The sequence below is a fragment of the Lampetra planeri genome, chromosome 23 (genome assembly GCF_965212315.1).
Source record: "Lampetra planeri chromosome 23, kcLamPlan1.2.h2, whole genome shotgun sequence".
In the NCBI taxonomy this organism is placed as follows: Eukaryota; Metazoa; Chordata; class Hyperoartia; order Petromyzontiformes; family Petromyzontidae; genus Lampetra; species Lampetra planeri.
Genome location: NC_136129.1, coordinates 5,184,483 through 5,311,312, shown reverse-complemented (window position 1 = coordinate 5,311,312; position 126,830 = coordinate 5,184,483). Strand labels below are relative to the sequence as shown.

The window sequence follows — 126,830 nt, the reverse complement described above, 5'->3', positions numbered from 1 at the left end:
TAGCTTGGAATGGATGAAGCTCATCGTTGAGAAGTGCGGTTCTGCAATTAGAACCAATTAAACCGGATTTCTCACAATTTCAGATGATCGGGCTTAATATAAAAAGACAATTAAACCCGATTGTGCCACCCTTGGGGTTGATGAGGCTTCACCGCGCGGGGTCAACGCACAGTTCGCTAACCACTGCGCCACCGCTCCACCCAGAGATATTATTAATAATATAAATATTGGAGCGTTGTGTCGATCGTCTGCTGGGATGACGGCCCACCACATGTGGTGTTTTAGTCGTAGGGGGTGGTTGACCATTCTCAATGGTCAGTGCGAGTTGGCGAAGGCACGGTTGCAAGTGCTTGGAACTCTAAAGAGAGTGGCCAGCCAACAGAGCCCTCTCATGATCGTACAGCAGACACACTCTGAATACGTTTATCGAATGAAGCAAGATTATACGAACTTTGCCTGCAGTGACACACGTATTGTTCGCAGGCTGTATCCAAGCCCTAATCCTTTATATGTGGCCTGGGGTCTTGTCAAATCTAGCCACCGGGAAATATCCATCCTGCTGGCTGTAAGTTCCACACTCCGGAATAAATAGTCCAGATGAACATGGTATGTTTGTAGTAGTACACGCCTCACCATCTGTCCCGGTGTGTCTCGCTCCATCCCTGCGTGACCACCAACCACCCCCTCGAGACCCGAACCCGCCGACCCGAGTTCGATTTCGCGACCACAAACACCAGCGACGATTATCGGAAGCGGTGCTGGGCCTCCCCTAGGTTGGCTCAGCCTCAAAATTAATGCCTCTGGTGTAATGTTGTAAAACATCGCCACTTGGGAGACAAAGGCGACCGGTCGCGTTGCTCGGCCACCCATCCCCCGCGTGTACCTTGCCTGCCTTTCATAGGTGTCACATTCACGAACAGCACTTGCCTCTACACTCGTTAAAGTCTATCCGGCGTTGAAGGTGGTGGGATGGGGGGGGGGATGACCTCTGTCTCTGGGATTTGTGCAGCTCCCCAACGGCGGCTCGTACTTGCCGAGCACGCACGCCGACCGGCTGAGCAAGCTGCAGGAGCACCTGCGACAGCTGACGGTGCTCTTCCGCAAGCTGCGTCTCATCTACGACAAATGCAACGAGACTTGTTCCCTCCTGCAGCCCGAGGTGCCCCCCTCCACACCCCCCCCCACCCCCCCACACACCCCCCCCCACACCCCCCCACACTTTGGCAGCGCGCGCCGCCTCCACAGCCCCGTTCGCATATGGGGTCAAATCTCAGGGACATTACTGGTAGGAACCACCTGGTTCCACCAGCCCACAGGGGATTATTGTGTCCGTCCGTTGTGCATCCAAAAATGGGAGGGGTGGGGCTGGGTGGAGAGGGGAGGGTGGGGAGGGGCTGGGTGGGGAAGGTGGGGAGGGGCTGGGTGGGAGGGGTGGGGCTGGGTGGGAGGGGTGGGGCGGGGTGGGGCTGGGTGGGGAGGGGTGGGGCTGGGTGGGGAGGGGTGGGGAGGGGTGGGGCTGGGTGGGGAGGGGTGTGGAGGGGTGGGGCTGGGTGGGGAGGGGTGGGGCTGGGTGGGGAGGGGTGGGGCTGGGTGGGGCTGGGTGGGGAGGGTGGGGCTGGGTGGGGAGGGGTGGGGCTGGGAGGGGTGGGGCTGGGTGGGGAGGGGTGGGGAGGGGTGGGGCTGGGTGGGGAGGGGTGGGGCTGGGTGGGGAGGGGTGGGGCTGGGTGGGGAGGGGTGGGGAGGGGTGGGGCTGGGTGGGGCTGGGTGGGGAGGGGTGGGGCTGGGTGGGGAGGGGTGGGGCTGGGTGGGGAGGGGTGGGGCTGGGTGGGGAGGGGTGGGGCTGGGTGGGGAGGGGTGGGGCTGGGTGGGGAGGGGTGGGGCTGGGTGGGGAGGGGTGGGGCTGGGTGGGGAGGGGTGGGGCTGGGTGGGCAGGGGTGGGGCTGGGTGGGGAGGGGTGGGGCTGGGTGGGGAGGGGTGGGGCTGGGTGGGGAGGGGTGGGGAGGGGTGGGGCCGGGTGGGGAGGGGTGGGGCCGGGTGGGGAGGGGTGGGGCCGGGTGGGGAGGGGTGGGGCCGGGTGGGGAGGGGTGGGGCAGGGTGGGGAGGGGTGGGGCCTGGTGGGGAGGGGTGGGGAGGGGTGGGGAGGGGTGGGGCCGGGTGGGGCCGGGTGGGGAGGGGTGGGGCCGGGTGGGGAGGGGTGGGGCCGGGTGGGGAGGGGTGGGGCCGGGTGGGGAGGGGTGGGGCCGGGTGGGGAGGGGTGGGGCCGGGTGGGAGGGGTGGGGCCGGGTGGGAGGGGTGGGGCCGAGTGGGGAGGTGTGGGCCGGGTGGGGAGGGGTGGGGCCGGGTGGGGAGGGGTGGGGCCTGGTGGGGCCTGGTGGGGAGGGGTGGGGAGGGGTGGGGAGGGGTGGGGCTGGGTGGGGAGGGGTGGGGCTGGGTGGGGAGGGGTGGGGCTGGGTGGGGAGGGGTGGGGTGGGGCTGGGTGGGGAGGGGTGGGGCTGGGTGGGGAGGGGTGGGGCTGGGTGGGGAGGGGTGGGGCTGGGTGGGGAGGGGTGGGGCTGGGTGGGGCTGGGTGGGGAGGGGTGGGGCTGGGTGGGGAGGGGTGGGGCTGGGTGGGGAGGGGTGGGGCTGGGTGGGGAGGGGTGGGGCTGGGTGGGGAGGGGTGGGGCTGGGTGGGGAGGGGTGGGGCTGGGTGGGGAGGGGTGGGGCTGGGTGGGGAGGGGTGGGGCTGGGTGGGGAGGTGTGGGGCTGGGTGGGGAGGGGTGGGGCTGGGTGGGGAGGGGTGGGGCTGGGTGGGGAGGGGTGGGGCTGGGTGGGGAGGGGTGGGGCTGGGTGGGGAGGGGTGGGGCTGGGTGGGGAGGGGTGGGGCTGGGTGGGGAGGGGTGGGGCTGGGTGGGGAGGGGTGGGGCTGGGTGGGGAGGGGTGGGGCTGGGTGGGGAGGGGTGGGGCTGGGTGGGGAGGGGTGGGGCTGGGTGGGGAGGGGTGGGGCTGGGTGGGGAGGGGTGGGGCTGGGTGGGGAGGGGTGGGGCTGGGTGGGGAGGGGTGGGGCTGGGTGGGGAGGGGTGGGGCTGGGTGGGGAGGGGTGGGGCTGGGTGGGGAGGGGTGGGGCTGGGTGGGGAGGGGTGGGGCTGGGTGGGGTGGGGCTGGGTGGGGAGGGGTGGGGCTGGGTGGGGAGGGGTGGGGCTGGGTGGGGAGGGGTGGGGCTGGGTGGGGAGGGGCTGGTCACCCCGTGGTGCCCTTATAAAACTCAACGTTTAACCTACTCACGCCGGCTTGTGTCCGCCCTCACAGTCGGCCATATTTGCGGAATACACCACGCCGCCATTAACCCTGGCCATTGACCGAGCAACCCAACGTTCCTACCAGCTCCCTCCGCAGGAATGTGTTAATTATCACGTCGCCAATAGGCAGGCGACATTGTGTAAATTAAGGCACGGGTTGTTTCATTCGCTGTATGAAACATAGAATTGGGAAACTTTGATTTCAATTCTAAAGTGGGTCATAACGTGTAGCATTGCATCAGGGCCCCACGGTGTAAAAATCAGTGGTTTAATGCCTGTACAAATCAAATTTTCTTCAGTCCAACTCTACTCTAAAGGAGGGTGGGTCACTGCCCCCGAAACGTCACTTTATCAATATTATTTTCGGATGAAAACCTCTGAGCAAAGTGTGGCGAGTTTGTGCTCGTGCACTACACTGCTAAGGCGATGCCTCAACCCTTTTTGTATTACATAAAGCACTGCGCGTGTAGATTATTTTATTTGTACCCTCAGGAAAACGATATCATGTACATAGCCGCCATATTACTAAGGGCGCACGTCATAATGTGAAGGGGTGTGACGTCATCGGATATGAATTCCCCCCTCCCACCACTTCCCCTTCCAGCTCAGAATCAGAATCGATTTATTTAAAGTATGACATTTTTTATAATCGACTTTATCCTTTCTGGCAATAAAACGAGTCTTAAGATGTTCAAACACCAAATGGAAACCTTTTGCAAGGAATCATATCTGCATTTAATCACACACAGTCCTTGTGGTGAACATGCAAACTGAACGTGCTCTGACAATCTCTGGTCATCGTCTTTGAAACTGATTGGCCTACACCACAGCAGCCTTCTTTAGAGGCCAGTCTCACCAGTGTCATAACAGAGAACAACGCCAAAAGGCGAACAGTTTATTTATTTAAACTGGAGAAATCCGATGAGCTATAAAGCTCTTTTTCACAGATATTCAGTAGGGGCGGGTTCAGACCGTTACAACAAACAATAGTCTTTGGTTTTTTCGGTAAGTCACGTTTCGGGCGCAACACAAGCGTCCTTCTTCAGGTGGGGACAACTTAGCGAAAGCACTTCAAATCTAGAACAAACAATAGGAGTACAAAATAGTACGGGAAAGGTGAGCAAATCACAAACTATAAATATACACAAATAAAATGTTACTATTTTTGTTTATTTTACCAGGTAAAGCCCACTGAGCGATTAGCTTCTTTTTCAGAAGCGACCTGGCTCTTACAAATGATTGCTCAACGTAGTGGCGTATTACGTGGAAATTTATAGCAGCCAAATAATCTAAAGAATCTATTCGGCCCAGGAATGTAGCACGAAGTCGTTATGCTAATGAAGGCTCTCGTTGACCTCACTACAAAAGGGTGACCCAAAATTCAGCGTGCCAGCAACAATTGATAATTTTAATACTAATTAGTTTATTTACTAATGCCTTTTGGTCATTGCATTGATTGTCTGTTAAGTGATAGCTACGAAGAGTTTAACTTTATATGCCGATTAAAACATTGTTCATGAAGAAATATTGTTTGAATGCTCATAAGATGTAATATGCAACTTTGAATGAATTCACTCGAAACACAACACGTCAACTACACAGCCTTAAAAAAATATATAGAATCTGCGACGCCTTGGACAATGGCCCCCTTTTTTAATCAGAGCAGAAGGGACATTGTCCGAAAAGTCGCCGATTATATATATTTTTTCTTTCAGGAAGTTGTCGATGGCAGTTGTGCCGTTTTTGTTGTGTTTGTGGCACTACTGCCATCGCAGCAGCAGCAGCAGCATCATCACCAAATAATGTCTCCAAATCACGTATAATCTTTCTGGTACATGTATTATGAAGAAGGCCCATTGCCCGAAACGTCGCCTGTTTAACGTTTCCTTTTAAGGGCACACTGTGAATGACGAACGTGTTGATGATTGTGTGTTTGTTGTTGCCACCAGCTATATTGCCGTGGCATAACCTGTCAACCCACACTGTTTATCCGAATTCTTGTACAGGGAAATTGAGTATTAAAAAAGTGTCTATTTCGTTGTGTTTCTGCCCTGTGATGGGACTTTGTCGGATGAACTTTGAGATTTATCAGGGGCACGGGGTGGCCAATAAGGCAATGTTCGTCCCAGGAGATGACCAAGAAACGACTCCACGGCGACTCGCAGCGACATCGAAAACCCCTTTAGCAGACCACAAAGTATGAGAGGGATGCAATGCCCGATCCACACAATGCGAATTGTGACATCGTCTGGCTTAGACCATCTGAACGTAGCCATTGCAGTTGTTGCTCTGCGCATATTACGCACAAACGCAATCAGACGTACGAAGCAAATAAGGACAAGATTGACTGATTGTTTAAAGACTGACTAATTGATTGTTAAACTGATTGATTGTTATACTGATTGATTGAAACCCTTAAAGAGGGGATAAGTCCCCCCCCCCTCGGGGTTACCCAACCCAAGATTCATATTCTTAGGTTTTTTTCGGTAAAGTCACGTAGGTAAAAAATATAAATGAATAAAAGTAAAATAAAATAAAAATCGGTTATTTATATTTTACTTTTATTAATTTTTTATTTTTTACCTACGTGATTTTTATTTGATTTTCATTTTACTTTTATTAATTTTTATTTTTTACCTACGTGACTTTACCGAAAAAAGCTAAGAATATGAATCCTTGCAGTCACTAAAGCTTCAAATCGAGAACCAACCCAAGATGGTCGCCGGAAAGGCGTCAGATTTTTAAAAAGGCGGGGCCTCGAGAGGGGGCGTGGCCTCAAGGGAGGGCGTGGCCTCGAGAGGGTGTGGCTTCGAGGGAAGGCGTGGCCTTAGGAGGGGGCGGGCCCTTAAGAGGGGCGTGTCTTCGAGGGGGCGTGGTCTTGAGGGGGCGGGGCTTCGAGGGGGAGTGGTGGCTTCCATTTACGGCGGTAAAACGAAGGCGAGAAGGTGTCCGAACTCTTGAGGCGGGATAACGAATTTCAAACGTAATATATTTTCTCGTAAATTTCGACGGATTTTAACTTGGTTTGCGTGGTTACACGGCAGGCATCACGTGACGATGTTTTTTTCTGTTTCCTCTGCTCGCGGTTTTCGTATTTTGCGCGGTGGCGCGCTTTTGCTGTTGCCACCAGCGATGTGACCGTGGCGTACCTGATAACCCACACTGTTTACCCGCATTATTGTACAGGGAAATTGAGTAGACATGTGTTCGTGCTTCTCCCTTGTTACGGGACTTTGTAGGATAAACGTTGAGATGTATAAGGGGCACGGGGTTGACCAATGAGGTCTGAATTGGTCTGTGATGAGATACTGACACGGGGTTGACGGCTATGACGAGTGGGTACAGCTTACGGCTGGGTTCGTCCCGGGGCTGATCGAGAAGCGACTCGCAGCGCCATCGAAAACCCCCTTTAGCAGACCACAAAGTACGAGGGACGTGCAATGTTCGATCCACACAATGCGAATTGTGACATCGTCACGGCGAGACACCGTTGTAGTTGTTTACTCTGCGCATATCAGATGCACGAAACAAATGAGAAGATTGGCTGATCTCAGACTAATTGATCGATTTTTAAACTGATAGATTTTTGAACTGATAGATTATTTTTACCTGATCGATTGCTTTTTTTAACTGATTAATTGTTTTACTTGATTGTTTGAACCCGTTAGGGGGGATTGGGGGGGGGACTATTTTCCCCTCAGGGCTCGCCTATCCAATGTGGCCGCCAGAATGGCGTCGGTTTGAAAAAAATGCGGGAACTGCGCGAGAAGGGGGGGGCGGGGGCTGCCCTACCCAATATGGCGTCGGTTAAAAAAAGCGGGAACGGTGAGAGGGGAAAGGTGCTCCCCTTACCCAATATGGCCGCCGGAATGGCCTCAGGTTAAAAAAAACGGGGGGGGGGGCTATTTCCCCCTCGGGGCTACCCTACCTAATATGGCCGCCAAAATGGCGTCGGGTTAAAAAAAATTGCGGGAACTGCGCGAGAAAGGGGCGGGGGGCGCTGCCATTGACGGAGGGGAAAACGAATGCGGAGGTAGTGAACTCTGGGGGAAGGGGGGGGAAACATTTCAAATCGTAATATTTTTTTGTTTGTATTGCGGCTACCGACATACTTCGTTTGCGCTGTTACACGACAGGCACGCGAGACGATATTTTAAATGTCCTTCTGACCACGGTTTTTGCATCTTGCGCGGCGTTTACGGCGGCGTCGTCGCTTGCCGCGCTTTTGTTTTTGTCGCCTCGGACGCCATTTTATCGAGAGCGGCTGTGTGGAAGTCGTCAACTTATTGGCAGCGGCTGTTCTTTGTTGTTCGGTGAACGCGTGCGCGTAAGATGTGTCGACTTTTTTTTTGCTCAACGCCTCGGGGATAACTTACTCTCGCCACTGTTGCGATTCGTTTCTTTTCCCGATGTGCCGTGTTTGTTCAGTTGCGTCCTCTCGTGTCGCTTGTAACCGATTGGTTATCTGCGAGGGAACGTTAAGGGGGGGGGGGGGTGGTGGGCTTGCTGCAGCTTTAAACTGTTTCATTGTATTTATTTTACATATTACAAATGCTGACATTATAATCGATAAATAACGACGCCTAACGTATTTCGGGCCAATTTTGTAATTAAATGCTCGAGCAATTTACAACTTTTATTGCGCTACAGTTGAGGCCTGCTGCTATGAAAAAAACCATTGCAATTATTATTTGCATGGCGTAATAAGTTACTGATTACGTTCAATGTTTTTAAATGTATATATTTTTCATTAAAATACAGAATGCTTCACGTTTTTGGTTAATGAAATGTATTGGATATTACAAAAAAATCACATTACATTTACCTTAGTTTAATTCAAGTGTATACATTATAAAATTATATATTAGTAAAGGGGCTTTTTTTAAAACTACATTGCATATTGAAACATTACATTAGCTATCGTACGGTATATTTGCTTGTAACAGTGCCATGACATTACTGGCCACTAGGGTGGTAACGATGTATCGATTATATCGAGTTTTTAGTTCACCATGTATGAAGAAAATAGACAATGTCACCATATTTGCATTACTGTATATTGAAATATATTTTAATATACAACCCATCGGGCCCCACGGCCTTATGTGATTGCTTAAATTCAGCACTTGTTAAGTCTAAAGCAAATCTGGACCGGTTTCAATATTCAGTGTCTCACCAGTACAGGCTTGATTTAATTGATGCGGGTGAACTGGCAAATGTTTATAAGCCAGGACTTTGTTGAAGATATGGGTCCTGGTGTCGATATAACAAGCATGAGTGTCAAAAATATTATGGATGAGATTCAGAAATATAAAGTCAAATTAAAACTTTTGTGACTGCAGGAATTCAAAGTCTTGGTTCTTTCGGTAAAGTCACGTAGATAGAAAAAAAATTATAAATACAAATACATTGAAAATAAAAGCAAAACCACGACTTTTCGATCGCAACACAATTGGTCTTCAAGAGGCGGAGAGAAAAGAGGTTATTTTATTTTTTAAAGAGATTAGCAAACGCGTAGTTTCTTGGTAATATAGCGTTTTTGCATGGGGAAACGTTGAGAATTGTAAGTACTAGTTCAAGAATCTCCCAATAGATTTCAAAATGTGGCTTCTCGGCAGTGACACTGCCACGACCATCTTTTGATAGTTACAGGACGGATTCCTCAATTCTAAATACAGTTTATGATTCTAATCAACGAATTAGTCTAATTATATCAATAAAGTAGTCGCATTAATTCTGAAAGCAAATTTGTTGGTGAGTATGTAAACATGTCTACAAATGCATCCGCGTGAATTTGTACTCATGCCAACACGGTTATGTGTTTTCCCACAAGCTTGTATATTGATGCCTGGCTTCTGTGTGTGTGTGCGCGCGTGTGTGTGAACTACGAACAGGAACCGTATCATGTCCCTTGTCCAGGTGGCGACTCGCTCTCCGAGCAAGTCAACCGTACCTTCACAGGAGCAGTCTCCATCTGCACGCAAAGGCGGGCGCATGCGTTCTAAGCTTCACGATGTAGATGTCTCTGCGAGGAAAGAAGAAGCAACAGGTGCCACATTTAATTTATCCAGCTTATAAGTGTGGTGGGGGAGGGCAGAGGGTATTGCATAAAAAAATCAACAGTACTTCTACGCATCCCTGCAATACACAGTAATCCGGAATTCGCCCAATTTCAGAAGATTAGCAGGATAAGCCTGGATAGTGTTTAGGTGGGGGACCACCATGCATATAACACCTCGTTATAGGCTTCTGCATAAGGCTACCATGAAGGCAGTGCGGAAAACATTGCAGAACACCATCCGCTATTATGTCTGTGCTCCCCTCCACCAACTCGCACTAACTGAGATGAAGTTCATTCAAGGTGATGATGACCTTCTTCCTCTGCCTCTATTTATGGGATTTTGTATGACTGTAAAGTCCAATACTCGACCCACAGTGTCTGCTGCGGACAGAGCAGGTGAAGTCGCTGATTGCACACAGTGTTGGTGTACGGTGTTTTTTTCTGCAATATTTTGCTGTCTTTTCTTGGATTTTCTGTTTGCACTTAGTCACATACAGTATTCACTTTAAGATGTTTTTTGTTCATGTTTTTGTTTGTTGGGGTTGCACCCGATTCAAGAGCCGAATGGCTCACAGGGCTATACCTAATAAATGAACTTGAAGGGATTATTCTGGCTTCATGACTCTTAAGAAGCTTCCTTTTCCTTAGCTCACTTCGGTCCTCTGAGCTTCGACACTTCTTGCTGGAAGAGCTGGCACCAGATGCAGCGTTCTGCGTCAGTCCTTCAGCTGGGTAGGGTTCAGGCAGCCTTCAGTTGGTCCTTGTTAGTGCCTTTTTTGGCCCCCTTTAGAGTGGTGGTCTAAGTCCAGCTGGCAATACAGGACCTTACGTGGAAGACGTTCCTTTTGCATCCTGATGACGTGACCGAGAGAGTGAAAAGTGGATCGTTATTTGTCTGGAACCTCCCCTCCAGACCTGTTTGCCAAAGGAGACTCTACTAGGAGTACAAGACTTGAGGCAGCATAGCTCTGAGGGTTATTTGAACACAAACCCCACCACCACGATATGGTTACAATCCTGGGGTGGGGAGGTACAAGTATTGTCAAATAACCGCCAAGACCAACACAGCACAGAGAGTGAATTGACAAAAGGGCTATATATGTACAAGTGTGTATCCTTTATAGTGCAGTCATCTTGATTTCAGAATGTTGAGACTTCAGTCAACGATTTTAGACGATCACCATAGCTACCACCGATGTCTCAAATGCATCTTCCTTGCACAGCCTGAAAACTAGGGTCAAATGAAGGTAATTTCAAATTAATAAAAAAAAATTGCACTATCGTTTTTGAAAATGCTACATGCCCTGTTACACTTGAAAATGTGCCTTAAGCTTAAGATTTGATCCCATTATTTTAGCAGTGCTGGTACATTGTGCTGACATCTAGAGCAGCCATTTAAATCAAATCATTGGCTAGATTATTGCACAGCTAAGGTGTACATTTTCTTTACTATTTGCTATGTTTCAGTTGGTAGTGAAATAAGGGAATTGTCAAATTAACACTACAATTGAAGATGACAAATGGTACCAGCACAATGGCAATACATTACCTTACATTCTCTTTTATCCATGCAATTACTACTGACCAGATGTTACATAAAGTAAGCACTGTGATGAGGCTATAATGTATTTTTATCTCTCCAGAAAATATGGAGACACCAGCTATTGTAACCAAGAAGAAAGGGCGACCAAGGAAGGATCAGTCTCTGCCCCAGCAGCCTAAGGTGAGGCCCAGGGTCTTTGAGCCTCCAGCCCCAAAGGACACATTTTCTTCATGAAGAAGGAGCAGCAGCTGTTTTGGCCAGCAGCTTCCAGTGTGTTGCAATGGGCTGTCATTTGGTTTAACAAAGTAAGTTTCATCTTTGGGTTGATGAAAAGGTAATAGAATTCCACCGGTCACTACCACCTATCGACAAAAACAGTGTTGCATGCTCGGGCGTGCATGTATGTGTGGGAATACAGGTATCCAGGGTGGTGGACGCAATGGCGCACGTGTGCACCCAGTGCAGCGCCACCTTCGCCGACAAGGATCAACTGAAGGAGCACTTGGAGAGCCACGCAGACGGGAGGTTGGTCTTGTCCCCCACAGACGTCTATACCTCTCATAGTACTAGAGGCCTACATTCTGTCTGGGTTACACTGGTGTTAACCTTATATATTGAGTTTTTTTTTACTTTTTATATGATATCCTGATATTTGATAGTGTCCTGTAACTATAGTTTTGTTTACATGAACATCTTAACAAAAGCAGAATACTGGGTCTTGACTTAAAGCTTTCGTGACTGCAGGAATACATTCTATGGGTCTTTCCGTAAAGCCACGTAGATAGAAAAAATAATAAAAATATCACGACGTTTCGATCGCAACACAAGAAATCGTCTTCAGGTGAGAGAAGACGATTGCTTGTGTTGCGATCGAAACGTCAAGATATTTTTATTATTTTTTCTATCTACGTGGCTTTACCGAAAGACCCATAGAATACAAAATACTGGGGTTTCCCCCCCCCCCCATCCCCTACTCTCAGAATGAGGTCTTTAAAATATTGGTTCTCAAAACAAGAATTATATCAACATTCTAGTGCTGTGATAAAGTGTATATCGTGCTTCACCCCCTCATAAATTGCTTAGTACATTCATGGAGATGTTGATAATGCTTAACAATCACCTAGTTTCATTTTGGTCATTGCAATTGGCTTTTAATTCTAGTTAGACCTGTTACCTGCAAACATCCATCGTACTTTAAGAAAGGTCAAACATACATACATTACACAAAGCGCTATCTCACTGTATATGTTCTGTTATCAGGGTTAGGGCAGTGATTATCCCTTCTAAGATAATAGGTTTTTCCCCTTTTTTCTGGCAACAAAACAGGTGTTAAGATGTTAAAACACCAATCTGAAACCTTTTACAAGGAATCATGTCTGCATTAACCACAATACTTGTGGTCAGAATGCAAACAAAAACCATACTCTGAGAATATATGCATTGTCCTTGAAACTGATTGGTCCACACCAGACAACTCTCTTTTGAGCCTCGGCTCAAACGGTGTTAGACCAGAGGACGCCAAAAGGCGTACAGCACAAAAACAATGTACTGTCAGAGTAATGAAAAGGATGCCTTTTGGTGTCCTCTGGTCTAACACCGTTTGAGACGAGGCTCAAAAGAAAGCTGTCTCTGGTGTGGACCAATCAGTTTCAAGGACAATGCATATATTATCAGTTTTTGTTTGCATTCTGACCACAAGCACTGGTTAATGCTGACATGATTCCTTGTAAAAGGTTTCAGTTTGGTGTTTTAACATCTTAACACTTATTCTTAGGTTTTTTCGGTAAAGTCACATAGGTAAAAAATTTACATTAAAATTAATAAAATAAAAATCACGACGTTTCGGAGGCAACACAAGCTTCCGTCTTCAGGTGGAACCGTCACAACCACGACAGCTGTATCAAGTAAATGAGAGTTTACAAGAGCTACCACTCCGTATAGATAATGGTTGAAGAGGGAAAGGGCCAAGTACGGCACACTTTTTATTAATATGATGAGGTGAGGCTTAAGACTAAGAATAGACTGCATAACAAAAGACTGAGCCTTTGTTATGGAGAGGTGCAGTTTGTGACTATGACTAGCCTACATAACAAAAGTGTGAAAAAAAGAAAAAACTAAACCTGGTAAAACAAAACTGGCTGTTTATCAATAACCTGTAATAGTTGTCTGTCAAATAAGATGGTCCAAATAAGTGTAGTTAAATCTTTTTTGCATGGTTAATCACATCTTTCCAATGATTATTCAGTTTGTAACCATCATCACGTTGCCGATCATTGCTACAACTCTGTCGGCTCTCATGAAATTGTCTTTTCCGAGACCAAGGTGCTCTGCAAACCTCCTGGCTACCATCAAAGGTTTGTACACGAAGCCATACAAATATACAAACACAGACATAATTTCAACCGTGATGATGGTTACAAACTGAGTAATCATTGGAAATATGTGATTAACCATGCAAAAAAGATTTAACTACACTTATTTGGACCATCTTATTTGACAGACAACTATTACAGGTTATTGATAGACAGCCAGTTTTGTTTTACCAGGTTTAGTTTTTTCTTTTTTTCACACTTTTGTTATGTAGGCTAGTCGTAGTCACAAACCGCACCTATCCATAACAAAGGCTCAGTCTTTTGTTATGCAGTCTATTCTTAGTCTTAAGCCTCACCTTACTATATTAATAAAAAGTGTGCTGTACTTGGCCCTTCCCCTCTTCAACCATTATATATACGGAGTGGTAGCTCTTGTAATCTCTCATTTACTTGATACAGCTATCGTGGCTGTGACGGTTCCACCTGAAGATGGAAGCTTATGTTGCCTCCGAAACGTCGTGATTTTTATTTTATTTTACTTTTATTAATTTAAATTTTTTACCTACGTGACTTTACCGAAAAAACCTAAGAATATGAATCCTTGCAGTCACGAAAGCTTCAAATCTAGAATCTTAACACCTGTTTTGTTGCCAGAACAAAGGGGAAAACCCCTATTATCATATTTTGGTACTGGCAAAGCAGGTCCCATGATATTCTTTCTAAGTTGACGTGTTTCAATTTGTGCTAGTAAATAACTACTAATGGAATATCCTGCATTTTATTAGCATGTCTTTACCTATAACTTGATAAGATTTTCTAAAAACAAGAAGGTATTGTTATTCTGTGTGTACCTTGAGAAGATTATGGCCGATGCAATTGCTCTTCTCTACCCTTTTGTAGTGAGCAGGCCCCCACCCTGGCATTGCTGAAGAAAGACGCCAACAGAAATGGTGGGAGTCCGACGAAGGGCCGCAGGGGCCGGTCTAAGGGTCGCACAGGCGCCATCCGCAAGCCAGCCTACTTTCTCTCCCTCAAGGAAACCATGGCACACGACACATTGGGTACTGTCGCCGACGGTTAGGCTGCACTTTCAATTGGGCCAGCATTAGAAATTACGTAATTAATAAAGCCGCATAGCAATGTTGCCCCCTACTATGAAAATACAGCAGACCACAATCATCTATAACACATTGCACCTTCATGATAGCCTTGTGCTTTAAGAATAGTGTGAATACCAAATATGCTTATGATTTGACCTGATCTGAGATTTCATTAATAAGGGGTAAGCCGGAACACTGAGCCCACACCGCTGAGATCCCAGATTGATCTTGCTTAAATGATCATGTATATGTGTACACATCCAACCCTTTTGGTTAAGGGTTTCCTCATGTCGTGCAGGTTATTCACCGTGCTGGTAAATACAGGTTGGTGAGAGTGAGGATCATCAATGTGGGAACATAAAAGTACGGTGCTATAGTGGGGGTTTTTCAGTCTTGTGCTGCCCACCACATATCGGCACAACCTATAACAACCCGAAACTGGATGTGTGGTGGTCATCTATTAAAGCACTACTCGGGCTCAATACTGCTTAGCTTCCAAGATCTGATGAGTCTGGATGCATTCCGGGTGATTTCACTCCTAATAATAGCTCCGAATATGAAATCGCATGTTTTTGTGGTGTGGTTCAATATACAATTAGTCTTACATTTTGAGCCTAGATGTGAATATCTGAGTTATTTAATGTTGGTTTTCAATTGTCATTGTAGGTGATTCCAAAAATCTAGACTCGGCAAAATCCTCTGGAAGTGATACAGAGGACAGCAATCTCCCTCTGCCCAGTGAGACTATAATACATTATCACCGTCGTCTTATCACCATACTGCATCAACGTTGCTTCCACGTATTGTCGTTTTGTACCGATACCATGTCACTTTGTATACACGTTATTATGTTGTTTGACTTGGTAAAAATGTATGGATCATTAAAGTAAGTGGGCTTGGGCAGGACAAGTCGCTAGACAATGACCGATAGCCAAGACTTAAAAATGGAGTGGCAGCTGAAACGGAAAATGCCTTAAGAGTAAGACCACCGAAGAGATGGGAGCAATGAAATCAGCCTCTATGCTACATTTTTGCATCACGAGACCATGAGGAATGGCCAATGGCTTGGGGGGACGACGGCCTTCATGGCAATGTTGATGAAGAGTCACATCCCAAAATATTGTTACATGCAATGCAGTCTCATTGGTTATGCTGTCTCGTTGACTATTGTCTCATTCCCCATGTCATTATTTGCCGTTATTCATCGCCTTGTCTCGCATCCTTTCTCAATGCCCTCGCATCCCAGCGGCAGAAGACAGGAAGCGGCAGTCCTCGCATAGCTCAAGCGACGGTAAAGACAACGACGACTCGTACCGTACCCGTGGCAAGAGGAGGAAGGTGAAGGAGGCCACCCAGCAGCGCAAGAACCTCAAGACCCCCGAAACATACACACCTGGTGAGACTACACACATCTTCCCTGAACAACATTGGCTCTTCCTGTCTTTACTGCATGGTTGGGGAACCTTTTCCTTGCTGGGGACTGGTAGAATATTTACTTACCTTTGGCCAGCCACATTATTTGACACTACTTTTGATCACGCTGGGACTGTATGCATTGACTATGTGCTCAGGACTACTTGAAAGGCAACAAGGAGACTGACCATGGGAAATTAGCAACAGTGTTTCCAGGGAGAATATATTCCCTTGTTTTTCCTCATTAATGCAGTTAATATGCTGATAGTAAAGGATAATTATAGTTTTTTGGCGTAGGCCGCATGTTGCCATGGGGCGTGCAAAATGAGGTTGCAGGCCATAGGTTCCCCACTTCCTACTGTGTGTGACTTGTCCCCAAAGGTAGTAATGTCACGATTCACAAATGCGCTCACAAATACATGCATGAAATTGTCTGTGTAAGAGTTTAAGATGGCTTAAAATTGTACAGAAAAGACAATGCAAATAAGACAAAATAAGAATTGATTCTCGAATTGCACCGTGACCTAGAAATGTCACATGTCGTCCACCTGACGGATTCTAGAGTGTATAGTGCTATTGACCCAGCCCCATCACCTCTTGTGGTGAGGAGTGCCTGCCTCAATAGGCGCTTGCAAATATATCTTTACCCAACAGTCTGATTTGGTAAAGTGCGAATCTCATGCCTATACATGGGTGTGTGTGCACATGCAGGGAGCCAAGAGGAGCTGTGGAGTGTAGAGATTGCTGAGACTGGTCAGGTGTCGTGCCCCATCTGCCACGCTGCCATACGCAAGACAGTGGAGGGAATCAAGAAACATCGGCAGGAGTGCACAGAGGTGATGGATACCAGCATGAGTGGCACTACCTGCAGCCGTATGTTGTTCTTAATCATATAGCATCCAACATTAAGTCACAACCATTCCGTTTAAACCTAGTATAATTAAACCTTACAAATGGCATGTATTTATTCTCAATGCTGTCTTTAACCATGGCCTCTACGTTAACTCATTAGACTTAACCAAATTTCTCCTGCATTTTATGGCCATTTAGCTTTTGCAGGAAATCTTAACTGTAGTGTTTTCCCAAGCTATATTTCTCATGCTCACTGTTACCTAGATAGCCTTTGTGTACAATAACCCTTTCCCTGACCTTGGCTCTTTATCATTCACATTAACTATGGTACTCGTGATAGTCCTAATACAAGTCGCATATTAAGTGGCAAACCCTTTGAAAAACCTCTTTACTCTGGACGAGATGACGTGGTCATGCATGTTAGTGCACGAGTAACAAGGAAATGCTGTGCCACCATCAGGAGGGGCTCAAGTGCGAGCACTGCTCCAAGGAATTCAAGTCCTTGGCAGCAATCAAGTACCACCTGTTGGCTGAGCACAACCAGTGGGTGCGTACGAGGGTTCCTTTTTCCCTGCACTTCTACCACTACCCTCACCTCCCCTATTTCCCGCGTGTTAAGTGAAGTGTTGGGATCATTTGAATTGGCATTTGCCACACCACTGTTTCACTTACATAGTCTTTTTATGACAGTTTATGGCATTTCATCTTGTTGCTGTCACCACTTCTGTCTGCTTTTATGAACTGCTTTGTATTTTGTTTTACTTTTTAATCACTTAGCTCAGACTTGACCAAGGACCTACTAGCCTTGTCCCGTGACATACCTCAGCATTCTTAGATGTCCATCGCCTAGGTTCTTAACCCAGGTTCTCATTGGCATTGGCTGTGTGCTCTCAGCTAGTGCTGAAATCAACAGAGCTTAAAAAAGTGTACGCTTGGCATCGAGCCTCCAACATTTTGGAATCTCACCGTAATTCATACCCAGTATAATGCATTTATGACGATGATGCCATCTCATCTAACTGTGATCTTTGAATCGGCTCCATTAGAAAATGCTGTGCAAATTGTACGTTTATTTTTGTATTCAATTGAAGCAAAAATGGGTAGATGTGTTATTTCAGGAGTTAATAGTTGCAGCTTTACTTTTTCAACTATATGGACCGGGTTTACTCTGAAGGAGCTCTCTCAACATGTTGTCCCAGCTGAGGGTAAATCCTGGGGAGGTGCCGGACGAGCAGACTGACAGGGAACGACTGAGGCAGGTGATCAAGCGCATAGGCAAGATCAAGTGTCCAAAGCAGGTGAGAATTTTTGCAGTATGCAGTTCATGTAAAATGGTTTGCACGACATACTAAACTTTTTATTTTACCAGGTAAGGCCCACTGAGCTATATAGCTCTTTTTCAGAAGCAAAATGGCCACATGATAGCTCCACAAAGTGGCTTTTCATCACGCCAACTTTATAGTAGCCAAACACTAAACGCATTTTTCTAAATGTGCAGTAAAAAAACAGAGGACCCAGAGAAAAATCCACGCGACTACGGGGAGAAACATGCAAGCTCCAGATATACAGGCATCGTCAGGGTCGGGATCGAACCCACAACCTCCTGTATTCCAAGCGAGGTAGTTAACATCTCGCCACCACCTGTTAAAGCAGGACTAGGAAATCTATGACCCACAGGCTGTATTCATTTTGGCTGCCCTGTGACCACATGTGTACCACTTCAAAACATCCAAATAACGTTATTTGTTACTGCAAGCATCTTCGGCGCACTAGTTGGGTATTAGAGAGGAATATTTTCTATCTGGAATTGCTGTGTTTCTAGTTTTAGCCCACTCTGTCACGTGTAAATGTTATCTATCATAATTGTTCTACCTATTATTGGATAACACTAAGTTGTGCATTATTATTGTGTGGTTGCCCGCCAAAGGTATTTAAAAATCCTTATCAGCCCTTGGTAAACAAACGGTTCTGTACCCCTGTGTTCAATTGTGCATACTCAGAGTTACCTGCTCTTCTTCACATTCGCGTGTGTGCGCTGCGCAGGGCTGTACGGCATCATTTTTGAGCCTCACGGGGTATCAGTACCATGCGAAGCGCTGCGGCAAGAACACGGCGGAGCTGGCAGCTATGAATTACAAGTGCGTGCACTGCAGCCGAGAGCACCACTCCAAAGTGGGACACGACTACCACATCAAAGCCAAGCACAGCCCGGTCAGCACCACCTACACTTACAGCCTGCAATGTAGAGACACTGGAAATAACTTGAATGAGTTGGCCAAAGTAAACGACGATCAACCAGGTCTCCCTTGTAAAACATAATGATGTTCCCACAACCACTAAAAAAAAAAATTGGGCTCGGGTTTAGCTTCCCACACACGGCAGGCTTTCCATGCCAAGCAATCTCTAGCTAGGCTTGTGGCCCACTTCTATAGGGCTGAGTAGCTCACATTTTAAATGGAGCTACACACTTTCTTGTGGACCACCTTCAGAAACGGATGTGACATCACTGAGTTAAGCATGCATAAAACATTTTTTTAACGATATGTAAATGCTTTCCTATGGTCATGAATGAGAGGGCAGGGTTTGAACCTATAAAGCCTCAGAGCTGTGAAACACAAGCAATGTATTATGCTAGAAAGTACCAACATTTGCCTGGCACACCTCAGAAATGCAGCAATAAGAATATAACAATATTGATGGGCTCCAACCTGGATGTTCAGTAAATGTTACTTCACTGCTTCTCATAGGCTGCCAACAAAGGAGGTATGGGGGGCGAAAACGACATGCGGGGCAGTGATGATGGCAATGAGGACAATGGTGATGGGATGCGGGCGGAGGGCAATCGTTTGCCCCGCAAGTCAGCAATGCGGGCGGTGCGCCAGATGCATGAGCTGGTGGTGAGCGAGATGGCACGCGATTGGCCCCTGCGCAAGATCAAGGACGACATGGTCCCACACAGCAACCAGGCATGCACACCCACTTGCTTACTGCATCTCCTGTTGCCCTGTTCACTTTTGGATTCCCCGTTCACTCCCTTCCACTCGCTAACGTAGTCATTCGCTCGCGCATCTCTGCCCATTCTTTTTATTTCACTCGGCTTTCAGGCTGGTTGTAATAGGTTGTGTATGTGCCTATGTGTGCATGTGCTTCGTGTGCAGCTAAGGTACACGAAGCCCGACCTGCCAAACTTCATACCGAAAATTCTGGAAAAGTGGCGTCGGGATGTGAAGAAGAAGGGCGAGGTCATATGTCCCAACCAGGTGAATAAAGCATCTTGGAAATGACCTTGCATGACACAAGTGTCTCTCATTAAGTGATAACTTGTGTCAGGGAAACTGAGTAAAGCATGGATCCATATCTAAACCTAGAGCTGGCTCATTACTTTGACACAGGCATAAGTATGAGCTGCTTGACAATGCATTTGTTTTGTTTTGGTCAGGGTTGCTCATCAACATACACAAGTGTGTCTGGGCTGAGAGGACATTTGAGCAGCTGTGAGAAGGTTAGTTGGTATCAATATTGAACTGTGCCTCATTTTTTTGCACCAATTTGAATTATAACTGTCACACTCTTACATATGGAATTCATACACTTAGCACCTCTTACTGTGAATGTGTGCACAGCAGGCAAATGCACACATACACAACAGAAGAGAGATGGTGCAAACAGTGATAGTGCACCTTAAACTCTTCCTCTGTCTTCTTCAGGGAGAGCACATCACTGACCAATACCAGTGCCTCATCTGTCAGAAGGAGCTGGGCTCGGAGAGTGGGGTCAAGTACCACATCACCAACACGCACAACGTCGTACGTTGCCCTGCACACCCACATGGCCTGCCCATTCCACCGGTCTCTCACGCCTGTAGAGCAGGGTTCTCCCAACCACAGCCCACAGGCCAAATTCACCCTGCCAGCTCGTTTCATTTGGCCCGTGGTGTCACTCAAACTTTCTACTTAAAGCAGCTCTCTGTTTGCCATTGTGTTACCAATCTTGTCCATCGTCTTATCATTACTTCTATCAATGTCTTGCCTAAGCCCACTTTTGTTAACAATCAACAGTGTCTCTGATCTTTTAATTTGTTTGCCAAAGGCATGCGTTTCCTTTTCTGTCTCCGTATAATTCTCAGCATGGATCTCCATGCTTCTTTGTATGCTGTATATCTTTTGTTCATTGATCTTTGTTAGTCTATGTTTCTGATCCATATGTCGTGGCAGGTAATGTGCACCGATTGAAAACGTTATTCATGAGCCACATTGTTGCTATTCATGATCAAATTGAATTTCTCAAAACCACTCAATCTTGGTCTCACTCCATTCTTCATGATGGTTTTACATTGTTAGCTAAAGGAAAATGCAGTTAATGATTATATAACTAGAATGCTATAATGACGTGGCTGTTTGTAACTTTTAGCATTAAATAAGCTACAAACCTGTGTCAGACAGCCCTGGACACACAGCCTTGGTAAGTATCTACAAGAGAGCCTTTATTTGTGTTGTTTACCTTTAAGTAGATTCTGGGGTCATTCTTATTGCCCAGTAGTAACAGAAATGAGGGATCTTCTCACTCGTCCAACTGCCATGCCCCCACATCCTACTGTGTCTACACAGAACTGGTTCCTGGAGTCGAGCAGCAGCTCTGGGGGAAACTTGGGCACCAAGAGTAAGAAGAAGGGGGGGCCTGAGCAGCAGCACAAAGTCATGCCAGATGCTAGTGCCACTGCCACACGAACCGGGTTACCCAAGCAAGGCCGGGGACGCCCCAAGGGTGGCTCCCTGTCCAAGCGAGGACGTGGGCGTCCACGACGCTCTGTCGATCCGGCTGGTAACAGTGCCACCACCACCACCACAAGCCTGGTAAAGCGAGGTCGAGGGAGACCCAAGCGCATTCCCAACAATGCGGAATCTGCAGCAGAAGAACACATTGATGGTGGCACCAAAGGGGAGGCGGTGAAAAGCAAGAAGGGGGGTCGCGGCAGGCCCAGAAGCACAACGGCCGCCACCAGCAACAAAACTGGAGGAACTGCAGGGAAGTTTGGAATGGAAGGAGGACCAAGAGAAGATGGAGTTGTCGAGGAGGAGGCGACTCTGGGAGAGGGTGTGGCCATGATGGATGAAGCTGCTATGGTGATGCTCGGAGGGTCTGGGGACGAAATAGTGGTCAGCACAGGTTTTGAGAGAGGAATTGGCGACAGAAAGGTGCGGGATAAGAATGAAAACATAGGGACGGCAATTGTGCAGCTGACACGGGTAGATGACGAAGAGATGGAGGAGGTGCATTTAGAAGTAGATGGCATCACGGGGATTGAGTGGCATAATCCATAAACGCTGAAAGGATGATAACATACCATGGGCCATATTTCAGTGATTTTTGTCACCAGTCTCATCCCACATGGTATTTCCACTCTGGATCAGATGTTGACAAATGCTCCAGCTTGTAATGGAGTAGCACAGCTACAATAAATGTGGCTGCAACCTAGAATCAGTCAATTCAAGTTGTAAATGCACAATATTTGTGACAAGTATTTTGAAACAAGAAAACTTAAGGCTGCAACATTTTAATACTATTTAAATGGTCAATTGTTGAGATTTATAATGAAGTTTTTTTGTGTTACATCGTGTAAGTATAAATGTGTTGTAACTCTCCACCACCCGACACAGCCAGGAAGGTTTGTCACATAAACAACATGCCAATTAGTTACTACTTCAGCCCACCGGTCTGTTGGAGAGTAAATCTACAACATTTACAATTTGAGTATGACATTTCGCTGGTAATTACAGCCAGCATAATTTGGCAATTTTTCAGAATAGGGAAGCAATCCACCTGCTTTCCAGTCTCAATCGGCCGATCATGCTGGAAGTAATTACCAGGAAAACTCGATGTAATTTGCATATACTTTGCATGGATTGATTTACATGGTCATTTGGCAAAATGCATTAAACGTCGTAAAATATTGTCAGTATAACTTGCTTATTTGAATAAATAAGTGATTGGAATATTTGTTGCAGCCTTAAACTGAAGTCGATGCTAAATAACTCTAGCATAACTTCTTTAAAGCATGAAATTGCCCTTTTAGCGACCTATCTCAAGCTCCCCTCGGTATGGTTGTGTAACCCACATGTCCATTCGTGATTCTTATAATCATTTAAAAGATATGCGTTATCCTGGGTATGTATATTTCTAATTGCTGCCTTGGCCATGTAGAAGCAAGTCTACAGATCTGATGTGCTTTGCAAAACACTGCACGATAAATTTAATATGAATAAATTATAACCATGATCTGAATACACTATTTGTAAATGACAATACAGGGTTCACTTCATAGGTGATTATGGTAAAATAACGCACTGCAGAAACTGAAATTGAACCATTGACTACATGCAAACTTGCAGTGGCACGCATGCTAACCACTAGGCCACTAAGTATATTGTGTGCAGTGCATTCAGCCATGTCGCATTTGGAATGCAACATTTGGCAATGATGGTTAACAGCATGAAAATTGTATCTTTTAGAATGTTTTATGAAAGCGTTTAAAAATACTTAGGAAGTGGTACAGTTAATGTTTTTTAAATCCTTTATATTAAGTTCGCTTACTTGCTTAGGACCGTGCAAATCTTTCGGTCGTTTTTTAACCCACTTCCCGTGATCCAATCGAGCTGACATTTTCCACACAGACTCGTTGTGCCAGACAATTATTGTTCGTGAAAAAAAATTCCCAAAATTTTACACTTTTAGGCAAAAAATTTTATTTTACATATATTCAAATAGAACGCATTCATGGCTTTGGCTGAACGTCAGAGTGTAAGAGCCCAGAGCGTAACCCCTCCACAGGCCGTGGCGGAGTAGCGCAGTTGGTAGCGCCCTCGCTTCCCATGCCAAAGGTCGCGGGATCGATCCCCGCGTCCTCCACAGGCGAATATATTTTTAAATCCTTTATATTAAGTTCGCTTGCTTGCTTGCGTGCTTTCTTGCTTGCTTGCGTGCTTGCTTGCTTAGGACCGTGCAAATCTTTCGCTCGTTTTTTAACCCACTTCCCGTGATCCAATCGAGCTGATATTTTCCACACAGATTCGTTGTGCCAGACAATTAATGTTCGTGAAAAAAAATTCCCAAAATTTTACACTTTTTAGGCAAAAAAAATATATTTTATATATATTCAAATAGAACTCATTCATCGCTTTGGCTGAACGTCACAGTATAAGAGCCCAGAGCGTAACCCCTCCACAGGCCGTGGCGGAGTAGCGCAGTTGGTAGCGCCCTCGCTTCCCATGCCAAAGGTCGCGGGATCGATCCCCGCGTCCTCCACAGGCGAATATATTTTTAAATCCTTTATATTAAGTTCGCTGCCACGCATATAAAGGATTTATAGTGAAAAACTTTGTTTTTACGGGTTATACTTATTTAACAGCTTACCATGTAAATGAGAGAAAATAACATGACATTTTTTCTGTTTATTACCTTAAGTGCACAAGCTCCATTTGCTAGTGGTGGTTAAATTATAGATTTGCTTAAATATGGTTTGAATTTTTTTTATATTTACAGGACAAGTTTTAAAGCTACAATCATTTTGGGAGTTACTGGAGGCCAGAAGTAGCTTATAAAATGTTACTGTGTTGATGTATTATATAGCAGGTTTGCTTTTTCTATAATTAATGTCTAATGTCTCGCATCTACAAACGATATAACTATCTTCATGTGGAACCTCTTTATGTTTGAGATATCAGACTTATCTCCACATTGTCATTAGCAGTGCCACATTATTCGGATAGTGCTTACATAAATCTCTACTGGATTACCATTATTCTTCAAGACCTCGCTGGTAAAAAATATTGATTTGAAGTATTGTATGCTGATTTCAAGTTGTTTTAATCTGTCTTTGCTTAATTAGTACTAATAGCTTGGCTTTTTTGAGAATCTAGAAATATTATTTTGGTCATGATCAATATTGTGGGCTGAGCAACTTCTCAAAAGCGCTTTGGCTTTGGAGAAATTTCTTAAAATGTTGATAATAGGTGTGAAGATGTTAAAACACCAAACTGAAACCTTTTACAAGGAACCATGTCTGCATTAACCACAATGCTTGTGGTCAGAATGCAAAAAAAAACATACTCTGATAATATATGCATTGTCCTTGAAACTGATTGGTCAATTGTCTTTGGGCTGTACGCCTTTTGGCGTCCTCTGATCTAACACCGTTTGAGACGAGGCTCAAAATAAAGCTGTCTCTGGTGTGGACCAATTAGTTTCAAGGACAATGCATATATTATCAGTGTTTTTTGTTTGCATTCTGACCACAGCACTGGTTAATGCAGACATGATTCCTTGTAAAAGGTTTCAGTTTGGTGTTTTAACATCTTAACACCTGTTTTGTTGCCAGAAAAAAGGGGAAAACCCTATTATATTTTGGTACTGGCAAAGGAGGTCCCTTGATTCTAAAATGTTGTTGCACTGTCTCTTTTCTTAATTTTATTCTTAAGCCCACTTAGCTTTATTTCTTAAGCGTTCATAACTTTAATATTGAGCGCTGCAATGATTACATTTTTCCCACGTCATCTGATTTGTGTGTTACCCAAATGTCACTTCACGAATATATGTTTTAAAAGGCGTCACAGTATTTTATAAAAAAAAAAATCCTCATATTTTGGTCACTGCGACAGTGATCTAAGTATCTAGTTTGACACGTTAACCATGAGGCAGATATTTAATTGAAAATTTTAATATTTTTTTTGGCGGCTTCCTGAATTATTGCTGCTGTTACAAATACGTCTATCCGTTATTTTACCGATTTTGGTAGGACACGTTTCAAGATTTTTTTCGATAAGTCATTACAATAGTGATTCAGAATTATTGGGGGTAACTGGCTGATGGTTAAGTGTTATTACAGGTGGCTGCTCATTGAACATCCCTTAAATGATTATAGGAAAACCTCGCCGAACACGGTTTTATCCAACCCGTGTTTCGGCTATGCAGTTTACTTAATGAGGTCTGTGTTTCGGAGTTATATTTTGGCTATACGTGGTATGACTGTTAAGATTGTTGCTAAGATGTAGTATAGGCTTGCAAGAGGTGAAAGTGCTGCATCTGTTGGAAGATCCTCTGGTGTAAAGGAATTTAAATGAATGTGTGATAATATAACCGTACTCACGCAAAACGCAAATATTCACATAGCCACATGCATCTAGCCGTCCACTCGAAGATGTCAGTCATACAGACACCTAGATGGCGAATCATTAATATTCAAGTGACAGTACGAGGGGCGAGCGTTGGGCGTGAGTGCCGCGGTGTGGTAAGAGTAATGGAGACGAGGGTTTTGTGTTGCGGTAAAATCGAAAGAATGCACACGCAAGAAATGGAGAGCGACTTATAACAATAACAGGCAGAAATTTAGAATGTGTTAAACAAAGAGGGAGGGGGTGATAATTTTGGACCCAGGAACGCAACCCTGTTTCCCATAATATATTTTATTTGTCGAACCCGGTTTTGCCCCATCACTGCGTTTTCTATTAACGTAACCCTCGCGCCCGACGATTTTTTTCCTGTTCCTATTGATCAGGATGACCTGAAGAAGCATTCATTAGTCATTCATTACGAATACCTGCTGTTTCGATTTAAAGCTTTCGTGACTGCAGGGATTCATCTTCTTGGTTCTTTCGGTAAAGTCACGTATTATGTTTTATTTTTATTATTTTATTACTTCCCTTCTACGTGACTTTACCGAAAGAACCAAGAAGATGAATACCTGCTGTTTAATGAGTTGGCAAGTAATGTGTTGTGAAATGTATCGTGGGTGCTCCCACTTTATTCAAAACGTTTTTGCCAGCGTGGAAGAAGAGTAGAGCAAAATACTCTTCGAGTGGCATTTTAGAGCTCCCTTTAGTGGAGGCCCTTCCACCATCGTTGGAGTGAGCAATTAATCACAGAGCTGCACCTTGACAGTTATATTGCTCCCTTAAGTGGTCTTAACGAATAATCGCTTCGTGTTATTTTACCAATAGGTCATATGAAGTAATTCATTTGTCCAGTGACTAGGGCCTGTTCACGGTGATGTCAACAACTCGCTTGTGTTGCCTGCTTAGAATTGTTTCGCTAGTTTTAACGTCGGGGAGACGAGTTGTCATGTTGGGGTGAATCAGAGCGCCGTAGATCCCATCAAAGGTATCAGATCGTCACTTTGGTTGTTGACCTCTTGTGAGTGAGTTATCTGCAACTCGCTGAAGTTAAACTTCGAGTTAATTCAATAAAACATGATACAGCAACGCTTGTCTCCGAGTGGCATATTTATATTCACAATAATCATGCTCATACCTGTCAACCCATACTGTTTACACGCAACGAAAATGAGTTTTGAGGTCCATACGGCGTACAGCTGTTTCAATACGGGCAAAAAAATGTTTCTCGTGATGGGACTGGAGGATGAACGTTCAGATTTATAAAGGCACGGGGTGACCAATATGGTCTGAATTTGTCTAATATAGTAAGCACTGTTAAGGGGTTGACATGTACGCATCCTGATTCAGTGTGTCCCAAGTTTAATTTGGTTGAACGCACCAAAATGCAAGCAGGTATTGACACACCACAAGTTCTTCAAATGTATATAAATCGGCGTTTTATACAAAACCTGTAGGGTACAAAGTTCATGTTATAAAACTGCGGACAAGATGGTATGAACAATTTGCACAATAGTAAGCTAGGGTTGTAGAGTTAATATCCATCGGGAACTTGGCAAGATTTATCAAACAACCAAAGGGTGTCTTTGTAGGTGGAGGTTGTGTCGGAATAGCTATTACAAAAATCGGAGTTGCAATTATGCCTCTGATCTGCAAAACAATTTGGCTCGGGAGGCATCAATGAAGCCTGGTTTTCTTTTCCGCGCCAAAGCCTCCTTTAGTGGTACTATACAAAGCCCACGTTTTGCGAGGGGGAAAACCCAAATAAATACCTCTACAGTAAGATGCCTGTCTCCCCATACGGTTTACCCGTATTCTTGCACAGGGAAATTGAGTTTTCAGGTTTATACGGCGTACAGCCATTTCAATAACGGGCATTTGTTTTGCCTATTTGTGTTTCTATTTGCATCTCCCTCGTGATGGGACTGCAGGATGAACGTTGATATTTATAAGGGTACGGGGTGATCAATACGCTCTGAATTGATATGTAATAAGCTAAGCACTGATAAGGGGTTGACAGGTATGCAGTCATAAATACCAAAGGCTTTTATATTCTTGTTTCTTTCGGTGCAGTCACGTAGAAGGGAAACAATAAAATAAAAAATATTGTTTTATATTTGTCAATATAACATTTTTATTATTTTATTGTTCCCCTTCTACGTGACTTTACCGAAAGAAACCAAAATATGAAATCCCTGCAGTCACGAAAGCTTTTAATCAAATACCAAAGCCGTTTATTTACACGAATCCCAAGAAATTAGCGATGACGTCATGTCACCCCTTCAATAAATGACGTCATGTCACACCTATTCAAAAAATGACGTCACGCTCAGGAGCTTCGGCCCCCAAATGACGCGCGTGGACAGTGGCGGAACAGTGCGAATTTGAATAAAGGCAACGCCGTCTCTGACCAAATTAGCGATTTACCTCGTCAACCAGCCGCTTCGTGAACCATGGCCTCGAGTCAGGGAGGCTCGCTGCCTCCCGGTGGCGGTGGCCAGGGCTTCGCGGGCCCTGGGACGTTAGGGGTACTGGGGGGCCCGAGCGGTGTAGGGGGGGTAGTCGGAGGGGGGGCCGGGATCGGTGTCTCCGCCGGGGTCCCCGGGCCGCGCGAGGTGAACATGGCCTCGCTGTGCCGCATCGGGCAGGAGACGGTGCAGGACATCGTGACGAGGACCACGGAGATCTTCCAGATACTGCGCTACATGCAGGTGAGCGATGGCTTCGAAGGCCACACACGTGTGGTTGATTGTTGATCAGCATGGGGTGGAAAAAGAACAATTTTTCCAGCGGCAGGCATCGGGTTTTTTCTTGAATACAATTAAACCCGATTTCGGGGAATTAAAACCTGGTTTAATGAATACGAAACTCTGCAAGGCTTAGGCTGCTTCCTCGTCGGTGCTGCTATCGTACTCGGGGGGCCGTCGGGCACGGGGTAGCAGAGGTGTGGACTCGAGTCATGTGACTTGGACTCGAGTCAGACTCGAGTCATGAATTTGATGACTTCAGACTCGACTCGACAAAATGTACAAAGACTTGCAACTCGACTTGGACTTTAACATCAATGACTCGTGACTTCACTTGGACTTGCGCCTTTTGACTCGAGAAGACTTGCTACTTCCCATGAAAACTGGGGGAAAAAATGTTCACACGGCCGCGCCGCTCTCAGTTTATCTGCATCTGTGAAAGAAATGTGCATCACCTGTATGCATGCAGAGAGCACGCGCGCTGCCTGCACGACATCCAATCACTGTAGTCCCACGTTGTTTTGATTGGACAGCATCTAAGCAGGCACATTGCAAGACAACCAATGAAGCGCAACAAGCAACAACGCGCCAGTTGGCAAAATGATACCGAAGATAGTTTCGTTTGGCTATAAAAATTACGATGTAGTCGACAAAAAACGAGTTGCAATTTGCAAAACATGCGGGTCGAAGATTACAGACGGTGCTGCCACAACGTCTAACTTTGTTCGACACCTGAAGTTGCACAAAGAAAGGTAAGTTTTGAACGAATGCTAAGCACCTTATCGGATGTACCGTAACTTACTAGCTGCTGCATATTTACTGTATCAACGAGACATTAAATGCACGTCTCCCTTGCTGGTTAATGCTTACAAAAATAGGGATTTTTGAACCCCGATTATATGAGGTACATGAGTGTAACACACTCAGATGGAAAACCTCTTCAACATCATGTCAACGTCCGTTTTAAAGTATCATTTCTACCTTGCTGCTAGACGGATAAACACAAATGTATATCTCAGTCTCTCCAACACACATGAGACAAAAACAGGCCTTCCAGTTTTACTCTTTCAATCGTTCAGTTTCAGAGTGGCTGGTGTGCTGCCTCATTGAGGTCGTTTATGTAATTTTGGTTAATCACAACTAAGCTGAACTGTCGCTGAAGACATAAACTATCACAATTAAACAATGAATGAGGCAGCAGTAGACCTGCAATTGCTGTGTGATGCAGCAAGGCACCATGGAATCTGGTGTGCAGGAGAGAGTGAACTATAAAGCAGGGGTTCCCAAACTTTACCATGACAAGGCCCCCCATATACCAGTAGATTCCAGCCAAGGCCCCCCCTGACATGGGCCGTGCCACACTCTTTTTTCTGTGCACCTCCTTTCACAACTCGATGGAGTTGGTGCATCCCTAAACCCATCCAAGTACAACAGGAAACATAGTAAGACATATACACTGTAAAGAGGAAAATGATGACACAGTCACAGAAGATCCACCATTAGCCTTCCCTTTTCATATCATGCCCAAACAGCAGGCAGCGCATGGACATAGCGTGCTACCGTAGTCTAGGTCTGTGAGGCAGCGCACCACTGGGATATATACAGTATATAATAAAATAATAACGATTATAGTAGTAATGTTCAGAGATGCAATAAATTATTATAGTGCAGTTCTTAACTAATGGGGATATTGTTTAGCTTATTTTTGGTTTAATTTGGTTTATTTTACTTATTTAATTTATTCAATTATTTTGTTTTGCTATACTTTTCATGCCAACTTGCCATGGCCCCCCTAGCACCCCCTCGCGGCACCCAGGGGTCCCCGTCCCCACTTTGAAAACCACTGCTATAAAGCATATGACTTCAGTTTCTCGAGGGAAAGGGCTTTCTTATGACTTTTGAAGCAGTGAAAATATTCTTAATATTGCATACACTGAAACTGAAATGTATTATCGTATACCGTAGTGTACAATAGACAATGAATATTAACACAACAACATTGATATGAGTAAAGAGTAGTTTCAAATACAACATGTGTGGCTATAAGGGATTTTCTGACATCTGTTTCATATTCTTTTCTGTTACAGGTATGAAGAATACCAGATGAACAAAAGCATCGTAGATGAACCACAACAGCCTTCAATCTCACAATTCCTGGACACTCGTGTAGGGCGTTACAGCATGAGCCACCCACAGCAGAAGGCCATCTCCAATGCGATACTGTCTGACTTGATTATTGATTGCACTTTTCTTCTATCTATTGTGGAAAATAAGAGCTTTCGTCACTTTCTGGCTGTGCTGGACAGCAAGTATACCCCAGTCTCGCCGAACGCTGACCACAAAAACAGAGAGCCTTGCTGAGGAGAGACGTTCAAAGTTAAAAACTCAATTGAGCCTACACTGACCATGTTTCAGTCACTGTGGACATTTGGTCTGATCGAAAGATGAGGGGATTCCTTGGTGTCACTGTGCACTGGATGGAGAGAGATGCAGAGAGGGTACAGCTAAAGACAAATCTCTTGGCCTGCAACCGCTTCAAAGGCTCTCACACAGCGGAGCGCATCTGTGACCAATTTGAGGCAATATGTGATGAATACAACATCAAAGCTAAATTGGACTATATCATTAGTGACAATGCTGCTAACATGCGCAAGGCATTTACGGTCTGCTTCCCCAGCGAACAGGAGGAAGATGATGATGCTGGAGATAATCTTGATGATCCTGAGCTATGGCATGACTTAACCCTAGAAGACCAGCAAACCGTCGATGCTGCTATGGCAAAGAAACAGCGCCTGCAGTGTTTTGCACACACATTGCAGCTGGTGGTGGGAGACGGTTTGAAAGAAACAAAAGCGGCATGTCCTTCTCTCTCCAAGTTATCAAAACTTAGCTCCCTGCTCCACACAAGCACAACGTTTAAAGACATATTCGATGGTGAATTTGGGGAGCACAGAGGCATCCCTGCTGCAGTGAGCACGAGGTGGAATTCTACACTGCGGCAGGTGAAAGCAGTCCTTCATTGTGATCAGCAAAAGCTCTGCGCAGTTCTTGAGAAGGCCGGGCATAAAGAACTGTCATTCACACTACGAGAGTGGAATCTGCTGAAGGAGTTGGTGGACATCTTGAAACCGTTCGGAGAAGCAACTGATTTGACACGGGGAGAAAGTCATTACAATCAGTGCAATAGTTCCATCCGTCTTGTCCCTCAATCACCATCTTGAGAAGCTGAAGCCTCAAGTTTGTTTCCTGAGCGGCCTGGTCAGAGGTCTGCAGGCATCCCTGGAAAAAAGATTTCTTGGGATCTTCATTAATGTGAAAATGGCCCAGTCTCAAGAAGGGATCACTGCCCCCTTTTCAGACACAGTCTACCTGAAAGCAGCTGCCTTGGATCCAGCCTTTTGTCTGCTGTGGATTGAGCCCCATGTGCTGGTCAACCGTGACATCAAGGCAGAGGTGGCACAACGAGTTAAAGGTAAATCTTATTGACTTGCAATGCAACTTAAATGCAACGTAAAATAATTTGATCTTAATCTGATCTAGGATCTAATGTGATATTAATCTGACTTTAACAATAATAACAATTTTCAGTCTTGCACAGTATCATCAACATCAGTAATGGTAATAAGAGCTCTTTTGTTTCTGCTGTTGTGACACGTTTTTTTAGAATTGATCCTGAAAGATGCTGCAGAGACGGAGCAACCTGTGCCTGTGCCGGTGCCTGCTGAAGAAGAACTAGAGGACATGGAAGGAGAAGGGCTGTTTGCTGCATACCATAAGAGGCAGAAAAGGGATGTTGGGACCCCACCAGCAGTACAGCTAAGTCACTACATTGACATGGCAGAAGGACAGAATGCCCTTTTGTTCTGGGCACTGAACAGTAAGACTCTTCCTTCACTCTTTCAAGTAGCCATCCGAGTCTTGGCAGTGCCTGCTTCTAGTGCTCCAGTGGAGCGAGTTTTCAGCCATGGTGGCATCATTCTGCGTCCCCATCGTGCACAAATGACTGACAGACTTTTGGCCAATTTGATCTTTTGCAAATGCAATGCAGTGTAGGGGCCTCCCTCCACCTGTCCACAGCACGCATGCGCACACACACTCACTCTCTGCTCATCACCTGTCCACACAGCTCTCTCTCTCTCATACACACCAGTCTCTATGGAGGCATTCCAATTATATTATCAGGTTGGTCCAGTTTTTCAGAAGTGATAATTTTGAGGAGTGAGGATTTTATTGATGACATGTTTAAAAAAGTTTAGGCTAAAAGAACCCATGTCTATTTGAAAGTTAAACTGTTTTGCAATATGAGGTCAATGCAATACAGGACTGAAGCTGCTGTGCATTGTTCTAGTGCAATATGCTGTTGAAATAAGGGCATTTTTTGTGAAAATTAAATTTTCTGTTTTTTACTGTGTTTGATGAATGTCATTGTATAAAAAGAGGTTTAAATAAATACAAATCTTACAGACATACATGATTTGTATAAATTTTATTTCTGTGGTAAGAGGACTTGAAATGACTCGAAACTAAAATGGTAGGACTTTGGACTCGACTTGACTTGCAGGCTTTGACTTCTGACTCGACTTGGGACTTGCCTCATCTTTGACTCGACTTGACTCGGGACTCGAGAGCAAAGACTTGAGACTTACTTGTGACTTGCATAACAATGACTTTGTCCCACCTCTGCGGGGTAGTCGTAGATTGCGGGCAGGTTGGTCGTGATGAACACGAGCTTCTCATCCACAATCGTGGGCGCCAGTGAGTTCCTTAGCTTGGAATGGATGAAGCTCATCGTTGAGAAGTGCGGTTCTGCAATTAGAACCAATTAAACCGGATTTCTCACAATCTCAGATGATCGGGCTTAATATAAAAAGACAATTAAACCCGATTGTGCCACCCTTGGGGTTGATGAGGCTTCACCGCGCGGGGTCAACGCACAGTTCGCTAACCACTGCGCCACCGCTCCACCCAGAGATATTATTAATAATATAAATATTGGAGCGTTGTGTCGATCGTCTGCTGGGATGACGGCCCACCACATGTGGTGTTTTAGTCGTAGGGGGTGGTTGACCATTCTCAATGGTCAGTGCGAGTTGGCGAAGGCACGGTTGCAAGTGCTTGGAACTCTAAAGAGAGTGACCAGCCAACAGAGCCCTCTCATGATCGTACAGCAGACACACTCTGAATACGTTTATCGAATGAAGCAAGATTATACGAACTTTGCCTGCAGTGACACACGTATTGTTCGCAGGCTGTATCCAAGCCCTAATCCTTTATATGTGGCCTGGGGTCTTGTCAAATCTAGCCACCGGGAAATATCCATCCTGCTGGCCGTAAGTTCCACACTCCGGAATAAATAGTCCAGATGAACATGGTATGTTTGTAGTAGTACACGCCTCACCATCTGTCCCGGTGTGTCTCGCTCCATCCCTGCCTGACCACCAACCACCCCCTCGAGACCCGAACCCGCCGACCCGAGTTCGATTTCGCGACCACAAACACCAGCGACGATTATCGGAAGCGGTGCTGGGCCTCCCCTAGGTTGGCTCAGCCTCAAAATTAATGCCTCTGGTGTAATGTTGTAAAACATCGCCACTTGGGAGACAAAGGCGACCGGTCGCGTTGCTCGGCCACCCATCCCCCGCGTGTACCTTGCCTGCCTTTCATAGGTGTCACATTCACGAACAGCACTTGCCTCTACACTCGTTAAAGTCTATCCGGCGTTGAAGGTGGTGGGATGGGGGGGGGGGGATGACCTCTGTCTCTAGGATTTGTGCAGCTCCCCAACGGCGGCTCGTACTTGCCGAGCACGCACGCCGACCGGCTGAGCAAGCTGCAGGAGCACCTGCGACAGCTGACGGTGCTCTTCCGCAAGCTGCATCTCATCTACGACAAATGCAACGAGACTTGTTCCCTCCTGCAGCCCGAGGTGCCCCCCCCCCACACCCCCCCCCACCCCCCCACACACCCCCCCCCACACCCCCCCACACTTTGGCAGCGCACGCCGCCTCCACAGCCCCGTTCGCATATGGGGTCAAATCTCAGGGACATTACTGGTAGGAACCACCTGGTTCCACCAGCCCACAGGGGATTATTGTGTCCGTCCATCGTGCATCGAAAAATGGGAGGGGTGGGGCTGGGTGGAGAGGGGAGGGTGGGGAGGGGCTGGGTGGGGAAGGTGGGGAGGGGCTGGGTGGGGAAGGTGGGGAGGGGCTGGGTGGGGAAGGTGGGGAGGGGCTGGGTGGGAGGGGTGGGGCTGGGTGGGAGGGGTGGGAGGGGTGGGGCTGGGTGGGAGGGGTGGGGCTGGGTGGGGAGGGGTGGGGCTGGGTGGGGAGGGGTGGGGCTGGGTGGGGAGGGGTGGGGAGGGGTGGGGCTGGGTGGGGAGGGGTGGGGCTGGGTGGGGAGGGGTGGGGCTGGGTGGGGAGGGGTGGGGCTGGGTGGGGAGGGGTGGGGCTGGGTGGGGAGGGGTGGGATGGGGAGGGGTGGGGCTGGGTGGGGAGGGGTGGGGCTGGGAGGGGTGGGGCTGGGTGGGGAGGGGTGGGGAGGGGTGGTGCTGGGTGGGGAGGGGTGGGGCTGGGTGGGGAGGGGTGGGGCTGGGTGGGGCTGGGTGGGGAGGGGTGGGTCTGGGTGGGGAGGGGTGGGTCTGGGTGGGGAGGGGTGGGGCTGGGTGGGGAGGGGTGGGGCTGGGTGGGGATGGCTGGGTGGGGAGGGGTGGGGCTGGGTGGGGAGGGGTGGGGCTGGGTGGGGTGGGGCTGGGTGGGGAGGGGTGGGGCTGGGTGGGGAGGGGTGGGGCTGGGTGGGGAGGGGTGGGGCTGGGTGGGGAGGGGTGGGGCTGGGTGGGGAGGGGTGGGGCTGGGTGGGGAGGGGTGGGGAGGGGTGGGGCTGGGTGGGGAGGGGTGGGGCTGGGTGGGGAGGGGTGGGGCTGGGTGGGGAGGGGTGGGGCTGGGTGGGGGGGGGGTGGGGCTGGGTGGGGGGGGGGGTGGGGCTGGGTGGGGGGGGGTGGGGCTGGGTGGGGAGGGGTGGGGCTGGGTGGGGAGGGGTGGGGCTGGGTGGGGAGGGGTGGGGCTGGGTGGGGAGGGGTGGGGAGGGGTGGGGCTGGGTGGGGCTGGGTGGGGAGGGGTGGGGCTGGGTGGGGAGGGGTGGGGCTGGGTGGGGAGGGGTGGGGAGGGGTGGGGCTGGGTGGGGAGGGGTGGGGCTGGGTGGGGAGGGGTGGGGCTGGGTGGGGAGGGGTGGGGAGGGGTGGGGCTGGGTGGGGAGGGGTGGGGCTGGGTGGGGAGGGGTGGGGCTGGGTGGGGAGGGGTGGGGCTGGGTGGGGAGGGGTGGGGAGGGGTGGGGCTGGGTGGGGAGGGGTGGAGCTGGGTGGGGAGGGGTGGGGCTGGGTGGGGAGGGGTGGGGCTGGGTGGGGAGGGGTGGGGCTGGGTGGGGAGGGGTGGGGCTGGGTGGGGAGGGGTGGGGCTGGGTGGGGAGGGGTGGGGCTGGGTGGGGAGGGGTGGGGCTGGGTGGGGAGGGGTGGGGCTGGGTGGGGAGGGGTGGGGCACCCCGTGGTGCCCTTAGTCGGCCATATTTGCGGAATACACCACGCCGCCATTGACCCTGGCCATTGACCGAGCAACCCAACGTTCCTACCAGCTCCCTCCGCAGGAATGTGTTAATTATCACGTCGCCAATAGGCAGGCGAAATTGTGTAAATTAAGGCACGGGTTGTTTCATTCGCTGTATGAAACATAGAATTGGGAAACTTTGATTTCAATTCTAAACTGGGTCATAACGTGTAGCATTGCATCAGGGCCCCACGGTGTAAAAATCAGTGGTTTAATGCCTGTACAAATCACATTTTCTTCAGTCCAACTCTACTCTAAAGGAGGGTGGGTCACTGCCCCCGAAACGTCACTTTATCAATATTATTTTCGGATGAAAACCTCTGAGCAAAGTGTGGCGAGTTTGTGCTCGTGCACTACACTGCTAAGGCAATGCCTCAACCCTTTTTGTATTACATAAAGCACTGCGCGTGTAGATTATTTTATTTGTACCCTCAGGAAAACGATATCATGTACATAGCCGCCATATTACTAAGGGCGCACGTCATAATGTGAAGGGGTGTGACGTCATCGGATATGAATTTCCCCCTCCCACCACTTCCCCTTCCAGCTCAGAATCAGAATCGATTTATTTAAAGTATGACATTTTTTATAATTGACTTTATCCTTTCTGGCAATAAAACGAGTCTTAAGATGTTCAAACACCAAATGGAAACCTTTTGCAAGGAATCATATCTGCATTTAATCACACACAGTCCTTGTGGTGAACATGCAAACTGAACGTGCTCTGACAATCTCTGGTCATCGTCTTTGAAACTGATTGGCCTACACCACAGCAGCCTTCTTTAGAGGCCAGTCTCACCAGTGTCATAACAGAGAACAACGCCAAAAGGCGAACAGTTTATTTATTTAAACTGGAGAAATCCGATGAGCTATAAAGCTCTTTTTCACAGATATTCAGTAGGGGCGGGTTCAGACCGTTACAACAAACAATAGTCTTTGGTTTTTTCGGTAAGTCACGTTTCGGGCGCAACACAAGCGTCCTTCTTCAGGTGGGGACAACTTAGCGAAAGCACTTCAAATCTAGAACAAACAATAGGAGTACAAAATAGTACGGGAAAGGTGAGCAAATCACAAACTATAAATATACACAAATAAAATGTTACTATATTTGTTTATTTTACCAGGTAAAGCCCACTGAGCGATTAGCTTCTTTTTCAGAAGCGACCTGGCTCTTACAAATGATTGCTCAACGTAGTGGCGTATTACGTGGAAATTTATAGCAGCCAAATAATCTAAAGAATCTATTCGGCCCAGGAATGTAGCACGAAGTCGTTATGCTAATGAAGGCTCTCGTTGACCTCACTACAAAAGGGTGACCCAAAATTCAGCGTGCCAGCAACAATTGATAATTTTAATACGAATTAGTTTATTTACTAATGCCTTTTGGTCATTGCATTGATTGTCTGTTAAGTGATAGCTACGAAGAGTTTAACTTTATATGCCAATTAAAACATTGTTCATGAAGAAATATCGTTTGAATGCTCATAAGATGTAATATGCAACTTTGAATGAATTCACTCGAAACACAACACGTCAACTACACAGCCTTAAAAAAATATATAGAATCTGCGACGCCTTGGACAATGGCCCCCTTTTTTAATCAGAGCAGAAGGGACATTGTCCGAAAAGTCGCCGATTATATATATTTTTTCTTTCAGGAAGTTGTCGATGGCAGTTGTGCCGTTTTTGTTGTGTTTGTGGCACTACTGCCATCGCAGCAGCAGCAGCAGCAGCATCACCACCAAATAATGTCTCCAAATCACGTATAATCTTTCTGGTACATGTATTATGAAGAAGGCCCATTGCCCGAAACGTCGCCTGTTTAACGTTTCCTTTTAAGGGCACACTGTGAATGACGAACGTGTTGATGATTGTGTGTTTGTTGTTGCCACCAGCTATATTGCCGTGGCATAACCTGTCAACCCACACTGTTTATCCGAATTCTTGTACAGGGAAATTGAGTATTAAAAAAGTGTCTATTTCGTTGTGTTTCTGCCCTGTGATGGGACTTTGTCGGATGAACTTTGAGATTTATCAGGGGCACGGGGTGGCCAATAAGGCAATGTTCGTCCCAGGAGATGACCAAGAAACGACTCCACGGCGACTCGCAGCGACATCGAACACCCCTTTAGCAGACCACAAAGTATGAGAGGGATGCAATGCCCGATCCACACAATGCGAATTGTGACATCGTCTGGCTTAGACCACCTGAACGTAGCCATTGCAGTTGTTGCTCTGCGCATATTACGCACAAACGCAATCAGACGTACGAAGCAAATAAGGACAAGATTGACTGATTGTTTAAAGACTGACTAATTGATTGTTAAACTGATTGATTGTTATACTGATTGATTGAAACCCTTAAAGAGGGGATAAGTCCCCCCCCCTCGGGGTTACCCAACCCAACCCAAGATTCATATTCTTAGGTTTTTTTCCGTAAAGTCACGTAGGTAAAAAATATAAATTAATAAAAGTAAAATAAAAATCGGTTATTTATATTTTACTTTTATTATTTTTTTTATTTTTTACCTACGTGATTTTTATTTGATTTTTATTTTACTTTTATTAATTTTTATTTTTTACCTACGTGACTTTACCGAAAAAACCTAAGAATATAAATCCTTAAAAAAATTCAAACGTAATATATTTTCTCGTAAATTTCGACGGATTTTAACTTGGTTTGCGTGGTTACACGGCAGGCATCACGTGACGATGTTTTTTTCTGTTTCCTCTGCTCGCGGTTTTCGTATTTTGCGCGGTGGCGCGCTTTTGCTGTTGCCACCAGCGATGTGACCGTGGCGTACCTGATAACCCACACTGTTTACCCGCATTATTGTACAGGGAAATTGAGTAGACATGTGTTCGTGCTTCTCCCTTGTTACGGGACTTTGTAGGATAAACGTTGAGATGTATAAGGGGCACGGGGTTGACCAATGAGGTCTGAATTGGTCTGTGATGAGATACTGACACGGGGTTGACGGCTATGACGAGTGGGTACAGCTTACGGCTGGGTTCGTCCCGGGGCTGATCGAGAAGCGACTCGCAGCGCCATCGAAAACCCCCTTTAGCAGACCACAAAGTACGAGGGACGTGCAATGTTCGATCCACACAATGCGAATTGTGACATCGTCACGGCGAGACACCGTTGTAGTTGTTTACTCTGCGCATATCAGATGCACGAAACAAATGAGAAGATTGGCTGATCTCAGACTAATTGAACGATTTTTAAACTGATAGATTTTTGAACTGATAGATTATTTTTACCTGATTGATTGCTTTTTTTTAACTGATTAATTGTTTTACTTGATTGTTTGAAACCGTTAGGGGGGATTGGGGGGGGACTATTTTCCCCTCAGGGCTCCCCTATCCAATGTGGCCGCCAGAATGGCGTCGGTTAGAAAAAAATGCGGGAACTGCGCGAGAAGGGGGGGGCGGGGGCTGCCCTACCCAATATGGCGTCGGTTAAAAAATGCGGGAACGGCGAGAGGGGAAAGGGGCTCCCCTTACCCAATACGGCCGCCGGAATGGCGTCGGGTTAAAAAAAACGGGGGGGGGGGGGGGCTATTTCCCCCTCGGGGCTACCCCCCCCTCGGGGCTACCCTACCCAATATGGCCGCCAAAATGGCGTCGGGTTAAAAAAAATTGCGGGAACTGCGCGAGAAAGGGGCGGGGGGCGCTGCCATTGACGGAGGGGAAAACGAATGCGGAGGTGGTGAACTCTGGGGGAAGGGGGGGGAAACATTTCAAATCGTAATATTTTTTTGTTTGTATTGCGGCTACCGACATACTTCGTTTGCGCGGTTACACGACAGGCACGCGAGACGATGTTTTAAATTTCCTTCTGACCACGGTTTTTGCATCTTGCGCGGCGTTTGCGGCGGCGTTGTCGCTTGCCGCGCTTTTGTATTTGTCGCCTCGGACGCCATTTTATCGAGAGCGGCTGTGTGGAAGCCGTCAACTTATTGGCAGCGGCTGTTCTTTGTTGTTCGGTGAACGCGTGCGCGTAAGATGTGTCGACTTTTTTTTTGCTCAACGCCTCGGGGATAACTTACTCTCGCCACTGTTGCGATTCGTTTCTTTTCCCGATGTGCCGTGTTTGTTCAGTTGCGTCCTCTCGTGTCGCTTGTAACCGATTGGTTATCTGCGAGGGAACGTTAAGGGGGGATGGTGGGCTTGCTGCAGCTTTAAACTGTTTCATTGTATTTATTTTACATATTACAAATGCTGACATTATAATCGATAAATAACGACGCCTAACGTATTTCGGGCCAATTTTGTAATAAAATGCTCGAGCAATTTACAACTTTATTGCGCTACAGTTGAGGCCTGCTGCTATGAAAAAAACCATTGCAATTATTATTTGCATGGCGTAATAAGTTACTGATTACGTTCAATGTTTTTAAATGTATATATTTTTCATTAAAATACAGAATGCTTCACGTTTTTGGTTAATGAAATGTATTGGATATTACAAAAAAATCACATTACATTTACCTTAGTTTAATTCAAGTGTATACATTATAAAATTATATATTAGTAAAGGGGCTTTTTTTTAAAACTACATTGCATATTGAAACATTACATTAGCTATCGTACGGTATATTTGCTTGTAACAGTGCCATGACATTACTGGCCACTAGGGTGGTAACGATGTATCGATTATATCGAGTTTTTAGTTCACCATGTATGAAGAAAATAGACAATGTCACCATATTTGCATTACTGTATATTGAAATATATTTTAATATACAACCCATCGGGCCCCACGGCCTTATGTGATTGCTTAAATTCAGCATTTGTTCAGTCTAAAGCAAATCTGGACCGGTTTCAATATTCAGTGTCTCACCAGTACAGGCTTGATTTAATTGATGCGGGTGAACTGGCAAATGTTTATAAGCCAGGACTTTGTTGAAGATATGGGTCCTGGTGTCGATATAACAAGCATGAGTGTCAAAAATATTATGGATGAGATTCAGAAATATAAAGTCAAATTAAAACTTTTGAGACTGCAGGAATTCAAAGTCTTGGTTCTTTCGGTAAAGTCACGTAGATAGAAAAAAAATTATAAATACAAATACATTGAAAATAAAAGCAAAACCACGACTTTTCGATCGCAACACAATTGGTCTTCAAGAGGCGGAGAGAAAAGAGGTTATTTTATTTTTTAAAGAGATTAGCAAACACGTAGTTTCTTGGTAATATAGCGTTTTTGCATGGGGAAACGTTGAGAATTGTAAGTACTAGTTCAAGAATCTCCCAATAGATTTCAAAATGTGGCTTCTCGGCAGTGACACTGCCACGACCATCTTTTGATAGTTACAGGACGGATTCCTCAATTCTAAATACAGTTTATGATTCTAATCAACGAATTAGTCTAATTATATCAATAAAGTAGTCGCATTAATTCTGAAAGCAAATTTGTTGGTGAGTATGTAAACATGTCTACAAATGCTTCCGCGTGAATTTGTACTCATGCCAACACGGTTATGTGTTTTCCCACAAGCTTGTATATTGATGCCTGGCTTCTGTGTGTGTGTGCGCGCGTGTGTGTGAACTACGAACAGGAACCGTATCATGTCCCTTGTCCAGGTGGCGACTCGCTCTCCGAGCAAGTCAACCGTACCTTCACAGGACCAGTCTCCATCTGCACGCAAAGGCGGGCGCACGCGTTCTAAGCTTCACGATGTAGATGTCTCTGCGAGGAAAGAAGAAGCAACAGGTGCCACATTTAATTTATCCAGCTTATAAGTGTGGTGGGGGAGGGCAGAGGGTATTGCATAAAAAAATCAACAGTAATTCTACGCATCCCTGCAATACACAGTAATCCGGAATTCGCCCAATTTCAGAAGATTAGCAGGATAAGCCTGGATAGTGTTTAGGTGGGGGACCACCATGCATATAACACCTCGTTATAGGCTTCTGCATAAGGCTACCATGAAGGCAGTGCGGAAAACATTGCAGAACACCATCCGCTATTATGTCTGTGCTCCCCTCCACCAACTCGCACTGACTGAGATGAAGTTCATTCAAGGTTGTCCATTGTGTCCGATGATGACCTTCCTCCTCAGCCTCTATTTATGGGATTTTGTATGACTGTAAAGTCCAATACTCGACCCACAGTGTCTGCTGCGGACAGAGCAGGTGAAGTCGCTGATTGCACACAGTGTTGGTGTACGGTGTTTTTTTCTGCAATATTTTGCTGTCTTTTCTTGGATTTTCTGTTTGCACTTAGTCACATACAGTATTCACTTTAAGATGTTTTTTGTTCATGTTTTTGTTTGTTGGGGTTGCACCCGATTCAAGAGCGGAATGGCTCACAGGGCTATACCTAATAAATGAACTTAAAATAATAAATGAACTTGAAGGTATGATTCTGGCTTCATGACTCTTAAGAAGCTTCCTTTTCCTTAGCTCACTTCGGTCCTCTGAGCTTCGACACTTCTTGCTGGAAGAGCTGGCACCAGATGCAGCGTTCTGCGTCAGTCCTTCAGCTGGGTAGGGTTCAGGCAGCCTTCAGTTGGTCCTTGTTAGTGCCTTTTTTGGCCCCCTTTAGAGTGGTGGTCTAAGTCCAGCTGGCAATACAGGACCTTACGTGGAAGACGTTCCTTTTGCATCCTGATGACGTGACCGAGAGAGTGAAAAGTGGATCGTTATTTGTCTGGAACCTCCCCTCCAGACCTGTTTGCCAAAGGAGACTCTACTAGGAGTACAAGACTTGAGGCAGCATAGCTCTGAGGGTTATTTGAACACAAACCCCACCACCACGATATGGTTACAATCCTGGGGTGGGGAGGTACAAGTATTGTCAAATAACCGCCAAGACCAACACAGCACAGAGAGTGAATTGACAAAAGGGCTATATATGTACAAGTGTGTATCCTTTATAGTGCAGTCATCTTGATTTCAGAATGTTGAGACTTCAGTCAACGATTTTAGACGATCACCATAGCTACCACCGATGTCTCAAATGCATCTTCCTTGCACAGCCTGAAAACTAGGGTCAAATGAAGGTAATTTCAAATTAATAAAACAAAATTGCACTATCGTTTTTGAAAATGCTACATGCCCTGTTACACTTGAAAATGTGCCTTAAGCTTAAGATTTGATCCCATTATTTTAGCAGTGCTGGTACATTGTGCTGACATCTAGAGCAGCCATTTAAATCAAATCATTGGCTAGATTATTGCACAGCTAAGGTGTACATTTTCTTTACTATTTGCTATGTTTCAGTTGGTAGTGAAATAAGGGAATTGTCAAATTAACACTACAATTGAAGATGACAAATGGTACAAGCACAATGGCAATACATTACCTTACATTCTCTTTTATCCATGCAATTACTACTGACCATATGTTACATAAAGTAAGCACTGTGATGAGGCTATAATGTATTCTTATCTCTCCAGAAAATATGGAGACACCAGATATTTTAACCAAGAAGAAAGGGCGACCAAGGAAGGATCAGTCTCTGCCCCAGCAGCCTAAGGTGAGGCCCAGGGTCTTTGAGCCTCCAGCCCCAAAGGACACATTTTCTTCAGGAAGAAGGAGCAGCAGCTGTTTTGGCCAGCAGCTTCCAGTGTGTTGCAATGGGCTGTCATTTGGTTTAACAAAGTAAGTTTAATCTTTGGCTTGATGAAAAGGTAATAGAATTCCACCGGTCACTACCACCTATCGACAAAAACAGTGTTGCATGCTCGGGCGTGCATGTATGTGTGGGAATACAGGTATCCAGGGTGGTGGACGCAATGGCGCACGTGTGCACCCAGTGCAGCTCCACCTTCGCCGACAAGGATCAACTGAAGGAGCACTTGGAGAGCCACGCAGACGGGAGGTTGGTCATGTCCCCCACATACGTCTATACCTCTCATAGTACTAGAGGCCTACATTCTGTCTGGGTTACACTGGTGTTAACCTTATATATTGAGTTTTTTTTTCTTTTTATATGATATCCTGATATTTGATAGTGTCCTGTAACTATAGTTTTGTTTACATGAACATCTTAACAAAAGCAGAATACTGGGTCTTGACTTAAAGCTTTCGTGACTGCAGGAATACATTCTATGGGTCTTTCCGTAAAGCCACGTAGATAGAAAAAATAATACAAATATCACGACGTTTCGATCGCAACACAAGCAATCGTCTTCAGGTGAGAGAAGACGATTGCTTGTGTTGCGATCGAAACGTCAAGATATTTTTATTATTTTTTCTATCTACGTGGCTTTACCGAAAGACCCATAGAATACAAAATACTGGGGTTTCCCCCCCCCCCCATCCCCTACTCTCAGAATGAGGTCTTTAAAATATTGGTTCTCAAAACAAGAATTATATTAACATTCTAGTGCTGTGATAAAGTGTATATCGGGCTTCACCCCCTCATAAATTGCTTAGTACATTCATGGAGATGTTGATAATGCTTAACAATCACCTAGTTTCATTTTGGTCATTGCAATTGGCTTTTAATTCTAGTTAGACCTGTTACCTGCAAACATCCATCGTACTTTAAGAAAGGTCAAACATACATACATTACACAAAGCGCTATCTCACTGTATATGTTCTGTTATCAGGGTTAGGGCAGTGATTATCCCTTCTAAGATAATAGGTTTTTCCCCTTTTTTCTGGCAACAAAACAGGTGTTAAGATGTTAAAACACCAAACTGAAACCTTTTACAAGGAATCATGTCTGCATTAACCACAATACTTGTGGTCAGAATGCAAACAAAAAACATACTCTGAGAATATATGCATTGTCCTTGAAACTGATTGGTCCACACCAGACAGCTCTCTTTTGAGCCTCGGCTCAAACGGTGTTAGACCAGAGGACGCCAAAAGGCGTACAGCACAAAAACAATGTACTGTCAGAGTAATGAAAAGGACGCCTTTTGGTGTCCTCTGGTCTAACACCGTTTAAGACGAGGCTCAAAAGAAAGCTGTCTCTGGTGTGGACCAATCAGTTTCAAGGACAATGCATATATTATCAGTTTTTGTTTGCATTCTGACCACAAGCATTGTGGTTAATGCAGACATGATTCCTTGTAAAAGGTTTCAGTTTGGTGTTTTAACATCTTAACACCTATTCTTAGGTTTTTTCGGTAAAGTCACATAGGTAAAAAATTTGCATTAAAATTAATAAAAGTAAAATGAAATAAAAATCACGACGTTTCGGAGGCAACACAAGCTTCCGTCTTCAGGTGGAACCGTCACAACCACGACAGCTGTATCAAGTAAATGAGAGTTTACAAGAGCTACCACTCCGTATAGATAATGGTTGAAGAGGGAAAGGGCCAAGTACGGCACACTTTTTATTAATATGATAAGGTGAGGCTTAAGACTAAGAATAGACTGCATAACAAAAGACTGAGCCTTTGTTATGGAGAGCTGCGGTTTGTGACTATGACTAGCCTACATAACAAAAGTGTGAAAAAAATAAAAAACTAAACCTGGTAAAACAAAACTGGCTGTTTATCAATAACCTGTAATAGTTGTCTGTCAAATAAGATGGTCCAAATAAGTGTAGTTAAATCTTTTTTGCATGGTTAATCACATCTTTCCAATGATTATTCAGTTTGTAACCATCATCACGTTGCCGATCATTGCTACAACTCTGTGGGCTCTCATGAAATTGTCTTTTCCGAGACCAAGGTGCTCTGCAAACCTCCTGGCTACCATCAAAGGTTTGTACACGAAGCCATACAAATATACAAACACAGACATAATTTCAACCGTGATGATGGTTACAAACTGAGTAATCATTGGAAATATGTGATTAACCATGCAAAAAAGATTTAACTACACTTATTTGGACCATCTTATTTGACAGACAACTATTACAGGTTATTGATAGACAGCCAGTTTTGTTTTACCAGGTTTAGTTTTTTCTTTTTTTCACACTTTTGTTATGTAGGCTAGTCGTAGTCACAAACCGCACCTCTCCATAACAAAGGCTCAGTCTTTTGTTATGCAGTCTATTCTTAGTCTTAAGCCTCACCTTACTATATTAATAAAAAGTGTGCTGTACTTGGCCCTTCCCCTCTTCAACCATTATATATACGGAGTGGTAGCTCTTGTAATCTCTCATTTACTTGATACAGCTATCGTGGCTGTGACGGTTCCACCTGAAGACGGAAGCTTATGTTGCCTCCGAAACGTCGTGATTTTTATTTTATTTTACTTTTATTAATTTAAATTTTTTACCTACGTGACTTTACCGAAAAAACCTAAGAATATGAATCCTTGCAGTCACGAAAGCTTCAAATCTAGAATCTTAACACCTGTTTTGTTGCCAGAACAAAGGGGAAAACCCCTATTATCATATTTTGGTACTGGCAAAGGAGGTCCCATGATATCCTTTCTAAGTTGACGTGTTTCAATTTGTGCTAGTAAATAGCTACTAATGGAATATCCTGCATTTTATTAGCATGTCTTTACCTATAACTTGATAAGATTTTCTAAAAACAAGAAGGTATTGTTATTCTGTGTGTACCTTGAGAAGATTATGGCCGATGCAATTGCTCTTCTCTACCCTTCTGTAGTGAGCAGGCCCCCACCCTGGCATTGCTGAAGAAAGACGCCAACAGGAATGGTGGGAGTCCGACGAAGGGCCGCAGGGGCCGGTCTAAGGGTCGCACAGGCGCCATCCGCAAGCCAGCCTACTTTCTCTCCCTCAAGGAAACCATGGCACACGACACATTGGGTACTGTCGCCGACGGTTAGGCTGCACTTTCAATTGGGCCAGCATTAGAAATTACGTAATTAATAAAGCCGCATAGCAATGTTGCCCCCTACTATGAAAATACAGCAGACCACAATCATCTATAACACATTGCACCTTCATGATAGCCTTGTGCTTTAAGAATAGTGTGAATACCAAATATGCTTCTGATTTGACCTGATCTGAGATTTCATTAATAAGGGGTAAGCCGGAACACTGAGCCCACACCGCTGAGATCACAGATTGATCTTGCTTAAATGATCATGTATATGTGTACACATCCAACCCTTTTGGTTAAGGGTTTCCTCATGTCGTGCAGGTTATTCACCGTGCTGGTAAATACAGGTTGGTGAGAGTGAGGATCATCAATGTGGGAACATAAAAGTACGGTGCTATAGTGGGGGTTTTTCAGTCTTGTGCTGCCCACCACATATCGGCACAACCTATAACAACCCGAAACTGGATGTGTGGTGGTCATCTATTAAAGCACTACTCGGGCTCAATACTGCTTAGCTTCCAAGATCTGATGAGTCTGGATGCATTCCGGGTGATTTCACTCCTAATAATAGCTACGAATATGAAATCGCATGTTTTTGTGGTGTGGTTCAATATACAATTAGTCTTACATTTTGAGCCTAGATGTGAATATCTGAGTTATTTAATGTTGGTTTTCAATTGTCATTGTAGGTGATTCCAAAAATCTGGACTTGGCAAAATCCTCTGGAAGTGATACAGAGGACAGCAATCTCCCTCTGCCCAGTGAGACTATAATACATTATCACCGTCGTCTTATCACCAAACTGCATCAACGTTGCTTCCACGTATTGTCGTTTTGTACCGATACCATGTCACTTTGTATACACGTTATTATGTTGTTTGACTTGGTAAAAATGTATGGATCATTAAAGTAAGTGGGCTTGGGCAGGACAAGCCGCTAGACAATGACCGATAGCCAAGACTTAAAAATGGAGTGGCAGCTGAAACGGAAAATGCCTTAAGAGTAAGACCACCGAAGAGATGGTAGCAATGAAATCAGCCTCTATGCTACATTTTTGCATCACGAGACCATGAGGAATGGCCAATGGCTTGGGGGGACGACGGCCTTCATGGCAATGTTGATGAAGAGTCACATCCCAAAATATTGTTACATGCAATGCAGTCTCATTGGTTATGCTGTCTCGTTGACTATTGTCTCAGTCCCCATGTCATTTGCCGTTATTCATCGCCTTGTCTCGCATCCTTTCTCAATGCCCTCGCATCCCAGCGGCAGAAGACAGGAAGCGGCAGTCCTCGCATAGCTCAAGCGACGGTAAAGACAACGACGACTCGTACCGTACCCGTGGCAAGAGGAGCAAGGTGAAGGAGGCCACCCAGCAGCGCAAGAACCTCAAGACCCCCGAAACATACACACCTGGTGAGACGACACACATCTTCCCTGAACAACATTGGCTCTTCCTGTCTTTACTGCATGGTTGGGGAACCTTTTCCTTGCTGGGGACTGGTAGAATATTTACTTACCTTTGGCCCCCACATTATTTGACACTACTTTTGATCACGCTGGGACTGTATGCATTGACTATGTGCTCAGGACTACTTGAAAGGCAACCGGGAGACTGACCGTGGTAAATTAGCAACAGTGTTTCCAGGGAGAATATATTCCCTTGTTTTTCCTCATTAATGCAGTTAATATGCTGATAGTAAAGGATAATGATAGTTTTTTGGCGTAGGCCGCATGTTGCCATGGGGCGTGCAAAATGAGGTTGCAGGCCATAGGTTCCCCACTTCCTACTGTGTGTGACTTGTCCCCAAAGGTAGTAATGTCACGATTCATAAATGCGCTCACAAATACATGCATGAAATTGTCTGTGTAAGAGTTTAAGATGGCTTAAAATTGTACAGAAAAGACAATGCAAATAAGACAAAATAAGAATTGATTCTCGAATTGCACCGTGACCTAGAAATGTCACATGTCGTCCACCTGACGGATTCTAGAGTGTATAGTGCTATTGACCCAGCCCCATCACCTCTTGTGGTGAGGAGTGCCTGCCTCAATAGGCGCTTGCAAATATATCTTTACCCAACAGTCTGATTTGGTAAAGTGCGAATCTCATGTCTATACATGGGTGTGTGTGCACATGCAGGGAGCCAAGAGGAGCTGTGGAGTGTAGAGATTGCTGAGACTGGTCAGGTGTCGTGCCCCATCTGCCACGCTGCCATACGCAAGACAGTGGAGGGAATCAAGAAACATCGGCAGGAGTGCACAGAGGTGATGGATACCAGCATGAGTGGCACTACCTGCAGCCGTATGTTGTTCTTAATCATATAGCATCCAACATTAAGTCACAACCATTCCGTTTAAACCTAGTATAATTAAACCTTACAAATGGCATGTATTTATTCTCAATGCTGTCTTTAACCATGGCCTCTACGTTAACTCATTAGACTTAACCAAATTTCTCCTGCATTTTATGGCCATTTAGCTTTTGCAGGAAATCTTAACTGTAGTGTTTTCCCAAGCTATATTTCTCATGCTCACTGTTACCTAGATAGCCTTTGTGTACAATAACCCTTTCCCTGACCTTGGCTCTTTATCATTCACATTAACTATGGTACTCGTGATAGTCCTAATACAAGTCGCATATTAAGTGGCAAACCCTTTGAAAAACCTCTTTACTCTGGACGAAATGACGTGGTCATGCATGTTAGTGCACGAGTAACAAGGAAATGCTGTGCCACCATCAGGAGGGGCTCAAGTGCGAGCACTGCTCCAAGGAATTCAAGTCCTTGGCAGGAATCAAGTACCACCTGTTGGCTGAGCACAACCAGTGGGTGCGTACGAGGGTTCCTTTTTCCCTGCACTTCTACCACTACCCTCACCTCCCCTATTTCCCGCGTGTTAAGTGAAGTGTTGGGATCATTTGAATTGGCATTTGCCACACCACTGTTTCACTTACATAGTCTTTTTATGACAGTTTATTGCATTTCATCTTGTTGCTGTCACCACTTCTGTCTGCTTTTATGAACTGCTTTGTATTTTGTTTTACTTTTTAATCACTTAGCTCAGACTTGACCAAGGACCTACTAGCCTTGTCCCGTGACATACCTCAGCATTCTTAGATGTCCATCGCCTAGGTTCTTAACCCAGGTTCTCATTGGCATTGGCTGTGTGCTCTCAGCTAGTGCTGAAATCAACAGAGCTTAAAAAAGTGTACGCTTGGCATCGAGCCTCCAACATTTTGGAATCTCACCGTAATTCATACCCAGTATAATGCATTTATGACGATGATGATGCCATCTCATCTAACTGTGATCTTTGAATCGGCTCCATTAGAAAATGCTGTGCAAATTGTACGTTTATTTTTGTATTCAATTGAAGCAAAAATGGGTAGATGTGTTATTTCAGGAGTTAATAGTTGCAGCTTTACTTTGTCAACTATATGGACCGGGTTTACTCTGAAGGAGCTCTCTCAACATGTTGTCCCAGCTGAGGGTAAATCCTGGGGAGGTGCCGGACGAGCAGACTGACAGGGAACGACTGAGGCAGGTGATCAAGCGCATAGGCAAGATCAAGTGTCCAAAGCAGGTGAGAATTTTTGCAGTATGCAGTTCATGTAAAATGGTTTGCACGACATACTAAACTTTTTATTTTACCAGGTAAGGCCCACTGAGCTATATAGCTCTTTTTCAGAAGCAAAATGGCCACATGATAGCTCCACAAAGTGGCTTTTCATCACGCCAACTTTATAGTAGCCAAACACTAAACGCATTTTTCTAAATGTGCAGTAAAAAAACAGAGGACCCAGAGAAAAATCCACGCGACTACGGGGAGAAACATGCAAGCTCCAGATATACAGGCATCGTCAGGGTCGGGATCGAACCCACAACCTCCTGTATTCCAAGCGAGGTAGTTAACATCTCGCCACCACCTGTTAAAGCAGGAGTAGGAAATCTATGACCCACAGGCTGTATTCATTTTGGCTGCCCTGTGACCACATGTGTACCACTTCAAAACATCCAAATAACGTTATTTGTTACTGCAAGCATCTTCGGCGCACTAGTTGGGTATTAGAGAGGAATATTTTCTATCTGGAATTACTGTGTTTCTAGTTTTAGCCCACTCTGTCACCTGTAAATGTTATCTATCATAATTGTTCTACCTATTATTGGATAACACTAAGTTGTGCATTATTATTGTGTGGTTGCCCGCCAAAGGTATTTAAAAATCCTTATCAGCCCTTGGTAAACAAACGGTTCTGTACCCCTGTGTTCAATTGTGCATACTCAGAGAGTTACCTGCTCTTCTTCACATTCGCGTGTGTGCGCTGCGCAGGGCTGTACGGCATCATTTTTGAGCCTCATGGGGTATCAGTACCATGCGAAGCGCTGCGGCAAGAACACGGTGGAGCTGGAAGCTATGAATTACAAGTGCGTGCACTGCAGCCGAGAGTACCACTCCAAAGCGGGATACGACTACCACATCAAAGCCAAGCACAGCCCGGTCAGTACCACCTACACTTACAGCCTGCGTGGTAGAGACACTGGAAATAACTTGAATGAGTTGGCCAAAGTAAACGACGATCAACCAGGTCTCCCTTGTAAAACAATGATGTTCCCACAACCACTAAAAAAAAAATTGGGCTCGGGTTTAGCTTCCCACACACGGCAGGCTTTCCATGCCAAGCAATCTCTAGCTAGGCTTGTGGCCCACTTCTATAGGGCTGAGTAGCTCACATTTTAAATGGAGCTACACACTTTCTTGTGGACCACCTTCAGAAACGGATGTGACATCACTGAGTTAAGCATGCATAAAACATTTTTTTAACGATATGTAAATGCTTTCCTATGGTCATGAATGAGAGGGCAGGGTTTGAACCTATAAAGCCTCAGAGCTGTGAAACACAAGCAATGTATTATGCTAGAAAGTACCAACATTTGCCTGGCACACCTCAGAAATGCAGCAATAAGAATATAACAATATTAATGGGCTCCAACCTGGATGTTCAGTAAATGTTACTTCACTGCTTCTCATAGGCTGCCAACAAAGGAGGTATGGGGGGCGAAAACGACATGCGGGGCAGTGATGATGGCAATGAGGACAATGGTGATGGGATGCGGGCGGAGGGCAATCGTTTGCCCCGCAAGTCAGCAATGCGGGCGGTGCGCCAGATGCATGAGCTGGTGGTGAGCGAGATGGCACGCGATTGGCCCCTGCGCAAGATCAAGGACGACCTGGTCCCACACAGCAACCAGGCATGCACACCCACTTGCTTACTGCATCTCCTGTTGCCCTGTTCACTTTTGGATTCCCCGTTCACTCCCTTCCACTCGCTAACGTAGTCATTCGCTTGCGCATCTCTGCCCATTCTTTTTATTTCACTCGGCTTTCAGGCTGGTTGTAATAGGTTGTGTATGTGCCTATGTGTGCATGTGCTTCGTGTGCAGCTAAGGTACACGAAGCCCGGCCTGCCAAACTTCATACCGAAAATTCTGGAAAAGTGGCGTCGGGATGTGAAGAAGAAGGGCGAGGTCATATGTCCCAACCAGGTGAATAAAGCATCTTGGAAATTACCTTGCATGACACAAGTGTCTCTCATTAAGTGATAACTTGTGTCAGGGAAACTGAGTAAATCATGGATCCATATCTAAACCTAGAGCTGGCTCATTACTTTGACACAGGCATAAGTATGAGCTGCTTGACAATGCATTTGTTTTGTTTTGGTCAGGGTTGCTCATCAACATACACAAGTGTGTCTGGGCTGAGAGGACATTTGAGCAGCTGTGAGAAGGTTAGTTGGTATCAATATTGAACTGTGCCTCATTTTTTTGCACCAATTTGAATTATAATTGTCACACTCTTACATATGGAATTCATACACTTAGCACCTCTTACTGTGAATGTGTGCACAGCAGGCAAATGCACACATACACAACAGAAGAGAGATGGTGCAAACAGTGATAGTGCACCTTAAACTCTTCCTCTGTCTTCTTCAGGGAGAGCACATCACTGGCCAATACCAGTGCCTCATCTGTCAGAAGGAGCTGGGCTCGGAGAGTGGGGTCAAGTACCACATCACCAACACGCACAACATCGTACGTTGCCCTGCACACCCACATGGCCTGCCCATTCCACCGGTCTCTCACGCCTGTAGAGCAGGGTTCTCCCAACCACAGTCCACAGGCCAAATTCACCCTGCCAGCTCGTTTCATTTGGCCCGTGGTGTCACTCAAACTTTCTACTTAAAGCAGCTCTCTGTTTGCCATTGTGTTACCAATCTTGTCCATCGTCTTATCATTACTTCTATCAATGTCTTGCCTAAGCCCACTTTTGTTAACAATCAATAGTCTCTTTGATCTTTTAATTTGTTTGCCAAAGGCATGCGTTTCCTTTTCTGTCTCCGTATAATTCTCAGCATGGATCTCCATTCTTCTTTGTATGCTGTATATCTTTTGTTCATTGATCTTTGTTAGTCTATGTTTCTGATCCATATGTCGTGGCAGTTAATGTGCACCGATTGAAAACGTTATTCATGAGCCACATTGTTGCTATTCATGATCAAATTGAATTTCTCAAAACCACTCAATCTTGGTCTCACTCCATTCTTCATGATGGTTTTACATTGTTAGCTAAAGGAAAATGCAGTTAATGATTATATAACTAGAATGCTATAATGACGTGGCTGTTTGTAACTTTTAGCATTAAATAAGCTACAAACCTGTGTCAGACAGCCCTGGACACACAGCCTTGGTAAGTATCTACAAGAGAGCCTTTATTTGTGTTGTTTACCTTTAAGTAGATTCTGGGGTCCATATTGTGGGCATTCTTATTGCCCAGTAGTAACAGAAATGAGGGATCTTCTCACTCGTCCAACTGCCATGCCCCCACATCCTACTGTGTCTACACAGAACTGGTTCCTGGAGTCGAGCAGCAGCTCTGGGGGAAACTTGGGCACCAAGAGTAAGAAGAAGGGGGGGCCTGAACAGCAGCACAAAGTCATGCCAGATGCTAGTGCCACTGCCACACGAACCGGGTTACCCAAGCAAGGCCGGGGACGCCGCAAGGGTGGCTCCCTGTCCAAGCGAGGACGTGGGCGTCCACGACGCTCTGTCGATCCGGCTGGTAACAGTGCCACCACCACCACCACAAGCCTGGTAAAGCGAGGTCGAGGGAGACCCAAGCGCATTCCCAACAATGCGGAATCTGCAGCAGAAGAACACATTGATGGTGGCACCAAAGGGGAGGCGGTGAAAAGCAAGAAGGGGGGTCGCGGCAGGCCCAGAAGCACAACGGCCGCCACCAGCAACAAAACTGGAGGAACTGCAGGGAAGTTTGGAATGGAAGGAGGACCAAGAGAAGATGGAGTTGTCGAGGAGGAGGCGACTCTGGGAGAGGGTGTGGCCATGATGGATGAAGCTGCTATGGTGATGCTCGGAGGGTCTGGGGACGAAATAGTGGTCAGCACAGGTTTTGAGAGAGAAATTGGCGACAGAAAGGTGAGGGATAAGAATGAAAACATAGGGATGGCAATTGTGCAGCTGACACGGGTAGATGACGAAGAGATGGAGGAGGTGCATTTAGAAGTAGATGGCATCACGGGGATTGAGTGGCATAATCCATAAACGCTAAAAGGATGATAACATACCATGGGCCATATTTCAGTGATTTTTGTCACCAGTCTCATCCCACATGGTATTTCCACTCTGGATCAGATGTTGACAAATGCTCCAGCTTGTAATGGAGTAGCACAGCTACAATAAATGTGGCTGCAACCTAGAATCAGTCAATTCAAGTTGTAAATGCACAATATTTGTGACAAGTATTTTTAAACAAGAAAACTTAAGGCTGCAACATTTTAATACTATTTAAATGGTCAATTGTTGAGATTTATAATGAAGTTTTTTTGTGTTAGATCGTGTAAGTATAAATGTGTTGTAACTCTCCACCACCCGACACAGCCAGGAAGGTTTGTCACATAAACAACATGCCAATTAGTTACTACTTCAGCCCACCGGTGTGTTGGAGAGTAAATCTACAACATTTACAATTTGAGTATGACATTTCGCTGGTAATTACAGCCAGCATAATTTGGCAATTTTCCAGAATAGGGAAGCAATCCACCTGCTTTCCAGTCTCAATCGGCCGATCATGCTGGAAGTAATTACCAGGGAAACTCGATGTAATTTGCATATACTTTGCATGGATTTATTTACCTGGTCATGTGGCAAAATGCATTAAACGTCGTAAAATATTGTCAGTATAACTTGCTTATTTGAATAAATAAGTGATTGGAATATTTGTTGCAGCCTTAAACTGAAGTCAATGCTAAATAACTCTAGCATAACTTCTTAAAAGCATGAAATTGCCCTTTTAGCGACCTATCTCAAGCTCCACTTGGTATGGTTGTGTAACCCACATGTCCATTCGTGATTCTTATAATCATTTAAAAGATATGCGTTATCCTGGGTATGTATATTTCTAATTGCTGTCTTGGCCATATAGAAGCAAGTCTACATATCTGATGTGCTTTGCAAAACACTGCACGATAAATTTAATATGAATAAATTATAACCATGATCTGAATACACTATTTGTAAATGACAATACAGGGTTCACTTCATAGTTGATTATGGTAAAATAACGCACTGCAGAAACTGAAATTGAACCATTGACTACATGCAAACTTGCAGTGGCACGCATGCTAACCACTAGGCCACCAAGTATATTGTGTGCAGTGCATTCAGCCATGTCGCATTTGGAATGCGACATTTGGCAATGATGGTTAACAGCATGAAAATTGTATCTTTTAGAATGTTTTATGAAAGCGTTTAAAAATACTTAGGAAGTGGTACAGTTAATGTTTTTTTAACAGCTTACCATGTAAATGAGAGAAAATAACATGACATTTTTTCTGTTTATTACCTTAAGTGCACAAGCTCCATTTGCTAGTGGTGGTTAGATTATAGATTTGCATAAATATGGTTAGATTTTTTTTTATATTTACAGGACAAGTCACATTTAAAGCTACAATCATTTTGGGAGTTACTTGAGGCCAGAAGTAGCTTATAAAATGTTACTGTGTTGATGTTTTATATAACAGGTTTGCTTTTTCTATAATTAATGTCTAATGTCTCGCATCTACAAACGATATAACTATCTTCATGTGGAACCTCTTTATGTTTGAGATATCAGACTTATCTCCACATTGTCATTAGCAGTGCCACATTATTCGGATAGTGCTTACATAAATCTCTACTGGATTACCATTATTCTTCAAGACCTCGCTGGTAAAAAATATTGATTTGAAGTATTGTATTCTGATTTCAAGTTGTTTTAATCTGTCTTTGCATAATTAGTACTAATAGCTTGGCTTTTTTGAGAATCTAGAAATATTATTTCGGTCATGATCAATATTGTGGGCTGAGCAACTTCTCAAAAGCGCTTTGGCTTTCGAGAAATTTCTTAAAATGTTGATAATAGGTGTGAAGATGTTAAAACACCAAACTGAAACCTTTTACAAGGAACCATGTCTGCATTAACCACAATGCTTGTGGTCAGAATGCAAAAAAAACATACTCTGATAATATATACATTGTCCTTGAAACTGATTGGTCAATTGTCTTTGGGCTGTACGCCTTTTGGCGTCCTCTGATCTAACACCGTTTGAGACGAGGCTCAAAATAAAGCTGTCTCTGGTGTGGACCAATTAGTTTCAAGGACAATGCATATATTATCAGTGTTTTTTGTTTGCATTCTGACCACAGCACTGGTTAATGCAGACATGATTCCTTGTAAAAGGTTTCAGTTTGGTGTTTTAACATCTTAACACCTGTTTTGTTGCCAGAAAAAAGGGGAAAACCCTATTATATTTTGGTACTGGCAAAGGAGGTCCCTTGATTCTAAAATGTTGTTGCACTGTCTCTTTTCTTAATTTTATTCTTAAGCCCACTTAGCTTTGTTTCTTAAGCGTTCATAACTTTAATATTGAGCGCTGCAATGATTACATTTTTCCCACGTCATCTGATTTGTGTTACCCAAATGTCACTTCACGAATATATGTTTTAAAAGGCGTCACAGTATTTTATAAAAAAAAAAATCCTCATATTTTGGTCACTGCGACAGTGATCTAAGTATCTAGTTTGACACGTTAACCATGAGGCAGATATTTAATTGAAAATTGTAATATTTTTTTTGGCGGCTTCCTGAATTATTGCTGCTGTTACAAATACGTCTATCCGTTATTTTACCGATTTTGGTAGGACACGTTTCAAGATTTTTTTCGATAAGTCATTACAATAGTGATTCAGAATTATTGGGGGTAACTGGTTGATGGTTAAGTGTTATTACAGGTGGCTGCTCATTGAACATCCCTTAAATGATTATAGGAAAACCTCGCCGAACACGGTTTTATCCAACCCGTGTTTCGGCTATGCAGTTTACTTAATGAGGTCTGTGTTTCGGAGTTATATTTCGGCTATACGTGGTTTGACTGTTAAGATTGTTGCTAAGATGTAGTATAGGCTTGCAAGAGGTGAAAGTGCTGCATCTGTTGGAAGATCCTCTGGTGTAAAGGAATTTAAATGAATGTGTGATAATATAACCGTACTCACGCAAAACGCAAATGTTCACATAGCCACATGCATCTAGCCGTCCACTCGAAGATGTGAGTCATACAGACACCTAGATGGCGAATCATTAATATTCAAGTGACAGTACGAGGGGCGAGCGTTGGGCGTGAGTGCCGCGGTGTGGTAAGAGTAATGGAGACAAGGGTTTTGTGTTGCGGTAAAATCGAAAGAATGCACACGCAAGAAATGGAGAGCGACTTATAACAATAACAGGCAGAAATTTAGAATTTGTTAAACAAAGAGGGAGGGGGTGATAATTTTGGACCCAGGAACGCAACCCTGTTTCCCATAATATATTTTATTTGTCGAACCCGGTTTTGCCCCATCACTGCGTTTTCTATTACCGTAACCCCCGCGCCCGACGATTTTTTTCCTGTTCCTATTGATCAGGATGACCTGAAGAAGCATTCATTAGTCATTCATTACGAATACCTGCTGTTTAATGAGTTGGCAGGTAATGTGTTGTGAAATGTATCGTGGGTGCTCCCACTTTATTCAAAACGTTTTTGCCAGCGTGGAAGAAGAGTAGAGCAAAATACTCTTCGAGTGGCATTTTAGAGCTCCCTTTAGTGGAGGCCCTTCCACCATCGTTGGAGTGAGCAATTAATCACAGAGCTGCACCTTGACAGTTATATTTATCCCTTAAGTGGTCTTAACGAATAATCGCTTCGTGTTATTTTACCAATAGGTCATATGAAGTAATTCATTTGTCCAGTGACTAGGGCCTGTTCACGGTGATGTCAACAACTCGCTTGTGTTGCCTGCTTAGAATTGTTTCGCTAGTTTTAACGTCGGGGAGACGAGTTGTCATGTTGGGGTGAATCAGAGCGCCGTAGATCCCATCAAAGGTATCAGATCGTCACTTTGGTTGTTGACCTCTTGTGAGTGAGTTATCTGCAACTCGCTGAAGTTAAACTTCGAGTTAATTCAATAAAACATGATACAGCAACGCTTGTCTCCGAGTGGCATATTTATATTCACAATAATCATGCTCATACCTGTCAACCCATACTGTTTACACGCAACGAAAATGAGTTTTGAGGTCCATACGGCGTACAGCTGTTTCAATACGGGCAAAAAAATGTTTCTCGTGATGGGACTGGAGGATGAACGTTCAGATTTATAAAGGCACGGGGTGACCAATATGGTCTGAATTTGTCTAATATAGTAAGCACTGTTAAGGGGTTGACATGTACGCATCCTGATTCAGTGTGTCCCAAGTTTAATTTGGTTGAACGCACCAAAATGCAAGCAGGTATTGACACACCACGAGTTCTTCAAATGTATATAAATCGGCGTTTTATACAAAACCTGTAGGGTACAAAGTTCATGTTATAAAACTGCGGACAAGATGGTATGAACAATTTGCACAATAGGAAGCTAGGGTTGTAGAGTTAATATCCATCGGGAACTTGGCAAGATTTATCCAACAACCAAAGGGTGTCTATGTAGGTGGAGGTTGTGTCGGAATAGCTATTACAAAAATCTGAGTTGCAATTATGCCTCTGATCTGCAAAACAATTTGACTCGGGAGGCATCAAAGAAGCCTGGTTTTCTTTTCCGCGCCAAAGCCTCCTTTAGTGGTACTATACAAAGCCCACGTTTTGCGAGGGGGAAAACCCAATAAATACCTCTACAGTAAGATGCCTGTCTCCCCATACGGTTTACCCGTATTCTTGCACAGGGAAATTGAGTTTTCAGGTTTATACGGCTTACAGCCATTTCAATAACGGGCATTTGTTTTGCCTATTTGTGTTTCTATTTGCATCTCCCTCGTGATGGGACTGCAGGATGAACGTTGATATTTATAAGGGTACGGGGTGATCAATACGCTCTGAATTGATATGTAATAAGCTAAGCACTGATAAGGGGTTGACAGGTATGCAGTAATAAATACCAAAGGCTTTTATATTCTTGTTTCTTTCGGTGAAGTCACGTAGAAGGAAACAATAAAATAAAAAATATTGTTTTATATTTGTCTATATAACATTTTTATTATTTTATTGTTCCCCTTCTACGTGACTTTACCGAAAGAAACCAAAATATGAAATCCCTGCAGTCACGAAAGCTTTTAATCAAATACCAAAGCCGTTTATTTACACGAATCCCAAGAAATTAGCGATGACGTCATGTCACCCCTTCAATAAATGACGTCATATCACACCCCCTTCAATAAAAACGTCATGTCACACCCTCTTCAATAGATGACGTCATGTCACACCCCCTTCAAAAAATGACGTCACGCTCAGGAGCTTCGGCCCCCAAATGACGCGCGAGGACAGTGGCGGAACAGTGCGAATTTGAATAAAGGCAACGCCGTCTCTGACCAAATTAGCGATTTACCTCGTCAACCAGCCGCTTCGTGAACCATGGCCTCGGGTCAGGGAGGCTCGCTGCCTCCCGGTGGCGGTGGCCAGGGCTTCGCGGGCCCTGGGACGTTAGGGGTACTGGGGGGCCCGAGCGGTGTAGGGGGGGTAGTCGGAGGGGGGGCCGGGATCGGTGTCTCCGCCGGGGTCCCCGGGCCGCGCGAGGTGAACATGGCCTCGCTGTGCCGCATCGGGCAGGAGACGGTGCAGGACATCGTGACGAGGACCACGGAGATCTTCCAGATACTGCGCTACATGCAGGTGAGCGATGGCTTCGAAGGCCACACACGTGTGGTTGATTGTTGATCAGCATGGGGTGGAAAAAAACAAATTTTCTAGCGGCAGGCATCGGGTTTTTTCTTGAATACAATTAAAGCCGATTTCGTGGGAATTAAAACCTGGTTTATTGAATACGAAACTCTGCAAAGCTTAGGCTGCTTCCTTGTCGGTGCTGCTATCGTACTCGGGGCCGTCGGGCACGGGGTAGTCGTAGAATGTTGACAGGTTGGTCGTGATGAACACGAGCTTCTCCACAATCGTGGGCGCCAGTGAGTTCCTTCGCTTGGAATGGATGAAGCCCATCGTTGAGAAGTGCGGTTCTGCAATTAGAACCAATTACACCGGATTTCTCACAATCTCAGATGATCGGGTTAATATAAAAAGACAATTAAACCCGACTGTGCCACCCTTGGGGTTGATGAGGTTTCACCGCGCGGGGTCAACGCACAGTTCGCTAACCACTGCGCCACCGCTCCACCAAGAGATATTAATAATAGAAATATTGGAGCGTTGTGTCGATCCTCTGCTGGGCTGATGGCCACCACATGTGGTGTTTTAGTCGTAGGGGGTGGTTGACCATACTCAATGGTCAGTGCGAGTTGGCGAAGGCACGGTTCCAAGGGCTTGGAACTCAAAAGAGAGTGGCCAGCCAACAGAGCCCTCTCATGATCGTACAGCAGACACACTCTGAACACGTTCATCGAATGAAGCAAGATTATACGAACTTTGCCTGCAGTGACACACGTATTGTTCGCGGGCTATTTCCAAGCCCTAATCTTTTATATGTCGCCTGGGGTTTTGTCCAATCTAGCCACCGGGAAATATCCATCCTGCTGACCGTAAGATCCACACTCCGGAATGAATAGCCCAGATGAACCTGGTATGTTTGTAGTAGTACACGCCTCGCCATCTGTCCCGGTGTGTCTCGCTCCATCCCTGCGTGACCACCAACCACCCCCTCGAGACCCGAACCCGCCGACCCGAGTTCGATTTCGCGACCACAAACACCAGCGACGATTATCTGAAGCGGTGCTGGGCCTCCCCTAGGTTGGCTCGGCCTCAAAATTGATGCCTCTGGTGTGATGTAAAACATCGCCACTTTGGAGACAAAGGCGACCGGTCGCGTTGCTCGGCCACCCACCTTGCCTGCCTTTCATAGGTGTCACATTCACGAACAGCACTTGCCTCTACATTCTTTAAAGTCTATCCGGCGTTGAAGGTGGTGGGATGGGGGGGGGTGACCTCTGTCTCTGGGATGTGTGCAGCTCCCCAACGGCGGCTCGTACTTGCCGAGCACGCACGCCGACCGGCTGAGCAAGCTGCAGGAGCACCTGCGACAGCTGACGGTGCTCTTCCGCAAGCTGCGTCTCATCTACGACAAATGCAACGAGACTTGTTCCCTCCTGCAGCCCGAGGTGCCCCCCCCACACCCCCCCCCCACACCCCCCCCCACACTTTGGCAGCGCGCGCTGCCTCCACAGCCCCGTTCGCATATGGGGTCAAATCTCAGGGACATTACTGGTAGGAACCACCTGGTTCCACCAGCCCACAGGGGATTATTGTGTCCGTCCGTCTGTCGTGCATCCAAAAATGGGAGGGGTGGGGCTGGGTGGAGAGGGGAGGGTGGGGAGGGGTGGGGAGGGGCTGGGTGGGAGGGGCTGGGTGGGAGGGGTGGGGCTGGGTGGGGAGGGGCTGGTCACCCTGTGGTGCCCTTATAAAACTCAACGTTTAACCTACTCACGCCGGCTTGTGCCCGCCCTCACAGTCGGGCATATTTGCGGAATACACCACGACGCCATTGACCCTGGCCATTGACCGAGCAACCCAACGTTCCTACCAGCTCCCTCCGCAGGAATGTATTTATGTCGTAGGCCTTTCATCCAGACTCTCCGATGAGCACGGTTGGCTGTATACGGTGCGAAAGACGTTCAACGTACACACAATGTAATAATCGGATTCGTCAGTTTGTACTAGAAATACCGGGGTAAATGGCAGTGTTCCCTGGGACCCCGAATGTCTATCCGTTATGGTGCGTGTCCTGGGTTCAATTCCCGACTCGGGCGCTTTTTTGCGTCGAGATTGTATGTTCAACATTCTTTGGTTCTTTCGGTAAAGTCACGTAGGTATAAAATACAATAAATCACCTGATGACAGATGCTTGTGTTGTGCCCGAAACGTCGTGATTTATTTTCTACCTACGTGACTTTACCGAAAGAACCAAAGAGTATGGATTCCTGCAGTCACGAAAGCTTCAAATCAAAATTTGTATGATCTCCCCGCTGTTCTGCACGGGATTCCTCCAGTACTCCGGTTCACTCCCAAAGCTACATATGCTTGTAGTGTAACTGGTGTTAGCCAAACATCACAACTGATGAAAATTACCGACAAATTATTCAATTATGATTACACGTCGGAATATCGCTTCCTTCAAAGAAACTTGGCAGGACCCTCCTGATAGAGTAAGAACAGCAATAAACAGGCACCAAGCAAAGCGCATTTACAGCTTGTAATGTTATTTTTATTGATATTGTAAAAAATATATAAATCAATTTCAGGAAAAGTAAAAAAACACCACTGAAACCACCGAAAATCACAAACCTATTCCGGAATGCACAATCCAATGATGTAGCAGTGACTACTGTACTACATTTGGACAAATGGAACAAAACGTCGGACATAATGCAGAAAAATATGCAGTACGACCCAAAAACACATCGCAGAGATAGATAGAAACAACTGCGAAAACATACGTAATTGTAATTCCCCACGTTTTTGGCAGCATTGTCTGTTCATTGCCCTTGACCTCTCAGCCGTCTTGTTTGCAATTCCAGCAGCACATTCCGTTTCTAGAAGAGGAGTCGGCGCCACGGACAGAAGAGTGGAGCCAGAACTCGGCGGCGCTTCGCTTCGCTAATGAGGAGCGGCGTGACATCTCAGAGGTGAGAAACTATTCGCCATCATCGTCACGACTCGTTATACAGTGGGAAAGGACGTTTATTGACTCGCGTCATTACGGAGAGAAGTTTAGACTTAATTTTATCGCTATTTTATCCAAATTGTGTCATTGGTATCAATGTTATGAGACGTGTACATTCAATCTAGATTTGAAGTCTTCGTGACTGCAGGGATCCATGCCCTTTGGTTCTTTCCGTAAAGTCACGTAATTGAAATTAAATTAAATGATTAAATTTATTTTGTTTTATACCTACGTGACTTTACCGAAAGAACCAAAGAGTACGGTATACATTCATTGGGAACTTTCAAAGAGCAGCAGTGAAGCTAAGAGATTATCAATGTGACCCGCTTTTTAAAAAAGGTTGTACACTTGATTCGTTTATTGATTTGCTGGTGGGACTGTCCTGTTCTGTGTGGCTCAGAAACTGAGACAGAAGAACCAACAGCTGAAGGTGATCATGGACCAGCTGAGGAACCTGATCTGGGACATCAACACCATGATGTCTTCCCACAGCTGAATACATCACCACATCCTTGATGAAGGCATATTGGTGTTACAATGTCCCCCCCTCCCATTGTTGAAGAAACGTCTGGTGCCATTTCTTAATGCTGTGTCAGATAAGACAAGGGTGCTGCATCGAAATGTATTATGAACTCTCTTTGTGGATTGTGAGTAATAAGTACACATACATGAGTCTGTTTCATGAACCCTGCTTAACTGGAAAAAAAAAACATTAATCCAGGAAACTTGTAGTCTGACAGATATAAATGCATATTTTTTGTATTCTTATTCAGGAAAAGCGTTCTGTATCTAATGGTACATGAGTCATATATCAGATAACATCAACTGTATTTGATGCAATTGTTTCTATATCAGATGAGATGATAGTTCTGTATTGATAAATCAAGGTTATGTATTCGATAACGTGGTTTCTCTATTGCCTAAGATGTCTGTATCTGATGGAATAAGAGTTTTTGTATTGGACCAGGGTTCAATATCACATGGATTAGGAAGGTTTTGTATCATATGAGGCTGCTGTGTTGGATGAAACGATGGTTCTGTGTCGGATGGGTCGCTGAAGCGTGTGTGATGCACCGTTAATTTCAGACATTTTTCGGTTTTTACTTTTTCGTTGTTTCCAAACCCACAATTATTTCTTAAAGCTTTGCATGATGAGGTAGTGGTAAGCAAACTGACTGACTGAATTTTTGAAAAAAATGTTACACATCTGATGAACATTTTAAAAAACTTCAGTTGCACGTTTAGTCTCAATAAAACATTTCTGAATGTTTTTTTTGCACAAAACATGTCCTTAAAGAGGTTTTCCCACAATGTTTGACATGTTATAATCCTCCGATTCCATAATCAATGAGGCTTCTGCACGAGGCGATCTCAACCTGCATCTCAGCGGTGGACTGCCACTCAGGCGCATTCTCTTGTGCTGCTGCTGCTTGATTACCAGCGCCTGTTCCCTTTAGCCATCATGCCTTAAAGCAACGTGTCTTCTTCTTGGTTCTTTCGGTAAAGTCACGTAGAAGGGAAATAATAAAATAATAAAACATTAAATACAATTATCACGACGTTTCGGCCACAACGCAAGCAGCCGTCCTCAGGTGAAGAACAGGGCTGTCGGAAAGACAGCGTCCGAATGAACACCACCAAGCTTGGCAGCGTATATTTAAGCTGGGTTAGAGGAGGAGGGCGCCTTGACAAAGGAATTTACATATCAACAGATGAATTTAGCATATTTATGGAAACGTGTCTTGCCCAAATTCACCGAACAATTCATGCGATGTCTCATTTGTATTTGGTCGCTGATCCAAGTGTTCCTCTTTCTCTGAATGTCATTCAAAGAGTATTCAAATGTGCACGGCAGTGGTTATTCTCAATACATGTTATGAAACGATTACACATGCACTAAGTTGTTGTTTGTGGCTTCAAAATAGTTTGGGCATAAGAACATGGTCATTGAAACTTAAACATTTGGTGATGCTGCATTGGTTTTGGTGCACGAGCAAAAATAACAATCTCAACGCGTGCATCACTAACACTCAATAGAAAAAACATGTATAATAGGCAATGTTTTGGGCAATGACTCTTTTGTGCTATGAAAAATATATTTTTTAAATATATTTTTTAAACACGCTTTAATGAAATGTACCGTACGAGTAATGGCAGAACTCCAGGAAGTGGCCCCGAGGCTTGCCATAACGTAAGGAGCCGTTGTGATTTACAGCCAACGTCAGTTGAGCGTGGACAATTAGACCCAAGCCGAAACATAACATACAAAAATATTGTTAAAAAATATTTTCTTTTTATTGATAGAATATAGTATTGTCATCAGTATGACATAAGTATACCAAGTTTTCAGTCGATAGCACATTGGGAAGTATGTAAAAATTGAGTTACAATATTAAATTTTTGAGGATACAACAGACGAAGTGAGTTAAATAAAAGCGTGTAAAAAAGGCGCATTGGCCGAAGCGACATTGGAATTATATATTGAACCCCTAAGTAACCCCTTGGTGCTGGGCGGTGGTTGCTGTAGACGCATGTAATCCAGCACTGTTGAGGCGAGGGTTGATGGATCACACACATGTTGTGACATTCCCCGTGGGAGTCGAGGTGGAGTCAAAACCTTGTCTGGGTAGAAGGTGGTACAGCAAAGTGTGGACTCCACTTGTTCCATCTGTACGGGATTTCACATTGCCCCCCCCCCCCCACTCTAGCATGTAAACACTCATTCATTGGCTGAACACATATGTAGAGAACCGCAGAGCTTGGAGGGTGGGATTTGGCCTCGGCTCATTGCCTGGTTCCTGCCTTCCAGCGTGTCTGGTTCCTCCTCTCTCGATCTTCGTTTTAATGTCATGCTTTGCGGCGGGGCGTTACAAGTTGAGATTATAAACCTTTTAACAAAACATTTTTACGGGGTAAAGCCGCGTATGCACTCTGTGAAATCTAACACAAAAGACGTGAGCCGCCAACGCAACCCATGGTATCCGCACGCGTTCATATTTCATACAGCGAATGAAACAACCCGTGCCTTAATTTACACAATGTCGCCTGCCTATTGGCGACGTGATAATTAACACATTCCTGCGGAGGGAGCTGGTAGGAACGTTGGGTTGCTCGGTCAATGGCCAGGGTCAACGGCGGCGTAGTGTATTCCGCAAATATGCCCGACTGTGAGGGCGGGCACAAGCCGGCGTGAGTAGGTGAAACGTTGAGTTTTATAAGGGCACCACGGGGTGACCAGCCCCTCCCCACCCTCCCCTCTCCACCCAGCCCCACCCCTCCCATTTTTGGATGCACGACGGACGGACGGACACAATAATCCCCTGTGGGCTGGTGTAACCAGGAGGTTCCTACCAGTATAACGAGGGCTTCTCCGCAGATTGAAGATTCTTCCGGAAGAGCAGCAACCCAGCACTTTCCAATGGGGAACGTGCTCGGTGGGGGAATCTTCCAGAAGGGGAAGTGGTGGGGATTTAGTTGAAGTTCATTCACACGCGAGGTTTCTTCCGGAAGATCAATAGATTAATTCCTATTAAAACATTTGTTTAATAATTGTTTTTATTTTACCAGCTAAGGCCGACTGAGCTGTATAGCCCCTTTTTCAGAAGTGACGTGGCCACAACGAAGTGGCTTATCAATCGGAAATGTATCGCAGCCAAATACTCTGAAACGCGTGTGGACTCTAAATGTGCAGGGGAAAAACGGGACGACCCCTAGACAAAAATACACGCAGGGTCGAGATCGGACCCACGGACCTCCTGTATACCAGGCGAGGGAGTTCACAATCCAAGACACTGAATATTCTGAGATTTGATTATCATCCACCGCTGGATGAAATGCCTTCCAAAGTCGGTTTAGACATTATGGATCTCATCAGCAAACGTGTTTGTTGTCCAGTGAGAATTTTTATTGTTTTATTTTTTTATTATTTCCCTTCTACGTGATTTTACCGAAAGAACCAAGAATATGAATCCCTGCAGTCACGAAAGCTTTCAATCAAAAATTTCGTACTTTAGTTTCATTTTCCACGCGAAAAGCCATTTCGTTGAGCTATCATTTGTGGCCAGATCGATTCTGAAAAATAAGCGAATTGCTCCAGTGGGCTTTGCCTGGCAAGGTACAAAAATATATAGTTTCGTTTTATTTGTGCAGCACATGTTTTAAGTGATTTGTTTAGCGTTCCTATACTTTACACTCCTATCGTGTTTTTGTGTCGTAACGTTCTGACCTACCCCTCCCCTGCCGGACATTTGTGAAAGAGCTTTATGGGTCATCGGATTCCACCAATATAAATGCATTGATTCTGATAAGGAAATACATAGGCCGACGAATACATTTTTTTTGTTATTTAAATGCGGTACACTCAGGAATGTATATGTGTTTTTCCCTTGTCCAACGCAAAGCGTACACAATCTCGTGTACAACAAAAATAAAAGTCCATAATAGAGGGTTTTGTTTGTAATATCGCGTATATATAATTGTGTCGTTAAACCCGCCACCACCCGACAGCCAATTAGGATTTGTCGCTTAAACAAAACGTGGCAATTTAATTACTAGTTCAGCACAGCGGTGTGTTGGAGAGCAAATCCACAACATTTACAATCTGAGTACGACCTTTCGCCAGCAATTAAAGACAACTTTTAATAAGAAAACGAGTTAAGTAAGAAAAGGATTTTAATAACAAATTAGACCCAAATCGACTCGAGCGAATAGTCGACCGCTGTGGAATCGACTCGCGCGTATAGTCGACTGCTGTGAAATCGACTCGAGAGAATAGTCGACCGCTGTGGAATCGACTCGCGCGAATAGTCGACCGCTGTGAAATCGACTCGCGCGTATAGGCGACCGCTGTGAAATCGACTCGAGAAAATAGTCGACCGCTGTGGAATCGATTTGCGCGAATAGTCGACCGCTGCTGAATCGATTTGCGCGAATAGTCGCCCGCTGCAGAATCGACTCGCGCGAATAGTCGACCGCTGCGCAATCGACTCGAGCGAAAAGTCAACCGCTGCGGAATCGACTCGTGCGAATAGTCAACCGCTGTGGAATCGACTCGCGTGAATATTCGACCCACCGTGGAATCGACTTGAGAGAATAGTCAACCACCGTGGAATCGATTCGAGAGATATAATCGACCCGCCGTGGAATCGACTCGAGATGATTCTTCCGGAAGATTGGAAGATGAAATAAAAACGCGCCGCGACCTTCCGATCCTCCCGTGCGCTGTCCGACTCCGCTGAAGCGTTCAGCCCGCGGGAGGCTGCGGCTACTCTCGCGTAACTTTCCCCTCTCTTTTAACCTCCCCCATACAACCCCCTCATCCCTTCCCCACACCCAACCTAACGCTCCTCTTGCCTTGAAAACATTCCCCATCGCCCTTGCTCGCTCGTCCTTCTTCATCTCCGACTCGCCGACGTCTCAAGATGCGCGCCCTGCTTCTCGCCCTGCTGCTCGCGGCGCTCGCCGTAGCGACTCCCGCGACCTCGCAGCCCCAGGCGGAGGTGAGGGGGGTGGTGGGGCCGCTTCTTGCCGAGGAGGGCACGAGGTAGCCGGTAGGGTCCGCTAGCAGAGGGCCGGTGTAGGCCGCGCCTCGCCTCGGTGTGGGGGGGGGTCCTCGCACGAGGGGAGTTTGTGATGCTCCGCGGGGTTCATTTGGTTCGGGATGGGGGTTCCGAGTTGTTGCCTCGTCTTCGGAGTCTCGGACAGATGGCTGCGAGGGGCCTGGTGCAGGGTGCGAGAGAGACGCGAGGTGGTGGGTCTTTACACGACGGCTCACCACCCCACTTGACTGGAGCGTCTCTGCCGGGGAAAGTGGGAGGGAGGCGGTAGGCTCCGCTATCCCAGGGACCGTGTGGGCCACGCCTCGCTTCGGGCTCGAGGAGGGATGTATATGTGTTGTGTGTGTGGTTGTGTGAGAGTGAAGGGGACATTAAAATACTACGGTGCATTGAGAAGAGTGTTGTCGAACATCATCGGTTGTCTAACATCGATTGTGGTTTTGTTGTTGTAAACCACTGCTGGATGATGGCTTCTCCCCCCCACCACCACCACCCGTGTGGGTTCGTTGAGGTTATCCCATCGCACTCCTCGCTGGTCAGCGGGGAGCGTGGACACGGGGACATAGAAATACGATCCAACAATGGATTATTGTTGCTGCTGCTACACTCTTACTGCTGACATCGCCCCACAGCGTCTGCTTCAGTGACGGCGGTCGCCAATTCAAGCATTGGACGGGTTCAAACCGGATTAGCTTCCCATATCGGGCACATTACGGGTGATGTAGTCGTAAGCGTAGAGCGACACACGGAGCAGTATTCCACAAGTGGTAAGGAATCATCGTGGGCCATTGTTCACTGCTGGATGAGGGTCTTCCCCATGCCGACGAATTCTAACGGTCTCGTACGACCATCGCGCTCATCGACTGACCTCAGATGTCCTCTTGGGCGCCGACTTATCCCTAACCGAGACGGCTTTACGAAGAATTAATGGTTGTTACATATTGAATGTGTTGATGGTGGCGATGGGGGGTGAACGAAAATAGGTGAGCGGAAGACAACGCGGGCAAAATCCGTGATGCGTGAATTTCGGTGAAAGCGAAATTGATGACTGTCAATGATGAATAGATTTAATGAATGGGGAATGAGTGATAGCCATATAATACGAATATGAAGAGGGAAAAGTAACGGTGGCGGTTATGGGGGGGGGGATTAAGGTATCGTGGGGTTGAGCTCGGAGAAAATAAGTGAGTTATGAGTGAGGAGCTGAAACTCGTGAGCTACGGTGACTGGCTTCTTTGGCTGCCATTCCGTCACCATTCCTGCCTGCATCGACCGCTATCACATCTCGCGGTGTGTGTCCAGGCGAATGATCTTTTTTTTACATTCTAGATTAGAAGTTTTCGTGACTGCAAGGATCCATACTCTTTGATTCTTTCGGTAAAGTCACGTAGGTGAAAATTTTTTAATAAAAAAAAATAAAAATGAAAATAACTAAATAAAATCACGACGTTTCGGGCGCAACACAAGCGTCCGTCATCAGGTGGGGACAACCACAGCGAAAACCATCGCTGAAGCATGCCAAAGAGAGATGGCTGTGACAAGGGATTATATAGCTGCGAACCAAAGAGTATGGATCTTTTTACATTTCTTAATTGGCAGTTTAAATATGAAACAATCTGGTCTTTATTCATAACATAGGCGTGTTTGTTTCTCAAATAAACTTTTATAATTTTGCCTGTTCGATTTTGTTTATTTTTGTCACGACAAGCGTTGATGGCAGATCGTAAATGACGATGACGGTGGCATCAAAGGAACAAAATGCGTCCGCTAGCACGTCCACCTGTGAAGATGGAGCAAACGAAATAAGTGTGGGTGCAGGTGCTATGTGGATTACACCGTATATCTCAGGATTACGAGGAATGGAGGCGGATTAGGGAGGCCTGAGTACAGCAGCGGATTGACCATGGCTGATGATGAGTGTTCGGGTTTTTATGGATTCACTACTTTCTATGGCAAACGTCACCGGTTTCGTCTTCGATTTGCGCTTGTGTGAACAGTGCCAGTAATGTATACATAGCGATTAAGTTCTATCTAGGGTGTAGTGAACTCATTGTCCTTATTTTAATCAGCTAGAGCCTTTTGAGATTTTCACGTCTTTTAAACAGGATACTCTTGGGTAAAAAGACAACTATGCATGACAAAGGTCAATGAGGGTACACATTCGCTAGCGTTGGCGTGAGCAAGTATTTACAGGACTGCACCTTTACCCAGTTATATCGATCACTTATAAGAAGTTGTCTGTTAAAACCAATAATTGCTGAGCATTCACTTACCAATTTATCATGTGCGGTCACTCAACAAGGTGCCATTTATTACGAGGTTTGCAGCATATTTTTTGGCAGAGTCCTGGGAAAACCACACCTCTTCACACTTGAAGGGCTTCTAATGGCCCTCAAAAGTGAGTGAAGTCCTGTAACAGTTTCTTGTTCCTGACGGAATAGCTCCTGTTAGAGAACACTTAAACGTGTGAGGGGGTAACAGTGGGGTAGTTGTTTCATACATACTCTTATGTTTTTCGGTAAAGTCACGTAGGTAAAAAATAAATAATAATAAATGTTATTGAAATAATAATATAAATAAAATAAAATTAATATTATAATATTCTTTTATTTCTATTATTTCAATTATATTTATTATTATTAATTTTTTACCTACGTGACTTTTCCGAAAAACCTAAGAGTATGAATCATTGCAGTCACGAAAGCTTCAAATCTAGAATTGTTTCATACACTTCACTTCAAGCCTGTGACCTGTTTAAATTCATATCAGTGGCAAGTTACATCTGAACATGACCTAGTCTGACTTGGCCATAAACGTCTACCTGTGTAAACATCAGCAGTAGGAAGACATGGGCGCAGTGGATTGGCAATTAGGGTTGTACATGTAGCGTACGTACAACCTCCCTTTTCGCAAGTCTTTGATGTTTAATGGTGGCGGGTTGGGAATTGGTGTGTGCGTATATATATATTTCACATTGTGGGAATTTTAGGGAGTAGTAGCGTAGTAGTTAGAAGACCTGCGCTACGAGTGGTGGCCAGTGTTACATTCTCAACCAAAGTTAACATCTGTGCCGAAATATCTGAACCGGTCCTGGGCCTCCCTTAAATCAACGCAACCTGAAGTGAGTATCTGGTGTGGTGTGTGAACAGGCCGCATGTGGGTAGACAAAGGCCTGCCAGGCATGGTGCTGCCCACACAGTCTCCTCATGTGGCGTGCCAGACGTCATAGGTGCTCGCTTTATGGTACTTGCCCCAGCAGGCTGTGTAGTCTTAAGCGGGGGTATCTTGGTGCGTGAGTGTGGTCGCATGTTTCCGCGGCAGCGGCCCCAGGAATTCGGCGTGCGTGCCGATTTTGAGGGGCTCACCCCATTCACTCAGGCCCCGACGACCGCACGGCAGCGAGCAGCGGGCCCCCCCCATTTAAAGTGCTTGGTGGAGCGACACGGGGGCAGACCGCGTGACGGCGTGCACACATACCAGCACCGTTTTGATGTCCAGCCAGAAAGAGAATTGGGGTGGGTGGGGAGCAGTTCCTGTTCTTTAATTAAAAATAAATATATTAGCGGCACAATTGCTTCACGATTTTCCATGTGTGGCGAAGACGGGGAGACCCCAAGGTGTTGTGGGTCCGCTACAGGCAGCAGAGCTGCCCGAGGTCTCTAATATTTGGGCAACTGTCCCAGAACGTGATGCCACAACTCCTGCAATGTCTTCAACAGGTCAAAAAAAACAATAATGTTAGATATTAACAGCATCTTTGCGATTTCACGGCTGGATTAAATCACCACATGATACAGATCAGGGGAGTGGTTTGGCTATAATCATTATGCTTCTCATTGCAGATTGGTGATGGGTGTGGGGCCCAGGACCACTTCCAATATTACTCCTCAATGATTTTAGCCATAGCCAGGGATCAAACTCAAGTAGCCAGGTTCATAGAGCAGTACCCTAACCACTGCGCCACCAAGCCCCCCCTCCCCCCACCTAATAATCATTTATTTTTACAGACCTTTTCTCAGTCTACTTCCGGATGAAGGTCTCTCTACATTGTGGGGGTTATTTGACCATACTTCACGGTCCTGACCGGTGGGGGCTGGTGAAAGTCATCATAATAATCAATGGATAATAAATGTCATGGTAAGCATATATATACACACACGCACTATTATTAACGTGGCCAACAGAGAATTATTCCTAAAAGAGCCTATCTCACGAGTTTTTCTTCCTTCCTTTCTTTTTGCAAATTAGTAAAACTCGTGCGTTTTTCCAGCGCACGTCCGTGCGGCGTGAAATTGATTCGACCGCGACGGCGGCCACGGGGAAAAAAACATTCACGGAAAGGGGGCGGGGGGGGGAAACGCTACCGTGCTCGAAGGCAACTGCAAGCGCTGCCGCAGCACCTTGGAGCAATTTGCTGCCGTCACCATCCACGGACGTGGGCGGAAAGGCAGCTGCGTTCCCGTGGGGTTCCGAGCTCAAACGAACTCCCAGCTCCACTTTGTTGTTGCCCCTACCTCCCTTGCTCCCAGCCGTAGCAGCGGCAGCGGCAGCAGCAACTGCAGAATTCATTCAGGTTTAACCTTCCTCACAGTTAGCTCTCTGATGTCGTCTGGATTGTGCCACGTGTTGTTCCGCATGATGTCTAATGTTTCGCTCCACATGCGATGAGCTTTCTGAGGAAGCAAAAAAAAAGGTCTCCAGGGACACGCAGCGAAATGTCAGACATCATGCCAAACGGCACACGGTACAACGCAAAAACATTTGCGAGGCTATTTCCTCTTATCAAGGAAAGCATTGAGTCTCCAAACTATTTCAAGAGGGTCTTACATTTGGTTGTTTGGGCATATCCTTCTTGAGGAGTTCCACATGGAGTTTACATATCTACATCCATGTACAATCAATTAGGTGTTCTTTACAACATTAAAGGCATATCATGTTTTTTTCTCAAGCTACCTTAGGCAGTTTGAAAAGATGTAACCAGAACAGACGGACAATTGGAAAATTATCGTAGTGCAGGCGCCACCAAGAGACCCCCACTCGGCACCATGTGCAGGGTTGCCTGGAGAGGGCATCGACCTGGGAACGCTTTAATCACACGTGCCGCATGCCTTTTAAAACCTTGAGCTCTCCGCGTTATTTTTAATGCCATATTAACACGCGCGCTGCTGGGAGAGCCTACTGTTGTGAAGGTCAGATCCAGTTGCGACTGGGGCGGTCGGGTAGACATGGGGGTCGGCACGCTTGTCAATCAGCCATTTGTCAGTGAGTCCGGCGGTCTGTTCCCTGAAAATGTGGTCTCGTACAGATGAGTCTGAGGACTCGTGAGCCTGAAAGCCAGTTTCTCGGAACCGAGTCTTAATCGAGACGTAGTCCATGAATTGCACTGCTGTGTGAGAGATCCGAATGGATGCTTTGTCCCATTTTCAATGGCTCCGATGGTGCAATAAAGATAACATTGGGAGAAAATGACAACAAAAAGACAATGTCCACAAAAACCTGACACTGGTACTGGTTCCTTGTCTTGGAATTAGATTCAAGGGTGTTGATCCTGTGATTTGGTCTCCTCTAGCTGAGCCTATATACTAATCCTGGATCCTGAGTTAAGACGCAGAATATGAAGTCCGGTGTCTGAGATGGTTAGTTGGGAGGCTATCATTCGGGAAAAGCTGCGTCGTGTTACCGGGGTGTTAATCTGCACATGTGGTGTGGTGCGTGCATGCATGCGTATGTGGAAGATAACACTGCAAACACACGGTGTTCGGTGCACCAATGCACGTCTGCTGTGAGAGGTAACGCACTGCAAGAAGGGTTATTTGGAGAGCTGAACAAAAAAAACCATATAAACAGCCTCAATGTTCTAATGACGACTTCCAGCGCAATGTCCTCGGTATTATAACGCCTTCCATTTGTCGCTCGGATAGCTTTAAGTGACTGGTAATAAGTGACGTCAGCCTTTGGGCATAATTAGATGCAGACTTGTGTGGCGCATGGAGGAGAGAAGGGGCTTGCGGGGAGAGCTCGCATGAGAATCCTCTCTCTCTCACGGTGTGTCCCCAGTGAGTTTTAATAAGCTCGCTGGCGGAGGAAATGGCATTTCAATGTCGTTTTGTTGTTGGGACAGCGGGGCCACTTCAGTCGCTCAGTGTGACTCCTCGCCGCACGACAATCGCCTGCTGGCCAAGCCTCCGTCGCAGTAATAGACGGTGGCGGGCGCTTTGGCTCTCGTGTCCCACGACGTTGATAAGGTTAAGTCAATATTTTAATACTGTCCCCAATGTGCTAGGCGGATGCAGGAGTCGGGTGCCCTGGCAAATCCAATGTCAACAAAGCCCAGTTATGTCCATGAAGACCAGATTTAGCCCATGTGTACTGCTTGTGGTATTATGTATTGTCATCATAATCCATTCTCTATCCACTGCTGGATGAAGGCCTCTTTTAAGCTACCACATCTATCAACGCTCCTGGACCTTGGAGCTGATAATATCGCTCCGTCTCCGTTTTACCCATCATCTTGGAAGTGTTCTGACCATTGGCTGTCATGTTATTCATATTGCTGTTTATATTAAAAGAATATAAAATAAATGGAGGGGGGGAAAAATCTCAACGGCACCGAAAATCCAAGCCGAATAGTTGCAGTACGGTAGTAATCTGGCTGACACTTGACTTTTCTGATCAGCGTTCAGATGCAGCTAACAGTCGAGTCGGCATTGATAATCAACTCTGTAATTGACGAGAAAAATGCATCCATTGTGCCCGAATAACAGTGCAGATTGGGGGTGGGGGGGGTGGGAAACCTTACACGTGGCTCATGGTTATAATATGCGCCCACGTTATTTCGAGTACAGGACACTACCCGGGGTGGGTGTTTTAGGCAGGGAGCGGTCGCTGGTCTTGGCGCTCGGATAATTTGCGATGGTTCGGTTACTGTGGCAGCCATCCGGCGTTTTTGCGTCACACACATTATTATTAGAACTTTGTATGCCGCGCCGTGTAGAGTGCGTGTTAAAATGCGCCTGTGGTGTACGTCATCATTGGCAACTTACTTGTGAATGAACGCTCGCTTCTATGCCAACACTTGCAGGGCGCTTGGACCAAATGAGTTGGTGCAAATCTCTTCACCCCAATGTTATTGTGTCGTGTAGATTTTTATGTTGTTGCCGTTACGGTATTGATCTTGTTTTGTGTGGAAGGTTGAAATGTTTTCATATATAGCACATCACGATGTACCGCTCAAGGGCGCGATATAAAAAGTGTAATTTATTCGGTGTCAGTCCTCATGTGGTAGTTTCGTAAATCCAAGATTTAAACGGAAAATGTTATAAAGGTTTCCCGTTGCCCCCCTTAACCCCCCACCAATTTAACTGATTTTCTCTGCAAATGAAATAGTAAAACTCAAAGCGCCCTCCTCACCTGATTAAATACAGGTCATCGAATCATATAAGGAATTGAACACATGTGAAATAATATACGTGCACGGGGAATTTTACAGGAAAGAATGTTGGCATTAATGTTGATTTTAATGAGCGATATTTTTTGCCTGTTTAGTGCATACATATACTCTCCCAACTCAAAACATTCGCTTGCACGCAACCGCTCGTAGTTATTATTCAAGCACACGTAGAGATGGGCACAGACATAATGCAATTGACATGTTATCCTTCATCCTAGATAAATATACCATAAGGCAAGTAATTACTTGGAGTAAAAAAAAACTTATGAAGGTAGCAAAGTGTACTTCATAGCTGGTGTGGCCATATCATCGCACACGACCAGTCCCGTGCCAGCTTTCCTGCACTACATTTTACAGTAATACCCCGATTTACGTCCTCCCCCCCCCCCTTTGAGGTCGTTCCACAGCCTTCGCCCCCAACCTACCCTGTAAATCGTTTCTGATTTTACGTCGTTTCGATATTTGTCGTCGCACCTTTTCGGGAACGCATCCCCGACGTAAACCGTGGTATTGCTGTACACGTGCAGCCCTTTTGTCAGCCCACTGCTGGATGAAGTCGTCTCCCATGCTGTGTCAGTTATACTCTGAAAATAGGCAATCACATTTTGGACGTTTGACCGATTGGGGTTGTATGCATTTATGTATGTTGAACTTCTTTTTCACCGTACGTAGCCAACCGTGCTAGTCGGAGGTGCGAATTGGTTTAAATTCGTCGTAATATTTTGCCACTCCGCCGTCGCCGCCCCTCCTGTGAAGGTTTTCTGGTTTTGTTGAGAAGTTGGGATTGTGATCTGGGATGTGACCTTATGGATTAATTTCTCTCTATTTTGTGATAACTTTTTTGTTGTTGTTTGCGCCTTTTTTGTTTTGGTGCCATTTCTTTATTCGTTTATTCATTTTGCTTGGTAGTAGGTTTTTAATTTGCTTGGTAGTAGCTAGTATCTAGGATTTCATCCTTATATATAATTAATGTACTGCGGTACAGGGTGCAATTAGCATGAATTGTGAAATAAAATGAATGTGTTATTATGGGAGTTATTTGACCATGCTTTGCCAAGCTGGTCAATATGGGTTCATGAAAGCATGGACGGACTGTGCGTGGGAGCATGGATGTACAGTACAACAGTGTTTTTTTGTTGTTGCAGCGGTGCTCTCTCCTGCCTGCAACGTAGCCCTGCAGCCCTATGACAACCTGTTAGTTCATTGTGGATACACATAAAAGCTCTATCGAGGCTTGTGCCTGCTTAGCTGTTATTTTTCCTTTACCATTATTTGTGCGCTGCCATTACGGAAAAGATCGCAGGCACACAAGAGATGGCAATGGCTTGAGGGTAGGCCTTCCTTTGTCCACCGGTGGATTGATCATGGGTGACGATGATAAATACTTGTGCACTACACCAGTTGCTTATATTAGGTCCCAGTTAAACTATGGGAGGCCCAGGCCAGGTTCAGTCGCCACTTGGCACTCGCATTGTGCCTCACTGCTGGGAATGGAACCCAGGTCGTTGAAGCCTCGTTAATTTAGTCTTGGCGATGAGGTGCGCTCGACGTTGGTGTGCGTACTGCCGAAAATTAAAGTATTGCTTTAATTAGAACTGAAAATTCAGATAATTTTAATTTCCTCTTTTAACTCTCTTTCTTTTTGAGGAATGTAATGCAAACAAAAGGGAAGCTATTACTTCAGATATAACCAAAGACAAAGTGACATTTTTAATTGAACATTGCTGACAAAAGAAATGGGGGTGAAAATGGCTGGGTGACTCACAGAGCCGACTCCTGCGAAAGCCGAGCCAGCCAGCACCTTTTGAAATGATCAGTTCGCAGACCGCTGCCTGTCTTGGAGTGACACCCAATTCCTTAATTAGCCTCCCGGTTCCTGGATCGCCAGTTCAATTCCAACTTAAGCCACTCAATAAATAACTTTGAGAAGCTTCATTGATTTAACCTGCAAAAATAGACTTTTGTAACTTGTGCACCAATGCCTTGACCACATTTGGAGAACTTTTACTCGGTGAATGGCCATTTATGTCTTATCAGGGTCAGGCCACTCCTGAACTGTGCGAAACTGCCATATACGAGTACTTGGCAGATGAGTGACAGGACCTTGGGGATTTAGTGATTGTCAAAAGATTGGCGCTTTTGTAAATCCACTGCTGAAGCAGAGCTTCCTGTTACCATGCGGGGCATTGGTATTATTTTACACAAACATAACTATGCTATTCAGTTGTGGGTGGGTGAAGGTGGAGCGCATAAGCGTGAGGACTTAAAAGTACAGCAAGACAATAGATTTTGATACATTGCTCTCTGCTGCCTACAATATAGGTCCCACAGTCGAATGGCAACCTGTTTTGTGTAAGTTGTTCACCCATCCAAACACTATGCCAGGCTCATGGCTGCTTGGCTTCCGAGTTCTGACAAGATGGGGGCACAAATTAAAAGCGAGTTTTGTTTAATAACAAATTAAAATGGTTTGGGAAGCTCCGTATGGGTGGCAAGTTTTGCGTGATCATGCTTTAGTTGATTGCACAAGGACCGTTTCGTGGATTTTTTTTAATCGTAAGTAATTTTTCAGACTTTGGATTATGGGCCCTGACATTGCCACACAATGGCCGACTCCCACGAACGCCTATTTTAATTTACCTCCACACTGTGCCAAAGTTATTTGGCTCAACACAGCGGACCCTTCACCCTGGAATACCCCCCCCCACTTCAGCCATCTTTGCCATTGTGTGTAGGGGGGAGGAGGGTGGGCACGGTCTTGAGGCCGGAGACTGAGGGCACTGCGTCCGCTCATTTGCACGATTCGAGGCACAAAGAACAGACGCAGATGCCGCAAATTCCGAGCAAAAACAGCCCTGTGATTGTCTCGGCGACGCGTGCATTGAGACTCGGGAGTGGCCCCGCGACTAGCCAGTGACATTTCTGTGTTCTTAAAACCCCTCCCCTTCGCTTTCCTAATTTGTTTTTCTTTTCTATAGAGACTAGAATTTAATAATAAAAGGGGAATAAAGAGGCTTGGTCACTTCACATGAGAGGTTTAGCGTTGCCATTGTCCTAAGAAAACACGCACCATGACCTCTATGGTAGTCCTTTGAGAAGGTATGCCTTTTGAAAGTTAAAACTGCGGCACAAACTGACGGGGTCAGGGGTCGGCCGAGGGGTTGCGGGTGGGTTGGGGTAGGGGGATGGCGGTTTTGAAGAGGGGCAGCACCACGGCCATTTTTGTTTTTTTGATTCTCATGGTGCATTATGGGAGTCTGTGCTGTGATTGACTTGCAGTCCTTGGGACCCACCCCGGAAATCTCACTGGTCCGTTATCGTTTTGAGTTGACAAATCTTCTGCGGTACCCCTTTCGTTGTCAGGAGAGTGAGTGAATTATCTTTTCCAATGAGTCGGTTATCTCATAATTCACTTTAATTGGCCATAAAATGCAAAGGGTAGCTCTAAGGTTTATCACCACAGCTGGTACCGATTTATGGTCTGACCAAAGGACTTTTGTGCTTGTGTTGTTGGTTTTACTGGCTTCGATGTCATCTCGCTTCCAGAATTTCTCGCGTTTTTTTTGTTCGGTGCCTCCGCTATCTTCTGTTTATTATTTTGGTGCAATGTTGAACAGGGCTAAGGCGTGCGCGGTGTGACCATATTCTGTAACAACAGCACCACTCCCTGCATGACCTGGAAACTGCACACTGGCTAGCTGTACTCTTTCAGTAGCAGGGCCTTTTCAGACCCGAAGGAGCAACTAGAAGAAGAGTGGACACTCATGGTGCAGAGATTGATGCTGGCTGGCACTAAGAGGTTGAAAGGGTTGAGACCTCGCTGAGATTATGAATGTCTGTGGAAGGGAGGCAAAACTTCGATGGTTTCGGCACATGTTCCTAAGAAACGAAGATGCAATGAGGAAGGGCTCTGGAGAATGTCACAGGGGCAGATCGAAAGGAGTAGAGTAAGACCAAGGGTGAGATGGCAGGATTTGGAGGCTCAAGATGAGTGCAGTGGATGTGACGAGAGACGCGACACAGGTAGAAGCACATGGAGAAAGAAAATACGAGCAGCCAACCCCATGTCATAATGGGATTTTGGCTTGTGAGTGCAGGCAACAATTGCGCCTTGGATCGGAGGGGAATGGGAGGGTGGGCAGATGAGCTGGGGAGAGGTGAGAGAGGTAAACAGGAGTGAGGAGGATTCTTGAACGACTGAGGTTTAATCAGTTTAACACGTTTTCTTTCGTGACCAATATGATCCATAATAGAGGGGTTTTTTTGGGTTGGATCGCATAAATATAAATGTGTCGGTAAAGCCGCCGCCACCACCCGACACCACAGACAATTGGGTTTGTCACATGAACAAAACATGCCAGTTCGTTGCTAGTTCAGCACACTGGTATGTTGGAAAGGTAAAACCACAACATTTATAATTTCTCGGCAACTCTGGCTGTCGCCTGAAGAAGAGGCGAGAAACGGCTTACTAGAACTGTAAATGTTGTGGGTTTACTCCAGCACACCAGTGGTGAACTAGTGACGAATTCGCATGTTTTGTTTACATGACGAACCTTCTTGGCTGTGTTGGGTGGTGGCAGGTTTCACGGCACATTTATATTTACGTGGTCTAACCAAAAAAAAACTCTTGGTTTTATCGTGGACAGATTAACAGGAGGCTGGTGGATGGGTGGGCTTTGAGGAATATTGAGTGTAAATTTCGATTTAAAGCTTTCGTGACTGCAGGGATTCATCTTCAGGTGAAGAACAGGTCTATCGGAAAGACAGCGTCTGTGAGAATTGTATTTTATTATGTTTTATTTTTATTATTTTATTATTTCCCTTCTACGTGACTTTACCGAAAGAACCAAGAAGAATGTTGAGTGTGTGAAGCTGTCCATCTGTTTTCTGATTATTATTTTTTTGTTATACAGACGTGAGCCTCGAGGCAGCCTCCAGTGTCATCACATTTGGTGAGATGGGAGATTTAGGCAGCCTGGGAATTTTAAGGCACGTGGGGATTTCGGGAGCCCAAATAGCAGTGTGAGTGGTTTTCGGGGTCATTCATAAAGTGGCGTGGTAGCCTCGCGATCGGCCCGTGCTCCCCGCTGAGCCATTTTACACTGCGTTGATGGTTCGATTACCGCGGGCACCCCATAATTTCTGCAGGGAATTAGCAAATCAATTGCCTTGCAGCTGATTGTGTGTTTCTGCGTTGTATGTGTGATGTAATCGATATGTGGCTGTAGTATATGATCTTGTTTTTGAGTTGCGTGGTTAATATCTCGAATTGGCGTGTGTGCTGTGTTGTTCCATGACATCGGGTTTTATTTCGCTGGGTGGTGGAGTGGTTGGAGTGCTCGCCTCGCAGTTTTGATGTTGCACGTTTGAATCCCTGTCTGGGTTCGACTCTGCCCAACATCCCTCCTAGGGTGCATCCAAATGCTTGCTGCTTTGTGAAAAGTGAACATTCAACGACCCGATTTTCATTAAAAACAAATTTTGGGTCCAATCTTGTAAATAAAATGTTTGTCGTAAAGCCTCTTCCACCCCAACACAGTCGTCACGTGAACAAACGTGCTGGTTTATTACTGGGTCAGCAGCAGCAACACCGGTTTGTTGATAATTGCATAGAGGTTATGTGGTAACATTGCGTTTAGCAGTAGTGCACAAGCACAAATAACAACAAAACTAAACGTAATCATCAATAATACTGCATTTGGAGAGAGGTGTGTAACGGATGACGTTTCGAGCAATGGCCCTTTTTCACAGCGCACAGAGGTAGGGTGAAAGATGTTGTATAGAGGTGTGTAATGTGCTCTTTATATAGCGGTACAGTGGCAGCAAAATAATGCACAAGCCTTTTCAGGCGTCAGGCCAATGCAATTGGCTTTGTGTACAGCTGCTAGGCGGGACTGCTTTTCAATGCGGGACCACAAGAGGTGACAATGGCTTGGGGAAGGCCTTCATCCAGCAGTAGTCTGTTGATCGTGGCTCACGATGGTGATGATGATCGAGCCATGTATTGTCCTAAAGCACCGTGTCGTGTGTGCGCGTGTGCAGGCATCTCTGAGCCCCTACACTATGGACGATGTTATCTACCTGGACACACAAGGAGGGGCGTCGGGCCTGGGCTCGGACGACGAGGTCGGCGATGACGATGACGATGCAGAGGCAGACTACGGCTCCGGATCCGGCTCCGGTTCGTGTCCCGTCCCGCTATGAGCTAGTTCTCTGACTGTCCGTAATGCTTAGATTTTTTCCAAACAACGAATGCTTAAGTTTCTGAGTTTTGTGTTCATACCTTCACGTGTGCCTTTTTGTGTAAGTTTGCGTGCAAGGCTTTTATCTGTGTACTTGCGCGCGTCTGTGTGTGTGTGTATGACGTGGGGAGCAGTAGTGCAACGGTTAGGGCGCTGCGCTATGAACCCAGCGACCCGAGTTCATTTCCTGCTCACGGCCACCACCAGTGATGATTATCTGAACCAGTCATGGGTCACCCCTTGGTCGACTCGTCTCAAATGACTGCAATGTGTCAACATCGCCACTGGCGATACAAAGGCGGCCGGGCGTGGTGCTGGCCACCCACCCCCTCGTGGTGCCATGCTGGCCTTCATAGGTCCTCGCTATCAGCACTTGCTCCAAAAGTCAGTTAAAGGCTACACGGGGGATCTTTGTCTTTGTATAGGCATGTATGAGTGCTTGCTTGCGTATCTGTACGTACACCCACCCCCTCGTGTTGCCATGCTGGCCCTTCATAGGTCCTCGCTAGCAGGCCTCGCTTCAACAGTCTGTTAAGACTATACGGGGAAATCTTTGTATCTTTGTGACTTACCCAGGCCTGGTCTCGCTGGAGGACGTGCTGAGATATTCTTCGCAGGACAAAGTGCGCTACCCAGCCACACTGCCCAGCGAGCAGCTGGCCACCACGGTTCGCTACCAGGACACGCACGCAGAGCCCCGGGCCCAGCCCGGCCGTGTCTTCGTCCAGCTGCAGGTAAACGCAGCCACCGCCTTAACGCACTGCACCTACGTGGCTGCAGGTAATCGCAAACGGCTCATTAGCCTGCTGCTGCAGGTAGTCACCACTACATCCCCACACCGTACGTAATGTCCTGCTGCAGTTAAACTAAACTCTTTATTTTACCAGGTAAAGACCACGGAGCTGTATAGCTCTTTTTACACGCTTTCATTTAAATCAGTCTGTTGTTGTTGGTGTTGTTGTATCCTCAAATCTTGTAACTCAATTTGAACGCACTTCCCAATGTGGTATCGACTGCAAACTTGATATGTCATACTGATGACAATACTATATTCTATCATAAAAATAAAAAATATATCTTTTTAAACATTTTTTATATGCTATGTTTCGGCTTGGGTGGAATTGACCACGGTCAACTGACGGTTATGGCAAGCTTCGGGGCCACTTTCTGGAGTCGTGGAGTTCTTCCATTACTAGTACATTTCATAAAAGTGTCTTTAAAAAATGTTTTTTTTAAATATTACTTATTATGCCAACAGGTCGCATTGAAACGCGTGTTGATTCTAAATGTGGAGGGACATACCAGAGGATCTGGATAAAAATACACGTGACCACAGGGATAGAACGCAGTTATGAACCACAACACCACACTGGTACAGGTACACACGCTGCACCACCACCACACTCCGTCCCCATCCTGCTTACCTGCCAGTCCCCGTGGCTAAACGTTGATTTGTTGGGTTTTGTGTTGGGTTTGGGGAGCGGTGGCACAGTGGTTAGCGTGCTGTGCTTCAAAACCGACGACCCCAGTTCAATTCCCTATCCTGGCCAAACACCAGGTCAACTCGGCCTCAAAATGACTACCTGGTGCAGTGTGTAGACATTGCCACTTGGGAGACTTAGTGCTGGCCCACCCCACCCTCTCGTGTGTCGTGCTGGCCTTCATAGGTGCTCGCTAACAGATGGGGGTCTTTGTGCATGGGGGTTGATTGCCGTCTTGGCGCCACCATCTTCCGTCCGTGCCTGCAGGCCGAGCCCCCGGTGGGGACGCTGGGCCCGGTGAGTGAGGCCCCGGCCACGGAGGAGGAGGAGGCAGCGGCGGTAGCAACGACGGCGAGGACCAGCCCCCCGCCCCCGCCACCCCCTCCCCAGCCCCCCGCCCGTGGGAACGCCGCCGACTCGGAGGAGACGGAGGGCGAGGACGACGACAACGAGGATTACGACGAGGAGACGGTCACGAGCACGCCAACGCCTCCGAACCGCCCCGTGCCGCCCGGACCCCGCGAGCAGCCCGCGGAGGTGGGGCCCTCGGTACGCACGCGGCCCAACGCGCGTTCTCTGCGGTTCCACCAACTGTTAGCGAGCCGAGAAAAGCTGTGCCGGCACCTTCCAGCATCGGTATCTTTATTTATACTGGAGGAATCCGATGAGCTTCTAAAGCTGTTTCTCACAGGTGTCCAGGATCTTTTTCACAGATGTCCAGTAAAGACACCCTTCCAAAGACATCCTAGCATAGCGTTGTCCTCGCCTTGCCATAACATAGCCGCATGCGCACAGCAGCCTGGAACAACCTGTTTCGTGCACCGCCCATCAGAGCACTATCCAGGCACAAATCTGCTTATCTTGCTTTCGAGGCTAGGTCGAGGGTAGCCTGGGTGATTTAGTGAAAGGCATGTCCGATGCTTCAATATGTACCGTATGACTCCACGTTGATAACACGCACCGTGCTCTCCGCGTTTTTATATTGACGCCGCGTGCGTCTTGCGCTTCCCAAGGCCACCTCTGCTGCGGCCACCACCGTCTCCTCGCCGGACGACAACCGAATTCCCGAGGGCAGGGGCATCGGGCGGGCCGGCGACGAGGTGGGCGACATCGGGGATGACGGCGGCAACGAGGTGGGCGACGGGGACGAGGTGGACACTAACGAGGTGGGCACGCCACGCACCGGCCGGCCCCGCCCCGAGGAGCCCGTCAACAACGAGGTGTCGGCTCGCAAAACGACGGCGGAGAGCCTCCTCGAGCGCACGGAGGTGCTTGCAGGTATGGGCAAGTGGTGGGGGCGGTCGGAGGGCGAGTGAGTGAGAATACGTTCCTGCGGAGGGAGCTGGTAGTAACGTTGGGTTGCTCGGCCAATGGCCAGGGTCAATGGCGGCGTGTGGTGTATTCCGAAAATATGGCCGACTGCGAGGGCGGGCACAAGCCGGCGTGAGTAGGTTAAACGTTGAGTTTTATAAGGGCATCACGGGGTGACCAGCCCCTCCCCACCCAGCCCCTCCCTCCCCACCCAGCCCCTCCCTCCCCACCCTCACCTCTCCACCCAGCCCCACCCCTCCCATTTTTGGATGCACGTCGGACGGACAGAATAATCCCCTGTGGGCTGGTGTGACCAAGAGGTTACTACCAGTAAAATGGGTTGGTTGAATGGGCTTGTCGGGGGATGAATGGACGAGTGGGTGTGTGAATGGGCAAGTTGGGTGCGGTATGATGCGAGCGAATCGATGGGTGGGTGAGATTAGTGGATAAGCGGAGGAATTGAAATTCGATGGACAGGGCGAATGAGCGAGTGGGTCAAGTGAAGTGAGTGGCTGAGTGGGTGGTGGAGTAGCGGAGTTATTGGGTAAGGTGGAGTTGAGCGTGTGAGACGGTCAACTTCTGTTTCGCACTTGACCGGGCAGTGGGTATGAGGGTGCGAGTAACGGAGCAATCTTTGGGTGGAGTGAGCGAGTTTGACTCCTCTGCGGTTGTTGTTGTGGTCGATGTGCACATGTATGGTGTTCTCTGTGCTCAGCGGTGGTTGTTGTTGTGGTTGCGCAGCGGTGGTTGCCGGCGGCGTGGTGGGGCTGCTATTCGCCGCCTTCCTCGTGCTGCTTCTCATTTACCGTATGAAGAAGAAGGACGAGGGCTCGTACGCCCTGGCCGACACCAAGGAGCCGGTCTTCCAACCACCGCCCGCCAAGGAGTTCTACGCCTAACGCACGCGCACATCAACACTCGCACGCACGTTCCTACACTCGCATCCTCACCCACACGTACAACCGCATTCTCTCTCTCTCGCTTGTTACCAAGGTACTCTCGCACGGCGGCGCTGGCCAATTCACCTCGGCCTACGCCACTCGTGTGTACACAACGCATACCTCCTTCCCGCGTGCACTAAGAACACGAGCACACGACACTTGCCAGCGTTTTACGAAAACGGGACTTGTTGAATATCGGCAAATCTTCCCTCCATTTCCCACTTTCACTGGGAGTCGGCGCTGGTTCAGCGATTCCCACCCATAGGGGGAGCATGACTCGAGTAGGCGAGGTTCCCGTGTTTGGGGAGAGCCTCGGGGGGGAGGGAGGGGAGGGGGGGGCCCAGTTCCCCCCTCCCCTCCCTCTCCCTTCGATTACCAGCCTGACCGCTTTGGATCGGGTGAACAAGACGAGAGCTGCAACAGTTCATATTTTTTAGTCTCACTAGGTCGGCTTCAAAATCGTCAGTCTTTGCAGGAAAATTTATTTAGTCGAGTATACTGTTTACACGGTGTCTTGAGCTAGCAGGCATGCCACACACAGTTGCAGTTACTGGTGATCGATACAGAGAACCCTCATCTCATTGGGGTGCCTTACTGCGGCTCGCAGTGTCTGCCCATGCAACTATGTGTCACACACTAACCCATGCAAATAACTAATGGAAATGCCTAATAGAGTACAACAAACGTGTATATACTGTACCAGTCGTTCACGGCTAATCGATGGCAACAGAGCTCCGGTCGGTGACACGATTGGTCGCTATTTGCAGCTCTAATCGAGAGTCGATCTTTTTTGTCGGCTAATCTCTTAATCATCGAACAGTGCAGCTCCGTGGTAACAGCAGCAAAAGAGGTTTTGCGTACGACGTAGCACATTCTAGCAGTGAGCACAATAATAACCTCAGAGCTGCTGCGAATCGGCGGTTCATTCCAGGAAGGACGGCAATAAGATAACGACGAATCCCTCCACAGGCGTGTTCACCCTGGAGGTGGGTGGGGACACGGCTGCGTTGTTGTGGCGTGCGGGTTGCCACGCACGCTCAGTGGGAGTGTGTTTGTGAATTTGGCGTGCGGGAGAGGGGGGTGAAGGGAGTTTGGGATTTTTCCACCTGGTTTGCTGACATTTGCGCAAGGGCGCACGAAAATTAACCGTTTTTTTATGGTGGGTAAAGCCGAAACAACGAAACGTGGGCACATTATTAAACTCTCAAACTACACGAAGGCCTTCGGAAGTGGAGGTGTAGCACAAAAACTGGATTCTTGCAGCGACGATTGTCAAATTTGAATGGATACCTGCGATAAGTAACGTCTTGTGGTTTGGCTAAACTCTTAACTTTGGCTCGGACAATAGCCCAACCGCTAGCACTAAAAACATCCTTAAGCCCAGCCATGATCCTAACCATAACTGTAATCCCTCGCTTACACTCATTTGCTGCACCTCCCTTTCGTGGTAAATCGGGTTGCCACCTCTGGGATACAACAAACCGGGACATATGGGAAGAAGACACATCTCGCAATAGCAAAGGATGGGAGAAAAGTACACGTGGAACACACACACACCTGCCTTGAGCGGTGTATTTCGTAAATAAAACAGGACTTTTAATGTCGTCGGAAGACGAGCAGATTTCCCTGGACGGCCGCCTCTAACAAGAGGAGACGATCCTGGGGCAACCAGTACAGGTGGCAACCCCCGGTGGGGAAAGTGAAGTCCCTGTCCCTCCCATTGACTGTAATTTAGAATCGTCATCGTGTCCGTCCGAGCGGCTCATGTCCGCATATCATTTCCTCTCGATACATTTAACTTTCGTTGGTTAAAAACTAATACTACCCATGTTCATGGTGCTTGAAATGTGTAACTTGGGGGGGAGGGGGGAGGGGGGGAAATCGATCAATACTGTAAACTCATCATCCGGTGTAATGAAGGCTCCACGGTCGCGAGTCGCTTGACGTGGCATAGGAACGTGGCATTTTGATCTGGTTTTTCACATTTCACATTTGGGGAAGGTGAGAGTTAGATGCTGATGTAACTAATTTGAAATTAAAATAACCAGGTCATTTAAATGTCACAGCTGCTTTTGGGCTGAGCCCCCTTTTGAAGGATTCTGCATTTTTATTTTTTTTAAACAAAAGTCACCCGTCGACTTTTTGTTTTTGGTTGACGCATTTCAGGAGGCTCGCTACTTTGGTACGTTAGTCAGCATTTGTAGTGTTGGCTCTCAAAAAAAAATACGTAAACTCTGCCGAGATGAGAAATGTTTGTGCCGCGCAGCCCAGGCGATGGGAATAGAGATTGCTCATCCGCTCAAGGAACATGTTCTAATCACATCTGACAATATTTGTTCTGCGCTGGTTCCTCTTGACCAGAGGCCCCAACAGTTTTGTAGGGGGGAGAGATAAAGATGTTTCTATACAGCCAGCAGTAGAGCAGGGATAAAACTACACTGATGATTCTTGGTAAACGTAAAAGCAATGTATAGCTGCCACGTTGCGTTTCTTACCTCGCAATTGACGCAGGTCGTTCTTCAGCCTCGGCAAGCTCACGAGTTGGACCAGGCTGTTTGGCACCGGGCAGTGTCTTCGGGTTGTTACGATGTAATGATGAATCCAGTCGTATAAACCCATATGTACGCTCACGATAAATTAATCGAATCTTGTGTTCAATGTCGGTGGCTCCCAACATGCGGTCCACTAAACCATCAGTGGGCTTCAAAACCCATGGCACGTTAGGAACTTTTGCAGATAGGATATTTGTTTGGGAAACGCACGGTGTTTTATACCACCTTGGTGGTCTGCAAAAAGTTGTCCTTGACATGTCAAAGTTTGGCCCAAGGGTTCCAGAATGGTTGGGAACCACCGTTCCTGTGTAAAGTATCACAACGACACTACCATTAACCATAACGTTTAAACAACATATCTTGTTAAATCTAATCGCGATCCTGAGTTGTGACAATGTGTTGCACATCCGAATTGCTTCATCGCTACTGTGTTTACCTCCCCCACCCCTTTAGGGTAGTACGTTTAGGGGAGTGCGTTTCTCTCAGCTGTTCGGCCCAAACATTTATACCTCGGAACAGGATGCTTCAGTCTGCGGACGTTGTTATTCCACTGGATGGGGATGTCCATTGGCTGGAGATGTCTTCTTAATGTTATCGGTGTAGACGAGACCGTCTTATGGTGCATTTCATAGGCTCATTGGGTGGACTGATGTTGCCCGGCTTGTAATGCTTTTAAGGCTCTATCCAGTCGCCAAGTTTGTACGATGACCTGCGCAGTTAAGGCTCATTGCATGGACCGTACCGGCCAGCTTGTAACACTAAATACTGTATCAGAGACTACTTGATAATGTACATGCATCGGAGGCTCACTGTGTGGATTCACTTGGCTCGCTTGTAATATTAATATTGTATCAGACTGATTTCTTTACAGCGTGCGTTAGAAACTCATGTGGACTGGGACTGCTCACAGTTTTCTTCATTGTAATTTATAGTGATTGGTACGTTTGTAAGATTATCATATTTTTTTTTTTATAATCTGTCTTTAATATCACTGAAATAATTGATGGTAGTGTTATTATATAATAATCCGTTTTAAAAAAATCCTCTTGTTATTTTATTAGAACAGTTAGTGCTCGGCAAGTTCAAGTTAATCACGGGTTTCTCTTTCGAATGAACGGTTCATAATGAGACGATACGCATTATTAAGTCCAAACGTTTGAAATGGAGATTTTTACCCATTGCCATATGAAAAAATCAATCTCAACACTTTGAAACCCATTATGTTCCATTTCCATGGCAATATCCGGCTGCTCTCATTGTCTCCCATGGGAAGCAATTGGACTAATTGAACACAAATTCAAGTGTACTTCAGTTAAACATTTTGTGCAAATTGGATGTCCCTGCTACGATCTAAATTGGGTCGTTGGATTGCATTTGTTTGCATGCAACCTAATCATAACTGGCTTCGACGAAGTTCTGTAGCTTCTGACATCGGTTTTCAATTAAAAAAGCGATGTTAAACTCAAAGTCGCTCATTCTAAATTACGGGCAGACTCGTGCGTGGTTTAGTAGTGGTCGGCACGCTGAGCTCGAAATGTGACGGTTCAATCCTCGGCACGGCCATCCGATAATGGATCTGCGGAGCGTTCATATCGAGCAAGAGCTCCCGTCGGCTACGATTTCGATACCGAAAAAATCTTCAATAATTCTCAGAGTAGGAACATCATTCACCTGACCCAAATTGACAAGCGACTTGTTTTACTCCCATCCCACTTGCAACGGAGATATGGGAGATCTCTCTACCCTTGATGAAGTTAAAGAACATCAATCGATCAACACATACGAATCTTGCTACGGCCATTGCGATTGCTAGAATGTCGTCTTGCCATGTCAACATAGTGCTTGTCTTTATTAACGGAGTTTTGTAGTTGACTTAATGAATTAACCAGGGGGCTTGCACATCCATGTAATCACTCATAAATTAATGACATAACAGGATGCAATTAGGAGTAATAACATTTATAACTTAATGACGTTTATATTTAAGAATGTGCGCGTTCAGTGACATTGCTGTTGTTGTTGGGTTCTATTATATTTTTTAACTGGCAAAAATGTCCACTTTGCGCGAGTTTTTGTTTTGGAAAAACAAACTGTGCTCAAGCTCGAGGCATTGCAAGAAACGTTTTGTACAGTAGTCGGGTTTACGAGGTATGGGTGAGCTTTTAAAACTTGCCAATTTTTTCTACCCTAATTTCTGGAAAAGTGGTCGTTTGGCAACAGTTTGCTGTCTATAAAATAAAAGTGAAGCCTTATGGGCCTGTGATTCCCCCCCCCCCCAGTGAATGGCATAAGAACGGTTTACGAGGTACAGCCACGTGACTATATGATGATGATGATTTGGGCATGATTGTATGGCGAGATCTTTAACAGGGGTCATCCGCGAATTCCTCTGACATCGCGTCGTCGGGCAGAAGGATTGAGTGGCTTTAAAATGAAGATGACACGGTGTTAAACGTCACCTGTCCATGAAGAGGTGGGACCTGCCCTGTGAATGTTAAAATTGTGGCGAGGTGGCCATACACGTAATAGTCGGGGCTTGATTTCAGACGGGGTCTGGGTTGGCGATCTGGAACATCTCATCACCGCACTCGGCACACACTACCAACATCCAGCAATTCCGCTCGCTATGTCTATAGCTATTGGTTACACATCTGCTCCAGTCTACCAACGGCCCGGAAATGTATCCAGTTAGACACAAAGCCCTGGTAAAAATGATAAGGTGGCCAGCCTCATCTCCAGCTGATTTTATAATATTAACAGTGAGAGACCACTCAAACTATACAAATCACAATTTGTGGGGAGATGAATCCATACTGGATATTAACGAGCTTGTGTTTGATCGTCTGAAAAGTTCAGAAGAATTTTTGCAACTCCTCGTGGTCATTTTTGCCAGTTCCATAGTCTAATTTTTTTTTTCAGCGGAGAACTATTTAATTTAACGGTACCGTGTATACGTGTGAGTAGCCGAGTTACCACTCGGCACTGCTCACTACGACACACTACTACTATAGGGGTACGTACAGTTAACGTGAGTCAGGCTCTGTGACTTGATCTGAACATAATCTCGTTTTGGAAACATTTTGATCTATAATGTTTTTCGTCTTGTAACGCAACACGCTATATAAGTGGTATAATAAAAACTTTTTTTTAATTTGTTTTTCTAACTTCCCAGAGTTTGCCTAATTTATTAATTTCCATACAACCACCAACACCTGGTGGGAATGGTTATGTGTTTTGCTGTGTGGGCCGTAGCATCTTTTAAGAGATGCCCTTCAATTGCGTGTGAAAGTCAATGCAGTGCAAATGTTTGAGCGCACTCGATAGTAACCGGGATGACGGTGTAATATTATCAACCTCTATTAAATATTAGTTCTGTATTCGAAAGTAAACTTTATTCCAACAGTAACACAAGAGGTTTTAAACATTATTTGTGTGTTATCGGTTAATATCCAGCAGCCTCCCTGACTTAATACTGTGCATATTAATCTTAAAAATATTACTTGCCATCTGCTTTCACAGTGGACATTTTTGATCTTACTCTTTGGTTCTTTCGGTAAAGTCACGTAGGTATAAAGTAAAATAGATCACGAAGTTTTGGGCACAAACCTGATGATGGATGCTTGTGTTATTTTATTTTCTACCTACGTGACTTTACCGAAAGAACCAAAGAGTATGGATTCCTGCAGTCATGAAAGCTTCAAATCAAGATTTTTGATCCCGTGACGGCATTCGCAAGAGTAGGCAATTTTGTGGTGGTGTTATGGTCCAAATTTGCTAAATTAGAAAATATTACCTGAAAATGACTTAATTGGGAGTACACATGGCAATCATTGTGCCCAACTGTTAAAATTTGGCAGGAACCTCCAGAAAGAGTTGACACTTGTTGAATCATTTCTGGGTAAACAAAGTAGATGATTTTTTTTATTTAAAGCTTTCGTGACTGCAGGGATTCATATTCTTGGTTCTTTCGGTAAAGTCACATAGAAGGAAAATAATTAAATAATAAAAATATAACACAATCAAAATTCTCACGACGTTTCGACTGCAACACAAGCAATCGTCATCAGGTGTGAAATCCACACCAAGAAAATGTTACGAAATTTATAATTTTCGTCGTGAGAATTTTTATTATTTTATATTTTTCTTATTTTATTATTTCCCTTCTACGTGACTTTACCAAAAGAACCACGAATATAAAGTAGATGGAATTAACACATGAAATATCATTACCAAAGCTTGGACATGTACGGTGAAAGAAAGTCCCAATACAACAACATGTGTGTGAACCAGTTTTTTACTGACTTCATAATCCGACACTAATACTCCAAAGTAAAATATTGAACGGTTTCAATGTGTGGGGGGGGGGGAGTGGGGGAAGCGAGCGAGAAGGCTCGGCCCGTTACTTGAAGAGCTCCTCGATGATGAGACGCGACACAGAGTTCCACCCGGTGGACGCGTCCCCGTGCGGGAAGCCCCCGACGGCGCACGTGCCCAGCCACAGCGCCACGTCGAGCACCCCGGCCGACACGCCGTCGCACAAACCCTCCACTGGCGGCGCACGGGGAAGCGGGGGAGGGTGGAGGCAGCGGAGACGCACGGTTACGCACGAACGCCAAAAAAAAAATCACTCCGGCGGATTGATGAGTGGCAGAGGTCGCAACTGGGTACCCAATACCCGTACCCTACCCGGCTACCCGTACCCGGCTGGTACGGGTAGCAGTTTGCGACCCTGGTGCGGCCGGGTACGGGTAGGCCCTGAGTCACTTGTGAGTGACCGTTTGTCACTCATTTCGGGTAGGGAACGGGTACCCGTACCCGGCCGGGTACCCATTTGCTACCCTGGTGCGGCCGGGAACGGGTAAGGAATCAAAACCCGTTTGCGACCTCTGATGAGCGGGCACTCGCCGATTCACTTAGGGTTGTACCGCTCGCCTCCGATCGGCACGGTTGGCTACGCACTGCTCGAAAGAAGCTTGCCGTACAGATTTGAAGCTTTCGTGACTGCAAGGATTCATACTTTTGGTTTTTTTCGGTAAAGTCACGTAAGTAAAAAAAAATGAAATAAAAATAACTACATTAAATCACGACGTTTCGGAGGCAACACAAGTCTCCGTCTTCAGGTGGGACCGTCACAGCCAAATTTACTGTATCAAGTGAAGAGAAATCCAAGAGACAAGATCTTATATACTGGTTCAGGGGAGGGGGGAGGAGCTTATCTAAATGTGGCAGTCAGGGACTGGGAGGGTGGGGGGTGGGCGGGGCTAGAAGGGAAGGTGGGCGGGGCTAGAAGGGGGAGGTGGGCGGGGCTGGAAGGGAAGGTGGGCGGGGCTAGAAGGGGGAGGTGGGCGGGGCTAGAAGGGAAGGTACAGCTGATACACCTCTTAATGCAGCAAATCTGGCTGTGACGGTCCCACCTGATGACGTGTTGCCTCCGAAACGTCGTGATTTTTTTTATTATTTTAATCTTTATTAATTTTTATTTCATTTTTTACCTACGTGACTTTACCAAAAGAACTAAGAGTACGAATCTTTGCAGTCACGAAAGCTTCAAATCTAGAATTGATACACCTCCGCCGTACACCCACCGGTGGTTCTGGAGCCCTCCACGGCGCTTATATCGCTACGACCACGGTTACCGTTCCCACGAAACTTCACTCTCAGATTCGCCCACCCATGGCGAGGACTCCGTGCTCAACCACCGCACACGGCAGGTCAAAGTCACCTCCGCTTCTTTTCCTCGCCCTTCTCCAATTCGGAATTTCACCTCCCATCATCTCTTTTTTCTCAAGCTCTTTAAAAACAACCACGCTCAATTCAATACACTTATTAACTCGTATCGATTGCACATTTAATAGTGCCGTTCGTTGCTGGCGATTTGGCGTTTTGTTGCATTCCGGCGGCCCGTGCACAGCAACTTTGAAAAATTTGAAAACCGATGACTATCATCGGTGGAGCCGCCACTCTCGCTTCAACGTTGCCGACATTCACCATGAGGGCTACACCTGAAGCCATCTACTGGTGCTAACGTCAACGCGATCGTAGCCACGTTGCTGATCAACTCCCTGCCGAACAGAAGGAGGAAGGGTCATTCGGTTGTAAGTTTGATCGGGGGGCGGGGGGGTGTGGTCGTCGGTCGAATGCCCATCACTTGTGTGTTGGTCGTCAATCTTGCTCGGTGGAATTCGCCTAATTTCCACAAGCGGTCATCATTTAGGTCATGTTTTTTTAAAAAGTTAAATGACGCTAATCGGTCAGCGATGTTCGTGAGTTGAGCGATGTTCGTGAGTTGAGCAACGCTTGTTGATGGGTCGTTATCCGGCCATGCCCGTCACCCAAATGATGTTCATCTGTCAAATGATGCCGATCACGCGATATGATGTCTGACACGATTTGCTTGCCACTTTAGTCCATCGCCAGTCGTGCGCTGCTCGTCCGAGCAGTGAGCGCCGATTTGATCGTTGCGCTCCCAGTCGAATATTCGACATCTGTCAGCCTCCGATTGTCGTCCGTCGCGTGCCGTGCCGCCACCACCACCGCAGCAGCAGCAGCAACAACAACACTATTTAACTCTCGCTATTTTAACTATTTAGTATTTTACCAGGTAAGGCCCACTGAGCTATATAACTTTTTTTTTCACAAGCGAACTGGCCACGAATAATACGCTCAACGAAGTTGGTTTCTCACGTGGAAATTGTACAGCAGCCGAATACTCGAAACGCACGTTTTGGTTCTAATTGTGGAGGGGAAAACCCGGAGGATCCGGGGGGAAAATCCACGCGATCACGGTGAGAACTTGCAAACTCCAAATATACAGCAGGCGTCAGGGTCCAAATTGAACCCACGACCACCTGCATACCAGACGAGGTAGTTAACATCTCGCCACCGTGGCGCCCACCCTAACTCAGGCGTGAACCCATACATTCCTTGACTCGCAGGTCTCATTCGTATAATACAGTCATCCATGGATGGAACCCACAACCTCCTGTGTACACCAGGCGAGGTCATCGACATCTCCTAGCCACCGTGTACAATCCGGCGGGTTACCCACCGCTGGTGGTGCGGTGGACGTTGATGGAGGCGTTTGGTTCCCACAACCTCCTGTGTACACCAGGCGAGGTCATCGACATCTCCTAGCCACCGTGTACAATCCGGCGGGTTACCCACCGCTGGTGGTGCGGTGGATGTTGATGGAGGCGTTGGTCTCGGAGGGGCTGCTGCCCGGGTCCAGGTACACGATGGCCTCGATGGGCAGCGGGCCGGAGCACTCTGCGCCGTTGAAGGTCAAGTACCAGCGCGAGCAGCACGGCACCGAGCAGCGCAGGCGCATAGCGCCCGAGAAGAGCACGCGCACGCTGCTGTCACCACGCTCCTTCGTGAAGGTGCACGACTGTGGGGAGGGAGGAGGGGGGGGGTAGGGAAGGGCGCCCAGAGGGAAGTGGGGGGCAGTGAAGGTCAGTGAGGGGGGGGAAGGTAAAAGGTTAAATTTACCATGGGCTTTGCACGAAAGAAGAAGCTTGTGTATAGCAGATTCATGGTTATTATTATTGTTGTATTATTTTGCTTGTTTGGCCAGGAAAACGTCACTGACAAAGTGAGTCTCTTCTTGGTTCTTTCGGTAAAGTCACGTAGAAGGGAAATAATAAAATAATAAAAATAAACATAATAAAATACAATTCTCACGACGTTTCGGCCACAACGCAAGCAGCCGTCCTCAGGTGAAGAACAGGTCTGTCGGAAAGACAGCGTCTGAAGGAACACCACCAAGCTTGGCAGCGTATATTTAAGCTGGGTTAGGGGAGGAAGGGCGCCTTGACAAAGGAATTTTCATATCAACAGATTTTTTTTTCTACGTGACTTTACCGAAAGAACCAAGAAAATTAATCCCTGCAGTCACGAAAGCTTTAAATCGAAAAAAAGTGAGTCTCGTGACGTTTTTTTTTTGTCACGAAGTTCTCGCAGTGATTTGTGGTGTATATCTTTTTTTCTCCAATTTGCCAAAGTGGGACTATGACACCGGCACACAATGGCCTGTAAATGATGTCCTGGGATCTTTAACGTCCACCGTTTCGTACAGGTGATGTCTATGTCCAAGTGATATCTATAGATGATGTCCATGTGCAAGTGATATATACAGGTGACGTCTCATACCTGTCAACCCATACGGTTTACCCGTATTCTTCAACAGGGATATTGATACTCTTTGGTTCTTTCGGCAAAGTCACGTAGGTATAAAATAGAATAAGTGGTATAATGTCCACTTCTGATTGGGACCATTTAGATAACAGGACAGTCTCTTCTGCTACTTCAATGTCAACCAAATGTAAAGTTCTCACATTAACATCACTTGCTCCGGCCACTTCTTTATAATCCTTGAGCTACTCCCAGTTCAAACCTTTCAAAACAGTCTGCCTCAGCAGCAGACCATGCTTTCCCACCTAATGATGGACGCTTGTGTTGCGCCCGAAACGTCGTGATTGATTTTATTTTCTACCTACGTGACTTTACCGAAAGAACCAAAGAGTATGGATTCCTGCAGTCACGAAAGTTTCACATCAAGAGGAATTTTGAGTTATCAGGTCCATACGGAGTACAGCTGTTTCAATACGGCAAAAAAATGTGTCTATTTGTTTGTGTTTATCCCTTGTGATGGGACTTTGTAGGATGAACGTTGAGATGTATAAGGACACGGGGGTGACTAATAAGGTTTGAATTGGTCTGCAATAAGGTATGCCCTGATAAGGAGTTGAGGTATGGACCGTCTGTACCTGTTACAGGTGTCCTCACCTGTATCTTGCCCAGGTCCTGGCCGTTGTTGAATGCGTTCCACGCGCACTGCTTGATGTTGGGCTTCCAGATCCCTCGCTCGGCCCGGTCTCCTCGCTCCCCGCACTCCCCGGCGGGGCCGTCTCTGCCAGGGAGCCCTGGGGTCCCGTCCCTCCCAGGCAGGCCAGGGACCCCAGGAGTTCCCGGGGTCCCGCTGGGTCCGGGCAGGCCATCGCGGCCAGAGGGGCCTGGGACCCCAAAGGGACACGGCCCGGTCGCCGTTCCCACCGCTCTCTGCTCGCACACCCCACCAGCATCACCATCGTCGTCATCATCATCATTCTTGAAAGATTTCCAATTAATGTTGGTGCGTTAATGCATTCGCTCTATCCGTCCGTCGGCTGTAACATGTGGCCACGAAAACTGTCTTAACGAATTATCCAAGGCGAACGAAATCTCAGTGCAAAGTGTCGTTACTTGAATTGATCAAAAATGCTTATTGCGCAAATACTTGAAGACGAAAAAAACAGAGCAAACAAATTAACTTTGCAAATATGCAAACGGATTTTGTCATGATAGTTAGCCGTCGGCTTTCGAAGTGGTTAATTAAATGCTACCCAGGACAAGCCACTGGGAGCTATGCATTTTTAAATCATATAAGGGGCTGTCCATAAATGACGTCACGCGATTTTGGACGATTTTTGACCCCCCCCCCCTCGTCACACGGCGTCACAAAAAGTCAGACCCCCCTCAAATATGACGTCACAAAGCTCTGCCCCCCCCCCCAAATAAAACATGCTTCAAATCGCTTTAAACTATTGTCATTGTAGTGCGTATTTAATGTGGCGCAGCACTCTGATGTTGTAGGAGAAAAACATTTATTAAAAAGTCTATTTAATTAAGTACAACGTGTTGTCTATATTTATTTAAAATTGAGCATTTTTATCTGACGTCACATTTCTCACCCCCCCCCCCTCGTCACACATCGTCACAAATGTCTGACCCCTCCCCTAGGTGCGTGACGCCATTTATGGACGGCCCCTAAGATTGAAAGCTAATTTCTATAAACTGTTTTGTTGTTGTCCTTCCCGAGCACCGATTAGCACGGTTGGCTGCGTGCGGTGCGAAAGAAGTTCAACATACTTGCGTACATACAAGCGCGTGCTGTAAAGCAGTACAGAATCCACGCGCATGCATGATTGTTCTCACTCGAGGTGCCACACGCACGACGCAAGTGAACAGTCCCCTGTCGATCCACTGCTGGATGAGAGCCTCCCCTCACCGCTAGGGTCGTTTGGCCATACTTCACCACGTTGGTTGCTGCAGATTTGGTGAAGGTGGCGAGGAATGTAAACGGACACTGGCCTTCAAACCGATATCCTTTTTAAGTCTCAGAACTGTGGAGTGTATCCCAATTAAGCACAGAGCCCATCAACTCGTTACACTTGAGGACCCGGCCGCATCACAAGGTCGCCGAACGTTGTATACACACACACACAAAGTTCTTGTCGCAAATTAACCGCAACACCTTGCTGATCTCGTCAAGGGAGCATAAACCACCATCACGCGAACTGCGGTCATCCTCGCAGCAGCGGCTTTTGTCTGGCCATCGAACAAAGACGATCCACTGCATCGCGCGCTTTCAGACGCGCTTCTGCGACCGTCTGGAACGTTCTTCCTGGACGATATTAGGAAGCTACTGGGAGCTGCGCACTTTTAAATAATCGATATTGAAAACTCGTTTCGCACTTCCGATTAGCACGCTTGGCTACGTACGGTGCGAAAGAAGTTCAACGACAAGCAGCAGAGCTGCTCTGATATGAACCCAGCATCTCAGCGGTGTGAGTGCGGCGCTCCGACTCTCCGAGCCACCTTGCGTGTGGGCCCTCTTAACGTCCCGTTCTCCAGGATGGGGGGCGCACTTACCTCATCGTGCTGACGGCCCGGCCGAACCTTCCCAGGCTCCGAGGTGGAGCCGAGGCTCCAGGCGGCGAGCATGAGCCCTAAGGCCAGGCAGCCGGTGAATGGAGCCCCCATTACAAGAAGCACTGATCTCCTTGACTCTTCGGATACTGGTTTCCTCTGGCCTCCTTGCCAGCTGACCTCCTGATCTCAGCACCTTGTCTTCTTGTCACCTAGAATCCTGTTCTTTGATCTCCTAGATCTGTGGTCTCCTGCACGTCTGGGCTCTGAGAATCCTGGTCTCTTGGTTTGTTGACTCTGCGTTTCCTAGCCTCTTGGTGGCCTGGTCTCTTCAATTGCTGGTTTCAGAGACTAACAAGTCCTCAGACGCTTGCAAGGTCCTAGATGTCTCGATTTACTTCCCTCTTGGTCTCACATATATCCCTGGGTTTTCTACCGCATACACTATTGAGCCTCCAACCTCCTTTCGACTGCGAATTCTTGGCTCCCCGCGCTCCCTAATCTCTTCTCCCGATGTCCCCGCCTCCCCTCCTATAGACTTTGAAACTCCCGGCCTCAACTCTCGCTGTTTCAGGGGCTCAGACCCGCAGCATGGCTTCTATTTAAGTGGCGGTGGACAGGGCAGGGCGGAGGGTGGTGGATGGGGGGTGCGGCGGTGGTGGAGAGGTCTGGGACGAGATTGGTTCGTGAGCTTCTCCTCTCTCCGTCCTTGTGACAGGGATCGCACACTCACAGGTCCCGGGCCTTGCGGAAGAATCCTCGCAGTGTAACGCGACACCGATGTTGCAGCATTCCCCACTCGCACACAGACTACGCTGAATATTATACACAAAACCAAGGCCGTAGCCATGGAGTCAACATTGGGGGGGACCAAATCTTCCAGGGGGTATGGGGTCCCCCCCCCAGAAAAAAGAAATCTAAATTTGAAAACTCATTTCCTGCCTAAAATATAAAAAAAATTCACTCACACATGGGATAGACTTTTTATTTATTTTTTACAATAATGTCTAATAGTGTATTGTATTAAATTTCAGTTTTTTCTTTTTTACCTTTTCTTGTTTCATTGTATGTAATGGCGGAGATTAGGGATTCATAAAGTACAACCATAACCACAATCATATAAACAGAAATCTTTGCATTGTTATATGAAGACAAGTCCAGATATTGTGGCTAAAGATTAGCAAATTTTTTTATTTATTTACATAGCATCGCAATTATTATTATTTTTATTATTATTTTATAGCAATATATTGGAGGGGGACATTTTAAGTATATTAAGGGGGGGGGGGGTCCCGCAATATATATTATAATTACGGCTTTGCACAAAACCAAAGATGCCCCGTCTAGACTGTTGGAGCAAGCGCTGTTAGAGAGCATCTACTGAGAGAAGGCGAGGGCGGTGGGTGCGGAAAGCACCACTAGCCAATTCTAGATTTGAAGCTTTCGTGACTGTAAGGATTAATATTCTTAGGTTTTTTTCGGTAAAGTCACGTAGGTAAAACATCAAAATTAATAAAAAATAAAATAAAAATAAAAATCACGACGTTTCGGAGGCAACACAAGTCTCCGTCATCAGGCTGTGACGGTCCCACCTGATGACGGAGACTTGTTATGCCTCCGAAACGTCGTGATTTTTATTTTTATTTTATTTTATTTTTGATTAATTTTGATGTTTTACCTACGTGACTTTACCGAAAAAACCTAAGAACACCACTAGCCAGCTGTCTCCCCACCCGCTGCTGATGTTTTACTCACCGCACCAGACACTTATGGTGGGCCCTGACCGGGAATGGATGTCCATGCGGGCCGGGTTCGTTGCGCGGTGCGCTAACCATTGCGCCGCCGCTCCCTCAACGCCACACACACACAGGGAAGTCATTACAGGCACGGGAGGCCGGGAGTAAAGCGCCTTGGCATGTGCTCCATTAGGTACACGTGTGTGTATGTGTGTGTGGGGAGCGGTAGTGTAGTGGTTAGCGCGCTGCGCTTATCTGAACCGGTCCTGGGCCCTCCCCTAGGTCGACTCAGCATCAAATGAGTACCTGGTGCGGTGTGTAAACGTTGCTACTGGGGAGACAAAGGCGGTCGCGCGTGGTGCTGGCCAACCCGCCCCCTCGTGTACCGTTCCGGCCTTCATAGGTGCTCGCTAACAGCACTTGCCCCTGCAGTCTGTTAAGGCTATATGGGGGATCTTTGTATAATATCCATGCAGTACACACTGGCTAAATGGAAATCTGCCTGTGTGTGTGCAGGCTTACCAACTCAATTGATATAAGCAATATTCACATTCTGATTTAAAAATTTAATCATACCGCTCTATATGGGGGTTTTTTTTTGGGGGGGGGGCGTTTGTTTTGATTTTTCATGTAAAGAAGTGCTCATGACAAATCATGAAGTTGGTGGATGTGTGTTTGTTAACACGTGTGCAAGGGTGTAAACCGGCCATGTGGTTTAGTGGTAGAACGAACGGCTCACAATCGGTAAAAAGAGTGCATGTTTAAATCCTGATTGGATGGGGGAATTGACTCAGCCCACCATCCATCCGGGTCGATAAAATAGTTACCGCTTTGTCGGGAGGTCAACTGTGGTCGTCCTAGGAAGAGACGCGCCTCCTGCCGTGGGAATGTGTAATTTCCACCACTGGCCCACTGTTGTAAACGTGAGATTGCCTCAATGCTCATTTGTGGCCAACCTTCTTACACTGCATCTGAACAAACCGTGGCAGAAGCGGGTATCCTTGATGATGACGCACAAAAAGGACATTTTAAACCTCTCCGGCGATGTGCGGCGGCGACTGCTGCTAGCCAGCACAGGTCCATGGAAGATCTAACATAGACAACTCAAGGCCCGATTCACAAATACGAAGGAGGAGGCATCATCGCAGAAGCGATGCACCGCCACACTCCGCGATGCCTCCCACCGCCGCAATCATCTGGCTCGACGACCGCAGTTGCTCTCTTACATGAACATCAGCCAGCCGGACGAAGAAGAAGACTGCCGCTCGTCTGAGCACGAAATCTCCGTTGACCTTTTGACCTTTGTGAGGGTTGTATGTGCAGATAGTCCCCGAGTTACGATGGTCCGACTTACGATATTTCGATCTTACGATTGCGATAGCGATAGGCCATCTTCGACTTATGATATTTTTAACTTACGATGGGGTCGTCGTAACGCATCTCCATCGTAAGTAGAGGACTACCTGTACGAGGACGGTCCAATTAATTCAAGGGACTTTTCTCACAGATAATGGAGTGGGTTTTTGTTGTTTATTTATTGGATTGAGAGTTTTCATTCCAGGGCTATGGCCGTCACGCGCCGTTGCTGGCCTTAATAGGTGCTCGCTAAGAGCACTTGCACCAACATCCTATGCAGGCTATACGGGGACCTTTGTGTGTGCGTTGCGCAGGTTCACACGTGTTTGCAAGATCCCCACGGCAGAGGTAATGTGAGCTAAAGTAAACACCTTTGGCCAGACAGAGAGCCCCCCCCCGTCCACCCCCACGTCTCCCCCCCTCCCCGCGTGCCCCCCACCCCACGTCTCCCCCCCACGCACGTCTCCCCCCCACCCCGCGTGCCCCCCCCCCACGTCTCCCCCCACCCCGCGTGCCTCCCTCCACGTCTCCCCCCCACCCCGCATGCCCCCCCCCCACGTCTCCCCCCACCCCGCATGCCCCCCCCCCCACGTCTCCCCCCACCCCGCATGCCCCCCCCCCACGTCTCCCCCCATCCTGCGTCTCCCACCCCCCACCTTCCACCTCCCAAGCGCCCCCCCTTTCCCCCCCGTCCCCCCCCCCGTCCCCCCCGTCCCCATCTCCCCCCCATCTCCCCCCTACCCTGCCTCCACGCCTTAACACGAACCAGACCTCGAACATGCGGACTTGGCAGAATGTGAGCGCACAATACATCAAGTTGTGCACATGCGCCGTGGTGGAGTAGTAATAATGAACTAATCCACAAAGGGGCCTTGGTCAATCCACGACTACTGCAGGGTGCGAGTCGTTATTGGACCATACTTCACCACCAGTGGCGGGATGATGAAGCATGGGGGGGTAGCATTAGACGTGTGAGCATAGATTGGAGTGTAGTGCAATACAACAATGTATTGTTCTGCACTGCCCACAACATAGCCACGCAGCAGCAGTAGCATATTCACAGCTGCATGGAGGGTTGGTCCGTGATGTTCAGCGATCATTTCGTTATCCCTCTGCTGGGACCGGCACTGCTGTCACCCAGAGTGACAACAAAATGAACATAACAAAAGTAATTTTGCTGGAGCAGTCAACACCTGATGATGGTTGCTTGTGTTGCTTCCGAAACGTCGTGATTTAATTTATTTTCTCTCTTTTTTTTTACCTACGTGACTTTACCGAAAAAGTCAAAGAGTATGGACCCTTACAGTCACGAAAACTTCAAATCTAGAAATAACAAAGCAGTTCTAACGAAATTAGTTTTCAATACAGATTTTAAAAAGTGCATAGCTCCAGTGGCTTCCTAATGTCGGAAGGAAGAACGTTCCAGACGGCCGCAGAAACGCGTCTAGAGGCGCGCGAGGCAGTGACCGTCTTTGTTCGATGATCAGCCAAAAGCCGCTGCTGTTGCGTGGTGATAGTTTATGCTCCGTGGCGAGATCAGCAAGGTATTGTGGTTCATTTGTGGCGAGCACTTTGTGTGCAATGGGAGCGAATGATGGCTTCCTGCCTTTACAGATGATTCCACGCAAACCATGCAGCTCGGAGGCAAAGTCCACCACTGGTGCCACCCTCTGCGACATGCGAATCGGCACCACGTCCGATGCTTCGCTCGACCTGCCCCCGAGCTTTTTCGGCAACTGAAATTTCGATCCAATTCGGCTCCTCAAATAGGCTCCAGGGACGTGGGGAGCGAAACGTTGGACGTCGCGGGAGCCGCTGTTCATTTCCCGGAAGGAGCTGCCGACACGTGGAAGGAAGCGTGGAGCGGAACGTCGGACATCGAGCGGAGCAAAAACGCGCTACAACGGGAAAACACTTGGGAGAGCTACAGAGAACACAGAGGCCAACACCTACGCGGTGGGTGGTGTCTAACAAATTAACCTTATGGCGGTACCCCGGGGTGGCATAGTCACCCGGCTCTCGCATAATGTCCGTGATGCAGTCATTGTTAGTCTGTTGATGGTCGGCGATGCGGCAATCGACTCATCTCGACGAGCTGTACACGAGGCACCACCACGGTGCGTACCGCGAGCGTTCAGGGTTTCGGCGCAATCGTCCTCGCTGCGTTTCGACATCGTGGAGTGTCCCAGAAATAAAATATTTTATTGTTTCGGCCATTTCGTATTATTTGGTACCCCGGGGTACCGCCATGAGGATCAACCCCCCACGGCGTCCTGTAGCCAACCCGGACACACGCGTCACGAGCCTCACAGATTGCCTCCGGGTCCCTTAATTATAAACACATTCCTGCGGAGGGAGCTGGTAGAAACGTTTGGTTGCTCGGTCAATGGCCAGGGTCAACGGCGGCGTGGTGTATTCCGCAAATATGCCCGACTGTGAGGGCGGGCACAAGCCGGCGTGAGTAGATGAAACGTTGAGTTTTATAAGGGCACCACGGGGTGACCAGCACCTCCCCACCCAGCCCCTCCCCACCCAGCCCCTCCTCACCCAACCCCTCCCCACCCTCCCCTCTCCACCCAGCCCCACCTCTCCCATTTTTGGATGCACGACGGACGGACACAATAATCCCCTGTGGGCTGGTGGAACCAGGTGGTTCCTACCAGTATAACACTCTTTGCGCGTCGTGGCAGTGATACGTCCAGGAGATCAAATGCGAACGTCAAGGTCTGCCAGTCACGACAAGAGGGCTTCAATGGCCGAGTTCGTTTCGTGTAGTTTTGCTGCTCCTCCTCCTCCGTCGTAGAAGCGCAGACTACCGGTGGTTTACTCCGCGATCCACAGTTCTGGGTTGCGTGGCCCATCGTCGCACGACTGTGGCGCGTGTCTGTTGAAGTTCAGATGCCGTTGATGGCGACACCGCCTGTGTCTTCGAGGAGGAATGTGAAAGCCAGGAGGTGCGGTGATGTTTGGGGTCTCGATGAAGATGTTGCTTCTGGACGTCTGCGATGTTCCACGCTTGATTTGAAGCTTTCGTAACTGCAAGGATTCATACTCTTAGTTTTTTCGGTAAAGTCACGTAGGTAAAAAATGAAATAAAAATTAATAAAAATAAAAGAATACAAATCACGACGTTTCGGAGGCAACACAAGCTTCCGTCTTCAGGTGAAACCGTCATTTTGCTGTGACGGTTTCACCTGAAGACGGAAGCTTGTGTTGCCTCCGAAACGTCGTGATTTTTATTTTTATTAATTTTAATTTTTACCTACGTGACTTTACCGAAAAAACTAAGAGTATGCTGTTCCACACTGTTCGCCAGCGTCCAACGCGGACCTGCGTGTGGTTCTCGGATATTCTTAGGTTTTTTTCGGTAAAATCACGTAGGTAAAAACATTAAAAAAGTAAAATACCTACGTGACTTTACCGAAAAAAACCTAAGAATATGAATCATTGCAGTCACGAAAGCTTCAAATCTGGTTCTAGGATGGTGACAGCAGCACGATCCCACGAGGAGGATCGGGACTCGAGTCGACGGCGAGGGACATTGCCGAGGTCTCGGTTGATGATGGGGTCTCATCGTGCGTTTGAGATTCCTCCCCCCTTTGAGACATCTCCTTTACCAGTGGCAAAATATAGTAATAGGTTTTTACCCTTTCAACTGGTACAAAAACTGACACCTTTATACAAGGCATCATGTTTGCAAAAGCTGTCTCGGGTGTGGACCAATCAACTACAAGGACAGTGCATATCATTATCATCATCAGAGTTGTTTCTTTTTGTTTGCATTTTGACTGCTTGTGTTGTGGTTATTGCAAACATGATGCCTTGTATAAAGGTGTCAGTTTTGTACCAGTTGAAAGGGTAAAAACCTATTACTATATTCCTCCCCCTTCTCATCGAAAACACTGGCCGTGACATCAATCGCATCACCAGGTCATCGTCAACAGGCCGCTGCGCATATCTCCTTCACAAATTAAACTTTAAATGCACAAGCCACAGAGAGGTGCGAGTGTGGCTATGCAACCCAAACTATGGACGATATATAGTAAACTCATAGAGGCCCATACAGATACTAGACTCATAGAGACTCATCTTCTTGGTTCTTTCGGTAAAGTCACGTAGAAGAGAAATAATAAAATAATAAAAATAAAACATAATAAAAACATTTATTATTATGTATTATTTTATTATTTCCCTTCTACGTGACTTTACCGAAAGAACCAAGAAGATGAATCCCTGCAGTCACGAAAGCTTCAAATCGAAAAATCATAGAGACTCATAGAGATAGGGACCCATCTCGATACACTGAAGACAAGTCTCATGGGTGGCGATCGTGGCTATGCATCACAAATGATGGACCGTATGGTATAGCGACTGTCGTCTGCGCTCCTTCAGCGGAGGAACAGCAAAACGACACGAACTCTCTCTCTCTCTGTTGAAGTCGTCTTGTTGCGGCCAGCAGCAGCAGGCCTCGTCATGGGCATTCAGTTCCTGAACCATCTTGCCATACGCAAGCAGATCATTGCGTTGTAAATGCAGTATATATGGACTGTAATGCAGGACTGCCGACTGCAGGGGAGTTCCTGCGAATAAGGAGCTGACTCAGACGAGAGGAACCATGGTTTATTTCAAACAACAACGCCTTTGAGTGTGTGTAACAGTGTCAGTGTGTGTGTGTGGCATTATGGGGAGCGGTGGCGCAGCGGTTAGCGCACTGCGCTACGAACCGGGCGATCCGAATTTGATTACCGCCAACGACCAATAACAGTGGTAGCGAATATTTGGACCTATTACGGGCCTCCCCTAGATCGACTCGGCCTTAAATTAGTACCTGGGTGCAATGTGTAAACATCAGCACTGGGGAAACAAAGACGACCGGGCGTGGTGTTAGCCACATCACTCACCCCCTCTCCTGTGCCTTCATAGGTCCTCGCCAAGAGCACTTGCTCCAAAAGTCTGTTGAAGACCTGTTAGAGGCTACACGGGGGATCTTTGTGTTTGTGTACCTGTGTGTGTTTATGTATCTGTGTGTGTTTGTGTAACATTGTACACATCGTCCATTGCACACGAGTATAGATGGCGTGCTATAAACATCCAGTATGTGTATATATACACACACAGTGCATAATACATTGTAATCAATAAGTAAATACATACACGCGCTGTGTGTGCAATGATGCGTGGCAATTTAACGAACACAACGGATATATCTGCGTAACGTCACGCGACCATCTTCGTTTAACCACAATATAAATATAATTTGTGATGAGACCTTAAAACACACACACACACCATTACGCAGTCGTATTTGTTTAAGCAGCAACTGAATGATGATGATATTTGATGACAAATGTGCCTTAAACGTCAGGCGGTCAGAAATAACGACGATTATGAATTTCGCAATTTCACCTCCGTTCGTTCAACCCTGTTAAATAGTTGTATTAATTTACCTTCTAAACGCTTTCAAAACATCAAAACACTATTTCCATCGTTCATCAATACCGCACACACATCCCCCATCCCAGCCCTCTCTCTCTCTCCACCACCCCCTAAATCGGCGAATGGAAGATCCCGGCGTCACGCGTCCAGCGCTGTCCGGGTCACAGCATACCGGCGATCCAGGGGGGCAGGAAGAGACCAAACGTCCCGAAGATGCACACTAGGACGAAGACCCACAGGAAGATCCTGTCTATCACCATGGCGACGTACTTCCAGTCCTCCTTCACCTGCACCAGCGGAAGCAAGGGAAAGGTGCGTGGCACATGAACCAAAGTCTAACAAGAGCTCCTCGTTCACCCCGGGAAGATGATGAGCGAGGAAGAGTCCTACTCCAGGCGATGTCAGAGAGTTTGTCCTGATGCCCTCCATCCGCCCGCCCCCACCCTCTTGCACCCCCCACCCCTCTCCCCACCCATCAACACTTTGACCTCCGGTTTAATTGGAATCTATAGACTCTATTTTTTATAGTAATAGGTTTTTACCCTTTTAACTGGTACAAAATCTGACACCTTTATACAAGGCATCATGTTTACAATAACCTCAACACAAGAAGTCAAAATGCAAACAAAAAGAAACAACTCTGATGATGATAATGATATGCACTGTCCTTGAAGTTTGGTGTTGGACCAGATGACGCCAAAAGGCGTACAACTCAAAAACAGCGCACTATCAGAGTATTGAGAGCCCGGGGTAAGCATTTACACTATGACTGCTTGTGTTGTGGTTATTGCAAACATGATGCCTTGTATAAAGGTGTCAGTTTTTGTACCAGTTGAAAGCGTAAAAACCTATCACTATATTTTGCCACTGGTAAAGGAGGTCTCATAGTATAAAAGCTATATAGCTCTTTTTCAGAAGCGACCTGGCCACAAAATGAGAGCTCAACGAAGTGGCCGATTATGTGGACATCTATAGCAGGGAAACAACGAGAGGACCCAGATATAAATCTACGCGACCACGGGGGGCAGTCTTCGTTGTTCTTGGTGGATGTGTTCATCATCATCAATGTAGGTCATTAAGAACAGAACGTCTCATTACACACGGGCGCGTGTGCCCATGGCCGTGTGTATATGTAGGCGTCAAATGTGCAGCCGTCAGGATCGGGATCGAACCCACGATCTTCCTGTATACCAGGCGAGGTAGTGAACATCTCCTAGCCACCGTGCGGCGCCCTGATAGACCTTCTGGCTTCACGCTCAACTCGTGATACGGCCCAAGGCGTGGGAGACCTGAGTAGTGGACTGAGTTCACGGAAGGGGTATGGACCTTAACGTCCCCATGAGTCCCGGTTGAGCCTCCCAGAAATCTGGCAGCTTTTAGTTGAGCCTCAACCTCTCTCAAGACCTCAGCTGGTGGGATCATGCGTTGGTGTGTGTCTGTCGCAGAGGTGCTCGCTAACAGCACTTTCCCCAACAGTATGTCAAGGCTATACGGGGGACCTTTGTCTTTGGAGGTGTTGGTGGTGGTGATGATCAGCAGGCGGCGCTGTTTATCAGATTAATTATTTGGTGGTGCTGCTGCATGGGCAGTGGTGCACGCGTACAAATAATGCATTTTAATTTAAACTCAACATATTCGTCAATGACACCGTGGCCTTAAAGGGGGGGGGGGGGGGTATAATAGGCAACGTTTCGGGCAATGACCCTTTTTCATAGCACATACAATAGTGAGGCCAGAGAGATAGAATGGATAAGAGTTTGAGACAGCAGCAAACACCATGGGGCCTGATGAGGATTACAATTAAAAAAATATTTCCCCATGAACGGTTTAATAAAAAAATTGGCCAATGAATGGTTTCCCATTATCAGACAAACGGTGCTGATTTTAAATTATCTCTGCTCTGCTGGATATTTGAATTCGAAAAAACGAATTACGGTATTTCATAGCATGACATCTCACGAAACAATTTAGGATATCGTTGATGGTTGTTTGATGATGATAATTATAGCGATGGTGCTGATGCATGTGATGTTGTTGATGATGTTGATCCCAATTATGCTGTTGGCAATGGTGATCACAACGATGTTCCGATGATGCTGATACTGATGATGTTGATTATGCTGCTGCTGCTGTTGGTGATGATGATGATGCCAACAACGTTGATGGTGATGTTGATTATGATGCAGATGTTAATTATAATGACAATGCTGATGATGTTCATGTAGATTATGCTGTTGACAATGAGAATGCCTGATCATGATGATTTTTCGATTTAAAGCTTTCGTGACTGCAGGAATTCATCTTCTTGGTTCTTTCGGTAAAGTCACGTAGAAGGGAAGTAATAAAATAATAAAACATAATAAAATAATATAATAATATATTTTATTATGTTTTATTTTTTTATGTTTTATTTTTATTATTTTATTACTTCCCTTCTACGTGACTTTACCGAAAGAACCATGAAGATCATGATGATGATGATCACCTAGGGGAGGCTCAGGACCGGATCAAACATTCCCCGTCACTGTCATTGATCGTGAACAGGAATGGAACTCGGGCTCGTAGCGCAGTGCACTAACCACCACCACCACAACCACCACTCACGGCGTAGTCGGCATCTCCGGCCCTCAGCTCGTCGGCGACGTAGCACACGCCCTCCATGGCCTGCCAGAGGGTCGCGGGTGCCGCGGAGAAATCCAGGCACTCTCCCAGTCCTCCCTGGGCCCTGGCCCCCCCGCAGCGGTCCCAAGGAGCTGGCGACGCTGGCGCTGACGCCGCCGCCGATGCCGCCGCGCCGACCCCGTTGCACGTGCACGAGGACGACGCCGCCCTGGGCTTGTCGTCGGTCGTCATCTGCAGTCCGTCCAGGTCCAGCACCAAGCCCAGATTGCAGCCGTCATCCCCTTGCTGCTGCTGTTGATGCTGCTGCTGCTGTTGCTGATGGTTATGCTGGTGCTGATTATGATTTTGCTGCGTCTGTTGATGTTGCTGCTGCTGCTGCTGTTGATGATGATGCTGCTGCTGGTGGTTGTGCTGGTGCTGATTATGATTATGCTGCGTCTGTTGCTGCTGCTGGAGTTGTAGATTCCGCAGCTGATGGAGGTGGTGATCCCCACCGCTGTGACCGTTACCACGTTGTTGGTGGTGCTGGTGGTGCTGTTGACAGTGCTGCTGCTGCATCATCTGCTGCTGGTGGAAGTAGTGTTTGGAAGACCTCCGCGCGGTCAGATTGGGGACAGCGGTGGCAACGGGACCGCCGCCGCCACCGCCGGCACCGGCGCTGCCGATGGTCGAGTGGACGGGCCGGCACATGAGCAGCCAGCGCGGGATGACGTCGAGGAAGAGAGTGACCACCCAGCGCGGCATCTTGTGCGTGGCCGGCGAGCGGTGGTGCACGTTGAGCACGAACACCGTGATGACGATGGAGAGCGTCACGAAGATCATGGTGAAGAGGAGGTACTCGCCTATGAGCGGGATGACGAGCGACGTGGACGGGATGATCTCGGTGATGAGCAGCAGGAAGACGGTGAGCGACAGCAGCACGGAGATGCACAGGGTGATCTTCTCGCCGCAGTCCGAGGGCAGGTAGAAGACGAGCACGGTGAGGCACGAGATGAGCAGGCAGGGCACGATGAGGTTGATGGTGTAGAAGAGCGGCAGGCGGCGGATGATGAACGAGTAGGTGATGTCCGGGTAGACCTGCGGGCAGCAGTCGTACTTCTTGGTGTTGTACCTCGCCACCGCCTTCACGATGGCCCACTCGCCGCTCTCCCAGTAGTCCTTGAGGTCCGCGTCCGTGTGCATGCTCACCAGGTCGATCTTGGCCTTGTCGTAGGTCCACGAGCCGAACTTCATCTTGCAGTTCTGCTGGTCGAACGGGAAGAAGGTGACGTCGATGTTGCAGGAGCTCTTGTAGATGGACGGCGGCGTCCAGCGCACGTCGCCCGTGTGCCTCAGCTGCGCCTTGGTCACGTGCGTCACGGCGAAGTCGCCGTCCGCGCTGGGAGACACCGAGAGAGGGGGGGGGGGGGAGAGAGATGCACACGGTGAGGACACGGTGAGGAAGAGACACACAGAGAGACACGGTGAGGACACGGTGAGGAATAGACACGCAGAGAGACACGGTGAGGACACGGTGAGGAATAGACACGCAGAGAGACAAACAGAGAGACACGGTGAGGACACGGTGAGGAATAGACACACAGAGAGACACGGCGGGGACACGGTGAGGAATAGACACGCAGAGAGACACACAGAGAGACACGGTGAGGACACGGTGAGGAATAGACACACAGAGAGACACAGTGGGGACATGGTGGGGACGAGACACACAGAGAGACACAGCGGCGACATGGTGGGGACGACAGGAGAGACACGGCGGGGACACGGTGAGGACACGGTGAGGAATAGACACACAGAGAGACACAGTGAGGACACGGTGAGGAAGAGACACACAGAGAGACACGGCGGGGACATGGTGGGGACGGCAGGAGAGACACAGCAGGGACACGAAGGCAGCACAGACACAGTGACACGTGGCGACACGGGCAGAAAGATCCAAATACACAGCAGGGACACGATGGGGACAGACAGCCGCGGAGGTAGGTGAGATGTGAGTGGGTGGATATCAATGGAGATAGGAGAAAATAGATGGTGGGGGGGGGGGGTGTAGAGGTTGGTGGAGATCGGTAGGAAGAGGTAGGAGGAGGTTGACGATGTGGAGTCAGCGGAATATTGTGGTCGGCACGGGTCCCGTTCAATTTTCTTCCTCTCGCGCAGAGCCCGTTCGGTCGCCTGGCCCCCCACCGGGCCCCGCAGGCGCCGGTGCAGTTGCACCGCCTGCACACTCTGGATGGCGCTACTGGAACTGTGCGTGGCTCCGCGTGCTCCGTGCTCTCGGCTGGCCCGCTGGAGTGCGACGTGACGCGGTGCGGATGGGAACAACGAGGCGGCGACGCGTCGACAGCACAGCGGGCGCTGTGCGGCACGGTGCCTTTGTGACACTCTGCACGCTATAAAGACAAAGATCTCCCGTGTAGCCTTGACAGGCTGTAGGAGCAAGTGCTGTTAGCGAGCGCTTATGAAGACCGGCACAGCACACGAGGCGGTGGTTGACAAACACCACGCCCGGCTGCCTTTGTCTCCCTAGTGGCGATGTTTGCACACCGAACCAGGTACTCATATTGCGGCCGAGTCGACCGGTTCAGACGATCGTCACCGGTGTTTGGCCGTGAGCGGGAATCGAACTTGGGTCGCCGGGTCCGCAGCGCAGAGCGCTGACCGCTACACTACCGCTCCCCACACGCGAACAGACACAAACGCGCGTGGGGCCCCTGTCCGACGATGCCGTGCGGAGTAATCCCAGCGTGCGTCTTCTGCGTAATTCCGTGCGTCGTGGCGTGGCCCTGCGTGACTGCGTGGGGCCTGTCCGGCTGGGCGCGTAGAGTGTGCGCGGTGGCTACGAGGCTGTCTGTCGCTCCGTGTGGTGTGGTGTGGCCCCGTATGGCTCCGTCTCAGCCCCGTGTCACTCCATGTCTAAGGGGCCGTCCATAAATGACGCCACGCGATTTTGAACGATTTTGACCCCCCCCGCCCTCGTCACGCGGCGTCACAAAAAGTCAGACCCCCCCCTCCTCAAATATGACGTCACAAAGCTCTGCCCCCCCCCCTACAATAAAACATGCTTCAAATCGCTTTAAACGATTGTCATTGTAGTGCGTATTTAATGTGGCGCTGCAATCTGATTTTGTAGGAAAAAACATTTATTCAAAAAGTCTATTTAATTAAGTAGAACGTGTTGTCTATATTTATTTAAAGTTGCGCATCTTTGATGTGACATCACATTTATCAACCCCCCCCCCCCTCGTCACACATCGTCACAAATGTCTGACCCCCCCCCCCGCCCTAGGTGCGTGACGTCATTTATGGACGGTCCCTTGGTGCGGTGTTGCTGTGCGTGCCCGCGGTGCCGGTGTGGTGCCGCACTTGTTGTAGAGCACGATGTCCGGCACCCATATCAGCTGCGCCGGGATGCGGATGGATGTGACATTCTCGTAGTCCGCGGGGTCCCACTGCAGCTTGTAGTCGTGCCACTCCTAGCGTCGGGCACCACCACCACCAACATCACCGACATCAACACCATCATCATCACCGACATCAACACCATCATCATCACCATACACGCCACCAACATCATCGCCATACACACTACAGACATCACCACCAACATAATCGTCGTCGATATCAACACCGTCACCATCACCATCATTATCATCACCGACATCAGCACCATACACACCACGAAAATCACCACAAACATCAGCAGCACCGTTAACACGAACATTACCATCATCATTACGAACATGACCCCCGACATCAGCACTACCGTCACCATCACCACCAACATCACCACCATACACACCACCATACACACCACCAACATCAACACGGGCATCACCACCAACACCACCACCATCAACACAAACATCATCATCATCATAATTACGAACATCACCACCAACATCAGCTCCACCATCACCACGGACATCACCACCAACATCATCACCACGGACATCACCACCAACATCATCACCATACACACCACGAACATTACCACCAACATCATCACCACCATCAACACAAACATCATCATCATCATTATGAACATCACCACCAACATCAGCACCATACACACCCTCAACATCATCACCATACACACCACCAACATCACCACCATACACACCACGAACATCACCACCAACATCACCACCACCATCAACACAAACATCATCATCATCATAATAACGAACATCACCACCAACATCAGCACCACCGTTAACACCCAACACCATCGCTGCCACCCATTCGTAACGTCGAGATGTTACAAAAACAACGACGACGACACCACGACGGCCACGACAATCGTGCAGTGACTGATGAACAATTACCTGCTTTAGCCACACGTTAGTCGTCATCATTTGATTCTTTTCATCCTGCGAGACAAAAGCGACATCTCTCACACGTCTTCCTCGTCAGACAGGTGTCACCGTACGATAAAAACAATAAACACGACAACACATTTAGTGTAGGCACGATTCACCACTTCCAATCAATGAATAAGCTCGCTACACGTGCATTGATTGAATCGCCGTGCGCGTCTGTGTGTGTGTGTGTGAATTGATTACTTATAATGAATGCAAATGACATGCTCATTATATATTTCGGCTAATTGGGGGGGGGCAAATAAAAAAAACACGCAGACGGATTTCGCGACCAATATGATGATTGGTAATTGATTTTTTTCGGGGGGGGCGGGTCGCGTGAGTAAAAAAGTAATGCTGATCTTTGTGTGTGTGTGTGTACACGCTTGGACACGTGTGTGTGCAAATACACGTGTGTGTGCAAATACACGTGTGTGTGCATATACACGTGTGTGTGTGTATAGAGACGTGTGTGTGTATATACAAGTGTGCTGTGTGTGTGTATACAAGTGTATTGTGTGTACACGTGTGTGTATCGGTTAGCGCGCTGCGCTATGAACCTAGCGACCCGGGTTCGATTCCCGCTCACGGCCAACACCAGTGACCATTATCTGAACCGGTCCTGGGCATCCCCTAGGTCGACTCGGCCTCAAATGAGTACCCATTGCGGTGTGTAAACATCGCCACTGGGGAGACAAAGGCGGTCGGGCGTGGTGCTGGCCACCCTTGTTCTAGTTCATATATTAGGTATAGCCCTGTGAGCCATTCGGCTCTTGAATCTGGTGCAACCGCAACAAACAAAAAACACTCCCTCGTGTACCGTTCCGGCCTTCATCGGTGCTCGCTAACAGCACTTGCCCCTACAGTCTGTTAAGGCTACACGGGGGATCTTTGTCTTTGTATATACACGTGTGTGTTGTATTCTTAGGTTTTTTCGGTAAAGTCACGTAGGTAAAACAAATTTTTAAATTGAAATTAATCAAAGTAAAATTAAATAAAAAAATATTTTTATTTCATTTTACTTTAAAATAAAATTAAAATAAAATTGTATTTTTATTTTATTTTACTTCTATTAATTTCAATTTTAATTTTTTTTTTACCTACGTGACTTTACCGAAAAAACCTAAGAATATCAATCCTTGCAGTCACGAAAGCTTCAAATCTCGAACGTGTGTGTTGTGTGTGTGTTGTGTGTGTCTGTGTTGCGTGCGCACCACGTCTATGAGCTGCGCCACGGACAGCCCGAAGCGCACGTACACCACGTGGGTGCTGTTGCGCACGGGCCGAGACCAGCGGCTGTACCCGGTGAGTAGCGCCTGCAGCAGCCGCTCCTCCGCGTGGATACTCCTCGCCATCACCTCCGCCGCACCTGATGTTGGTGACAACAACGGCACCGCCTTTAGTGTTGTCTGCGAACCGAGTGGCCCTCTCATCTCAATGGGCTTTACTTCGGGAAATCAACTTCTGATCCTTCGCAGCGCGCAACTCCTTTTAAGGCCGAGCCGACCTAGGGGAGGGCCCCAGGATCGGTTCAAGTATTTGTTCACCGACTTTGGCCGTAGACTCGCAGCGCGCTCATCACTCGCGCCACCGCTCCGAATGCCGCACGAATGCAAATATCACACGCGGAGTTTTCAACAGACTATTGGGGCCGGTCCTGTTTGGGGCCGTCCATAAATGACGTCACGCACCTAGGGGGGCGGGGGGAGGTCAGACATTTGTGACGATGTGTGACGAGGGGGGGGGGGTGAGAAATGTGACGTCACGTAAAAATGCGCATCTTTAAATAAATATAGACAACACGTTCTACTACTAATACAAATATAAAACAAATATATAAAAAATAAAAATTCTCACGACGTTTCGACTGCAACACAAGCAATCATCATCAGGTGTGAAATCCACAGCAAGAAAATGTTATTTTTATTATTTTATTATTTCCCTTCTACGTGACTTTACCGAAAGAACCAAGAATACGTTCTACTTAATTAAATATACTTTTTAATAAATGTTTTCTCCTACAACATCAGAGTGTAGCGCCACGTTAAATACGCACTACAATGACAATAGTTTAAAGCGATTTTAAGCATGTTTTATATTTGGGGGGGGGGGGCAGAGCTTTGTGACGTCATATTTGAGGGGGGGGTTTGACTTTTTGTGACGCCGTGTGACGAGGGGGGGGGGGTCAAAAATCGTCCAAAGTCGCGTGACGTCATTTATGGACGGCCCCTTAGCGAAAATCTATGAAGGCCGGCACGGCACACGATGGGAGTGGGTGTGCCAGCACCACGCCCGGCCGCCTTTGTCTCCCTCGTGACGAAGTCTACACATCGAACCAGGTACGCAATTGAGGCTGAGTCGACCTAGGGGACACCCAGGACCCGGTTAAGATATTCGCCACTGGTGTGGTGGCCCGTGAGCGGGCATCGAACTCGGGTCGCCGGGTTCGTAGCGTAGCGCGCTAACCACTACGCCACCGCTACGCGCACACACACACACGTACACACAGGTACACACGCGATCATATCAACAAGGACAACACAGATACAAGGACGTGCATGTGGGACACAAAGCTGGCAGTGCGTGTGGGTGCACACTAATTGGCTTTTAGGGGCGGGGGGCTGGTGGATGGGAGCGATGTGGGGGGGGGCTTTGGCTGATTGAGCTCCTCCGGCACAGGGGAGCGAGGTGGTGGGGGATGGATTTGGAGATGGTGGGGGCTGGTCGCTGGGCCACTCTGACTCATTTGGAGGTCCTAAGGGACTCACAGTCTCATTCATATTCCTCGTTACAACCCCACAGGAGACCTGCGCCTGACCCAGATGCGATCCCGTACAATGAGAGCGAGAGGTCCACATTTAACCCCATTGAGCACTTAACCCGCAACCGCCTAGCGGAGGAGAATTGGGGCCTCATTTATAGGACGCTTTATACAAACCTACGGACAGCTCCTAACCCTGAGCAAGCTGAGAACCCGAACGAAGAGTGGCGAATCTTGCTATTGAGTGCGCAGGCGGTGCAACTGCACCAGGGTCCATTGGCCGGAGGGGCCCAGAGGGAGGAGAACTCCAACAGGGGGTGGCCCCATTCCATTCTTTGCACTCGGGCCCATTCTAAACGACGCTACGCCACGCGATGATTATGACAATAATGTTGTTGACGCCACTGCTAACAAAAGGAGCGTGGGGATTTTCGATATAAAACGCGTTAAACACTTCGCCCTAAACTAAACAATTGTTTATTTTGCCAGGTAAGGACCATTGAGCTATACAGCTCTGTTTTCAGAAGCGACCTGGCCACAAATTATAGCTCAGCGAAGCAGCTCGTCGTGTGGAAATAAATTGCACCCAAATACCCGAAACTCATGGTTCTAAATGTGGAGGGGAAAACCTGAGTAGCCAGAGTAAGATATCCACGCGACCACGGGCAGAGAGAACACGCAGACTCCAAATATACAGCAGGCGTCAGGGTCTGAATTGAACCCACGACTTCCTGCATACCAGGCGAGGTAGTTAACATCTCGCCACCGTGGCGCCCACCCTAACTCAGGCGTGAACCCATACATTCATTGACTCGCAGGTCTCATTCATAGAATACAGTAATTCATTACCAATCCACGGGAGACCTGTGGGCCAGATGTGATCCCTGACACTCCCAACGGCGACCGGGTGGAGATCTCAATTAAATTTTGACTTAAAATTTCGTGACTGCAGGAATTCATATTCTGTGGTTCGTTCGGTAAAGTCTGATGACGACCGCTTGTGTTGCGATCGAAACGTGATATTTTTATTCACTTAAAAATATATATTTTAATCTACGTGACTTTACCGACAGAACCAAAGGATAGATCTCAATTAATTACACACCCACGAGAGACCTAGCCCAGATCTGTACAATAAGCCCAGGGGAATTGGAGTTTCATCACAACTGTACTCAACATTAACCCAGAAACTGTAACCCCAATTTCAACCGCAACACAACCGGTGCAGATAAATCAATGGTGGTTTTGTAACTCGCCGCTTACGAACCGTAGAGGGATGGATGTAGAATGTGCATCGCTGGAATTACAAAATAGCGACAGAGGTGAGTAGGGAGATAATGTTTTTATTCTGACCCCCCCCCCCATCTTCACCTTCACCTAGTGAATAGTGGGTGGGAGGGGGGTTACCATTTTCGCTTTTTATCACTGCACGTTGTTAATTCACTGCTGAATGAAGGCGTTCTTACACCGTATCGGACATGGGCGAGTCAGTTGTATGTTGATGTATGTGGAATTTCTTTCGCACCGTACGTAGCCAACCGTGCTAATCGGAGGTGTTTGACCATGCTTCGCCACGCTGGTTGAAGAGGGTAGCCCTGGACGGCTTTTGATGTCGCACTCGCCGTGGGCCCGGTAATCTAACTCAGGTGGCTGAGTTCGCAGCGCCACGCGCTTACCACTGCGCCACCGCTCAACTTATGATTAACCTATTAACCTGACATAACCCCTCCCCACAGGCACTGCCAGTGAGCAATTTGATTGGCCCATGCTGGCGGTGGGCGGGACTGCCCGAGTCAAGTCCGGGTGAATATGACGGCCGTGCTCAGGTCAAAAAGGTCTCCGTTAGCTAAGAGCTAGGAGGCACTTAATGGCCAGTGTCCAATATTGTCTCTCAGTCAGCCTCAGACCTGTCTCTATGTTGTCACTTTGGGTCCTCCCCCGCCCCCCCCCATCTTCCGCTGGTAGTCTGATTGCATTATCGGCTTCGTGTCAAGAGGCTAATAATGTATTCATATTTTTTTTCGCGCAAAGCATTTCAACCCTGCTTGTTTCGAGAACGGCCCGCGGAAGCGGATATTACAGAGCTACATCTCAGACAATTTCAAGGGAACCTCTGGTCCACGCAGATGCAGTGCTGAGCAGCCGCCTTTTCCATTCGCCCTGCCACCTGAGCGCGTGACATCTGTCGCTTATCAGTCAATCTCATATTTTTAATTTCCAAAGCCGGAATTTAGCAAACGCTGAGTGCAGAACCAAGATTAACGTAGTGGGGTGTGTTTTTGTGTGTGTGCGTGCAGCCATTGGAAACTGGCCTGAGATAATCATCTCCGATTAGCACGATTGGCTACGTACGGTGCGAAAGAATCTCAACACACATACATAATTACAGCTGAAACCTGGATTCAAACCCATGATCTCAGTTGCGTCCAGCTCAGCGCTCTGACCTCTGAACCTCCCGGCCACCCCTTGTTGTAGGTTTGGTCTGTATTCTAGACGAGTAACACTGCCAAAATACCACGTCCTATATTTAACCCAGTGAAAGCCCATGGAGGAGGTTCATTGTTCCTTTTGTTGTTGTTTCTCAAGGTTAAATGCACTGGGAGATTAACGATGATTTCACTTACAGTTTAGGTACCGGTGGGAGTTGTTTTAAAACAAATATTTATATTTATGGCATTGGCACACAATGGCTTCGTGTCCACGTGAATGACAACGAAAATGACGATGAGTGTTTAACGCCACACTTTACATCGGGAGACGCACGCTGTCTTTATGAATGTAATTGCCCTTCTTCTTGGTTCTTTCGGTAAAGTCACGTAAAAGGGAAATAATAAAATAATACAAATAAAACATAATATTATTTCCCTTCTACGTGACTTTACCGAAAGAACCAAGAAGATGAATCCCTGCAGTCACGAAAGCTTTAAATCGAAATTTAATGTAATTGCCATTCATGTGTGTGGGGGGGTGGGGGGGGCATAGATGGAACGTCAAATCCACCTGTCCTGTTCGTCTACATATCCCGCAGCGGTGTCTTTACGTTTGGTATTTAGCATTATAATTGTATTACCGTGTTCACAATAGACTTTACCAAAAGCGGTCTTTGATCGGAGTTTTTTGTTTCGGGAAATTAAATACCCGAGCCAGTATTTCTGATCGGACATTAGGGAAACATCCACTGCAGCGCAGGTCTCCGATGGCGTCTTAAGATAATAATAATAATAATAAGACATAACTCGGCCTCCCATTGGGGTCTTCAGATAATAAACTTAAATCTCTGTGACCTCTCTGTGTGTGCCATGAAGAGGGGCCATTACCCGAAACGTCGTCTATTATATACTGTTCCCCATACACACCTGTTTTCACACACACGCACACACTTAAATCTAATCGCACACATGCACGTGAACAGAGCTGTGTGTACATGTGCCCATGACACGTGTGTATTGCGTGTGTCTCATATTACGGTACAACATTTACCGCAATGTTCAAAGATCCCCGGACAGGATTCTCGATCTGTTGCGCATTCTTAAGCCAGGGCCGTCAGCGTTCAATCAACGGCGCTGCTGCTGCTGCCGCTGCTGCTGTATGCATTGGCGCGCGAGCACAATTAACAACAAACTCAAGCACGTTCTAGATTTGAAGCTTTCGTGACTGCAAGGATTCATATTCTTAGGTTTTTTTCCGTAAAGTCACGTAGGTAAAAATTTAAAATTAAAATTAATAAAAGTAAAATATAAAGCACGTTCGCCAATAAACACCGCGTGTTTGGCCTTAAGGGAGACAAAGGCGGTCGGGCGTGGTGCTGGCCACCCCACCCCCTCGTGTACCGTGCCGGCATTCAGATGTGCTCGCTAACGGCACTTGCCCCTGCAGCCCTTTTAGAGGCTACACGGGGGGTGTGGGGGGGGGATCCGTTGTCTTTGCATTAGAAGTCGCCTTCATAGGTGCTCGCTAACGGCACTCGTCCTAATCAGTCTGCAAAGGCTATAACCGGTGGATCGTTCGTCGTTTGTCTTAGAAGTGTCTACAAATGTTGGTGTCTGTATATTGATGCGCACGTATGTACATGTCCACGCGCACATCGCCTTACCGCGTGTCTCCGGCACCATCACCACCATCAGCGCCACCACCACCATCGTCGTCATCACCATGACCCGCAGCAAATCCGAGCCGCCCATCATCATGATGAGGAAATCTCTCCCCAAAATCTCCGCTCAAACAAGTCCCCGGGATGCACACGCGCCCCGCTCTCCTCCGCCTGTGCCGCTGGATTCACAGCCCCCGCCGCCTCCACTCCACCCCCTCCAACACTCGTCCGTTCTCCATCACCCGGACCCCTGTCGGCAGGGATAGGCGGGGATCCGGCATGAGCGTAGGGGACTGCTGCTACTGCTGCTGCAGCTGCTGCATCTGCAGCTGCTGCTCAGTGGAGGAGGAACATCGCAAACTGTTGACTGCCGGCGGCTCACGGCGCGAGCAGAGATTTATATGCGCGCACACACGCACGTGTATGTGTGTGTGTAACACACACACATACACGTGTGTATGTGTGTGTGTTACACGTGTGGGGGGGTGGGGATATGCGGGTGGCGGTAGTGTAAAGGTTAGCGCTACGCTGCGCTACGATCCCCGGGGAACCCGAGTTCGATTCCCGCTCACGGCCACCAACACCGGTGACGATTATCTGAACCGGTCCTGGGCCTCCCCTAGGTCAACTCAGCCTCAAATGAGTACCTGGTGCGGTGTACAGTAATTATCACCACAGGGGAAACAAAGGCGGCCGGGCGTGGCGCTGGCCACCCACCCCCTCGTGTACCGTTCCGGCCTTCATAGGTGCTCGCTAACAGCACTTGCCCCAACAGTCTGTCCAGGCTATACGGGGGATCTTTGTTTTTGTGGTTGCTTTTGCGCCTAATTTGATCAAAGCTCCGTCGTGAAGACTTGGCGCGAGGTTCCTCATCTGCACGGCCAGAGACGGAGCGGTCTTGGCTAATGGCTCTTGAACGGCCCTTGAAGGTGGCACGCACTCAAGTGGCGGTCTTTATTCTTCTTGGTGGATGTGTTCATCATCAATGTGTGGACATTAAGAACGGAGCGTCTCGTTTACACACGGGAGGCGGGCGTGCGTGCCCGTCTGTACATGCAGGCGTCGAATATCCCTAGCGGGCATCAGGGTCGGGATAAAACCCACACACCTCCTGTAGACCGGGCGAGGTAATTAACATCTCGCCGTCGTGACGCATCTATTCACCCACACGAACGCATCCGCTTCACCAACCCGCAGTGACCGGCGATGGTGAAGTATGGCCAAACGACCCGCAATGGGGGGGGGGGGGGGTGAGGATTTGTGGGTGCAAATGACAACAAAAAAACAACTCAAACGGACTGCTGCTGCTACTGCTGCACCACAACATTGCGAAGATCACTCCGAGGGGACAAGAGCTCACATGCAGAGGAGCTTTACGCGAGCGGGGGCCACCACCAGCATTGCACGGCTGCCGCTCTACAGCATCGTGTGGTCACTCGACGGGACGGTGGCAGAGTGTGGGCCCCTTAAATGCTACGCCGCTCGGTGTGTGGTGCTCCAGATACCCGCATAGGTAATTGCTAAAGAGTCCATCGATTCGCCGTGCGTTCGAGCGTCCACGGATTCACCGGGCAGGCGATGAAACCCACGGGATCCCCAGGAGCCACGAAAATCAACGGCGCAATCAGCAATCGCCCTCGCGATCGCTCCCTCGCGCGTGTCCGTAATGTACACGTTACGTTGTAATCATCTAACGCGCCCGCAGTGTCCAAGCGATCGTCATCGTGTGCCAGGGGCCCTTTGTGAAACCACGGCTGGGTGACAGCCTCCCCTACCGACTGCGCGGGTCTTGTAAGGAGGTTGCTTGTCCACACTGTTCACAACAACCTCGCCTGGTTTACAAGGGGGGTCGTGGGTTCGATCCCGATCCTGACGTCTGCTGCTGTATATTTGGAGTTTGCGTCTCTCTCTCTCTCTCTCCGTGGTCGCGTGGATTTTTCTCCGGGTCCTCCGGTTTTTCCCTCCACGTTTAGAACGAACTTCACGCGTTTAGAGTATTTGGCTGCTATACACTTCGTTGAGCTATCATTTGTGGCCAGGTCGCTTCTTAAAAAGAGCTGGTAAAACACGTTTTGAATCTGATAATTGTTTTTTTTACCCTTCTATCTGGCAAAAAAAACTGACACCTTTTTACAAGGAGTGATTTCGATTTAAAGCTTTCGTGACTGCAGGGATTCATCTTCTTGGTTCTTTCGGTAAAGTCTACGTGACTTTACCGAAAGAACCAAGAAGACAAGGAGTCCTGTTTACATAGACCCCATTACCTGCAGTCATAATGCAAACAAAAAACACAACTCTGATAATTGTAAAAAGGTGTCAGTTTTGTTGCCAGATAGAAGGGTAAAAAAAAAACAATTATCATATTTTTACTGGCAAATGAGGTTCCAATGACGTTTTGAATCGTTTAGTTTCTAACAGGGCAGCTCAGGATCGGTTCAAACATCACCCCGTCACTGATGTTAGCCGTGGTCAGGAATCGAACCGACGAATACCGAAACATATCCACAAATGTGTACTGGCCGCCATGTAACCCGTAAGCCGATACCAACCCGCTGTGCATGGTCATCGCACGTAATCAAACAAAAACTATCCAGGCTCAAAACCTGCTTAGCTTCCGTGACCGGCGGAAGCTAAGCGGTGTGTCGCTGTGCATTTGAATGGGGAGCGGTGGTGCAGTGGTGAGCGCGCTTGCGTCTACGAACCCGGCGATCCGGGTTCGATTCCCGCTCGCGGCTAACACCGGTGACGAATATCTAAACCGGTCCTGGGCCCTCCCCTAGGTCGACTCAGCCCGACAAGAATACCATTGTGCAATGTGTAAACATCAGCACCGGGGAGACAAAGGCGGCCGTGGTGTTGGGCCGTCCACATCCTCGTGTGCCGTTCCGGCCTTCATAGGTGCTACTCGCTAACAGCACTTGCCCCAACAGTCTGTTCGAGGCTATAGCGGGAGATCTTTGTTCTACTTTTGTTGTGCCTCTCTCCACCTGCTCTTTCTGCCTCTCTCATCTCTTGCCTATTACCCACTCGGCCTCATAATCTCCTCTCTTCTCCCTCATCTATTTCTCTCCTCCCGCCTCCACTCTCTCGGCGGGTGGAGCGTGGTTAGCACGCAACCCTCTGTGTCCACATAACGAGACGGGCCCTTCTCTCCCCTCTTTGTGGATCGGCGCACGGACCCGTTCAGTAGCTACGTCACAGACGTCTCTCCTCCCCTGTCTCCAATCGACATTCTTGTCTCTCGTCCTCATCTCACCGTCTCTGTTCCTCTCTCTCGCTCTCTGTCTCATCCTCCGCTTTGTCTCTCAGTTGTCTCTCCACGCGCTCTCTCTTCTCTAATTCTACCTCCTTCTGTAAACCACTCTCTCCTCTCTTCCTTCTCTCTCTCCTATTCCATTATTTTTTGCATCTCTCCTCTCGGCTCTCCCCTCCGCTCCTCTCTCCCCCGTTACCATGGCGACACCGCTGTTGTCATCGTCCCGTGGCCGGGGAGTCGCCGCGCGCGCTCCAGAACGCACGCACGCGCACGCACGCGCGCGCTCCAGCATGGATGCACGCACGCGCATGCACGCGCACGCACGCGCGCGCGCTTACTCGCAGGCTCATTCATCATGGCCAACGCCTAACCCGTGAGCCCAGAGCATTGAACCCACGGCCACACAAACAACGACCATCTCCGCCTGGCGTGTAGTGTCTCTGTGGGCCCGGACTCGAGTGAGTACAACCAGAGGGCGGCCGTCGCTCTGATTGTGGACTCGAGCAGTAATTCGAGTGACGGTCTCTACGACTGTGAACTCCAGTGGAGTGAGACGGCCTCTTAAGACTCCCATGGGATGATGGAGTCTCTGCGAGTGTAGGGTACAGACGCAGGGTCTATATGATTGTGGACTCTGTGAGGCACGCACGGTGTTCTCTGTGAATGTAGGCCACAGCTGGGAGGCTGCAGTGTGGAACAAAACAAAGACAAAGATCCCCATTTAGCCTTAACAGACTGTAGGGGCAAGTCCTGTTAGCGAGCACCTATGAAGGCCGGCACGGCACACGAAGGGGTGGGTGGCCAACACCACGCCCGGCCGCCTTTGTCTCCCTAGTGACGATGTTTACATATCGCACCAGGTACTCATTTGAGGCCGAGTCAACCTAGGAGAGGCCCGGGACCGGTTTAGATAATCGTCACTGGTGTTTGCCGTGAGCGGGAATCGAACCCGGGTCGCCAGGTTCATAGCGCAGCGCGCTAACCGCTAACCACTACACGTGTTTGTGTGTGTGTGTGTGGAACACACGCACATACAGACACACGCACACACACACGTGTATTCCTGAGCCCTCTTCTACATCGCCCCTCTGTGGATGTGGAACTCGAGCAGGGCGAGTGCAGCTCATTGAAGGTGACTTCTGTGATCGACAGCGTGTGGCCTCTACAGCCGGGGTCGCTGTCTCCGTGAAAACACTTCGGGCTCAAAGTCGATGAGAGGGGTCGGTAGCGGACATCGATGAAAGTAACCTCTCATCGATCTGGCTCTCGCCCGTAACAACAAAACAAACATGTTTATAGCCGAGCAAAAATATGATAACACGTTTCTCACGGCCTGGAATCAAATGCAATCTTCACTGCCATTGTATGGGTAACAGCAGCTTCACAGGTTTTAAGGTATGATCCGGATTATAAGATGCACTCGTTTACCTAGACTGTGTAGCATTTGAAAGCATACATTTGGGGATGCGTCGCATAATCTTGTGGCTGCATGTGTGCGTGCGTGACCGGATTTGTAGATTTTTTTTGCTATTGACAAAGGACACCAGTTTCTGGTGCGTTTTACATTCCGGAGCATCTTAGAATCCAGTGAATACTGTATTCCTGGTTTTTCTTTTATAAACCGAACTGAACGTCACGTTGTCGAAATGATGACGTAAAAAAAAGATGAATGCAGTGACAATGATGATGGTGCTATGGTGAAAATAACAGTGGCCCTTATTTATTCAGGAAAATATCACTGCATCTCAATCCTCCCATTCATGAGGGTCCTGGATTTGGATGTTTCGCCAAATCCATTAATGGAAGTTTGGCTTCACGTGGGAGGCCACGTGGATTTGTCTGGTACCCTACGCAGGGAGATTAAATAACCCCTTGGTGTAGTCCCTTCGCCTGGTGACCTTGTCGCCAGAAACTACAACAGCTGCTTAGCTTTTGAGATTGGTATAAGATTGGGTGCACAATTTGTAACATATTCATG

General features: G+C 47.2%; 6 protein-coding genes and 1 long non-coding RNA gene across 21 annotated transcripts; 5 read left to right on the top strand and 2 right to left on the bottom strand.

Moving 5' to 3' along the window:
* The first annotated feature begins 6,142 nt into the window (after positions 1-6,142).
* On the top strand, positions 6,143-25,956 carry LOC144726296 (uncharacterized). Of its 10 annotated transcripts, none has more exons than XM_078604863.1 (16): positions 6,143-6,258; positions 9,170-9,324; positions 10,980-11,059; positions 11,298-11,404; positions 14,092-14,252; positions 14,958-15,029; positions 15,538-15,687; positions 16,416-16,540; positions 17,017-17,103; positions 17,756-17,854; positions 18,600-18,767; positions 19,304-19,522; positions 19,715-19,816; positions 19,996-20,058; positions 20,264-20,362; positions 21,164-25,956. In XM_078604863.1, the coding sequence occupies exons 2-16, from the start codon at positions 9,180-9,182 to the stop codon at positions 21,875-21,877; spliced, it is 2,391 nt and encodes a 796-aa protein (XP_078460989.1). In that variant the 5' UTR covers positions 6,143-6,258; positions 9,170-9,179; the 3' UTR covers positions 21,878-25,956. The 10 variants fall into 10 exon arrangements, with proteins under 10 accessions (XP_078460989.1, XP_078460993.1, XP_078460996.1 ...); XM_078604870.1 differs by lacking the exon at positions 6,143-6,258 and adding an exon at positions 7,211-7,308 and having other exon boundaries at positions 14,092-14,141; XM_078604862.1 differs by lacking the exon at positions 6,143-6,258 and adding an exon at positions 7,211-7,308.
* A 2,091-nt stretch (positions 25,957-28,047) lies between these two features.
* On the top strand, positions 28,048-32,936 carry LOC144726295 (uncharacterized). The gene is made up of 3 exons (XR_013587262.1): positions 28,048-28,431; positions 30,555-31,939; positions 32,132-32,936. It is a non-coding gene; the product is annotated as an uncharacterized LOC144726295 (long non-coding RNA).
* A 1,331-nt stretch (positions 32,937-34,267) lies between these two features.
* Positions 34,268-58,346, top strand: LOC144726294 (uncharacterized). 5 transcript variants are annotated; one of them, XM_078604857.1, is made up of 16 exons: positions 34,268-34,393; positions 41,630-41,784; positions 43,472-43,551; positions 43,790-43,896; positions 46,596-46,756; positions 47,462-47,533; positions 48,039-48,188; positions 48,916-49,040; positions 49,517-49,603; positions 50,259-50,357; positions 51,105-51,272; positions 51,806-52,024; positions 52,217-52,318; positions 52,498-52,560; positions 52,766-52,864; positions 53,678-58,346. In XM_078604857.1, exons 2-16 carry the CDS (start codon positions 41,640-41,642, stop codon positions 54,389-54,391), a joined length of 2,391 nt encoding a protein of 796 aa, XP_078460983.1. In that variant the 5' UTR covers positions 34,268-34,393; positions 41,630-41,639; the 3' UTR covers positions 54,392-58,346. The 5 variants fall into 5 exon arrangements, with proteins under 5 accessions (XP_078460983.1, XP_078460982.1, XP_078460986.1 ...); XM_078604856.1 differs by lacking the exon at positions 34,268-34,393 and adding an exon at positions 39,679-39,774; XM_078604858.1 differs by lacking the exon at positions 34,268-34,393 and adding an exon at positions 39,816-40,068.
* Positions 58,347-59,609: 1,263 nt separating this feature from the next.
* On the top strand, positions 59,610-64,905 carry LOC144726293 (mediator of RNA polymerase II transcription subunit 30-like). The gene is made up of 4 exons (XM_078604855.1): positions 59,610-60,024; positions 61,308-61,457; positions 62,874-62,981; positions 63,420-64,905. Exons 1-4 carry the CDS (start codon positions 59,767-59,769, stop codon positions 63,513-63,515), a joined length of 612 nt encoding a protein of 203 aa, XP_078460981.1. The 5' UTR covers positions 59,610-59,766; the 3' UTR covers positions 63,516-64,905.
* Positions 64,906-68,166: 3,261 nt separating this feature from the next.
* LOC144726291 (uncharacterized) lies at positions 68,167-91,715 on the top strand. Of its 2 annotated transcripts, none has more exons than XM_078604853.1 (6): positions 68,167-68,517; positions 82,067-82,205; positions 82,843-83,000; positions 84,015-84,284; positions 84,761-85,025; positions 85,800-91,715. In XM_078604853.1, exons 1-6 carry the CDS (start codon positions 68,440-68,442, stop codon positions 85,955-85,957), a joined length of 1,068 nt encoding a protein of 355 aa, XP_078460979.1. In that variant the 5' UTR covers positions 68,167-68,439; the 3' UTR covers positions 85,958-91,715. The 2 variants fall into 2 exon arrangements, with proteins under 2 accessions (XP_078460979.1, XP_078460978.1); XM_078604852.1 differs by having other exon boundaries at positions 84,015-84,296.
* On the bottom strand, positions 91,056-99,859 carry CTHRC1 (collagen triple helix repeat containing 1). Its single transcript, XM_078604854.1, has 4 exons — positions 99,241-99,859; positions 97,336-97,608; positions 95,716-95,938; positions 91,056-93,099 (listed from the first exon to the last, which is right to left on the bottom strand). Exons 1-4 carry the CDS (start codon positions 99,349-99,351, stop codon positions 92,951-92,953), a joined length of 756 nt encoding a protein of 251 aa, XP_078460980.1. The 5' UTR covers positions 99,352-99,859; the 3' UTR covers positions 91,056-92,950.
* A 7,081-nt stretch (positions 99,860-106,940) lies between these two features.
* Positions 106,941-121,828, bottom strand: LOC144726290 (neuronal acetylcholine receptor subunit alpha-2-like). The gene is made up of 6 exons (XM_078604851.1): positions 121,600-121,828; positions 115,960-116,114; positions 114,713-114,757; positions 113,751-113,860; positions 110,370-111,765; positions 106,941-108,052 (listed from the first exon to the last, which is right to left on the bottom strand). The coding sequence occupies exons 1-6, from the start codon at positions 121,691-121,693 to the stop codon at positions 107,927-107,929; spliced, it is 1,926 nt and encodes a 641-aa protein (XP_078460977.1). The 5' UTR covers positions 121,694-121,828; the 3' UTR covers positions 106,941-107,926.
* Between the last annotated feature and the right edge of the window lie 5,002 nt (positions 121,829-126,830).

Bases quoted from the DNA above. Each gene is read 5' to 3' on its own strand.
- LOC144726291 (XM_078604852.1), top strand. From the start codon at position 68,440: ATGCGCGCCCTGCTTCTCGCCCTGCTGCTCGCGGCGCTCGCCGTAGCG. The intron at 84,297-84,760 runs GTACGCACGCGG...GCGCTTCCCAAG, and splicing joins CCGCGGAGGTGGGGCCCTCG to GCCACCTCTGCTGCGGCCAC. The intron at 85,026-85,799 runs GTATGGGCAAGT...GTGGTTGCGCAG, and splicing joins GCGCACGGAGGTGCTTGCAG to CGGTGGTTGCCGGCGGCGTG.
- LOC144726290 (XM_078604851.1), bottom strand. From the start codon at position 121,693: ATGATGATGGGCGGCTCGGATTTGCTGCGGGTCATGGTGATGACGACG. The intron at 114,758-115,959 runs GTGCGCACGCAA...TTTGTCTCGCAG, and splicing joins TGGCGCAGCTCATAGACGTG to GATGAAAAGAATCAAATGAT. The intron at 111,766-113,750 runs GTGCGGCACCAC...GGTGTCTCCCAG, and splicing joins GACATCGTGCTCTACAACAA to CGCGGACGGCGACTTCGCCG.
- LOC144726293 (XM_078604855.1), top strand. From the start codon at position 59,767: ATGGCCTCGGGTCAGGGAGGCTCGCTGCCTCCCGGTGGCGGTGGCCAG. The intron at 60,025-61,307 runs GTGAGCGATGGC...GGATGTGTGCAG, and splicing joins AGATACTGCGCTACATGCAG to CTCCCCAACGGCGGCTCGTA. The intron at 61,458-62,873 runs GTGCCCCCCCCA...TTGCAATTCCAG, and splicing joins GTTCCCTCCTGCAGCCCGAG to CAGCACATTCCGTTTCTAGA.
- CTHRC1 (XM_078604854.1), bottom strand. From the start codon at position 99,351: ATGGGGGCTCCATTCACCGGCTGCCTGGCCTTAGGGCTCATGCTCGCC. The intron at 97,609-99,240 runs GTAAGTGCGCCC...GTGTGCGAGCAG, and splicing joins CGGGCCGTCAGCACGATGAG to AGAGCGGTGGGAACGGCGAC. The intron at 93,100-95,715 runs GTGGGTAACCCG...GTGCGCCGCCAG, and splicing joins CATCCACCGCACCACCAGCG to TGGAGGGTTTGTGCGACGGC.
- LOC144726294 (XM_078604856.1), top strand. The intron at 46,757-47,461 runs GTACTGTCGCCG...TTGTCATTGTAG, and splicing joins CATGGCACACGACACATTGG to GTGATTCCAAAAATCTGGAC. The intron at 49,041-49,516 runs GTGATGGATACC...TGCCACCATCAG, and splicing joins ATCGGCAGGAGTGCACAGAG to GAGGGGCTCAAGTGCGAGCA.
- LOC144726296 (XM_078604862.1), top strand. The intron at 19,523-19,714 runs GCATGCACACCC...CTTCGTGTGCAG, and splicing joins TGGTCCCACACAGCAACCAG to CTAAGGTACACGAAGCCCGA. The intron at 19,817-19,995 runs GTGAATAAAGCA...TGTTTTGGTCAG, and splicing joins AGGTCATATGTCCCAACCAG to GGTTGCTCATCAACATACAC.